Raw genomic sequence first — 144179 nt, 5'->3', positions numbered from 1 at the left:
CGGAGGTGTGTGCTGCTTCTTCACGGTCAAACTCCCTTATGCTCAGGCAAAGATAGCCCATCAATAAACTATGTTGAAGAAATTCCCCCAAGAAAAAATGTTAAATTTAATATAGAATAAAACAGAATAACCCTACCCTAATCCTAGCAACAAAAAATATGGGAGGCGACAGCGTTTTGAAGGCGTGTCACCCCAGTATGATGTCTTGCAGTGTATCCCATTATAGTCTGTCTCTTATCATGGGAGTATCAGCTCCTATAATGGTGACATTGTGAGATTGCACTTATCATGCGAAGGTGCGTGCCACTTCTGCATTGATGCGGAGGTGTGTGCTACTTCTGCCTTGTGCGGAGGTGTGTGCTGCTTCTTCACGGTCAAACTCCCTTATGCTCAGGCAAAGATAGCCCATCAATTTACTATGTTGAAGAAATCCCCCAAAAAGGCCAAGTTAAAATAAAATGCTTGCAGTGGTGTACTTATGTTTAACTATGCATTTTTGTGAATTTGGTGTTAAACTTTATCATGCGTGTTTACATAAGTTTAAGTTTAACTGTATGCATTACTATTTGTGAATTTGGTGTTAAACTTTATCATGGGTGTTTACGGTACCTTTGGCTGGTTGTTTGTAGACCTCAAATAGTATTCACTGGTTAAATTTGTTGGTATAAAAACGAGGTTGTTGCTGATAGGTTTAAACGTGAGTCGTGCGGACATCAAGTTGTCGTGCGTTGAAAAAGTTGCCAAAAATAATATCACATTTGTGTCTTCATATAGGTCTTCTTTACACAAGTATAAAATACATAAATGTACTGGAACGTGTTATCGTATTTTCTACATAACTAACAGACAAATGTAGATATTACAAACTTAAAAGTTTTAAACAAAAATACAGACACACACAAACAAAATTACAAATAATAAGTAAATTCAAATTAATCAATGTTTTTAAATTTGGCATTTAACACATCTAACAATGATTTTGTTGTGAATATTTTATTCTTAAGATTCAAAAATGTTTAATCTAAAATAAGTTCTATATTAACAATTTTTAATTTCTAACCTTTAAAAATTACAAATGATAAGTTAATTAAAACTAACAAATGTTTTAAATTTATTTGGCATTTAACACATCTTACAATGATTTTGTTATGAATATTTTATTAAATTTCAAAAATTTTCAATCTCAAAGAAGTTCTAACCTTTAAAAATTACAAATAGTAGTTTAATTAAAATTAATCAATGTTTTAAACTTATTTGGCATTTAACAAATCTTACTAACGTTACATCTTACAATGATTTTGTTATGAATATTTTATTTTATTTATGTACAATGTCAAAGAAGTTTTTTATTAATAATTTTTAGTTTCTAACCTTTGAGATACCATATACTGTTTTATTGCATGTTTCAAATTATGACATTGGTCAAATTGATAAATTAAATACATTTATATTACAAAATTCAAAATAGAAATTTTAACAACCAACATAATAAATGTTATGTTTTTCAATACTAACAATGAATTAAGAACTAACTTAAACATTAACAATGTTACAAATAATAATCATAAGTTTAAGGCTGCAAGATGTTTATATTTTCCCGTTTTAAATCTGTAATCTTTTGTAAGAAAACATTTTAATTTTGTGCATCACTTACAAGAAGATTTGTAAAAAATGTTGTGTAAGAGTGTGAGTCGGGCGGACATAAAGTCATCGGCGCGTTGAAGATATTGCGACAAATATCGAAGTTTCTATATTGTATCTAAGGACATTATTCACAAACAAATTAACATAATAACAAGGATGTTAACAAGGGTGTTACAACAAATTATATAGAGTTGGGCAACAACATAAAGAATAAATAATTAGCCATGACATTTATTAAAACAAAATATAAAAGATTTGTAGTTTGGGCTTTGTTGACAACAGAGTCTGTCAAAACATACAATTATGATTGAGTTTTGTTGCATTAAAATCAATCTAACCACTAATATACAAAAAAATTAATGAAATAAATTCCACGATTTGAATAAATATACTAACAAGTAATCACATGACAAATTATATGTTTTTATAAATTTTAATTACAAATTATAATTTATAGTTATTAAGAATACTGTTTAAAAGTTCAAAATTTGACACTACATGTAATTGATGAAGGTTATGTAGTGTTTTCTACTAACTTTCCATGAATTAAATTAGGTTTTAAATAAAGTAAAAATTATGAATGTTATTTGAATGAAATAGAAACATAACATATTCTATGATGCGTTATATGCTTAAAAATGTTAACTATTATTATGTTATATTACTTCAGTAATAACAATTCATTAAGTGTAATAAAAATAAAATGAAACTGAAAGGGTTACGCAAACATGTAATAGGCTATCACTAGGCACTACAAGTTCATAAAATTATGAGTCATTTTACGTCGCCAAAGAAAATAATGCTTGTTTTTTATGAATGAGCGCTGCTGAGATCGGACATACGTTTATACGTGTCGATGCATCGATTGATTAAGCCGTGCGAAAAAACAGCCTCGTTTCTGGAAGGTATCGTGTAATACAAGAACTGTGTTAAGAAAATAAAGACATTATTTTCTGTGAATATTTAATCAGTGCTTTAAAACGACAGTGAATAATCCTATGTTTGACTTGAGAAATAAAGTTTAAGTAATCTTTGATATTATAAACTTTTATTGTGTGGTACTTTAAGAAATGTTCTATTAATGCGGCATGTGTAGGAGGGTGCTGTTAACTAGATGTCGCCAATGGAAATATTGTTGTTTATGAATGAGCGCTGCCAAGATCGGAAATTCATTTATACGTATCGATGCATCGAATGATTAAGCCGTGCAAAAAACAGAAATAAAGTTTAAGTCATCTTTGATATTATCAAACAACTTTTATTGTGTGGTACTTTAAGAAATGTTCTATTAATGGGGCATGTGTAGGAGGGTGCTGTTAATAAAATGTCAAAGACATGTTTGTGCACCCTCTACAGTAACCAAATTAGCTTTAAAACTATGCATTATGCTATGAATATTGAAGTATGTATAAAATCACTTGCATTGCAAGCACTCAGTGTAATTTCAATTCATTAAGTGTAATAAAAAGAAAATGAAACTGAAAATGTTGTTGTTTACAAAAGAGCGCTGCCGAGATCGGAAATACGTTTATATGAGCCGATGCATTGATCGATTAAGCCGTGCGAAAAACAGCCTCGTTTCGGTTAACGTTAGGTATCTTGTACTACAAGAACTGTGTTAACAAAATAAAGACATTATTTTCTGTGAATATTTAATCAGTGCGTTTAAATGACGGCAACTGATCTTATGTTTGACTTGAGAAATAAAGTTTAAGTAATCTTTGATATTATAAACTTTTATTGTGTGGTACTTTAAGAAATGTTCTATTAAAATTAACTTAATGCGACATTTGTAGGGGGGTGCTGTTAATAAAATGTCAAATATATGTTTGTGCACCCTCTATGCAGTAACCAAATTAGCTTTAAAACTATGCATTATGCTATGAATATTGAAGTATGTATAAAATCACTTGCATTGCATGCACTCGGTGTCATTTCAACTCAGACGGAGTAAAATGGGGGGGGGGGGGGGGGATTTTGTAAGTGCTTAAAATAAAGCACCAATAGACTTTAGAGATATAGTTAAAAATGTTGACGTAAATGACATAAAGTCTATTTCTTTGTAAATATTTTGTACTATTTAGTTTGTTAATGTTTAAGTACTTAATAAGGTAGTCGTTTTTCTTTGTAGTGTTTACGTTTTGCGAAACAAACAACTTATGTTTGAGCAATTTTGTATTCAGAATACATTGTTAGATAAAACTTTTATTGTGACGCACTAAAACTTGTTGTTTAAACACACACATGTGGTAACAAATAAGTTAAAGTAATTCTGTTAAATCTTTTGTATTATACTCTGTAACTTTCTAATGTTAAACTACTTAATATTTAATGTAGTGTTAATGGTCTATAGTTTTACTCGTTTAACACATCTGGTAAAATTTGTGTTTATTTTTGTTTTGTAAATAAACCTTTATTTAACGTACACCAACTGACATGTCTTTATTCTATTTTTCTTCTTGTGACTCTTGCTAAGGTCAAAGGTCATAGGGTGCATCTCAATTTTTTTTTGATTCGGCCTTTCCATTCTAAGGTTTAAATATTAGTTCCGAGCAAATTTTTTCAAGAGCCGCCGTAGCGCAGCGGGCTAGCTCACAGCCCCAGGAATCCTGGAGCTGTGAGCAGGGTGGGTTCAAATCCCTCCGGGGACCCTTTTACCATTAAAAAAAGACTTTTTTTATAATTCTGATAAAAATGTGCAGGGCTTGAACCGGGGACCTTCCACTCTGTAAGCACTCTCTCTCACTGCTGTGCTACTGAGCTGTTATAAAAATCTAACGGTTTTTGGAGTGATGAAGTTAAAAATGGCTGACTTAGAAAATATTTCAGAATTTATTTTTCCCTGGCTCAACCCTTGGATTTCTAGCTGATCTGAAGGCTGACCAAGGGCCTACCAAGGGCCTTGGAGCTTGGCTGGAGGAGTAAAATTTCTAAGTGCTGAGGGGCCAAGGAGGTTGCTAAGAGGGCTTTGCTGTTTTGGAGTAAGGGTTCGGGCTTGGGGTGATGGGCTGGGAGGATGCTGGGCAGTCAGTCAGCCAGTGGGCTGGAAGAGTTGGGATGATGGCTTGGGGTAATGGGCTTGACTGTTTGGGATGAGGGCTTGGAGTGATGGTAGGAGTAATGGGCTCGACTGTTTGGGATGAGGACTTGGGGTGATGGTAGGAGTAATGGGCTCGACTGTTTGGGATGAGGACTTGGGGTGATGGTAGGGGTGATGGGCTTGACTGTTTGGGATGAGGGCTTAGGGTGATGGGCTGTTTGGGATGAGGGCTTGGGTGATGGTGTGGGAGTAATTGGCTGGACTGTTTGGGATGAGGACTTGGGGTGATGGTGTGGGAGTAATTGGCTGGACTGTTTGGGATGAGGACTTGGGGTGATGGTAGGAGAGTGGGATGGGCTGTTTGGGATGAGGGCTTGGGTGATGGTGTGGGAGTAATTGGCTGGACTGTTTGGGATGAGGGCTTGGGGTGATGGTAGGAGAGTGGGATGGGCTGGTTGGGATGAGGGCTTGGGTGATGGTAGGAGTGATTTGAGTTTATGGGGAGATGGGGTTAGGGTTGGGCAAGTTGGCTGACTCTTGGTCTATAGGCTTGGAGGACGGAGGGGTCTAGCCTGATAGTTATCATGATGGGATGCGGGCGAGGGGTTGCTGGATTGAGATGGTTGGACTGCGGGTGATGGAGATGGAGACTAGTGTATTCATAATGGGGGGTGGGGGTAGAGATTCATGGGACTTCATTGTTGGGCTTGATTTAAAGTGGTAGTATGAGATCCTTTTATTAAGGAACTTAAAGGTGCTCATGTATATATTTAAAGTGGTACTACAAACTACTAATTGTGGACATCATTGTTTGGCTTGATTTAAAGTGGTAGTACTAACTTACTTTTATTAAGGAATTTAAAGGTGCTCATATATTTCTTTAAAGTGGTACTACAAACTCAATTTATTAGGGTATTTAATTAAAGGTGCTCTTGACTATGTTTTGTTGTTAAGGGTAGAATCTTCAAAAGGTATTTAAAGGGTTGTCATTTTGTCGTAAAGGTTTTTAAATAGTTTTTCTCAAATTAAGATTAAAGGGGTGGAACTTTTTCATTGAAATGGTTTATTTTAAGGTATGATTTGAAGGTGTGGGTTTTGGAGTCTTAAAGGTGTGGTGAATTTAAAATTTAGGGATTAATTAAAGGGACTTTATTGCGCTTTTCTGGATGGACTTGATTTAAAGTGACAGTACATATATTTTAATAATGTACTTAAAGGTGTTCATACATTACTTTTTGTTAATGGAAGAACCTGTCCTTCCAAAGGTATTTAAAGGGTTGTAAATTTATAGTAAAGGTTTTTTAATCATTTTTCTCAGATTAAGTTTAAAGGGGTAGAACTTTTAATATTGATATGGTTTATTCTAAGGAATGAATTAAAGGTGGTAAAATTTAAAGGACAAGTAACTTCGTTGTTTTCATTAAACTGAACAAATCTGTTTAGCTCTAGTCCAAATAGTATCTTTAAACTTCTAATCATAACACATTACATGTACAAAAATAGCACATAAAATAAGGAAATGAGAGATATTTCTTGCTACCTTTATAGAATCTTTTTATTTGACAACTCCAAATAATTAATTACAAACAATATAATTTTTGAATAGAGTATTAATTTACTTTAGCCAAACAACATTAAATCTTTTAAGAGTGATAATTCCTACACTATCTTGACAAAGTTTTATTTGCATATCAATAATTAATTGACTATATCTCATTTGTTTACATTTTTACTGGTGAATATACTTTTGAACAAAGTTTTCTAAAAACTTCAACATTTGTTTGGGTAAATCCTAAATCTTTAGTACCATTTTGAGGCATAATTTTTACATTTTAATTTTTGTCCCGTTAAAGTTTTTGTATACAACTTTTGTTTAAGCCTATTGATTTTGAGGTAAATTGTTCAAACAAAACGCACAGTAATGTATTAAATTTGTTTGGAAAAGGTAAATTCATACATCTCAACATTCAAACTTGTCATCAAGTTAGGTTTTCATGTTAAGCTAATGTAGCTAAGATGTTTGTTTTTTACACAATCTGCAATTAATATGTTGTCACACAACTTTGCTTTTTGCTTTTTTGTATTAATTTTTTTTAAACATCGTATGATTTAGGGAAAACTGTCTTTCACAACTTTTTATCGGTGTAGTTGAATAAAAACATTCATTTCTAAAAGTGTTCTAAAGGCAAATAAGTTGGTGCTTTGTGCCAAAGTATATTCACCAGTAAAAATGTCAACTAATGAGATATAGTAAACCATAATCAAGTATTGTCCCAGATATTATGTGTACATTCCTGGTTTTGATTTGTCTGTAAAATTAATCTTTTTTTGCAATTACAAAAAATATGTAAAACCCATGAAAAGATCAACATTGGCCCCCAGGGACTTATATGAGATTTCCAGCACTCTGATCAAATGAGAAATACAGTGTACCTTGTCACTTTCAAAATAAAGTTTAAAAGTATCATCTTTTAATGTTGGGTCAAAGTATGAGGTTTTACCAGTGGCCAGTCACAAACAAGACCTAATGACTTGTGAAGGACACATTTTTCACAAAATGTAAACTTTTGAGTTGATTTTTATTTTGTTTTAACATTTCAATTGATTGGTCTTTGTCTATCAAGAAACCTTAATAGTTGACAATATAATGGGACCCCTTTTAAATTAAACTTGTGGAATAAATTAAGTGCACCATACAGAGTGCTTTTTTAATCAGATAAATTTAATCATCCTGGTAAGGATTGTCTAATGTTTATTGATATCCAACTTCAGGAGTTAAAAATACACAATGTAAATGATGAGCTTACTTTGTACAATAACATTCCTGAGATGTAAGATTGCATCAGGGATTTACGCTACATCATTGTCTTAACTGTCTTACAAATGAAATCAACCAGTATCCACGATTACTTGATATTTTGAATGCCTTAACGATATTTTATGTTTCCATTATCGTTGCTCCCCTCTAAACCCTGAAGCCTTAAACATTGTAATGCTTTAAAAAGTTCCAAAAATTATGTGCGTAAAAATTATTGGTTTTTTTTAGAACGACCTTAGAAGTTCAGCAAACTTTCTGGTTCTTCAGCATAATATCTCAATAATATTCACTGCAAACTATATAATTAGTGTTACACAAAACTTCAAATACTTTATTTAATATTTCCATCTTAAACTGATCTACAAAACATCCATATCTGTACCATACAACCAACTTTTGATAATTCACCATAGGCGGTATGCTTTAAGGAAGGGGTGTTAATCAAAAACATGTTTACTATTTTTTAAATCTGTAATCAATCTGTAGGGACCAGCCACGCAAAATGGGTTGGACTGGCGTCCGCATAATTTCCCCATTAATGTTGTGGCATGTGAGATATTATGTTGTATAAGTGCTGCAAAAACAGACCACTTTTTGATGTTAGTGAAAACCATCCACAAGGATTTAACATATACCTCTGTTCGGTTGAAAGGCACTTGATGAGCACTTGCAGGTCTCAGGAATCGACAGGTAGATATCATCTGCAGATGGCACACCTTCAAAATACAAATAAATTACATCAATTACATATTGAGTTAAACAAAATCTACAAGTAATAAACTACAAGAAAAACTGACTTGGTTTACTTGGTAAATTTGTAATGATTTTGGGTTGAGCAAAGAAAAGTTTACTAAAGCGGGACTTGAAAATGTCGGTGCTACACCAACTGAGCAACAGCCCTATATTGGTGCTCCTACTAATCACTCTTGCCAATGTGTTTGATTCAGTGAAAATCAGATATACAAATCATTTCTTTGCCTCTCAGTTGCCCTTTCCCAACCCCAAATATATGAGTCTGGCACCAAGGCCAGTCTGGAGACTCCTTTTTTAACAAATTGCAATTCCCTTCAAGCATGGCTTGAGAATTTCAGCCAAAACCTGCTCTTCATTGAGATTTCATTGTGGTTTCACAGCAGAGAATTTTCATCCCTAGAACAAGAAATACTTGAATTCATGCTCAAAATCTCTTGATCCATTTCAAATTGATGTTTGTCATAAATTTACCTGTTGATGGAGAAGACATCGTTGAATCCTAAGCTGGGCTGTATTCCCATCTACTTCTGGAGAGGTAGACTCCATCTGACAATGGCGTGTCTGCAGCTAGCCTAAAATGGGAATAAAATATGAACAATATTTTGTGAAATGGAAACTACTGAATAGGTCTATAACGACACTTGAACAAAGAGAACTTGCTGCCAAACCATACCAGACACGGGAACAAGCCCCTCACTTTCACTGCGAGTGTTCTGAGTTCTTTTACATGTGTTACATACAAGACCTACAGATGTATGAACCTTCCAGAGGATGAAGCAAAAGTGCCTTGCTCATCAAAATTACACGCCACAACCAGGATTTGAACCCAGTTGGAAGGGTTAGTACATGTTTACTATTTTCCCAAAGCCTATAGCATCATCAAACTGTCTAAAATGTCAAACTAAAGGTTTATGAATTTACCTTCTGATGGAGAAGACGTTGTTGAATCTTAAGCTGGGCTGCCCTCACATCAAGCATCTACATCTGAAGAGGTAGACTCCATCTGACAATGGCGTTTCTGCGGCTAGCCTAAATGGGAACAAAATAAAAACAACATTCTGTGAAAGGGGTGTGTCTTGGCTGAGGAGATAAGAGCGCCGAACTCAAGCTCTGGTGTTTCTGTTTAGCAGAGTTTGGGTTCAAGTCCTGGTCGTGACACTTGTGTCCCTGACCAAGACACTCAACTATAATTGCTTCTCTCCACCAGGGGTAAACGGGTACCTGTGAGGGCAGAGATGGTTCTTGTGATTGAGTGCTTTTTATGTTTCACATTGTTCTTATTATGTGCTTTGCAATTATTTGATATACATAAGTCACTGGCACAAGCCAATTTACTTTTTAATGTATAAAAAACAAATTGTATGTAAACACAAGATGTTTTTATGTTTTTTTTTTTTTTTGGGGGGGGGGTAAAGTTCAACATATCTATTTTTATAAATCTCTGTATTTTAAACTCAATTCAGCCTTTGGCTGCAATGTTTGATCGTTTTTAATAAACCAATAATGATTATAATATTTGTTGCACAGGCTGCATACTCCGCAGGGAGCTAAATGAACTAAATGACCCGGTGATCCAGGGTTATAATGTTGGAGCGCTTTGAGAAGCAGTTCCCGGGTGAAAAGCGTGATATAAAAACCAATTATTATTATTATTTAAAATATGATTTAAGGGAACACAAAGCTCAATTCATAATGGAACTTGTTTATCCACGTACTTGTTTCTGGATGAAGGTGGGGTCTCAGGAGAAAGTCTGTTAGCCTTCTCAATCTCATCATCTTCTTCATCATCGGATGAACCATCCTCGTCCCCCTACTCGCTGTCTCCCAGACCATCCAGATCTTTAAGCTTAGCCAACCCTTGAGAGCTCTGCATCATCTGCTGGTAGGCATTGGTTTCTGTAAGAGAAACAAGTTTTTTTTTATTGGAGTTGCTAGAGTGAGGGGATTCTAAACAAGTGGGGGATACAGCAAAAAATAATGCTTAGCAAACTCTTTCACAAAGGAAAATAAATAAACAGTGCACTAGTCTTAACAGTGTAAACTTTAAACTATGGAATTTGGACTGGTAACCTGTTTCTGCTAAGCAAGGTTTTCGTGTGCTTAGCAAGCTTTTGGGCCTAGTTTCTGTTTGCCTACTGGATCATTTTAGAGCATAAAATCAGTACTCAAAATTTGACAAAATGCCTGGACTTACCCCTTGACGTTTTTACAATTTGGGGCCCTTTTTTCAAGTTTCAATTTTTCCCTAAAGTTTTGGTTCTGTTACATGTTTACAAGCAAGACCTACAGCTGTGTTAACCTTCCAGAGGATGAAGCAAAAGTGCTTTGTTCATTTAAAGGAAATGCCACAACCGGGATTTTAACCCAGTGGTAAGTGGTTAGTACATGTTGAAATGCCACAACCGGGATTTTAACCCAGTGGTAAGTGGTTAGTACATGTTGAAATGCCACAACCGGGATTTTAACCCAGTGGTAAGTGGTTAGTACATGTTGAAATGCCACAACCGGGATTTTAACCCAGTGGTAAGTGGTTAGTACATGTTGAAATGCCACAACCGGGATTTTAACCCAGTGGTAAGTGGTTAGTACATGTTGAAATGCCACAACCGGGATTTTAACCCAGTGGTAAGTGGTTAGTACATGTTGAAATGCCACAACCGGGATTTTAACCCAGTGGTAAGTGGTTAGTACATGTTGAAATGCCACAACCGGGATTTTAACCCAGTGGTAAGTGGTTAGTACATGTTGAAATGCCACAACCGGGATTTTAACCCAGTGGTAAGTGGTTAGTACATGTTGAAATGCCACAACCGGGATTTTAACCCAGTGGTAAGTGGTTAGTACATGTTGAAATGCCACAACCGGGATTTTAACCCAGTGGTAAGTGGTTAGTACATGTTGAAATGCCACAACCGGGATTTTAACCCAGTGGTAAGTGGTTAGTACATGTTGAAATGCCACAACCGGGATTTTAACCCAGTGGTAAGTGGTTAGTACATGTTGAAATGCCACAACCGGGATTTTAACCCAGTGGTAAGTGGTTAGTACATGTTGAAATGCCACAACCGGGATTTTAACCCAGTGGTAAGTGGTTAGTACATGTTGAAATGCCACAACCGGGATTTTAACCCAGTGGTAAGTGGTTAGTACATGTTGAAATGCCACAACCGGGATTTTAACCCAGTGGTAAGTGGTTAGTACATGTTGAAATGCCACAACCGGGATTTTAACCCAGTGGTAAGTGGTTAGTACATGTTGAAATGCCACAACCGGGATTTTAACCCAGTGGTAAGTGGTTAGTACATGTTGAAATGCCACAACCGGGATTTTAACCCAGTGGTAAGTGGTTAGTACATGTTGAAATGCCACAACCGGGATTTTAACCCAGTGGTAAGTGGTTAGTACATGTTGAAATGCCACAACCGGGATTTTAACCCAGTGGTAAGTGGTTAGTACATGTTGAAATGCCACAACCGGGATTTTAACCCAGTGGTAAGTGGTTAGTACATGTTGAAATGCCACAACCGGGATTTTAACCCAGTGGTAAGTGGTTAGTACATGTTGAAATGCCACAACCGGGATTTTAACCCAGTGGTAAGTGGTTAGTACATGTTGAAATGCCACAACCGGGATTTTAACCCAGTGGTAAGTGGTTAGTACATGTTGAAATGCCACAACCGGGATTTTAACCCAGTGGTAAGTGGTTAGTACATGTTGAAATGCCACAACCGGGATTTTAACCCAGTGGTAAGTGGTTAGTACATGTTGAAATGCCACAACCGGGATTTTAACCCAGTGGTAAGTGGTTAGTACATGTTGAAATGCCACAACCGGGATTTTAACCCAGTGGTAAGTGGTTAGTACATGTTGAAATGCCACAACCGGGATTTTAACCCAGTGGTAAGTGGTTAGTACATGTTGAAATGCCACAACCGGGATTTTAACCCAGTGGTAAGTGGTTAGTACATGTTGAAATGCCACAACCGGGATTTTAACCCAGTGGTAAGTGGTTAGTACATGTTGAAATGCCACAACCGGGATTTTAACCCAGTGGTAAGTGGTTAGTACATGTTGAAATGCCACAACCGGGATTTTAACCCAGTGGTAAGTGGTTAGTACATGTTGAAATGCCACAACCGGGATTTTAACCCAGTGGTAAGTGGTTAGTACATGTTGAAATGCCACAACCGGGATTTTAACCCAGTGGTAAGTGGTTAGTACATGTTGAAATGCCACAACCGGGATTTTAACCCAGTGGTAAGTGGTTAGTACATGTTGAAATATTTTTCTCAAAGCCTAGTATCACCAACCTGCCTTCAAATATCTTATACATTTCAAATGAAAGGTTTCAAATTTACCTGTCGATGGAGAAGACATTGTTGAATCTTGAAGCTGGGCTGCATTCCAATCATGCATCTACTTCTGGAGAGGTGGACTTCATCTGAAAATGGCGTGTCCTGTAGCTATCCTAAATGGGAGTCAAACAATATTCTGTGAAAGGGGTGTGTCTTGGCCGAGGAAATAAGAGCACCAGAGTCAAGCTCTGGTGCTTCTGTTCAGCAGAGTATGGGTTCGAATCCCAGTTTTGAAACTTGTGTCCATAAGCAAGACACTCAACTATAATTGCTTTTATCCACCCAGGGGTAAATGGGTACCTGTGAAGGTATGGTTCTTTGGTAAGTTTTTTGTGCCAGGTTTCTATTTGAGGACAATTTTTGTTGTTGGAATTGCCAGAGCTGAGATTATTCTCAACAAGTAGGGGGTACAGCCACTCCTTTGACACCATGGCCCAATTTCATTAAGCTGCTAAGCAGAAACTCTTTCTGCTAAGCAAGTATTTTTTTTATGTTAAGCAAGTTTTTTTTGTACCTACAGGATTTATAAATAATGGCCCTGTTGTGAGTGTGGGGAACAAAGCCACGGAACACCAAGGCTTGATTTCATGAATTTGCTTAAGCACAAAAAGTTGCTAAGCCTATAACATTAACACAAAGCTTACAAGAATTAGATTACCAGCTAAAATACCATTGACATGTACCACACATGTCACTGGTATCCTACTTAATGTTATATAGGATTTGAGGCATTGCATGGTGAGGTATCAATGTATATTTGATTTGCGGTAACACCATGTGTGTCTCTACTTGCCAGGTAGAGTTTGTTCTTAGAGAACTGTCTTGCTTTATTCTACTGCCGCAGAATAGATAATCGGAGGTTCAGGAGACTTCTCAGTTCTGAAAAGAACTGTCCTGCTTTTTAACTATTACCGGGGCGGATGGTATAGAAAATAGACTGGACTACTACTTTAGCTTATAGGATCGTAATTAACTGTACTGCCGCAGAGTCAGTTCTGAAATGGTCTCAACGTTTCGACTAGCTTACTCTAGTCATCGTCAGAAGACTACTTAATGTTGCTCGCAGAAAATGTTCAACAAAAGTTCTGCTTAAACAGCTCTATGAAATTAGGCCCTGTTTAGACATCTAGTGTCTAAGCAATTTAAAAGAAATTGTCACAGACATTGTTTTATGGAGCTATAGTTAGTTACCTGTTAATGGAACGGAAAGGCTCATCAAAGAAACTGCCGTGACTAACTCGGTCAGTTTCAATCTCTGGAGTTTCATCGTCACCCGTCCCTCCAAGATCTAGGACGGTCGGAACTGAAAATTCAAGGAATAAAATAAAAGGAAGTTTAGACTCGGCTATACACAAATGGAACCATGCAATATGGCTGACGCTGTCATGTCTGAATTGGTGGCTGTGCTACAGTTGTTGATTTGCTTTGGTTAAAGGTAGGGTTAGAGATTAGTAAATTGGTTCAAAACAATTTATGCCACAAACCCTTACTTGGAATTCCCTTCCAAGTAATATGGTTTGGATACCCCAAAAAACATTAGAATTTGAAAACCGATTCATGAATGATTCATTTCTCAGATTGTGAGGATGGGTGTCCCTTGTTTACAAATGCTGGAGCCAGAGATGCAGTTGGTGCCTGCTGTCACCTCACTAAACGTGGATTGATTCAACGTTCTTGATGAAATTAATACAAAATTTTATTTTTGTAAATTTTTGTTTCAACTAGTAGTAGACACTGTAGCTTTCACTGGTGACTTGAATTGCGTCCTTTTAACTTTTCCTATAAAATAATTACATTGACAAAACCCCAAGGGTTCTAACTGCCTCTAGCTACCGGGCAACCTCGGTAGTCTAGTTGGTAAGACACTGCTCTAGAATTGCAAGGGTCGTGGGTTCAAATCCCACCCAAGTAATATGCCTGTGATATTTTTTCACAGGACTCTGAAATTACTGAGTATACAGTGCTAAGGCACAGCGGTGTATGGGTAAAAACCAAAATTATTATTCTTTATCCCCAATGCAAATTTATTATCTATTAAAACCAAATCTATGACCCTATCTTGAAGGAGCCTAGGGCAGAGGGGGTTAACTTACCAGAAATTGTACACAGGTACAAACACCCAACAGTGGCACTTTCTTAAACTGGGCAAAAGGTTGTTTTCGCTTTTTGTGTCCAATCTTCTGTTCTTTTTGCTGTGCCCGATTATTCTCCATTCTTTTAACTGACTTCGGAAGGGCAGTTTCCCCACCCCCTAAGGGCAAATGCCTGTGTCTTAAACCATTTATTTGCATCTCACTTGCCCCTCCTCCTTGTCCCACATGAAATCAGTATTTAGAAGCTGGATCTACCTAAAGAAGGGAATGCTTAATTTGATAAAAGAAAACTAAATAACTGTTTCCATGTTCAAACGTTTTCCTTACCTTTTATCAAGGAGAGAGCAGTTCATTTATCAGACTCTTTGTAAATGGTTAGGAAGCTCATCCACTGCAGGTCTCAGACATCTACTTGGTTGATGAGCAGATCTCGGTGGAGATGACAGCCCCTGCTGCATCATGCAAACAAAGAACACAATAAAGGTTTACTTTGACGTCAATAAGTAATGAAAGGGTGGTTGACATTCCAGCAAAATTGTCAAGGAACGAAGGGCAAAGCTTAATCATTGACAATTTTGGGTAAGGAGGGATTCACAAAATCAGAGGGCTTGCAGTTCAAGGTTCATTTTGTTTCCACAGTTTCAACAACTTAAAGACATTATCTCTCAAGAGCAATCAGTTTAAAGGCACTGGACACTATTGGTATTTACTCATTGGTATTGAAAACATTGTGAGAAATGGCTCCTCTGAAGTAACATTGTTTTTGAGAAAGACGTAATTTTCCACTCAAATAATTATTTGCATTTGCTGTCAAGACCTCAGAATTAGATTTTGAGGTCCCGAAATCAAGCGTCTGAACCCACACAACTTGTGCAACAAGGGTGCATTTTCTTCCATTAATTAATCTCTCGCTACTTCGATGACCAATTGAGTTCAAACTTTCACAGGTTGATCTTATACACAGGTTGAGATAGACCAAGTGAGAAAGCTGGTCTTTGACAACTACCAAAGGTGTACAGTGCGTTTAAATGGTTGCAAAACAACACATAGACATATTTACTCCAAGAAAATCACTTAAACTATTTTCTGTTTAACTTCTTGAGAACCCAATTTGAGAACGGGTGAAAATACGTGATTTCATTATTGAGGACTTTACCTTTTGAGGGTGGTTATATTATCACAGGCCGGTCTCGGACATCTAGGGCCTACTTGTTGAGTGGTAGACATCTTTGGAGATGGAAACCTGATGACTTAAACACAAACAAAAATGTAGTTAATGCAAAATGAGCGATTGAAAACATTATAAATCACTCAAACAGTTCAGTTTTAGGTAGTACATGTTTATCTCAACAGGACTTTGTAATTACTTCCAATCAAAAATACTTGCAGAACACCAACAATAATAACAGAAAAACTAGTATCCAGAGGATTTTTTGCATATTTATCAAGATAAATTAGATTGTTGCAATCAAAATACAGTAATTGGACAATGTTGGAGGGGGGGTGTCAATTGCCTGAAAAAGTTCTCTTGAGGATTGGTGCTAATAATAATAAAAATAATTGTGGCTTCTTATATAGCGCACATGTCCGTCACTCAGTGACTACAGTATTTCCTGCAAGATGGGGACTAGGTTTGAATTATGAGACCTATCTCTGATTACACCATGTAATGTTTTTCGATACGTGCACTGGGTTATTTAACATGTGTTACATAACACATGGGACCACTGACTTAACGTCCCATCCGAAGGACAAAGCAATGGAGAAGTGTCTTGCTTAAGGACACAAGTGTCACGACTTTCGGGATTCGAACGCACACTCTGCTGATCAGAAACACCAGAGTTTGAATTCGGTGCTCTCAACCGCTCGGCCATGACACTTCCACTGGTATGAACTTTATAATCATTGAGTCCTCGGAATGCAAAAAATCTATCAAATGGCATGCAGTATATTTATGACCCAAATCCCAAACCAATGGAATTTACCCGTTACTTGAGAGTGCAGTTCCTTGATCATGGTTGGTCTTGGACATCTACATGTACTTGTTGACGGGTCGATGTCTTTAAAGATGGTAAGCCTGGTGACTGAACAGTGACTGCAACACAAAACAAAATCCAATATTTACAGTTTAGTTTTTTTTTTTTTGCATCATGACCAAAGTGTGTTTTAGATCAATTATTTTTACCTTCAATAAATACAGTAAACCAACATCGAAAATTGCAATTGATATTTTGGAGAAACCTGTGCATACTAGGATTAAATTTGATTGTTGCAATCAAAATCAGTTACTGTAATTTTTGAGCACGACAAACACCTGAAACAGTTTTCTTGATGATTGATGACCCTAATTACCTGTGAGCTCTCAGAATAAAACTAATCTAGCAAATACAGGAAATGCAAAATTTCTGTCTTGATAAGCAGTCAGCATTAGGACTAGTCAGCATAAAGCGTTTTAAAGGAATGTCCCAAACTCTTTTATAGCTGACCGAAAAACGCAATCCAGCATGTAAACTCTGAAATGATTGCCACATAAGATAGTAAGACATCTTTAAATGATCTGAAACACATTGTAATACCATTAGAACATTACTGATACCTCAGTGTTTAAAGACATTGGACACTATTGGTAATTGTCAAAGACCAGTCTTCTCACTTGCTGTATCTCAACATATGCATAAAATAACAAACCTATGAAAATTTGAGCTTGATTGGTCGTCGGAGTTGCAAGATAACTAGGAAAGAAAAAAACACCCTTGTCACACGAAGTTTGTGCTTTCAGATGCTTGAGGTCTCGAAATCAAGTTCGTGGAAAATTACTTCTTTCTTGAAAACTACGTTACTTCAGAGGGAGCCGTTTCTCACAGTGTTTTATCCCATCAACAGCTCCCCATTACTCGTTACCGAGTAAGGTTTTTTGCTAATAAATATTTTGAGTAATTACCAATAGTGTCCACTGCCTTTAAAACAGATCGTAACTTGACATTCTCCACAATTGCTAGAGAGCTAAACTTTTGAATCTACATGAATGATAAGAGTGTACATGTACTTACCTGTGTCCTTCTTTAGGAAACTACCAGAATGCAGCTCATTTACCGTAGATCATTCTCTAAATATCTACTTGGTGGCGGGTAGATTTCTTTGGAGATGCTAATAAGCCTGGCAAAAAAACGTACAATTTTCAACATTTATGATTACAAACCAGCAAAACCCAATTCCAGGGAACTTTGTATCTTAGGCCGTGTCCGAATTGGCGACTTCGTCTACAGCTACGGCTAGATCAGCGCGTCTGTCAGTGTTGAAGGATAGGCAGACGTAGCTGTAGCCGAAGTCGCCAATTCGGACACGGCCTAAGTCTTGATGGAATAACAATTTTGTTTGAGGGGAATAACAAACACCAGAAATAATGTTCTCATGTGAATTTGTGCTGGTCTGAACTTTATTATCACTTTAGTTGTGGCGTGGCGTGGACGAGTGGTTTACAATGTAGGACACCAGAAACAAGCTATGTTGGTTGAAATCCCTGTCACGACACTCATGCCCTTGAGCAAGGTACCATGGTACATAACCATCATTTATTCATAAAAGTCAGGAATGTATGAGCATTCTGTTCTACCAGCCAGGCTCATAAGGATGATATGTGTACGCCCTTACGGACTGTGAAGGCGGTTACCCAGGCTATGTCCGCCCCAGGAGTAGGTGGCAACATGCCCTTGGGGCAGTTAAGTGTAGCTCTCACCTTAAAGACAGTGGACACTATTGGTAATTGTCAAAGACCAGTCTTCTCACTTGGTATATCTCAACATATGCATGAAATAACAAACCTGTGAAAATTTGAGCTTAATTGGTCGTCGAAGTTGCGAGATAATAATGAAAGAAAAAACACCCTTGTCACACGAAGTTGGGTACGTTTAGATGGTTGATTTCGAGACCTCAAGTTCTAAACTTGAGGTCTCGAAATCAAATTCGTGGAAAATTACTTCTCTCTCGAATACAATGTCACTTCAGAGGGAGCCGTTTCTCACAATGTTTCATACCATCAACCTCTCCCCATTTCTCGTTACCAAGTAAGGTTTTATGCTGATAATTATTTTGAGTAATTACCAATTAGTGTCCACTGCCTTTAAAAGGGGCCGTCTTTGGCCTTGTGATGTTAGACAATCTCTCATAAAAACAAATTATTTAAAACAAAATCAGTGAGGTATCTTTCAGAATGAATCTAATCTGCAAATGGCTTGCAAATTCGAATTACCAAAAGGTGAAAACACCAAAATAGCAAGACAAACACATAGTAGAAGAAATCTTACTGTCATTTGAAGACAACCAATTGCTAGGTTGTTCGGTCATGATCCACAGATGAACAGCCACCGTCTTGATGTCATTATTGACGTTGTTATACATGTTGCTCTCCTTTATACTATGTAGCCTTCATCAATGTCAGTAGAGGTGACTCCCTGCACTTGATTTCGAGGAACAGTTAGCTGAATCTCTGAAAGAGGTTTTATGTACAAATCAGTATGCATTGATGGGTGGTTACAAATGCTGGTGATGACCCCCCAGACCCCGCCCCCCCCCCTCACCACCGAGTGTCGGATTGTATATTTTTGTTGAAAATTAAGCTTATTTCTGCTGATGTCAATGAGAACATTAATTGAAAATTTAACATAAGCCCACTAGAGAATGATTAAAAAAAGGGAAGGAAAGTCCGACTGCGATTTAAGATGAGAGAGGAGACAGGATGGAGGACAGAAGGGGGAGAGTTAGGTGGGGGAGAATTTCTTTTTGTAAACTGGTCCTCTTTACCTTATGATTATGAAAACTATTTTACACTTTTCAACTTTTCCCATATATTTTACCCAATCGATTGAATTGAATACATATTCTAACAAACGAGTAAACAAAAAAATCGTTGAGGAAATTATTGCATCGAGCGCAAAATTTTACATGATATAGCAAATAATGAGTCTAGATATTCCTTTACATTTAGTTAGGTAAAAGGATTACAAACTTTCCCCCATTTTGAAATTTTAATCATTTTGACTTATCACGAACATCACTATTTATTCACTTTCAGGGGAAATGCAATTTTTAGGATGATGTTTCTGTGGTGGAGGTTAAAATATTCAGGACAACGTAAAATCAAAGTCAATAAATGTAACGTACACTAACATAACACTGCCAACACTAACACTAACCATGCTAAACAGTGATTTTGGCTTTGCTGGGGGGGGGGGGGGGGAGAGACACCAATGACCAACAAGTTATCTGTTGAAATTGAATGTTCAAATGTTGATTTATCATGTTTAACTTTTTACTTAAATAGATCGAGCCATGAACATCCAAACAAGGTGGACTAGACATTGGCCAAAATGCATCATCATTGCTGTTGCTGCTGTCGTTGAGGAGACAACTTATTTGGCAAAGAAGGTTACGTGTCTAAACTGAATACGGATTACAAATACAAATGGGATGCGGTTTTTAATCTTTGCATTTTGTGCCGAAAACACCCCTAAATTTCTCAAAGTTTCACCGATGAAAAATCTTTCTAACACCTTACTTTAATAAACAAGAACATTATCAACTCACCAACACACGTTTTTCAGTAGTTTACCCTCGGAACTCCTGTGAAAACCTTTGTTTTTTTTTGAGCAAAAGTCATGACGTCTAATCTAAAGAAAAAATAGAAGAGTCTTCCAAATTTTCGCGGCACCTCGTTTGTTTGCATTTAAAAGCCCCGACCACAAGATACGGGTGAGACTATAATTTTGAAGGGGGTTACTAAATCATTTTATTATTAAACTAATGTTTAACCGTCAATATTTGTTTTGACTGGCAAAATAATTGCTCCCTGGGGATTAAGAACAGTATCTATTGAAGAAACAAGAAGACAATTTGAAACAAATAAATCAAAATGTTTGTCTTGTCTTGAAAATGTAATCACTACCACTACCCATTTAATAATTCACAAGTCTAACATGTGACTAAGAACGTTGTTTTTGTGGAGGGGGTACATGAGCAAATAACAGTTAATAGCAGATAATTTCTGAGGTTTTTGTGATTAACCTCCGGCTAAAACTTTCTTAAAGGTCCTTAGGAACAAATTGTGATTAACAAAGATGGAGTTTCTATCAGTGTCTCACAGTTTTGACAAAAATAGGCACACCCCGCCCACCTTAGCCCCGCCTACCATTATGTGCGTGGTTATCAACTCTTGAGGGCGGTACATAATATTATTTTGTTTAACAACACGTAGTCTGTACACTTTTTGTGCAGACTTGTTTGTTTGTTTGTTTGAATTAATATTGGAGAAGTCTGGGGAGAGATGAACAGTTAATGTTATTGTTTTTTGTTGATGTTGTCTAACACACGTGTGTGACTGCTCTACAACAACAACCACCAAGCATCACGATCGGAACAGATCAGATCGCTCTCTGCTCTAGGACATTTGAAAGGGCTTTAGACATGTGTGATAACATTGAAGATTTCAAAGTGAAGGAGGTGATGATTGTTTTAATAAACTGTAAAACTCAACAAAGTTTTGAAATAAGTATGTCACGTGATTGTGAGTGAACTGAAACTGAAAGCTAACTAAATAATGTCATTGTTATTGTAAAACATAATAGCGAACTGCCATGACTGTCATAAGTACTTCGCTTCTCTAGCTTAGCTACTCCTTATTTATAATAATAACTACACAAGTTCAGCAGCAGATCAGAGATCAGGGGTGCGTTTTAGTGGCGTAACCAATAATTTTTTCGGTTGAATTTGCCATTGGTTAACCACTGGCCAATAACCGAAAGCAAAACGCACCCCTGACAGAGGAGGGTAGTAGATTTCCAAATTTTAAACAAATAATCTTTCCTCCTCTCCAACCTATCGACTATCCCTATAGATATATAAACATAAAACAGTTAAAACTTAACTCAGTGACTGATGTTAGCATTAATTTAGTGTTACCTGGTGTGGTTAGTCAGTGTACTGTTAGTGGTAAGAGTTAAATTTGGAGAAAACAAGAGTACAGTCTGACTAAGTCTACAGTACAGGACATGCTAGTTGCGATAACGTAACCCTCCTCCCGACGGCCGCCAGGAGGAGGGTTACGTTATCGCAACTAAGGACATGCAGGAAGAGATCTTCTATCTAATGAAGCTTAACAGTAACTCATTTCGTTTGGAAGATACAATAATATATCATTCTCAATAATGATTGAATGTTTAATTTATGTTGATTTCATTCTGAACCTTATTTTCTACTCATCCATAGGCTCCTAGTGCAGCTTACTACATTCCAAACTTCATCAGCAGAGAGGAGGAGAAATACTTAATAGACCAGGTAGGGATATTAACGGAAGATTTCTGTATATTTGTTAATTTATGTACAATGTCTAGTCCAAAGGATTAGCCATTAATGGCTTGGGCTTGGACTATGGCCATGGCTTAAATATTTAAAGGCTATGATGCCTTCATATAGTGTCGTTGAAGCCTTCATATACATGTAGTGTCGTTGAAGCCATCATAGCTGAAGGAGCTTGGTTCAAACACGGCTTAAGAAGGATAAGTGTGACCATTTATTGCTAAGGGCTGATTGAGAAAACGTGATGCACACACCTACAGTCGTAAACATGTACCATGTGGTCAAACATGAGACAGAGTGAGTGCTCTCAATCACATGAACAAGTACAATTTTGCTTTTTTCTAAGTCACAGTTTGTCATGTGATTGTTGATCTGTTGATCTGTGACTCTTTCCAAAAAACAAAAACAAAAATCATAATTGAAATAACGATTTTCCTTTACAGAACATCACTTTGTGTTGATCTCATATAAAAATCTTCTTTATCAAAGAGGTGACAGTGTTATTACCCCTCTTGGCTTTCTTTGATGCAGGTAAATTCAGCCCCCAAACCTAAATGGAAACAACTGTCAAATCGAAGGCTGCAGAACTGGGGAGGCCAACCTCACCCAAAAGGAATGATAGCAGAGAAACTTCCAAAGGTAAAAACTACTTCATTTCATACTTTATTATCTCACTAGCTTTTTGTCCAGTTTTGGTGGTTTTGTTGTCTAACATTTCACAGAACTTCTGTAGAAATGTCTCCAGTCATGGTCTTACTAACCCTTTAAATCTTGTAAATCGAACTGCTTTATTTACAAAATGAAACAATTTATTTCAACCTTTAGAATGGATTTAAACTCTCTTTAAAATGGAAAACAAGAGAGTAAGACAGAAGAGAAAAAAACAATAGCATGAGTACAGTAGGTTAAACTTTTCAACTGATTATAGGTCAGGTACGACTCTAATTGGCTTACTTACATTTGAGGGAAGGTGCAGTTGTGACTGACTTGTAGTAATGGGGAATGATATCGTACTGAATTTTCAAAATATTTTTGTTTTCAGTGGCTTGATGTATATACTCGGAAGGTTGCTGATCTTGGTGTGTTCGGTGATCTAGTTCCTAACCATGTCTTAGTTAATGAATACCAGCCAGGACAAGGTATAATGGTATGTACAGATATTTTATTATCAACACATTTGCCTCATTTCTGGTTAATAATTGTGTTTTTATAGTTCATAAACTAGGACGGGGCTTACTTCAAACAGCATATGAATGCAGACAGGAACAGACAAAGGAACACCTGTCAGTCTGCCCACTCCTGCCTGAGCCATGCACCTAAGACGACATGGAAGCCATGAACTACCGTCTTAGAGACTGTGTAGAGCACTGGACAGGACTTTTGTAGTGACCCAATAAGAAGACTACCAGAAACATTTTTTAGCATAAAATAATTTTAGCCCATGATCTGATTTCTATAAAAGTTATCTATTTCCTCCCTTTTGATTCCTAAGAACACTGAGTATTTTAAAGTAATATCCGGGAACAAGTTTTTGAAATATTTTTTCAATGACCGAATTTGAAATGACATCTTGATCTTGTATTTGCTTGTAGCCTCATGAGGATGGCCCATTGTTCCATCCGGTAGTCACTACAATCAGTCTCGGTTCTCATACATTACTGGACTTTTATCAACATCGACGAGACTCCACTCAAGAACCTTCAGCTCATCAATCTACTCAGGTAATAATACATGCTAAAACATAGGATTCAAACTGCCTCTAGCTACCAGACAATCTTGTTGGTTTAGTTGGTAAGACACTGCTCTAAAACTGCAAAGGTCATCGGTTTTTATCAAAAACTTGACAACTATAAAGCTTCTACAGGTAAATAGGACACCGCCAATATAGGGCTATAAGAGATCTAATATTAATTTTGTTTTTTTTACCCATACACCGATGTGTGTTAGCACTGTATACTCGGTACTTTCCCGAGTCGTGTGAAAAAATATCACAGGCATGTAGGGCTAGATGGCTCAGTTGGTAGAGCGCCGGCACGTTAATCCGGAGGTCTTTGGTTCAAATCCCACTCTAGTCAATTCTTTGTTCAACCCCAAAAAGCACAGGTAAATTCTATTACAAACATCTTCATTCACAGTGAGTAGGGATTCATGTCATGGCCATAAACTTGATCTGCACAGTCTCATGTGATATATGTGGCAAGAGCCAGTAGAGGAGAGTGCACCAATAGTAACAGGGTTAAGGGAACCTCTTTATAAAAGTTTGATTGAGTGGAATATTCCAATTGGATGAGTTAATAAGTCTGTCGAACCACCGGAATGTTCCATTGAAGCGTTCAAATTGCTTCTGCGCATATTCACTGGCATAGGATTGTTCCATAATGTCGCAGAGCAGCACAGCATGATAGGAACAGAAATGTTCTCTGCGCCTAGAACGTGCAAAGCTTTTTTCTAAGGTGACCCTAATTATTCCTATAAATGTATAAAGCCCTTTTTTCCTAACACCTCATTCCTGAGTGAGGATTTGTCACCTAGATTAACCCAACCTTGACCTGAGGATTTGAGGACTTGAAATCTCAAATAACTTGCCTACTTCTGACAGCTTAGCAGAATTGGTCTAAAGCCCAGTTCATACTTCCTTTCAATGCAAATGGGATGCGAATGTTTACGTCACATGGCTGTTTTCACAGCATGAGTTAAACACATTTCAACTGACACATTTCAACTGACGGATTGGCATTTGCAGGAAGTATGAAGTGAGCCTGTGTACAGATACTGGGCCCAATTTTATGGCTGTGCTTATTGCCGAACTCTGCGCTTACGATTACCATTCTCCGCTTACTTGCAAGCGCCAAATTTCTGTGTTAGTAAGCGAAGAATGCCTGGTATAAACTTATACGTACACGCACAAGCCAAAAGTCATTGCTGACCTGTGAAATACGCTTGATGTAAGGATGGCATTCCCTGCTTTCAATGATTTATTTGACATGAAACATCTCAACAAATTTTACTTTGTTCTCTCGTAAGGATGGCGATTCCTCATCTGAGACACCAGTCCAACATCATGTCTCATCTTTGCTCCTTCAACCTCGTAGTCTTCTGGTTCTTAAGGATGACATGTATACATCTTATCTCCATGGTATCACGGAGACAACCAGTGATCTTATCACAGACAAAGTAGTCAATGTTGACAGGATGGACCATAGCATCGGTGACACACTAGACAGGTCATGTCGCATTTCACTGACCATTAGACATGTTCCCAAAACTCTAAAAATGAACTTGTTTGGCAAGAGATGATAAAGAGCAGGATAACTGGATCACAGTATATTTGTAATTACAATAGAACAATCATTGTAATGGCCACTATAAAAGTTATAGACAAGTCTCTTCTACATTTTGTTTCAATTATTTCATTTCAATTATTCTGATTGTGAAGCCAAGGACTCTAATCACAGTACTGCCAAGAACACAATGGAGAAAAGACAAGGAAGGAAGTTTCAGTTTAAGATGTGGAAGGAAAAGCACAAACAAATTACTCAAGGGGAAATCAACGAAGTCGGGTACGGACTGAAAACCCAATCCACGTAGTGCCCCTGGCGTGATTCGAACCGGGTCCTAGAGGTGGAAGGCAAAAGATACCACTACGCCAACTCCACTACATAAAGTTAATAATTTTGTTTAAAGGTGGGGGTCGGGACCGGGACCTGGCCGTAGCAACCCGTTTCTAACCAAAACAAAATAATCAGACAGTTATCAAACTCAACTTTGCAATCACTCTATTTTTTCCATTTTTATTTTCAATTTTTCCAAACTTTTAAACATCAAATGTCAACTTTCTTGTCCGTTCGGACAATTTTTAAGAAGACTGTTGCAAAAACTAGTGTTTCTCATTAATATTAGTTTTAATTTTATAATCTAAACCAAATCCCAGCATGGAGTCATTGTACATTATCTACAGATAGTTCCATACTTTAATAATATCTTTTAGAGCTGACAGCAGCACATCGCTTTCTTTAGAAAACCACAAATTTGTTTCTAAAAAGCTTTTGCTAAATGTTTTTATAAGGACAGAATGTTATAATTTGTTTACAGCAGAATAAAGTATGATTTGGTATTCACACAAGATAAAATGATTCATTTGTATATGTCAATATTTTTGCCAGAGCTTAATGTACACAAACAATAATGACCTTCACCCTTCACATAACGCCACTTAAAAGGAAAAATTGAATTAATGAAAGAACAAATTTCAGAGATTAGGGACATCGTTATACTATACTTATTTTATACCAGAAGTCTGAACCTTCAAAGCATATAACCTCAAACATATGGCGTTAGAAGTTTTACTGTACGATTCAGTGTTTTCATTGATTCATACTCGGGCCTGATACTGTACGGAGGCAACAAAGGCGATTGCCTCCATGCCCCCCCTAGTCATTGCCTTGGTGCCCTTGAAATGCTCATGTAAAAATTTACAATTTCCTCATACATGTACACGCCATTGGGTGCCTTTTACCAGGGAGAAAATGCTTTGGTGCAATTGGCCTTTAAAAAAGAGGCCTGCATAAGTTTGCAGGTAGTTTTATTTTTAACTTTCTGATTTCATAATAATAATTTGTGTTTTCCCTCGCTGGATAAAATTCTATTAAAAAGTGAACTGTGAACTTTTTCATTAATGGGTGCAAGACTGAAACTCGGCCCTGAGTAAACGCAGGAAAGAACAAGGGGGGTCTTCCGAGTAACAAGGCCACACAAATATTACTTGAACTTTGATATCATTTAGTCTTTGGAACTCAATGGACAACAACACCAGCTGCATATGACTTTGCATTGATCAATAATTACAATGAAAACATTTCATTTCTAGCTACTTTTTTCCCCGTTTACAAGAAATTTCTCCAACCCCCCACAAGAACCTTTTGCTACAATCAGATTGCTATACAACCTACAATATAGACAACTATAATAATCGTAAAATAAGTAGCAAAAAAAACAATCGTGAAAAATACACACGTCAAATTATAGCTCAGCTGAAAGTGCGATGAACTTACCAATTGATAGTCAATGTAATTCAAGGTTCCTCTTCAAAAACCTGATTACTGGGGCCCAATTTCATAGCGCTGCTTAAGCAGCTTAAAAAAATGCTTAACAATTTTCTGCTTAGCATAACTGAGCAGGATACCAGTCACAAATTGTACTAGTGACATGGTAGTTTAGCTGGTAACCTTATTCTGGCAAGCGTAATTTTGTTGTGCATGGCTCTATACAATTATAGATGAAGGGTTATGCTACTTGGACTTTGTCAGTTTGTCTTCTTCATATTTTCAGTAAATCTGCAGAAACAAAAAAGTGCAGCCAGGTGTACTAGACTCAGGCTCTGTTGTTTCTGATCAGCAGAGTATGGGTTCGAGTCCTGGTCTTGACACCTGTGTCATTAAAAGCAAGACACTTGATTCTGGTCCAGGGCACCAGACTCAAGCTCTGGTTTTTCTGACCAGCAGAGTGTGGGTTCGAGTCCTGGTCTTGACACTTGTGTCATTAAAAGCAAGTCACTTAAGTCTGGTCAAGGGCACCAGACTCGAGCTCTCGTTTTTCTGATCAGCTGAGTGAGGGCTTGAGTCCTGGTCTTGACACCTGTATCATTAAAAGCAAGACACTTAACTCTGGTCAAGGGCACCAGACTCGAGCTCTCGTTTTTCTGATCAGCTGAGTGAGGGCTTGAGTCCTGGTCTTGACACCTGTATCATTAAAAGCAAGACACTTAACTCTGGTCAAGTGCACCAGACTCAAGCTCTGTCAAGTGCACTAAACTCAAACTCTGGTGTTTCTGATCAGCAGAGCGTGGGTTCGAGTCCCAGTCTTGACACTTGTGTCATTAAAAGCAAGACACTCAACCATGGTCAAGTGCACTAAACTCAAACTCTGGTGTTTATGATCAGCAGAGAGTGGGTTTGAGTCCCAGTCTTGACACCTGTGTCATTTAAAGCAAGACACTTAACTCTGGTCAAGGGCACCAGACTCAAGTTCTGGTGTTTCTGATAAGCAGAGCATGGGTACCAGCTCCAGAAAAGCTGTAGGTCCCGTGTGTTATAATGCACATAAAAGAACCTGTGTGCACTTATCGCTAAGAGAAGGGGTTCGCCCAAGAAATTCTACCAATGGCTGCTGAATGCGCTGCAGCACCCTTTAACTCATTACCTTTGCTACATAAATGGGTCTCCTAATTCATAACAAAGCTCTGCTTATCCTGTTGAAAAACAAATACAATGTACTAAGCACTTTGATACGCCCCTAAGGGTGTGATAAAAGACCCCAGTAATACTGTCATTATTATTCATGACCAATGTTTGGTTTTGGGGATCTTGACCTTGCAGCCAGACACATTAATTCATAGTGGACTGATAATGCTGCTATTTACACAATGACGTCTACCGTTATTATTCCATTTCAATCAAATATACAGGTATCAAAAAACTCAAAATTTCTTGTCAACAGTTTCAGTATAATTATATTCACTCACTTTTAAAAGGCATTTTTTTTTCTTAAAAGATACGGCATTTTGAACAAATTCACACAAATCGTTTTAACTTTATATACAATAGATTTGACCTTGTTTACAGAATAGATGACCTTTAACCCTCCTACCTGTACGTCCCCTAAGATTACTCGGCAATTAAAGTAACATCCCCACTCATTTTTAAGGAACATTACAGAATTGGTAAGAAAAATAAATTGTCTAAGATCACAGTTTTACATAAAACTTACAATGTTAAAGTTATGTTAGACCGTGGCCTGTACTAATAAACCGTTTATGCTTTTCATGGGATCAGGCATACCCTCCATATTCAGAGTCAAACAGTTTGGGTGTTGAGTTACTGAATGGTGTTGGATTGAGGACTGCGCTAGTAAACTAAGTATGCTTAACATGGGCTCAGGCAAACCACTCTAATTTTTGTGCTTTAGAACTATAGCAGTAAGTGTATTTCTTCTTCTTCTTGAATTTACATTGTTACGTCATTTATTTTCATACAGTCGTGAAAGCACCGTACATGTCGTAAAGTTAGCATGCCTTTAAGCTAACTGTTAACAGGGCTATGAAATGCAAATTGCACAGTAAGCACAAAATCAATCGTTAGGCAGCTCTATGAAAATAAAGCCCTGATGTTCTCGGTCAGATTGTTTATCCATTTTCTTGTTACCGTGGAGGAATCCATAGCAACCTAATTGTTGTTGCAATTAACTTAGAGGACACTGGAAGGAAGGTTTTTCAAGGGTAGGTTTTATAACTATACATTCAGGAAATTAGATTTCCTTCACCAATGTAATAAATTGTCACATCAGTAAATAAAAGTCACAAAGATTGTCACTGACGAAAATATGAAATAATTTCCCTGAATCATTTTTTTTTTGGTAATAAGTATTCTTATTACTATGTTTTTTTTTTAAAGGCAAAATGATAAACAAATAAATGCATCTGTAAACAAGACAAATTCCTCTCTACATCTGGGGGGAAAAAATGAGAAAAAAAAACAGACAAATCTTGAAGATTCTATACACTGTGATTTAACTACAGTAGCTGTACATTGGCTATGACATGCCTTCAATTCTACACACGCAATGTGTGGCTCACTCTTAAAAACATTTCAAATTCTGTTCAGATTTCAAACAAAGGTATTTGCCAACTCTATTCATGCGTGTTCTTTACTCCAATCATTTCTTAGCAGGTGATTTACACACGGCATACCGGGGGTTAAAGGGAGGGTATACCTTTGGTAATTACTCCAAAAATTACAGACCATCAAAACTCGCTGAAGAGCATCGGAAAGCTGTGTATGCTTTGCTTTTTTGAAAAGGGCAAGGGCACCGAGGCGTTTACTCCTTGGTCAAGGGCACCCTTCTGTAGCATTTCAAGGGCACCAAGGCATGGAGGCAAACACCTTCATTCCCTCTGTTAAGTATCACACCTGTTGTTGGTGCTAGTAGTACATATTATAAAACACTGTCAGAAACAACCCACTTTGAAGTAATGTACATGTAGCTTCAGAAAAATACATGACGTAGGTATTTTTTTACCAACAAATGTGCACCTCAGAAAGGCTTCAGGCTTGAAGCCTTTCTGACTCTGAACGCACCCGATTCTATGCAACAAGGGTGTTTTGTCTGTCATTATTTTCTTGAAACTTCGATGACCAGTCAAGCCAAAATTTTCACAGGTTTATTATTTTATCATTTGTTGGGATGCAACAAATGGGGGATACTGGTCTTTGACAATTACCAAAAGAATACACTGTCTTTATAGGCAGCATTTCCACATCGCTGTACTAATGGGAGACTTTGAAGCGCTAGGTGGCAGCAGACTTGCCAAGTAAATTTTCATCGTTTCTTTACCTCTGGACACGCGCACATTACCAAAAACAATGGGAGTTTACCAGGAAAAGTCTGCCTCCCCCTAGCATCCTAAAAGTCCCCTAATTGATCCCTTGTAGAGAACTAAAAAGCAGTTTTGGCTCACCACATAAAACTGAATATATATACAAGTTCTCGTCCACCTAGAGCATCCATCATTGGCGACAGTGGCAGCAGTGGATATTTTGTCCACGATTAATTCTGGCGGAGACGAAGTCGCTGAATTACAAGCATCCAGTGTACTTCTTGACAATGTTCATAAGCCTTTTTGAGGTATGGTGGACGTTATAAAGGCCGGTTTATACTCTCTGCGACACTTCGACTTATGATTACGCCCTGCGCTTCCGTTTTACTGAGCTTAAGACGCTGATGAGAAGGTGTCAGCTGAAGACAACCTCTCACTCAACTGAGCTTCCAGTCAAGCACTGCAGACTTTGAGAAAGGGTTCCGCGCGCTGCATCAAAGTGAAAACGCAGCGAGAGTACACCGGTTTGGGTGTTTTCAGACAAATTTACCCAAACCAAATAGTGCCCTATATGGACTGTATCGAATAACCCATTTCCCTTTGTTGCTATGACAGTGGCCATACTGTGGGACAGGCCGTATGCGCGTTGAAACCCGTATGTCAATGAAGCATGCAGCGTTCCTGGTTTGATTTATATGGTGCATGCACACACACCCACACGCACAAACTCACAGACCAATTTCGTTTTGTCGGATTGGTCTATTGAGTAGGCCCTATGTGTCCACCATACCTTAAAATGGCTAATTGCATGAGATCTCCGCAGTGGTTTCCCATCAGGGCGACAAAGTCAAGAAGATCGTCAGACAACCCCGCAGATACACAACATCCTCAGGCCACACCACGGATCAAGGAAACTTACCAGGCATCGTCCGACGCTTCCTAGGGGACAAAGAAGAGCGTGAATCAAGACATGCTACCAGAGGGAATGGGATGATGGGTTGGAAGGTGGGTTGTAGTGGATGAAGTGGAAGGTGGATGGTTGACATCATTGTCTGCAGTCACTGATGACCATTCAACTAAAATCGGTCTTAGATTTGTCTTCACTTGTGAATTCTTGCCAGACTTGAGCAATGACTAGCCGCATCTCTGTTGAGAAGTAGGAAACTCATTGAAAACCAACCATCATAAAAACAACATTATTGATCGATTGATTGATTGATTGATTGATTGATTGATTTATTGATTGATTGATTGTTTGTTTGATAGATTGATTGATGGCATTTTTTGATTTTTCAAAGCAAACACTTTATTTAAACACAAAATATACATAGCATAATCTTGTTCTAATAGATATATATCTGGTGAGGTACTTGTTGCCAAAAAATTGTACAATTTAGTTTTTTAACCTGTTATCAAAGTACTCTATTATTGTTTTCCGGATCAATGCAATGTACATGTAAGCAAGTTATTTGAGATGCATAACTTCATACTAAGCCAAGTACAAAATGCTTACTGAAAGAAAAATTGTTAACGTCCGTGCTTAATAAATATTTAGGTTAATACTATCGACTTACCTCATCTTGTTTCTGATCTGAATTTAATCTGTTGACGATGGATTCAATGGTAGATTTCCTGTTGAGACAAACCACCAGTGGATTAGGCTATAATGGATTACTCTTGGTATTGCTGTAACTTTTACACACTAACACTTATTGGCCGTGTTTGGGCAGTGTGCTCTGGCCGAGTGCGCTGTTCCCACGCCCAAAGGATGAGGACAATACACTCAGAACAAGATCACAAACTACCTTTCAGCAGGGATCAGTCGAGAACAACCAAAATGCGTTATCATCATCATCATTCGAGTGAGAAGATTGCACAACAATTCTGCGTGTTCTTCAGCAGCCAAGAACACACTGACCGAACTCGATCATTGATTTATAGCAATTCATCCATTAGGACTACTGAATATAAGCAATATTTCTGCTTCTAAGGCAGTTCTATGAAATTGGGGCCAGGTCAGTGCATGTCTTTTGATTTTCTTAAATGTACAACCCTTGTAAAGGGAAAGAGAGAAAATGACCAAAAGATCAAACTAAATATTTTCAAATTAAAGTTAATACACTTTGACCCTCCTAGTATAGGCCTAATGCCTTGTTTTTGAAAGGGCACGGGCACTAAGGTTCTTTTTGGTAAAGAGCACCTCTACATAATACATGTATGAGGACATTTTAAATTTCTATTTGAGCAATTGAAGGGGCACAAAGGCAATGGAGGCAACTGCCTCTGTTGCCTCCAAAGAGTATCAGGCCCACTGGTAATATTTCAAGAAAGGTGACCAATAAGTTTGAAATATTTCAGGCCTGTGCACATGTGGTGCTCATGTGGTGTATGGAGACACAACTAAGCCTGTGACCATATCAGAATTAACTGACCGATCGTCCAAACACGCAACACATTGTTCAGCTCAGATGAACTGTAAAAATCTTCGCTCGAAACTGTCGAGAAACACCGATCACGATTGCATGCGACACACAACAGCACTCATATCATTCCGATAAATTACAGGCTGGTAGTTTTTGTTACCGCGCTACTTTGCCTGCTAAAGGCAAGACACATTTAACACGAAGGGATCAGAGTTGCGATATTTTTTAGTTAATCAATTTAGCACGGCGGTCAGTTTACATAAAATGTACATGTAGTTTAAATTAAAATAAGCGACCGATTTCTTTAGTAGGGTGGACTGAAATTTTAGGAGGGGGATCAAAACCCACAGGTCGAGAACAGCAAGGCTGACAATTGGCATCTTTACTTCAAAACCACAGTGGATGATATTGAATGGTCAAACAGTAGGAGGGTTAAGAGTTGCTTTCATTACTTGGTTGATTTACAATGTAAGATAACCAAAAGAACATGCACTTACTTTGCTTGTATTCCTCCACCGGGTGGTAAACCTTCAATCTCAGTGGTTGTCATTACATGCATGACCAGATCAATGCCCACTCGCTCACCAAAACTATCCATTATCTCTATAAATATAGTTCACAAACAAAATAAAAAATTATCAGTCAAATTATTCCATTTTACCAATTTTACGTTATCCACTCCAAGGACTCAAAATAACCCACAGCAATAAACCTTTTTCACGATGCAGCCATCTTGAATTTCTGCCATTGATATCAATGTTACCAAACCGAGGCTGGAAGAACAAACTAGTCTGGTTCCTAATTGCAAGATGAATATAAGCATTCATTATTGTTACTTAATACGAGGAACATGACCAAGATGGAGGTAGCATGATAAAGGTCTTTTGCAGTGGTTCCCTGGGATTTTGGTGTGGTGCCCTTTGCAAAGTTTTATTTTTTACTACCAACTTACATTTTCCTCAAACAGGCCTGCTCCTTCAAGAGCCAAGTTCACGGCCTACACTCGCCCTTAAACATTAAACAAATTCATTTGGTTTTACAGAAACCTTGCCTCATGGGCAGCGTACCGTATACATGTAACACAGAATTAGTCAACAACATGACTTAATCAAATATCAAATGTGTATTTGGATATATAAAGCCACACTTCCATGGGGTAATGATCGAGCAAGGTAATCCGGAAAAAAAGTGCGGCGAGATCGTACACCACTGGGAACAAGTTTGCAAGTACAATGTATAAAGATGTTTCTCTGCAAGTTATTAGTAACTTCCATGTAGTTGGGGCTAGTTGTACTATCAAACATCGCAAATATTTTGCAAAACCTCAAAGAATTTCTCATGAAAACATGAACACATGACCATTAAGCAGAATTTTCAAACCCAATACGGGCCCCATAGACTACAGCTACATGTATCAGCTGATCAACATCAATGAAAACCCTCATGCATTCATTCACCAAAGGCAATCCACACTCCATCATTCCCACAACACCCCATCATCTTCTCGCAACCTTACACAACATTCACTGTAAGATTAGTCACGTTTGGATGGACACCAGCCAAACTGTCCCTATCTGAAACTTTAGAGGGCGCTCAACAGAGATCGCTTGCAGGCCTGTATGCTTTGTTTTTGAAAGGGCAGGTGGCACCAAGGCATTTTCTCTTATGGCACCCTATGAGGAAATTGTCATTTCTACAGAGCATTTCAAGGGCACTTTAGGCAATGACCAGGGGGCATAAAGGCAATCGCCTTTTTTGAATCCGTGAAGTATCAGACATGGCTTGCAAATAGACCGATCCATTAAGCTCTGCCCCATTGCGTATTGACCAATCACAACGCAACGAAGGTCCGACACTAAGGTCCGACATGCGTGCGCGTATGCTTGGCGCACGCGGCAGAGTTGTGCAGAAAGGCATTGGAGAGCCCCACATGTTCTTGCTCACACGTGCGTCATGGGCGGAGCCTACTGGATCGGTCTATACTCAATCCAAGTGGAAGATACAACTTGCTACAGGAAGTTGGTAATGGACAAAAGTACACTTGACCCCTTTCACACCCGACATGTGCTATGCAGGCAAGAGATATTGATACAGTGTCAACTTTATTGTGACATGGCATCATGGGAGTGCACAGTGTGATTAAAATCCCATTCAGATCAGGTGCTGCAACATGAATTGTCAACGCCTCAATGTTTTTTCTGCGATTCTGTCCAAGGAATTGATGCGCATGCAATGGAATGTGCTGAACTAGCACTTTACTTGCAGAAAGCTATTAAATTGAGGCAGATACTGTAGATTCTTTGCCCAATGGTAAGCATACATGTATAGCCATGAAATTGGGCCATCATAAAGCCTGTAGGCACAAAAATGTGCTAAGCACAGATGAAAATTGCTTAGCAGAACTTGGTCCCAGCCAAAATTCAATCAAGTTTATATTGTTTAGCTGGTGCCCCACTCATGTTTTGCTTAGCAAAGAAATTTGTCAAGCAAACTTTTTCTGCTTACCAGCTTCATGAAATCGGGCCCTGATGAAAGAACCAAGTACATCACACACTACAAGTATCTAATAGAGGTTCCGCGATCAAGATATGGTGCTTGATAATGACCGATCAAACATACTCCCTCAAGGCATCTGAACAGCATAGACCTATAACTGTCACAATGACTTCACCTCACCTCTTATACACATAGATCGCAATAAGATTACAAACACATGTTTGTACCAGCCTACTATTACATTAGTTTTTTTCTCCTGCCATGCATGGCTCGCAATCTGATCAAATTAAAGTACACCAGACCTAGAATTACACGTGGCCACGGCAGCCATGGCCTCTTGCCCTGATCTTGGCCTTGGTGCCCCTCCAAAAGGTTCCCATAGAAGGCCTGAAATTTCATTGTTGAACATGTTGAAAGGGCAAGGCCCTTCTCATTGGAAAATCAATGGGAAACTTTTAACAGTTTAAAGGGCACCAAGGCCAAGACCAGGGGCAACCAAGCCCATAGCCTCTATGGCCTGCGTGTTATTCCAGGCCTGCCATAGCCTTTAAGATTTTCCGATAGAAGTGCCCTTTTTCAAAATGAAAATGGCCTTGCCCTTTCAAAGATGAAATTCTAGGCCTGGTACACGTTACAGAGAAATTTGATTCCTCTAAAATCCTACCTTTGGTTTTAGCTTCCAGGGTTTTGTCTAACTCCGCTTCCTTGGCCATGGCGTCCTCGCTAATCTTAGGCGCATTCTCAAATGTGATGATAATGATGCTCATGTTATCGCGGCTTCCCTGAGGACAAAATGAACAGAGTCATGTTTATCAGAGTCACATTCATTGCTGGATAATATGCAAAATAACCGGGGCTCTCCCCATGCACAAGCTAGCCTATCAGGCTGATACCCGATCGGAGTGCTGATATGCTCAAATTTCAGCCAAACACAAAACAAATTCACAGAAAACATCAAGATAAAATGCTCCAGAATGTACAGTCGAGCTTTTAGAACCAAGATAAACACAGAGTAAGTATAATCAATTATGTACCCTTCCCTAAACAGCTTTTTTATTTAATATTTGTTTTATATTTTTAAAATAAATATTAACACATTCCAGAAACAAAAGTGAAAACATCGTCATTAGTAGCAAGATACAGGCCAATGTATTTGAGTATCATGACAAAATCTACACTGTACAATCAAACTAAGATAAAACACTTGCCGCTGTTTAATGACTAGCTTTCTGCTGGTATATTTTGTATGGTGTTAAATTGATAGATTCTAAGAATCTATTCCATAAATCAGCATTTCGTTGACAAAAAACAATTCATGATCCTACTATTCTCAAAAGTAGGATCATGAGTTGTTTTTTTGTCAACAAAATGCTGATTTATGAAGGCCAAACTTTCAGTAGAATGACGGACCAGTGAAATCGAGAAAATAACTGTTCCTGCTGGCTACAATGTAGTCCACTAAAAAAGTTCAGGACAAACTCTGCTTAAACTATCAGTAGCTGCAGTGCTTCTCATTCATTGCTGGTCAGTTCTTTATCATGGCTGAGCAGTTAAGAGCACCGAATTAAAACTCTGGTGTTTCTGATCAGCAGAGTGTGGGTTCAAATCCCCAGCCGCGACACTTCTGTCCTTAAGCAAGGCACTACCACTGCTTTGTCCTTTGGATGAGACGTAAAGCCGTTGGTCCCATGTGTTGTGTAACACATGTAAAAGAACCCAGTGCACTTATCGTAAAGAGAAGCTGGGTTCACCCTGGTGTTCCTGGCTGTGGCTGCTGTATGCGCCCTAGAACCTTGTAAACCCTATAAGGTGCTAAATAATTGGTTCTCAGAATTCATCACTTAAATAAAAAAACTATCTTTCTGAAAGTTTGTGTATATATATACTTGGCGCCTTGTGTACCTTGTTTAGTATACGTACATGTACGTGCCCTACATGTATGTACGCCTAAGACTTTGATATTATATTATATTATTATTATTATTATTTACCAATCTGTATGACTACAAATTTAACATTAAGTGCAGCATAAAACTCTACCCTTCTGGAATACCAACCTTGCATAGACACGTGTCCACCACCATGTTGCAGACTTCCTTCAGGTTATCCGTCAGTTCAAGACGTGACCGCACAAAGTTACAGACTTCCTCGTTGCTCATCACATCCCAGATCCCGTCGCAAGCTAGCACAATAAATTCATCATCCCTACTCCGCTGTATCGCCTTCACATCCGGCTCGGGGGACACAAGTTGCTCCGTCGAGCCCATTCCTACGTTATTTTTATATTCAAAGTCTCCTAGGGCCCTCGATACGGCCAACGATCCATTGACTCGCTGGATCATGACAGTTCCACCAGCCTTCTCGATACGATTCTTCTCATTCTGCTTGCTCGGTTTATGATCCTCTGTTGAGAAGCACACTCCACCGGCGCGACTTAAGACGGCGCGAGAATCCCCACAATTTGCAAAGAAAATACTTTTCGGCGACAACATCGCGCCAACAGCCGTCGACCCGCTCTTGTCGTTATCCCGCGCCAAGATATCGCGCATCTTCTTATCAATACTGAGAAAGCCAGTCCGCAATCCTGTTTTCACACTCTCGTCGGTCGGTTGAAAGTTCGGGCCGGGTTTTTCGTTCCCTTTGAAGTCCTTATTCGAAGTAACCTCCTCCAGTAAGTTTTTGGCGCAATACTTAGCAACTTTAGAACCCGCATGACCGTCGTAGACGGCGAAGAAAGACCAGTCTTTGAGGCCGAAAGGCAAACCTATGACGGCTGTGTGTGCGTCTTCCATCTCGACCCGCCAGCCTTGCATGCTACACAGAGCAAATCTTAATCCGTTTCCGCATCCTACTTCGTTCTCCTTCTCCATCTTGGGCTTGTCTAGGAATGCCCCCATGCTTACACCTTCTCCTTTAATCTTACTCTAACTGTTTCTACAGCATCAATCTCGTCTCCACAACCACTGAAGCAATCCGTGGTGAGTTTTTAGAGCCACGACGTATTCATTGTGACCAAACTGATGCAGAATCCATTACTCACACTTTACGTGATTTCTAATACACTTTAACACTCCACGCCAGATGAGGTCATTGGTCTTAAACGTTCACACATTGATCTGCAACAGGAAGAACAATATCAAACAATTAAAAACAGAATAATGCCACTGCTTATATACAAATGAAGATCTCACACACTGATCTTACGTCATTTCCTATTGTAAGAGGCTGCACAAGGTCGCACAAGGTCGCACTTTACAATCAAAATCAGGCATGGAATTTTATCTTTGAGAGGGCAAGGACATTTTGCAAAGGGCACATCCATTGGAAAATCTTCAAGACTCTGGGAAAGTTTTTAAAGGGCACCAAGGCCAAGACCAGGGGCAACAAAGGCCATGACCTCCTTGACATTCCAGGCCTCCAAAATAACAAAATTTAATATGACAATCAATGATCAATGTCCAAAAACAATTTGATTCACCCAACCCACCCACTTAAAAACTTTGAATTTTAAATATTATCTAAATATTTAAAATATGATTGTTAACTTCTCCCAACGCAGGACTTTTCAATAATGAATTTGAGGTGGGTCACATTAGTGGGTCAAAACAATTTTGAAAAAAAAAATTCCTTAGTCTGTTAGTACATTACTCAAAATAATTGAATAGCATAAAACCTTACTTGGTAACGAGTAATGGGGAGCTGTCGAGTGTAAAACATTGTGAGAAACGGCTTCTTCTGAAGTACAATTTACAATAACATAGTTTTCGAGAAAGAAGTAATTTTCCACAAATTTGATTTCAAGAGAAATCAAGCATCTAAAGGCACATAACTTTGTGAAAGGGTGTTTTGTTCTTTCATAATCTCGCAACTTCGACGACCAATTGAGCTCAAATTTTCAAAAGTTAAGTTTGTTATTTTATGTATATATGTTGAGATTCACCAAGTGAAGAGACTAGTCTTTGACAATATTACCAAAAGTGCCCATTGTCTTGAACATCAACTGTACCATAAGTATGTACAGGTGTATCTATTCTGAAATCTGAATGGCCCCCTTATATCAAAATAATTGTTTATCACAACTATTATCCAAAATTCAAGCTTCACCACGCGAACAATGAGTAATCAAATATTACAGATAAAAAACGAAACCCAAGTCCCTTTTAAACCTCAAGGTGCAAATAATCCAGGGTGTTGTCTGTTTAGTTTGATAGTCTCTTGGCTTGGGTTTAAACGTACCTTACAAAAACAAACAAAGATATTGCGTTTGAGTGGGATACAAAGTTGAATTTGTCTATGACACTGCCCACATGATTAGTCTTCTGTCACTCTTTGCACTAGAACCCAGGGGCTATAAATGGATACTTATCCAGCAGGGCTGTTAACAAAACTTGTTTTTCCTTTGATGTCAATTGATTTTAAGTGTAAAGGAACTGAGTCTGATTTCATTTACAATGTACAATATACAGGATTGCTTTTTTCAGTCTAGACATTTTAGACACTGACCACAAGAAAGAACATTTAATAATAATAGTTGTCACTAGCACATTATTTCAACAACAAAGTTTGTGTGAAAAACAATTAATTGTTGTTGTCAAGAAACCTGGTAATGGCCTAAAATGCTTTGGCCACAGCAGGGTTCTTTCTCAAGCCCAGTTCTTTCTCAAATGCTACTTATGTATATGTTTTTTCGGTTGCAGCATTTTCTTTATGGTTCAGTTTCTTGTGAACTTGATTTACACAATTTTAAAGCATTCAACTTAAAATCTCACTATCTATCAAGGCCTTTTTTAGTATCCAACAAACATTTTGGGGGAAAATTCCATAAAATGTGTTCACAGCATCATAATTTGTTGCTTTATTTTAGCAAAAACTGTTGCGCTAGTAGAGATGCATCCAATGACCTGATGGGAAGGATGATTCGCATGCTAGAAAAACAGGACGAGGTCATTTTGAGTTGAATGTCAGTTTAAAACACACTTTTTCAAACAAAACTTAAGTAAAACTCTTATTTTGTGACATTTATTTTGTTGCACATCCAACATGTCCAACCCTACAGCGCAAGCATCAATAACAGGATGTTATATTATTAATATTACATTAGGAAGGTAAAACCCCCAATGGGGGAAATCCATGCAATCGGGTAGGAACTGAAAACCCAGTCCACATGCAAGACTCCTGTCTGACTCTGAGGTGGGATTCGATTCAAACCAGGGTCTAGTTGCAAGAAGAACGTAACCCTCCTCCTGAGCTGAGGGCCATACACCTCCGGCCTACAGCCCTTGGGAGGAGGGTTAGTGATCACGGAAAAGTTTCCGTATGGCGCCACCACTTTTTCATTCGACATGAAATAATACAGTAGGCCCTATCTAATTTACCTCAATGAGATATCCCTTTTTGTAAATATACGAGTGAAAAAGTGGTGGCGCCATACAGAAAGTTATCCTTTATCGCAACTAACCAGAGACCACACAGACCGAGAGGTGAAGGGGGAGGGGGGCAACAATAGTTATAGTAATACAACATTTTTAAAACCACTCTTCATTTATGCCCTTTCAATCATTTCAGTTTTTCCTTTGAAAAATACTATTTTATAAATTTTATTTTTGAAATAAGAAAAGGATAAACAATAAAGCAATGGGGTTTTTTTAATGAAAGAGAAGTTTCACCTTACTTCTTGATTGAGCTGAGGAGTTTGACTCAATGACTGGTAACATAAAACGGTGTTAGTTGAGTTTTTGAATCGATGGGAATTCGAGTGCATTTTTGCATAGAGAGGCTAGATTTTATTTTTAGAGGGGCGTTTTGAATCGAGTAGTTTGGACAAGGAGGGAGTTAATAATCTAACAAATGACCAGACATTGTTAAAATGTTATGTAGCCCCAGGAAGACAGTACGATTTTAACACCTCGGCTGGTCCCTAAATAGCTCGGCTTGACCAGAAAATGCATTTTTGCTGGATAAAATGCCATGCACTGCATGCACAAAAACGCATTGATTGGCACCCATGGTCTAACGCTATGATTTTCCCCAGTTCTTACGCTACATCTGTAAAAATGGCTTATTCGTGCAACCGAAAATATAACTAATACAGGTAATAAAGCTAAACAAATCCAACTCCTTGTATGACTAGGTAGTCATCATCATGCACGTGTTTTCCCCCCAACAATTGAATGACACTTATGACAAAAATGTGTAATAATTACCAAGCTTGTAGGTCGGGACCGTCGAACACAAATCTACACATAAAAAACGACATGAAACGATCGTTTCGATGTACAACTGCCTAAAACCGTTTTCTATTGGCTGTTGTTATTCTCTCAGACGTCGCGATTGGCTCAAATTAATCACGTGATATGGATAGTGGGCATTACGTCATGTTCTATTTTAAGGACCTGAAATTATTATTGGATCGGAAAGGGCAGGTTTAAGCTGGTGCGCTTTTTAGTGTACGTGTTGTAAATGAAGGGATGGACAACTCCCTTTTGTAGTATTTGGACATTTTTTAATTTCCTTCTTCCTCGTCAGAGTGTGGTACTGTGCGAACTTTTATGATGACATCATGACACTTCGTATAAACAATTAACTACGCGGAGAAAACAACCACCCCCCCCCCCCCCGAAAAAAAAGAGAAGAGAAAAAACGGGGCCCAATATTGGGCATAAAGTTCATTGCCATCCATACTTATTTTTGCGGGTGAGGTTTTTAATTCTAATTTTTAAACTATGACATAGCCAAAGCCGTAGACGACGAAGATAGACACATACTCACCCATAGCTAAGAGATAACATTCCACATGACCTGAACGACCGATTTGTCGGAGCAGACTATAATTGGGCACCCCCCCCCCCAATATTAGAGTAAACAAAAAAATAATGTCAATACTAAACAATAAGAACAACAACAACAACATACAAACAGACAAACAATGTTCCCTTCCTGTATCACACCCTTTTCCACTTTTTCCTCTTGTACAAGTAATTCCCAACCCACTGAAATATTGTTTCTGAGATTAACAGAAATAGGGGGAGGGGGTAATGCTGAGCAAAGAGTGGTGTCACAATTTTAAAAAAATCACTCATGGTACACTGACAGTCTAAAATTTAAAAAATCGAGTCACTCAATTAAGGCTACCCACATTAATTTATATAGGGGGATGGGGCTTCTAATTTTGAAATTCAACACAGGCTTTGGAGCCAAGTGTCAGTAAGGTCTCATGGCTATCTAGCTATAACTGCAAGCAGTAACTCCCAAATGAAGGGCCCGGTGTTGTGGTGTAGAAATGGGGTGGGGGGTTAAGAAAAAAGTAATACTGGGTAATACACGAACCACAAGAGGGCGCTGTTGCAGATAAACCAGCCTAGTTAGTGCCACAAAAAGTAGTACAAAACTTATGTAGCGGACTTTAGCACCAACTGATATTGGAATTCAATTCGAATCGACGAGTTAAGCTATAATTAAACTGCATGATGCATTGAGTTCGAGAAGATAAACAAAGTACCCTGCCCACAAGTCAACTTCCGAAATGTCTCTACCTACCAAGCCGAATAGCATAGTGGATGGCAGATTTATAATTCCTTTCCTGGCAACATTTCTCAAAACAGGACTTTCCATACACTCTTAGCCAAGGGCTAACTAATGTCATTCTTGCCAGGATAAAATCAAACTCTTAATCTTGATGGCTTAAAATGTGTTTTACTGTAGTCTGGGTGTTTAAAAAAATTTTTTTTTAAAAGGTCATTTGTAGAGCGCCAAAATCAAGAGTTTGTTCTAAGGCGCTGAGGCACAGTTGAACGGTTAGTAAGCCTGCTGGAACAGGTGAGCTTTAAGGAGTGTCTTGAATGAGGTGATTGAGCTGCCATTTCTGATCTGTGTAGGAAGCGTGTTCCACATTTTGGGGCCATATACAGAGAATGATCTCTCTGCAAAAGTAGAATAGCGAGTTCTTGGCACAGCAAAAAGGGAGCATAAGGTAGTTGAAAGAAGATGTCTTTGTTGAGATCTTAATTCGAGCACGTCCATGATATGTCCAGGAGCTTGCTTATGGTACGCTTTATACATCAGGATCATAACTTTGAAGGAGATTCTTTGAGTGATGGGAAGCCAATGTAGGTTGAATAGATGAAGACTGATGGAGTCGTATTTGCGTACACTTAGAATCAGTCTTGCAGCAGTCCTTTGAACATTATGAAGCCTTCTTTCCAGGTTCTTGTTGATACCAGTCAAGAGACTGTTGCAGTAGTCCAGTCTAGATGTTTTAGTGTGTGCACAGCTAACTTTGTGGTCTCGACAGTCAGCAGCTTTCGCACTCCACCTATGTTGACCAGATGGAAGTTGGCAGACTGGATACCTGAGCAGACATGGTCATTCCAGAGTCGAACATGACCCCAAGATTTCTGATAGGACTAGTCTGGATAGAGACATCAACTCCAGCAATCTTTAGGGATGGCAAGTTGAACTTGGAAAGTTGAGCTCTGAAACGAAACAGCAATACTTCTTCTTCTGTTGTTATACCCGATGGGCAATAATACCATCTTAAATAATAAACTTACCCCAAAAGTACTCATTGATGGCAAAGAGAAATTTGGCCATCTGCTGTCAGAAGAAGTTTGGACTTCACAGTTCACCGTATGAGGGACAGAATCTAAGTGTGGTGGGGGGGGGGGGGATCTCCTACTACAAAATTGCTGCCAAAGTGAAGGCCAGTATAGCGATGTGACGTGACATCACATGTTTACAAAAGAGCCACCTGGACCTCCTGCAGGCACGATTGGTACACAGCTCAATGGAAGAAAACATAAAATCTTATATTTTATGGAGATTGCAATGTCTTGTTCATATCAACTTTTGATATGATGAAAGGGGCACATCTCAAAACTTGTCCAGCTTTTACTTTCATAACTCTTGGTTTTATGCGGAAATTATGACACAAAGAAATGTTAACTTTCCCCTAGGACCAGTGTAGTATCTTGCCTGCCAGAATACCCAAAGAATGTACCAGGTCACACTTATTGTAAACAGAGTTCCCATGGTCTATAGGGATCAGGTTGACGACGAAGGGGCAATCGAAAAGCTGAGTGCCGAATACCCGAGACCGATGCCCCCATGTCCTTAGTCTTTAAATCAAGTCGGCAATTTTATTGTTAAGCGCAGTAGACGGTCACGAGAACGGTACACTCGATTCCAGTCTGTGTGTGTAATCGCACCGTGACTGTTGCATGAACGGCAGAATGTGAGTTAGTAACAAACAGGCAGCGCCTAACGACTTGTCACAAAGTCTACCTTATCCTAAGGCTGTCGATGTGAAGCAGGAGATTGAACTAAGAACATACTGGGGGTTTTGCTTGGCATCAGACAGCGCAGGATAGAGCGAGATGGAGTGAAGAGGCTTTGCTCCTGCAGTGGAGTGAAATAGGCTAGACAGACAGACAGACAGACAGACAGGTTGTCTTCAAGACTACATTTCAATGTAGATCTTCCATCCATCTTACCTCCCACCAATATAATTACATCTTCATTCGACTGTGAACAAAATTATAATTTCATAATCCAAGTGTAAGAACCCAACGTGGTCAGCTTATAACTCCCTGTATGTTAATTAGATATGCACGGTGGTGGTGCGCGCAGGTCTGTTGCCCCCTTTTGTCTGTGAAGATCACTGCGTGACGGTAGCACGCATCGTCGAGGCAGCCATATGCCAACCTCCTCCACTCACTTCAAGATCAAGGCATCATTATCAAATACACAGCATCAAGTTTTTGACTGCATATTCCAATTTTTCTCGGGATATCCTTTTCACCACAAGACAGTAAGTAGCAGTGTTTATTAATCATCATAACATAGATGATACTATTGTGGTTTTGCCATAGCGGTTGTCAGTGGTTACCGTTATAAGATGCGGAAGGGTCAACAATACTGCATCCAGCTGTACTCAACTCTATTTTTCCTGTTAATACATTTATGATTTAGCTGTATACGTTTTATATTTTCTCGATAATATCCTTTTTATCACGTCATCACAGGGTAAGTATAGCAGTACTGTTCTTAACATGTTAATCATCTATAGATGGTATTAATTGAGTTTTTGCCATGCGGTTGTCAGTGGTTACCATGTATTATAAGATGATGTGGAAAGGTCAATATAACAGGATCCAACTGAAGTCCATTATGTTTTACCCCTGTTGTACATTCCGTATTTTCTCGAAATATCTCTGTCTGTACCAGGAAAGTAGCAGTGTTTGACAATGTTGAATCATCTAATATGATATTAATTGTGTTTTGCCACAGTGGTTATCTTTAGAAGATGATGCGAAAAAGGTCAACCTTTTTGCGTCAAATTGATGAGCTCCATTTATGTTTTTTACCCGTTTATACATTTTATGATTTAATGTTATTGAGAAATTGTTAATTAAAAACAAAGACCATCGTAGCCAACGGTTGAGTTTCAGTCACATTACAAAAAGAAAACAAATCTACAAATTTCAAAATGCTTGAATCTTTATTTTAGTAACCAGGGCTATTGGTTCACTGAAAATTGAGGTAAGCAGCTGCTAATTATTCCCTATGCTGTCGGCTTGCCATCACGATGCAATCACGTCGCCTTCTGGTCATTAACGGTGTATGCAAATTATGTTTTTTTTTTTAAATCTCCATTCGGGATGCAGAAGTCTAGAATGGTTGAGGTATAAAAAACCTTTTAGGGTCTGACAAATATAATAATGATGTGAACGCGTGTGCGTTTTATTTGTACATTTGTTAAGCATATTATTTGGTTCATGAATTAAGAGATGCATTTTACAAATCCTAATATATGTTTTTGTTTTCTATCCGATAATAGTATAAGGATAATACTGTTATTATGATGAAGCCTAGTGTCAATTCTGCTGACGGGATGCCCATCACCTTCAATAAAAATAAATTAAAAAAACACACCAACAAAAACATGAAAACATCCCCCATCCCCCTCGAAAAAATAATAACAAATAAATAAATAAATAAACAAAACAAAATAAGCAAGATCAAAATACCACTCAACCAAACGCAGACTACAAAACAAACAGACACTCTTATCACCCACAATAAAACGAACAAACAAACAAACGAACTACCCTGAGAGTTTTTTCTTTCTTAAAGCAGACGTCTGTGTATTTCATTTAAAATAAAATAAATAAACAAAACACAGACAGAAATAATAATGTCAGCCCGGAAGCCCTTATCTTATCAAAAACATCAATATAGTCCTTGTTGTTTGATACGTTTTAAGGGTCAGACAAACTGATCAATATTAGTACAGTAACATACACTCACGTGTCTATCTAGCCTGTCTAAACAACACCTTAACTAGACGTACGAGGACAACTCTAGACAGTAAACAAAAATGTTTTTCTTTTAAAGTTCCCAGACTATAAAACACATATCTTGTTATTAATCATACTTTATTTATCAAGCGTTTTAGACCACCGACCTTTTTATTATCAGCAAATAAACTCGAGGAAATTAGTATATAAAGTACTTTGGTTGTGATATTAGTCTATCGAGTGTTCGCATTTTTTTTCCAGGGTGCTATCTTCACTGTCAACGATGTCTACGAAAGACCACCCTCTATGCTGGTGTAATATGTACCAAGTTTTACTACTAACTTTTGCAGCCATCTTGTTCTCGTGTACATTCGTTGCCTCTTCACCCGACGGTGCCAAATCAAAATCGAAATTCCACGATCCGGATGTTGTCAGAAATAAAGAGTAGGTATTGTCATTTAAAATCCATCGTCACCAACAAAAAAAATCCGTATTCTTCAAGCACTTTTTCATTCGATTTAATATAAATTAGAATCAAATTACCTCAAAATGAGATATTCCTTTTGGTAAAGAATGAGTGAAAAGGTGGTGGCAGGATACGGTAATCTTAAAAAAAAAATGATGATAATTAACCATGTTTGCTTAATCTCTACTTAACAAAGTAAATATTTAATTCTTTAATTCTTTAATTATTTAATTGACCTGTTGATAACTTTCAGTCACGTTAAGGAACATCTTGATGAGTTGACAGGATCCAGTAAACAAGAAAAGGATATGAACGACGAAGAACTAGAATTTCATTATTTCAAGTAAGTCTGGAGTTTTTATAAAAGTACCCCGTATTTCTTCCCTGCCTTTTTAACCTCTCTAGAACTCGGTTCAAATCCCGCCAGAGACCGGAGCGTTGCGTGTGGCTTGAGTTTTCAGTCCCTACTCGATTGCTTGTTATTCCCCCCTTTGGGATTTTCCTCACACATCTATAAAACTGACGTTTCTTCCATTGGTAAATGTCAAAAACCAGTCTCCTCACTTGGTGTATCCTAACATACGCATAAAATAACAAACCTGTGAACATTTGAGCTCGATTGGTTGTCAGAGTTCCGAGATAACTACGAAAAAACACACCCTAGTCACACGAAGTTGGGTGCTTTCAGATGCTTGATTTCGAGACCTCAAATTCTAAACTTGAGGCCTCGAATTCAAATTCGTGGAAAATTACTTCTTTCTCGAAAACTATACGTCACTTCAGAGGGAGCCGTTTCTCACAGTGTTTTATACTATCAACCTCTCCCCATTACTCATTACGAAGTGAGGTTTTTTGCTGATAATTATTTTGAGTAATTACCAATAGTGTCCACTGCGGGCATTTAGGTATACCTATAGGTTTCGTTCCCAGAAAGATGAATAATACATTTCACAATTCTTTTTGGGGTCGCTACAGAGTACAGGCACAACCAATAAAATTACTCAAGTTGAAACGAAGGCCTCTTCCCCTAAGAGGCAATGCATTTGAAAGCGTGCTAGCTTCATTAACACACACAACAAAGGAAATAAATATTAATTTTTTGACGAAATATTTTCTTGATTTGTGTGCAGGTTGCACGATTTTGATAACAACACTAAGTTAGATGGTTTGGAGATACTGGCTGCTATTTCTCACGCCATGGGATACGAAGCAGATAAGAGTAAAAACGCAGAAGCCGCTGCCGAAGATAGGAATATATATTACGCAGGTAAACATTTTTCTTTATGTCATAATAGCAAATTGACAAATTGTTGTCCTGTAGAAAACCATTGATAAGATTATTGTATAATACGTGGAAACTAACATGCGAACATTTCAAAAGGTGGTTTAGGCCTATAGCGTTTTTGAGTTAATGTCAAAGAACTGGAGCGGTTTTTTCAAGCAGAAAGAATAATCTACATTTTGGAGTAAACCACCTTAAAAAACGTTGTCAGTAACGATAATCAGATTCAATTTATTTTAGAATACAACGTGATATTTTTGGTTTATAAAAATTATGCAAAACGAAAACTATAGTTTTAAGTCACTAGAAGTGCATTTAAAAGTGGTCCATTTCCCCTGACCTTTTACACTTTCTTCTCCGACATTTATTTTAATAAAATGAAATTGTTTTCTTAAAATGAATCTATCACCCTTGCGTATATACACAAGATCGGAAATTCATTAACAGTTTTATTATTTTGGGGGACTTGTTTTGTTTTGCAGCAATGATTGACCAAGTTTTATCTGAAGATGATTTCAACAATGACGGTTATTTGACGTATCTTGAGTACGTACTGGCAAGGAGACGAGAACAACGAAACACCGCAGAAGAAAAACCAAGTAAAAAATAATAATAATTGCACTCTCGCAGTATTTTTGACCGCTTACTGGGGGCGTACGTAAATCAAATGCATGTTGTGCAAAGAAAGTAAAACTAACCATAGAACTAACTAACTCAAGTGCTGTTCACACTACACAATTTTAACAGTGGTCCCTCGCTTAATTTTAGCATGGTTGTAAAGTGTAGCAATATTGTTTGACAAGATTTCAGAGACTTTGGACAGTACACATACAATTTTCCTTTCACGAGAGGTACATTTTGTAAAATTTAAAACCATGCTAAAATTTAGCAAGGGACCCTTGCTGAATGGCTCTCGTGTGAAAGGGACTTTAGAGAGTTTTGTGGTAACACCGGTAGTTAACCAAGAAAACAATATGCAGGCAGTCAAGATAAAAAATACACCTCAAACAAAAGTGCCATTCACATGGCAGCAATTAAACAGGGGTCCCTAGCTTAATCTTAGCATGGTTGTAATGTAGCCCTATTTGTCTAAATTTTCAAGAGAAATTGAACAGTAGAAACAAATGTTCATCCTTTCACACGAGCTACATTTTGTAAAACTTTACAACCATGCTACGATTTAGCAAAGGACCCTTGCTAAATTGGTCTCGTGTGAAAGGGGCTAAAGGTGCAATAGGAGATTGTTGGGGAATCTTTAAATAGATGGAAATTTGCATTAGGGTTAACAGAATATTGATTTTGATTCATACCCATAAACACCGATGTGTGTTAGCACTACTCAGTACTTTCCCGAGCTCTGTGAATAAAATTTACAGGCATGTTACTCGGGTGGGATTCGAACCCACAACCTGCGGGTCTACCTGTTTAGTCTACTGCCACCTAGTGTTCAAAAGTCTCCTATTGTAATGCAAGGAAAGCTCTCCCATGCGGTCAAAAATATGGTCAATATTGTTTTTGTTGTTGTGTTAATCCCTCTGTCATTTTGTTTGTGGTGTCTTTCCCCCGTTTGTTTGTTCGTTAGTAGTTGTTTTTTTTGTTTTTCTGTTTGCAGTCACTTGTTCAAGATTCTCCCTACACTGCATGTTTCTTGATACCGCCAAAGCTGACCAGGACCTACACAAGACAACTGTGTTACAAAACATTAAAACTCTGAAATAGTATTCTGAAAAGTTTAACAATTATATTTTGTAACTTGACTTTGAAGCAAAGCAGTTTATTTGATAGCAAATAATATGGAAAGTGAACACTATTTTCTTGCAAGAAATAATGTTGTAGTTTACAAGACCAAGTGTTTAGATACCTATCGATTTTTGCCACTTAACTTTATATATTTTCTCACAGCATACAATACCAGAGTGTAAAGACAAAGTGAAGGTTTTCCCGGCCAATTACAGCAACAAAATAATTAAATTTCATCAGAACACATTTAAATACGTAGATATAGATATATGACATTTTGTATGAATGTAAACAATTTCCAGAAACACAATAAATGGGACAAATTTTGCAATTAACATCCACAACAATACCAGTTACACCAATGTTGAATGATATGTTTTGAAAGTACCCCCAAAACAACAGGGAAATGGTCAAGCAGGCTTCTTCTTAAAACTTGAGTCAATTATTATAATTTCAATTCCTTAGAATTTCAAAGGAATTTTCTCCAGGCTCACTTGCCCATTGCATGTATTGGTGATCTAAAATAAGGCAACTTTTCCTGTGTATGTTCAATAAAAACACAAGGAGATTAAAAACAGAAGGGGCTTTATATGCAACAACCTTTCCCTTGATTCTTGAAAAAAAACCACTGCTAATTCTGTTTTTGTGTGTCTAGTAATGGTTCACAAATGACTGTAACAAAGAATACCTTGATTGGTACTTAATGTTGAGCACTGTACATATTATGCATTGACTGGAAAGAAATGACATAATGACACTTTTAATATAGCAACAACAAAACTATGGTCTGATGGACCCCTTTGAAATGTTCTTAATTCCTCTTTTTGTTTGTTTGTTTGTTTGTTTGTTGTTGTGTCTGTTTTATAAAGAATGAGAAAGTTGAAAATGATTAGAGAAGTAAAAACCTTACTCAGCTCATGTCCACCCTGTGTTTAAATGTCAAAGGAACATCATAAAAAACCTGTACTTAGTTGTTAAAAACCCGGCCAGAGCTCTGCAGGGTCCCGCTGTTATTTACGCACCTGTAAAAGGTCCCAGCCTTTCTCCTAAACTTCTTTGACGACAATTACAGCTGGAATGGCTTCTGACTGGCAACCCCGAGCAAAGATATTGACAGAATAGGGAGACTGCCAACATAGGGCTAGATTGCTAAGTTGGTAGAGTGCCGACATGTTAACCTAGTTTTAAAACCCACTCTTGTCAGTTGTTCTTTGTTCAACTCCAAATTAAAGTACTTAATTATTAATTATGATAACTAAATAATCATTTCTGTAAATACTTATGATAAGTAAACAGCACTTTTTGTTTTGTTTTGCAAGAACAAAAAGTACAAGTTTGACTGTTTTATGCTTGCTTGATGTGTAGCTAAAAATAGATTGTAAATGTCCAAGAATAGTTCAAGTTAGACACTATAAATAGAAATTTGCTTCAACTAGCCTGCTACGTAAAGGATGTGCATTGGTAAGTATCAAAGTATGATCATTTATTGGGTAGGATAATAAGCCATTTGCAAGCTAGATTTGAATAATGTTTGGTACAATGACTTGCTTCGTCACAAGTTACCGCTTAAATTTGAATTCCTCAGACTGTAGAGATAGTTGCTATGTCAAATGGTTCGGGGCAAGCCTTAGCATAGCATTTTCCAGATGAGCAGACCCTGGTACCATTGTGCCATACACATTCATTCAGAATTGTGTATGGGTGTTTGCTGTCTCTTACGTTACTACGCAAAATCTCGCCCTGAATCATTTGACATAGCAACTGTCTCTATAGTCTGAGAAATTCATATTGAAGTGGTAACTTATGATTAAGCAAGTCATTGTACAAGACAATATTCAAATCTAACACGCAAATGGCTTAATGGGTAGGATAGGATGTCAATTAGGTGAAGTTTGCAGCGGCACAATGTGTAAATCTCTTTTGAGTAGTATTGGCTGTGAAAATAACCGGTGGTTGACAATTCAACGTTACGCTTAGTACGCTCTGATTGTCTTCAGGAGATTTGCACATCGTGCTTCTGCAAACCTAGCCTACAATTAAATTGCAGGCCAGGAATTTCGTTTTTGAACATGTTTCAAAGGGCAAGGCCATTTTCACTTTGAAAAGGGCACTTCCATTGGAAAATCTTAAAGTCAGTGGGTAACTTTCGAAGGGCACCAAGGCCAAAACCAGGGGCAACGGAGGCCATGGCCTCAATGTAAATCCAGGCCTGTAATTGTTTAAATGGCGAAAAAAGAAAAAGGAAATAAAAAGAGCAACTCATGTCTTCCCTTCCACTCTATTAATATTATAATTAATATAATTATGAATAAGACTTCATAACGGTTTCAGAGGCTCATCTGTGACTAGGATACCTTTCTCATAAAGAACTTGTGCCAATTCAACTTGCTGAAAACAAAACAATTAAATAAATACACAAATAAATATATAAGAAATAGAATTATTTAGATTTATGTTTTAACCTTTAAATGTGTATTTTGTGAAATGATGTTTGGTGCTAAAATAAATAAGTATGTGTTATTTTGTGATAGCATGATTTACATGTGTCACTGATGTCTGAATTGTAAATTAGCAAAAAGCGAATGTCTAAAAAAAAGTGGTTGAAGAAGAAAATTTTAGTTTTTGAATTAACAGCAAGAGTTTTTTACGTAATAATGACCACTTGCACAACTCGCAGTGCACTTTCACATGCTTATCCCGATCACAATTTTGAAATAAAATGTACACAAAGGGTGCATACCACTAAATAAATTCTAATAGCATACAGTGCAAAATGCTCAATATTCAAAAGTACAAACAAAAGTTCGTAGAAGTCTCACAGCTTTTTATACTAAAGGAAATCCTCTGCTCAAGTTGATATGTAAGTATTGTTTGAAGCTTTGTATGGTGTAGAGAAATAGGAAGAAACTACAAATTAGTAGTAAACTTGCTGGTACAACCATGTGTACATCTCTTAGGGAGAGTGTTGGCTCTGAGAAAAGCCGGTTTGGTCTCGACGTTTCAAACAGTATACATGTCTTCAGACCAGAAACGTAGAGACTAAACCGGCTCTTCTCAAAGCCAACACTCACACAAAAGTGATTTACACATGGTTGTATCCGCAAGTTTACTATTTATGTATAGCTTCTTCCCAAGTTGGTCTGTGTTCGTCAATTTTTCTTTGTGCACGTCAAAATTTACCCCGTAAGCTTCTCTTCTGGTTTGCTACCTTATAATCATTTCTGTAACCAATTTTCTATGGACCAATCATAAACCAACTTTGAATTAAACTGAAATGGAACACAAGTTCTTAAGAATCCAAACGCAGCTTTGCTGCAACAGCAGACTGGTGCCAATGATGCAGCAAGCCACATTGTGATCCTCCATATTGCTTACAGGAACTAGACTTACCTTATCTTCCCAGTCGTCCTCCAATGGTAGACTACCAACCGATGTAAACTTGGGGTATCTATGTAGGAGGTACTCAACAGCTGGAGCAGCCTGTAACAACCAAACAAATCAGCAAATAAAACTCAAAAAATAGTTAATGGCCTGACGTTTCGACCCTAGCAGAGTCTTTCTCGAAGGCTAAACGACAACACAACAAACATGAACATGAACTTAGTTACCTGTTCATGTTTGTTGTGTTGTCGTTTAGCCTTCGAGAAAGACTCTGCTAGGGTCGAAACGTCAGGCCATTAACTATTTTTTGCATTTATACTCTCGGTCCATTTGGTTGGTAAGTTGTTTGCAACAGCTAATTCTATTTTCTCAAATAAAACTCAATCATTCTAAGAATTCAATAACTATTCAGCGAACTCAATAATCAATCTGTTGAATAAACACTCTGTGAAATCAACAATCATTCTGTGAAATCAATTAACAAGATTAACAAAAAAATTTTTATGCACGTCGCCAGACACACAAGGCCTGAAGGTCACTTCAAGGTGTGGGCTACAATTATTTTGTTTTCCAGAGGCCGTTGCCACCTACTCCTAGGGCTGAAACAGGGTCACCCCTTTCACAGTCCATACGGATGTACGTAGGCTTGGGTATCATCAGTCCGAAGCCTGGCTGGTAGAGCAGAAAGCACCACCTCCCCAATTTTACCTAGCAAGAGTCACGACCGGGATTCAAACCCACTCTGCTGGTCAAACACCAGAGGCCGGTGCTCTAAACCGCTCGGCCGTGACACGCCGATAGTGAGTTTTTAAAAAAATTCCAAACGGGAGGAAGGTTGTTCTGGATCAGCCATATATTCCAACGGCGTACAAGGATAATATAAACAAAAATTGCATCTGTGATCAATAATATTATTGGGTTTTACCCATACACCAATGTATGTAAAGCACTGTTTACTGGAAAAACAAAATAGTTATGCCTGTCGATTTGTTTTCACAGGACTCAGGGGGAAAGTACTGATGATACAGTCTTTAACACACATCGGTGTTTGGGTAAAATCAAATAGTATGGACTAGTCTGTTGCACTGCCGTAGCAGTTCACTTGATCATTTAAAATGCTCTTGCTCCCGTAGTTTGACACAGTTGTGTGAACAGGTAAACAAATCTTGCAGCCCACTGGATTGCAAGTGTATGCCTGACAGGAACTTTCCTTTGCGACGAGAACTTAACTGACATTTGAGACGCTCCCTTATCAAGTGCCATACCAAGGTTTTGATGAGATGCGCTAGAAATGTTCAACTCACCTCGGCAGGTATCTCAAAATATTGAGCTTCTTTCTGATGATAAACCCGCGAATTCTCCAAAGTGTGGTAGATTCGAACCTGCTCATCCTCTGAGACAACTCTGTAAAGGGAGAAAATAATTTCCATTTGACGTATTAAAGGGAAGATAAATGTTTGGAACTCACTCAGAAAAACTAATGGCAATAAAAACTTTGGGTCAGAAAGCTACAGCAGCTTTCGATGGTAAAAAGCTGTTTGAGAAACTTTTTACTTCTAAGTAATGTGGTTATGTTAAAGATATCACTTTTGATGCCCCAAAATTTGAATCTGACAAGCATTACTGTCAGTCACGCTTCTCAGATATGGATTAATCTTCCTACGTGGACATAACCCCAAAAAGCAATCACCCTTTAAAATGAAATTTTCACACGTTAGTTTAATCCAATAGTTCCAGACAACCAAAGGTAAACTTTAAAGAATTCTGAACAAAAATCTCACCTTGCAACGCTTCGTCTGATAAGCCTGATCAGAGTGGTCTCAGAAATCTCTACTTCATTCGAAAGGCTTCCATAGTTACACACAGAGCCATTTCCAAATATACTGCATGACTTCTCCCCTGTTTCATACAAACAAAATTTTTAACATCATAAAATAACTTGGAGATTACGTTAGAGTAAGAGGAAAGTTTTGGAAGATCAGGGTTCAATATAAGACCAGTGACTCAGGCCTGTATGCATCGTTTTTGAAAGGGCAAAGGCACCAAGGCATTTTCTCCTTGGTAAAGGGCACCTTATGAGAAAATTGTAAAATTCTAATATAGCATTTCAAGGGCACCAAGGCAATGACCAAAGGCATGGGGTTAAATGCCTTTGTTGCCTCTGTGAAGTATCAGGCCTGGATTGACTGAGTTTGAACCCTCTAAATCACGTCTCACACTCTTCTGTCTCCTGAAGATGAATTTAGAGCAGGCTACTCAAAGTGTTGAGACCAATTAAGAACTCACTCCACAGCAGTGAAGTTGTCTCTGGGCTCTTTGGTTTTCCTTTCTGCGGGAAAGTTAAACACTCTCGTTCTCAGGTCAATGTGGCTGGCTGCCAAAGGTCCCCTTGCATGCCTGCAGCTCGGACACAGTGAAGTTGCGTCATTCACAATTCAGCTTCCCAGCTGTGAGTATTGGATGATTAGACTCCCAATTTTATAATTAATTACAAAAAGAGATGTGCGATGGCACAATGTGAAAACCTCTTTCACATGGAATGAACTGGTGGTTGACAACTCAACGTTTCGATCAGTATGCTCTGATTGTCTTCAGGAGAAAACAACATTACTCAAAAGAGATTTACACATGGTGCTATCGCAATGTTCACTTAATCATACTCCCACCATTCAAATCCTTTTTATTATTATTATTATAATAAGCTTGTCAATACCTGGAGTAAGTTTAGGTGGAAGGCTGTCATGAATGTACCCCTTTGCCATCTGGTCAGTCCCATCGTCCACTGGTGCGTAGGTTGCTAGTTTGCAGATTAACTCACCGACCTTCTGAAGAAAAGATGACCTCCTTGCATCGGACTGCATTAGGAAACAACAAGTTAACATTTAGACTGGGTCCCTGTGTTTATCCGTAAGGATAATGGCATACAGACAGGCACTGCCCTTGCACAACACATGGTTTTATTGGTTACAAAGATTTCATTTTATAAATGTGCATTGACGTAAGCTTTCCATATCAGGGGTTATGTGCATAATGTTGTGTACATCATGTACATTATACATGGCGTTTTGTACACCCGAGGGGGCAAATGGCACCCGAGGGGGCAAATGGCAGCCGAGGCGAAGCAGAGGGTGCCATTTACCACAGAGAGTGTACAAAACCCAAAGATGTACAGTGCCTTTAAGCAGCTCTACGAAATTGGGCACTCATCCTTAGTTTCTGAATAGAATTTCCAAGTCTGATATTCGACAATACTTACAGAGTCTGAGTTGACAATGCCTGTATACTGCATATAATCTCTCGGGAGTGCTTTGCGTAGTTCGGGGTCGGTGTTGAGAGCATTCTTTAGAGTTTGGGGAATGATCTTCTCCAGCAGATCTCCCCACGTATTCCTCTGACATGTCGACAGAGTTATGTGTAACGAGTGACTGTCGTCTGGTGTTGTTGCCTGTAAAAACAATAGATAGGGTCAATATGAAAATGCAATAAAAAAACAAGTCTGTAACCTTATGTAAAATGATGTTATGTCATTTATACTCTTTATGTGTAAACTCGAGTGAAAAATTTACGTGAAAATTTATGCGTGAAAAATTGTGTCATTGAATACAAATGATAAATTGATCTGTATATTCAACACACATTGACAAAGTTATGTGTAGCAAATGACTGTCTTCTAGTGTTGTGTCCTATAAAACAATAGTTAGAGTCCTTATGAAAATGTTACAGAAAAAAACAAGTCTGTAACCTCACGTTAAAATGGTGCAAAATGTCATTAAATGTTATACTCTTTCAAAGCTAACTTTGAATTACTATATCATAGGATGGTGACAATAAATGGGTCTGTATGTTTCACACAAGAATTGGTTGGTCAAAAGGTTATTTTCAAAATTGGTTGGTTAGAACCATAGAGTTATATATAAGAACTAAAGAGCGCACTGGCCTATATACGTGACCCGACATGCGCGCAGTCTGCCATCTTTTAAGTTGACAAAACAGCATCGCGTAGCGTTCAATAAACACAAACTCCAACATGTACTTCATATTCAATGCGCGTACAGAATTGCGCGCGCGCAGAATTGCGCGCGCGCATCTCCCTGCGGTTCAGTTGCGTTTGTGCAAGAAGCATCACCAGTGCTCCCTCTAGTTCTTATATATAACTCTATAGTTAGAACACAATGGACAATAATTTTTGAGAGGGCAAGGCTACTTTCATTTTGCAAAGGGCACTTCCATTGGAAAATCTTAAAGTCTATGAGAAACTTTTGAAGGGGCACCAAGGCCAAGACCAGGGGCAATGGGTGCCATGGCCTCAGTAGCCTCTATGCAATTAATGCATTTACAATCCCTTATGTTTGGTTTGCGGTAACACCATGTGTGAACTACTTGCCAGGTAGAGTTTGTTCTTTAGAGAACTGTCTTGCTTTATATTTGGTTTGTGGTAACACCATGTGTGAACTACTTGCCAGGTAGAGTTTGTTCTTAGAGAACTGTCTTGCTTCTTCAGAAATGTCAACTTGTTGATAAGTTTACAACGTCTGGTAGAAGATCGTTGATATAACGATTGGGAGTGCACCAATGGACTTGTGAAGTTATATCAGCGCTCTTCTACCAGGCGTTGTAAACTTATCAACAAGTTGACATTTTTGAAGAAGCAAGACAGTTCTCTAAGAACAAACTCTACCTGGCAAGTAGATACACACATGGTGTTACCACAAACCAAATATATATTGATACCTCACCATGCAATGCCTCAAATCCTATATTTACAATCCTGTTCTTTTACAGAATGACCAAGGTTTGTCCGTAGGTTGACTGATCTCACCTGATGAATGATCCCCCTTGGGAAGTATAAGAGATCTCCAGGCTCAAGAACAGTGTCAAATATTGGCTCACCAATCTCATCTTGGGAAAAGTTGGCTGCAAGAAACAATTTAGAGATAAAAACGAGTAAGAGTGGTTTCCAAAAAACTTATACCCCAAACTCCTAAGAATGACAAACTTGTATCCATTATGATTGATTGGACTCTGAGTATAGGGGTATGCCTAATCTCATGTAAAGCAAGACCAGTGTGGTCCTCAGTCCAAAAGGCAGCTTCAAACAAATGAATTGTTAAAGGCAGTGGACACTATTGGTAATTACTCAAAATAATTGTTAGCATAAAAACTTACTTGGTAACAAGCAATGGGGAGCTGTTGATAGTATAAAACATATTGAGAGAAATGGCTCCCTCTGAAGTGACATAGTTTTCGAGAAAGAAGTAATTTGATATCGATGTTTTTTCTTCCATTATTCTTTCGCAACTTCGACGACCAATTGTGTTCCAATTTTCAAAGGTTTGTTATTTTGTGCATATGTTGAGATACACCAAGTGAGAAGACTGGTCTTCTGTACAATTACCAAAGGTGTCCAGTGTCTTTAACAGAAACTTAAAACATTGTAAAGACGACCAATTGTGTTCCAATTTGGCGAATATGCACATAATTTCTATTCCAAAGTAATGTTGCGGCATATGAAAACAAGACAAGTGTTTCATGAATGTTCTTACGACTTGAGAATCGAGGCAAGACTTCTTCTTTGTTCCTAGGGCTGTACAATCTCCAGTGTTTCTTCCCTTCAAGCTGTATGACGAAGGCTTCAATGTCGTCATAATGTGGAGCAAAACCCTGCGACCCGGCCGGAGTCAAGTAACTATATCAAACAAACAAATCAAAATAGATTAATCAGTCAGTACATTTTGCAGAATCCCGACTGCACCTGTTTGGTCAATATCTAGAGGCCGAGCCAGGACATCTTGGATTGTGCAACTGTGTCCACCAAACCAGGCTGACAGTCTCTTGAACCTAGCTACTAACCATAGAAGTCTTCAGGCTGGCCACCAAGCCAGGCCGACAGTCTCTTGAACCTAGCTACTAACCATAGAAGTCTTCAGGCTGGCCACCAAACCAGGCTGACAGTCTCTTGAACCTAGCTACTAACCATAGAAGTCTTCAGGCTGGCCACCAAACCAGGCTGACAGTCTCTTGAACCTAGCTACTAACCATGGAAGTCTTCAGGCTGGGGCTTCCAATCCTGGTCATAATACTTGTGTCCTCCAGCAAGACACTAATTGTTTCTCTTCACCATGAATTGAGTTTGGCTGAGGCCACATCTTAGCACAGTTGTGCACTGGTTCTCTCCTATTCCACAAGGGTGTTTATATGGGACTTCCGGTTTTTATCGCTCTGAAAAAAGTCAAACACTTTTCATATCTGACTGTGTGCTCTCTGATTGTATATGGGTCGATGTGGCTGGCTGCCAAAGAGGGCCCTTGCGTGCCTCCAGCTCAAACACGATGAAGCCACGATCTTGGCAATTCAGCCTCGCAGCTATGAGTATTAGTAAGGATGATTAGCATCACAAATTATTACTTATTTTTTAAATTCAAAAATTAGCTTACATGTTTGCTCCAACAAAACTTCCGAAGTACTCCTGCAGCATCGAGTTGAACTTCCACACGGCGTCGGAGTAGGACTGTGGATTGAGCAGTCGAACTGAACAGCCATTCTAAACAATAAAAAATATATAAAAAAGTAACAAGAGTAGCTCTTGGACAGAAAAGGCATAAAAGTTTACTTAACCATTTTAAACGCAGTGGACACTATTGGTAACTACTCAAAATAATTATTAGCATAAAACCTTACTTGGTAACGAGTAATGGGGAGAGGTTGATGGTATAAAACATTGTGAGAAACGGCTCCCTCTGAAGTGACATAGTTTTTGAGAAAGAAGCAATTTTCCACGAATTTGATTTTGAGACCTCAGATTTAGAATTCTAAATGCACACAACTTGGTGTGACAGGGGTGTTTTTTCTTTCATTATCATCTCGCAACTTCGAAGACCAATTGAGCTCAAATTTTCACAGGGTTGTTATCTTATGCTTGTGTTGAGATACACCAAGTGAGAAGACTGGTCTTTGACAATTACCAATAGTGTCCAGTGTCTTTAAAAAAATCTCTTTATCCTGAGTTTTTCAGTCGGCAAAGCATCCTAATGAAGACATCACACCAACTTTTTGTAAGGAAGACAATAAGGAATTTTAGACGTGGGAGGAAAACCCCTATAAGGAAAACCCATGCAGCCAGATGGGGACTGAAAAATCTAATCTACAATCATGGCTCCGGCCAGGGCTCGAACCGGGGTCCACAGAGGTGAAAGGCATGAAGAAAAACCACTGAGCCATGATATTGATTGGTCAGACAGTAGGAGGGTTGACTACTGTGTAGATGCACCCTCTGTTAGTATTTTCTTACCTTATAAAAGTCCCAAACGACAGGTGCATGAGCTCTACCCACAGGATTATGTGTTTCTCTAACTCCATCAGTGTACGATGTCACATCAAGATGGGTGGTAAATTGGATATCATTCTGTTATAGAGAAAAAATAACAAGATTTGGAGGTTGAACAAAAACTAAAGCAGGACTCATTCAACCTGTAACCGCCAATCATGTGATGCGTGTTCCACCAATCAAATGACAAAGATCTGAAGACTACTATCAAAACATAGGATTCGAATTGCCTCTAGCTACCGGGCAACCTCGGTGGTCTAGTTGGTAAGACACTGCTCTAGAATTGCAAGGGTCGTGGGTTCGAATCCCACCCGAGTAACATGCCTGTGTTTTTCACAGAGCTCAGGGAAGTACATCTACAGAGTATACAGTGCTAACACACATCGATGTTTATGGGTAAAACCAAATTAATATGACTACTATCAAGTTAACAAACCTCTTTAAGAATTTGATGAAGTTCCTTGGAGCTGAAGAGTCCAGCGTTGTAGTCAGGCATGTGTCTCTTGAGTAGTAACGGCTTCTTCTCCCATAGACCACTGAGTAAAAAATAAGAAAATAAAGAAAAAATAAAATATTATTAATAATACTGAGTTCATCAAACTAGGTGAATGCTCAAAGCGCTCAGTAATTTTGTATAAGCAAGGTATGCGGAGCTATGTTTTGAAGTATGATACCTATTCCATTACATAGTGCCATGTAATTGTTTACAAGGTGCTGTGGTGCAATATGCACAATCGGAAAACGCACTGGGTTCTTTTACATCCACTACACAACACAATACACACAGGACCAAAGGCTTTACCTCCCATCGAAAGGGCGAAGCATCATGGTTGGGTGTATTGCTTAAGGACACAGCAGCCGATTTAACAAAATGCTAGGATTAATCCTATCACGAGTTGGGATGAGTAACTAGTCCAAACTTAGGATGGGTTCAAAGCCTCCTAACATCTATGGTTACATAACTTAACTTGTCCTTAATCCTAAGTTAGGAAGAGTTTGGTGAAATCAACAGCAGGTGACAGGGCTGGGACTCGAACCCACACTCTGCTGATCAGAAACACTACAGTTTGAGTTTGATGATCTTAACCGCTAGGCCATGACAAACCACGCATATGAGGAGCTATGTTTTGAAGTATTAAACCTATGCCTTTACATAGCACCATGGTTTACAAGGTGCTGTGGCGCAATATGCTGCCAATCAAACCAGGAACACCTTGCCAACCCCGTCTGTTTAGGACAAGTGCACTGGGTTCTTATACATGCATAATACAACACAAAGGACCCTGGGCAGCAGATCTCAATAAACCACTCACCTGAAGAAATCCGACGCTGTGACCGGACTGATGAGCCAGAGGAATAACTTCTCTGCTTCTAAGGTACTGTCAGTGTCTGGTGCTGGTGTTTCTTGTAGAAGCATCGTTAGCGATGTCCCTGGTTCTTCCTGATACCTGATGTCAGTCTGTTTGAATTAGACAAGAATTGAAGAAGAGATAAGAGACCATTTTCATGGGTTTATTATAAAGCACAAATTTCAGAGCTTCACAAGCCTGGTTCATACTTCACGCAAATTGCTGAGGCAAAATGAGTTGTTGTGGGTCATATTTGACAAAAACCAGGTAATGACTGCATCACTCCACTTTGCATTTACTTTCTTGTGAAGTATGAAGCAGGCTACATTGTGACCTCAATCCTCCTCTCACTTCACACCAATGAGTCTGCACTTTGATAAAACTAGAACGCCTGACCCAGTGATAAGCATTTCTGAATCATTCATTTTGACAAAGATATTGACCCAAGTGCAAATGATGGATGAGTGAGCAGTGGACGTCTCTCCGAATCGCTCCTCAAAATTTATCCAACTTCGCCGTAGACATACATGAGTTTGTACATTTTTCATCATCCGGTCATAGTTTTAACATGTCAGACTCGACTGAATCACCCAATTCGTCGAAGGCAGCCAGCAAGAAAAGAGCCAGTAAACGACGTCAAAATCTGCAGCCCTCAGAGCACGAGTCAACGCAACCAGAGCAAGCTGGCGCCAAGTGTAACTGTGCATGCACGGGTCATATCACCACGGAAACCACAATCAACAACAAGCTGGACAAGATAATAGCATCGCTTGACTCGATGGACTCAAGACTTACCGGCCTTGAAGTACAACTCCATGAAGTCACAGCCAAAGTGAAGATTCAAACTGCTGAACTTGAAGACCTAAAACCTGCAATGTCCGACATCGAAACTTGGCGGAAAACCATTGTTCCGTACATCAACCAACGTCACGATTACAACCGTCTTGAAGAACCACATCGATGATCTTCAGAATCGTAGTCGGCGAAACAACATTATCGTGTATGGAATTCCCGAGGGTTCGGAGAGCGGTCAGAAATGCGAGAATTTCATGTCTGCCTTCTTCACACAACATATGCAGCTGGATGGTGGTCAAGACATAGAGATAAAAAGGGCCCACCGAACACCTGGACACCGATCACCGGCTAGCTCTTCTTCACGACCCCGACCGATTCACTGCAGACTACTTCGCTCTGGTGATCGTGAGTATATCCTCAAAATACATCAAAAACTCTACGAAATAACCCATATAACAAATCCAAGATCTTCATCACTGATGATGTAACTGAACGAATCCGATACGCCAGTAAAAGTTTTGCCTGTACACACATTTTCCGGCGAAAACCAGTTAACCTAATCTGATTTATTAAACCGGTAAACCTAATCTGATCTATCAAACCGGTAAACCTAATCTGATCTATCAAACCAGTTAACCTAATCTGATTTATCAAACCAGTAAACCTAATCTGATTTATCAAACCGGTTAACCTAATCAGATCTATCAAACTGGTTTATAAATGTACAGCAATGTGTTGCAAGTTACCTTAATATTAACAGGTTGTTGCTGGATAACTTGTTTCTTCTTCGTTGGTGATGGCGGCGATTCAACCATTTGTTGCTGGATGACTTGTTTCTTCTTCGTTGGTGTTGGCGGCGATTCAACCATTTGTTGCTGGATGACTTGTTTCTTCTTCGTTGGTGATGGCGGAGATTCAACCATTTGTTGCTGGATGACTTGTTTCTTCTTCATTGGTGATGGCGGCGATTCAACCATTTGTTGCTGGATAACTTTTTTCTTCTTTGTCATCTTTGTTGGTGCTGGCGATGATTCAACTGTTGGCTTGGGTTGTGATTCAACGCCATTTCCAATCTTCCTCTTTTTAGTACCTTCAAAAAACAAAAACAAAATGGCACAAAACTTCAGGTAGTATTACAAGAAAATGTGAAGAACTGTGAAAATAACAAAAATTATATTCTTTTGCTAGCTCGGTGTTCTAGTGGTAAGACATCTGCTCTAGCAATGCAAAGGTCAAGGGTTTGAATCTCACCCGAGTAGTATGCCTGTGGAATTTTTCACAGGACTCTGAAATGTACAGACCTTAGAGTGCTTTTTAATACACATCAGTGTACGGGTAAAAACAAATTATAATGGGATACAAGTCATGTACAAACAAAATTATGGAAACATAAAGTTTGAAAAATTTCAAATGGGAATGGGCAGGACATGATAAAGCAGAAGAAACAGAGAAGTGAAATAATGACACTGCCCGTTTTTTGAGACCAACGATTAGGTCTGGGCTCCGGCTTGGCTTTGCCGCCCTTTTGAAGCTCCTTATCAAAAGAAACATTTTCAAAATATTTGAAGGAGCCGCCCAGTTTGTGGTTTTGAAAAAGATTCATCCAAATTTAAAACTCAATAAACCTTGATAAAAGATACAAAAACTAAATTCCTTGTAACAGGTCTGAATAAATGCCTAGTTTAAATTTTGTTGAATCCTTTTTAATGAAAGATCGTCTAACTAACATCACAAGGCTGGATGGCAACTACAAGGGGAAGGCTAAACTTGCCCTATCGACCCAAGGAGCCCGACTAGTGGTAGAGCAGAATGCACTACCTTCCCAACATTTTACAAAGCAGTGGGGGACTTTAGGACGCTTGGTGACAGCAGACTTACCAGGTAAATTCCATTGTTCCCGGTAATGTGCGCATCCTAAGCACTGCATTTAAACAATGGAAATTTACCATTTACAATGGAAAAGTGCCTTGCTCTGCTAACAAAACTTGAGCTTGGGTCTGCCGTCGATTTCACAAAGAGTTAGAACTTGTCTTATCTTGAGTTAGGACGAGTTACTCTTCCTAACTTAGGATTAATCTTAAGGTCTGCATGCTACAGTGCAGGGTTGGGACTCGTCCTAAGTCCTAAGATTAGTCTTAAGTTAGGAAGAGTTTTGTGAAATCGACAGCTGGTGAACTAGACCTCTCGGCCACAACAAAATATTTATATTTACCATTGGATGCAACTGGTAAAGAATGATGTCCATTGGTATTTCCTGACGAGGGTGGCTCTACAACCTCAGCATCTGGTTGCCTGACTGGATCGGCAGAAGAGCGACTTCTTTTAGATCTCAATGATTGCCGAAACTTTTTGCCAATCTTCTTATGTTTTTCTGTTCCGGAGTGTTTCTTGGGTCCTCTACGAGTCTCCCCTCCTGCTGTCTAAAATAAAACCATAAAATAATAAAAATAAAATATCAGCTGCACAATATAATAAAAAGATTATATAAATTTAGATTCAGTCATCCAGCTCCCACGAATGGACCTTTCCTGCAGTCAATGGTGCCTCCTGAACACCACACTTACATGTGTATGTGGGGTATTTCCCCAGCAGTGTAGCGCCATCCTTCCTTCCCCTGAGCACAAACGAAATGGACAGGCTGCCACCATTGTTGTGTACATTCTTGTTACATTGATGGTGGGTAAAGCCCGGTTCATACTTCCTGGGAATTCAAAGTGAATTTAGACGTCACATGGCTGTTTACGGAGGGAACGTTGTGCAGAAGTTGAATATAGCTCAACTGTTACGAATTAAGCCCCACTCATACTTCAGGCGATACAAATTTTGCCGTCACATGGTTGTTTTTGCAGCGAATGTTTCCCTGAACACAGACTTTCTGCGAATGCGAATCAAATATTGACGGCACATGGCTATTTTGCAGTGAACGTTTCTCAGGAGTTGACCACAGTTCAACTGTTGTGAATTAAACCAGCTGTTCATACATGTACATTCTGCAAATGCGAATCGAATTTTGACGGCACATGGCAGTTTTCGCAGGGGAATGTTTCGCAGGAGTCGAACTCAGTTCACTTATTACAAACTATTCGTTGCCAATTTGTGGCGTCAAAATTTGTATCGCATTTGCGTTCGCATGTAGTATGAACCGGGCTTAAGTCAGAACATTCCAAGATGCCAGCATACAGTGGCACATTTCAGCTTTGACTCATGATTAAGGCTCTGCAAATAAATTTTCTCTGCTCAATTTTCTCACTCGACAACCAGGGCCCAATATCATGGCTCTGCTTACCGTAAGCACAGAATCGACGCTTACCGAAGCAAGGAATTTTGGCTTCTGCGCGTGCGTACTTCACGTTACTAAGCATTCTACGTTTACGAGGCTAGCGCAGATTCGGCACTTGCACCTAAAGTGGGGAATCGTGATCGTAAGTGCAAGAAAACAGGGGTAAACAGAGTCATGAAATTGGGCCCAGATAACTTCAAATACCAGTGCTAATTATGAGATTTTTGCTTGTTGTCTTTCCTTGTTCATTTAGCCTTCGAGAAAGACTTTGCTAGGATAAAAATGTCAGGCCATTAACTATTTTTTGCATTTATACCATCGCTCCATTTGGTTGGTAAGTTGTTTGCAATCAGCTAATTCTATTTTATTTCCTTTATCAAGTCAGGGTTTTGTTGTGGCAACGATATTTTCAAAGAAAAATAATAACCAAAGCTTTAAAAAGTTCCCCAAAATAATAATGTGGGTAGTGGGTACGCACAGATATTTAAAATGTCAAAATAAACTACAAATCCATCGCTAGTTTTAAAATTTAATTTTAACTCAAAATTTAAATTAACAATCTGTAAAGTAATATATACATGTATGTAAATGGTTGAAAAAATGCAAAAATGTATATAAAACTACTAATTGTTTATTTTACTTCAAAAACTATCATGTATTTACAAGCCGCAAAGGTCAAAACAAATGACAATGCTGCTGACTTTTCTATTTTACAAGTGAAATTTATTAACATAAAAATTGTTTAAAGGCACTGGACACTATGGGTAATTACTCAAAATCATTTTTGCATAAAAACTTACTCGGTAACGAGCTGTTGATAGTAGGCCTATAGAATATTGTGAGAAGCGGCTCCCCTCTGCAGTAACATAGATTTTGAGAAAGAGGTAAGCTCTCATCTAAAAAACTTCAGACCTGAAGCCTTTTTAAGGCATCTGAAGGCACACAAATTTGTGCAAAAAGGGTGTTTCTTCTTTCCTTATTTTCGTGCAACATCCTTGACCAATTTAGTAAAAACTCCACAGATTTGCTATTGTATGCATACATGTTGGAATACACCAAGTTGGACTACACCAAGTGAGAATATTATTATTATTCAGTACATTTATTTCAATGCTGTCATACAAAACAATAATACAATAGCGTACATTTATGTCAAAATTAAAACAAGCAATATAGTATGAGGTATGATTAGGTACACAATACTTCAAAATAAATAAATAAACAAGTAGTAATTTAAAGACAACATTTAGGTGTAAGGTTAAGCAAAATGCTTTTGTGCCCTAACCTATTGACAGACAAACATGATACTAAGGAACACAAACAAAGACAAAGACAAGGGACAACATGGTCAGACGATAGGTGTAGGCCTACAAATCGGAATACATGGACCTGAACGAACCCAACAACCCAGCATCTTGTTGCTCAGTCACCTGACTTCCCTTAGGTGGTAACAGAAAGAGAATCACCTGATTCTTCTTGGCCCAGTCTGCCATAAACAGAGAGAGGTGGTACTTGTTGCCGTCATACAGGACCAATGTCTTAAGACCCTTGCGTTTTGAGTCTGCTAGGTGAGCGTACTTGGCGAAATGCTTCTGAAGATAGTTCTTGAGGATTACCGAGTTCAACCAGCTGTTGTCGGACATCACGCCGGCCGATTCGGGGGGAGAGCCCTCGATGAGCATAGGATTTCATTTCTTGCCCGGAAACACAAAGGTGGGATGTAATAACCGGTGGCATTGCCTCCAGCAATGATTGATATCGCCTGAGCTTCATCTGCTTCTGGTTTAGTGCTAAAATCATCAATGATATAGATACAGCCGGGATATTCAAGCAAATCGTTCGTGATGAGGATATCAGCCAACTCCTTGAAGTAGTTGTCAGAAGCGTCTTGGGCAGCACGTCTGGCTTCGGACGCTTTGCTGGGCTTTAAGATCAACTGTAAGTCTGGCCAACGCTTTATAAAACCAAGATCATACCAATTGCTGCTGAGTGGTTTTTGCGCTTTCAATTTTTTCCCGCAGGCATTTGCATAGTCTCCAGCGAGAAGTCTGATGTTACATCTTGCAAACCGATATCCAATACGTGCCATGTGCTTGATGTGGTCAATCAACGTCTGTTCTTGATCGGGTGTGAATAATTTTAGCGGACTGCTCCGAGTGCCCTCAAGCGGATGAGGTCTTTTAAGCCTACTGCTAAGGGACGATTCTGGGACACCAAACTGCCTCGCTGCGGAGCAAACTGACATGCCTTTTTTTGCAGCAAGGAATGCATTATACATAGTTTCCTTACTATACGACCAACGCTTTGCAGGTTCTGAAGATTGATCAGTTTGTAAACTATCAGTCTTAACGATACCTTTCGTCTTGAGGCGAACTGTTGATTCTGGGACACCAAACTTGGAAGCAGCATGGTATGGTGATAACCCTTCTCGTACTGCTTCAACAGCCTTCACCATGTTCATCGGATCATACTGATGTTTCTTTTTCTGTATGGTAGGTGCGCAAAGAATGAATCGCTTAAGTTTTGGCTTCGATGGCGTGGCGGGCTGATCAGCTGGTTGACGGTTTCCACTCTTGAGGCTTCCACTTGCCTTGTCGGTTATAGTCAATACTGGGTTACCTTTCTGCTTCTGAGCCTTGGTACCAGACTTCCTTTTCGGTGTAGTCTGGACTGCATCATGCTCACTTTTTTCCTTCGGTGATGCGGTGCGCTTGGAGTGTTGACTAAGTCTACAATTAGTAACCTTTCTCTTGGGCCTCTCTTGGAGTGTGGATTCCGGAGCATCATCCTGCCTTGGTGCCACGCCTTCTGTCATCTCTTGCATGGCATTCAACAAAATGATTGCAGCACTTTGAAGTTCTTCATCAGGGGAGGGAGTGGGCTTAGAAGAGGTTTCTGATTTGCCGTTCTACAAAAGATAAAAACAATCACAATTTAGCTATGGCCAAGGTAAGGCAAAGGAAAGATTGACAATACAACCAAATGATGACACAACTCTTTTTCATGTTTCAAGCAATGTATTTATTTAATTATCTATATATAATCTTATGTATTATGAATTACTATTGTTATTATAAATCTATTTTTTAATTTTTATTTGGAGGGGGTTAATGCTTTAAAATGTATTTTCAAGTATATGTAATTACAAACTGTAAGCCTAAACACGACTGTCCAAAGAATTAATATTCAAAGCTGATTCTATCTACATCTAAGCATCAAATGCCAAACCTAATTCCACAGTTAGTTAAAGGAACACGTTGCCTCCAATCGTTCGAGTTGGTCTTTGAAAAGCATTTGTAAACCGTATGATTAGAAAGATATTTTAAAAGTAGAATATAATGATCCACACAAGTATCACTCGAAATTGCATGGTGTCTATGTAACTCATCGACTAACACTGTCGGCCATTTATTGGAGTCAAATTTTTTACTCCCATAAATGGCCGACTATGTTAGTTTGCGAAGTAAAAGAAAACCACGCAACTTCGAGGCATATTTGTGTGGATCATTGTATTCTACTTTTAAAATATCTTTCTAACCATATGCATTTTATAACAAATGGTTACAAACACTTTTCAAAGACCAACTGGACCGATCCAAGGCAACGTGTTCCTTTAATCCATCCCGGTTGACATACATGTAATTGAACAATGCAATCAGTCACCAAAACGTTTCAAGTGCCAACACAAATACACCGTTTTTAACCAAACACTTATATTATTGTAAACAACAATCTTTTGCCATTTCATTCAGAATTAAAACAAAAAGTTAAGCCTGCAGTACTTTGTTATATGTTATACCTAAGTCACAGTTGGAGCGGAGGCTGGGCGACAGAAATGGGTCCACTTCTTGGCTGTTTATTCGCCAGTGTCCTGCAGGCACTCCTCCGATGTAAACTTGTAACCAGCTTTTAGTCTGGTGCTCGCCCGATTTATATTAGCGATCACTTTTATTTATATTAGCGATCACAATTGGTCGCACAGCAAGCTGTCGATCGCACAACAATGAACATCTTTGCGCGATTGACCGATCGCGCTACGAGTATTTTTTCTTTGATCAGCCGATTGTGCAGGAATGGGTTTGCGCGATCGACAGACCGTGAAGGAAAAACTTTGCGCGATCTACCAATCGTGCAGGAATGAGTTTGCACTATCGACCGATCGTGCAGGAATGATTTTGCGCGTTGGACCGATCGTGCAGGTAAACCATTCCTGGGGGTTGTTTCTCAAGGCAATAAAATTCATTGCAAGACAAATTTTCAGAATTACCGTAGTGATTTATTGTGACGTCACACTTTAGTTAGCAACTATGATTGATTTGCAGTTTCGATCAATCTTTGTGAAGTCGCACAAAACCATTCCTGCACAATCGGCCGATCGTGCACTAAAACCATTCATGAACAATCGGCCGATGCGCACCAAAACCATTCCTGAACAATCAGCCGATCGTGCACCAAAACCATTCCTGAACAATCAACCGATCGCGCACCAAAACCATTCCTGAACAATCAGCCGATCGCGCACCATTCCTGAACAATCAGCCGATCGCGCACCAAAACCATTCCTGAACAATCAGCCGATCGCGCACCAAAAACATTCCTGAACAATCGGCCGATCGCGCACCAAAACCATTCCTGAACAATCAACCGATCGCGCACCAAAACCATTCCTGAACAATCAGCCGATCGCGCACCAAAACCATTCCTGAACAATCGACCGATCGCGCACCAAAACCATTCCTGAACAATCGGCCGATCGCGCACCCAAACCATTCCTGAACAATCGGCCGATCGCGCACCAAAACCATTCCTGAACAATCAGCCGATCGCGCACCAAAACCATTCCTGAACAATCAACCGATCGCGCACCATTCCTGAACAATCAGCCGATCGCGCACCAAAACCATTCCTGAACAATCAGCCGATCGCGCACCAAAAACATTCCTGAACAATCGGCCGATCGCGCACCAAAACCATTCCTGAACAATCAACCGATCGCGCACCAAAACCATTCCTGAACAATCAGCCGATCGCGCACCAAAACCATTCCTGAACAATCGACCGATCGCGCACCAAAACCATTCCTGAACAATCGGCCGATCGCGCACCCAAACCATTCCTGAACAATCGGCCGATCGCGCACCAAAACCATTCCTGAACAATCAGCCGATCGCGCACCAAAAACATTCCTGAACAATCGGTCGATCGCGCACCAAAACCATTCCTGAACAATCAGCCGATCGCGCACCAAAACCATTCCTGAACAATCAGCCGATCGCGCACCAAAACATTCCTGAACAATCGGCCGATCACGCACCAAAACCATTCCTGAACAATCAACCGATCGCGCACCAAAACCATTCCTGAACAATCAGCCGATCGCGCACCAAAACCATTCCTGAACAATCGATCGATCGCGCACCAAAACCATTCCTGAACAATCGGCCGATTGCGCACCATAACCATTCCTGAACAATCAGCCGATCGCGCACCAAAACCATTCCTGAACAATCGGCCGATCGCGATGCACATGTTTGTTTTGGAATGTTGCGCAATCGACCGATGGTTGCGCGATCGACCGATTGTTGCGCGACCAATAGATATTTCAATAGCGCAGCGTGATCGGTCGATAGCGCCCAACAATACCACAATAAAGGAACTTATACCAAGTACAAACATTGTTTGAGCAAAAATCTTTTAATATGAAAACAAATATTACATTATAAACTTGCATTTATGATTTTTTGTCATTTCGTTCAATTGTAATATTTGTCATTTTTTTAACACAAATTTATGATTTTAATGCGAATCAATGCAATACATTTATCAACAATATTCATCAATTATCTGTACATGTAGCTGCCGCGTCATCTGTATCCAATGTTGCATATCGGTGAAGCATAGTCTCATAGTCTGTATCTGTTCGACACTGCACACAAAATCCACTATCGGGATATCAATGGTGCAGGCGCGTAGTCATAGAATAAAATATAGAGAAATCAAAGCTGGCATAATTTTTGTACAAAATGCAAGGAACGAGTTTGTTGTGATTCCAGCAATCATGAATCAGCACATGAGTTACTGATGAAATATTCTGAACTTGACTTACACTTAACGTTATGCTTTACAGTTACACAGGCTCAGTTCTTTATCTCTTTAAAACTTTACTTTAAAAATTAAATCTGTAATTTTCATGATAAGAAAACTTTTACAAGAAAACTTTTAAAAAGTAAATAAAACTGGGGAGATGGTCGAACTACAAAGATTGCGCGGTGCTCAATGCTTGCGCCCGAGATATTCTGCGCAAATTCAAAACTCATGCAAGGGATCGAACAAAGTAGCACACCGAGCGAACTACAAAAAAAGTAAATTTTCGAAGTTTGCGCAAAACAAATCCACTACTGCCTGGCGCACTACCTATTTTTCATTATTTACGAAAAGAGCGCACATTGTGAAATGTTCTTCTCCGTACAATTAAACCGACACAATTGGCTACAATTCTAACAATAAAAACAAACCTTTATTTTGGAGCTAAATGCAGCAAATGCTGAAACTTTCTTCGCACTTTTATTAGTCGTCGACATTTTGGTTGTCGTACACACGCCGTGTGATTGAGTTTAGACTGACCCCTTACTCTTTAAGCATGGAGGTAGGAGCCATATACATTAACGGGAGTCTGGGTGCCAAGCAAGAGCATGTGCCAAGTTTTTTTCAATTTGACAAACGCCCTCTCTCGCTCGGTAAACGTAAGTTTTTATTTCTCTCGGTCCAAGCCCCGCCCCCCCGGGGGGGGGGGGGCTTGGATGGACCATGGAGGTAGAAATAAAATAAAAGACCCATCCCCTGACCTAGTACAGTTACCTCTTCTGTTTTAGAAAAGATTCATCCATCAATAATAATACTCCATTGTAAAAACCTTTTCAAAATCATTGTAACTCTTTTTGCCTTAGAATTGGAAAAAAGATAGGGCTTGAATACATAATATTAATTGTTCTAACAGATCATGAACAAAATGCACAGAGTAAGGACAGCCTCATTGCTTTATCATTAGTTTTATGATTGCAGGCACTGCGCCGACTGCGATATAATCATTCCCGTAAAAGCTCTTGTATACCCCATCCAAGCGGTCTTTGATGAGACTGGTGGCGCCAAACATTATTTTGAGCACCCCAAACCCTTGGTCTTAGACTGCCAATCTTGCCAATGCCAAATTTCAACCATACAAATTGTTCAAATCCTAACCATTACCATTAATAACTTTTCTCAAGAAAAAAAAGGTTACATATAGACGGGGAGGGTGGGGGGTGGTCATCAGAGAAACTAGTGACATTGTCATTTAAATAAACTGACACAATAATAACAACTGAGTTTTCAAAGGAAACTGTCGTAGATCAGTTTCCAAACTTTACGATCACAAGCAACAAAACTGTGCAAACTTGGCTCAACTGTTCACCAGAGTCACAAGTAAATACTGAAACCCCCCTGATCTGATTTCAGTTTCCAAGCATCAAATTTTGGAGTAATTGTTTCGCTCATTTCTCAAAAAGCATTTCAGGCAAAAATATTTCAAAGGAAGATTTCCACCAACACGTACTGTAATTTCTGGACAAAATTGGAATCTTGTCAGTGCCTATCTGCTACATGCCCAAAGTTTTTCCAAGTTTTGACTCCAAAGGTGGCATAAACTTTTGTACAGTTTTACAAAATAACACAAACTTATTCGTTTCATCTTAACCGCTCAGTAATTTTTTGATAGCTCTGTTCACCGCACTTCCCAATTGGCATAGAGATCATTACTATTCTCAGCCCATGATTACAATTAATTGAGCTAAACAAATGTTTATCATTGAACCACTTATACCAGGAATATGAAGACATTGTTTTCTAGCCCCCTCAGTTTGCTTTAGTGAGTTGAAACTAAGTGCATGACTCACCTGGACTTTCTAATTGTTTCCCCTGTAGAAAGATGGACACAGGGTACTGTAATCTATGCTTGTAATCTCTCTTTTTTTCAGGGTCATTGAGTAACTCCTTGATGCCAGGGCCCAATTTCATGGAGCTGCTTAAGCACAAAATTTTGCTTAAGCAAAAAAATCCTTGCTTAGTAAAATCAGATTACCGGCCAAGACTCCACTCAATTGTTATGCTAAGTAAACAACAGCTAAGTACCAGTCACAAGCAATGTATATGGCATGACATTTTGGCCAGTGACATGTGAAAAACAAGCGAGCTATTTTCGTGCTTAAGCAAATTGTTTGCTTAAGCAGCTCTATGAAATTGGCCCCAGGCCTTTTCCCTTCTGTAAATTATAGCCAAATCTCAGAAAACATTCTGCAAAATAACGCTGCAGTAGAGGTACAGACATTTGTTTTTTGAGTAACGCCCAGAAGTGATAAACAAACCAAGTTTTTGTTTAGTTCTTAAAAAGTATAGCTACAAAGTATTTACATGCCTTTTGCCAATCCTCTGAGCGGGTCAGCTGTGCTTTTGACTTATCCAAAAAGATAAAAATATAAAATAAAATTCATGCATTAAAGGCACTAGACACTATTGGTAATTACTAAAAATACGTATTAGCATAAAAACTTACTTGGTAACAAGCAATGGAGAGCTGTTGATAGTATACAACATTGTGAGAAAGGGCTCCCTCTGAGTGAAGTAATGTAGTTTTTCAGAAAGAGGTAATTTCTCATTCAAATATTTATTTTAAAAGACTTCAGGCCAGAAGCCTTTTAAAATATCGGAAAGCACACACATTTGTGCAACAAGGACGCTTTTCTTTCATTACTCTCTTGCAACTTTGAAGACAGCAAGTGAGAATACTAGTCTTTGACAATTACCAAATGTGTCCAGTGCCTTTAAATTATAACTTCACAGATACAAGTTGTTTATGTTTGACCGCGGGAGGAAATTTTTACCTCTAAGTTTTGCCCAGCAAGACAGAGATCACCTAAGAGCCAAGACCCCATAGACCCAGCTTTCTTGACTAGTATTTTTATCCTTGGCTGGTAACTTTAAAACGTACAACGTGCTGTTTTGTCGGAATAATATCTAGAGATCTTTTGTACGCCATCTTGTTCAAGGGGCAGATTTAGTTCACACTCACCAACTACTCAATGTTTGAACTTCAAAGCACCTTTCAGACATTATTGCTCAAGGTTTTGAGTGCCGAGTCACAAATAGTGTTCAGAATAAACAAATCTGTCCTTGGAGTTTATAAATGTAAAAGAAGTCATCCAAATAATTTTCCGTTTTTTAGAACAACCATTGTGAATAATTAACCAATCTAATAACTTTTGTTCCAAAGCATTATGACATTGGTTATCATCAAGTACCAATATCCACTCTTTATGGGTGCGTTCGTTTAGCTCCCCCGGGTCGACCACACGCCACACATCGGGGTCGACCCAGGGAAGCTAAACGAACGCACCCATAGTTACCAATACAAAAAATTAAAACCACCCAAAACCAAACCACAAAAATGCCTAACAAACTATATTGCACTCCGGGCCTGGAATTTCATCTTTGAAAGGGCCGGGCCTTTTTCACTTTGCAAAGGTACTCCCATTGGAAAACCTTATCTGGGTGACTTTTAAATGGGCACCAAGGCCAAGTCCAGGGCAACATTGACCATGATCTCAGTGAAATTCCAGGCCTGTGACTCGTGTAAACAGAAATTCATGAATCTCTACTTGCCCCAGCCATGAGGGCAGACTGTCAGGTTGCATTACTGATATTAAAGTACAAAAGGATAAGGCCTGATTTTATGGCTCTGCTTACTGCTAAACTCTCTGCTTACGATCACTATTCTCCGCTTACTATGCAAGTGCTGAATTTCTGCTCTAGCTGTGTCAGCGGGAAATACGATTGACGTAAGCCCCGAATTTCCTGCTTCTGTAGCAGAGCCATGAAATTAGACCTAGATGAGTCCAGTGTTCACACTTATCACATTGGGTCTATTTGACTAAGATCAGGCTGCTGCAGTGCTTGATGGCTGGTGCTGTTGGCCTTATCCACTTCCGATTATGGTTTACCGTCTGGCGAGATGCTACTTGAGGTGCTTACTGAAAAATAATAAATAATAACAAGTAATTTTAAGTGCACCAATTCCAAACAAAGCTGTTCAAAGACGCAAGACAATGTTCAATTAAAATATGAAACCATTAAAAAACACATTACACAAGATGACAACGACAGAGGATGAAATCAATGAAGTAGACATTATTGTCATAGACCAGTCTTCTCACTTGGTGTATCTCAACAAATGCACATAATAATAAACCCGTGTAAATTTGAACTCAACTGGTCTTCAAAGTTGCGAGATAATAATGGAAGAAAAAGAAAAAAACATTAAGTTGTGTGCATTTTAGATGCTTTAACTCAAGACCTCAAACTCAAACTCCGAGGTCTCGAAATCAAATTCAAATATTAAACTTTTTATGCTAACAACTATTTTGAGCATTTACCAATAGTATCGAGTGCCTTTAGAATGCAGAGAACAACCACGAATATTAGAAAAAGTGACAACCAAACTTAAAAGTATAAACCTGTAGATGTTAAATTTGCATTGGGGATAACAAATATTATTATTATTTTTGTTTACCCAAACACTGTTGTGTGTTACCACTGTATACTCAGTATATCACAGGCATATTACTCGGGTGGGATTCGAACCCACGAACCCTTGCAATTCTAGACTCTTGTAATTGTCTAGTCTTACCAACTAGACAACCGAGATTGCCTGGTAGCTAGAGGCCAAATTTAAATCTCAAAAGTGAGACAATGCAACGCAAATTAACAATTACAATGTACGATCAAAATGTACAATTAAAAAAGTAAACCATTAAAAATCATATTACACAATAATATACTAAAAGAAAAATACCAAAGCAACGAAGCAGCAATAAACAAAATGGAAAGGTTTGCAGTAACACCATGTTATGACTATCTCTAATGAGTTGGGGTGGTTCTGAAAAGAACCGTTGGTTTAACTTGACGTTTCAATCACTCTAATCGTCTTTTTTTTGTTTTTTTGCTTTTTTCTTTTCTCCAGAAGACTATCGGAGCATACTGATCGAAACGTCGAGTTAAACCAACAGTTCTTTTCAGAACCACCCCAACTCATTAGAGATAGTCATTACATGGTGTTACCGCAAACCTTTCCATATCATATTTCCACCATGCAAAGTTTCAAATCCTACTTAATAAAATATACAATACCTGAAGGGTCAAGCAGGGGAGATGAGATCGTGGTAGACTTCAGGATCTAGGTTTCCATGCCACCTGAATTGTGGCGTTCCACTTCCCCCTTGACGTCATCTGACAAGACAGAGATGGTGGCAGCAGCGTGTGCAACCTGAAAATCTCCACTGGTGCATTCTTGAACATGTGAAAATGGATATATACCAGCATTGTGGAATACAGCTTTCAGGTTGGATGGAGACATTGCTACCAAGTAAGGTTTGGCCGCCAGTTTGGCAAAGTTATGCTTCGTAATTTGGGTGTCGGGGTTATTTGCACGATGAAGTTGACACTCGGTGGAATAAATGGACTTGAACAGGCCCAACAGCCCATCGTCTTGTTGCTCAGTCACCTGACTTCCCTTCGGTGGTAACGGAAAGAGAATCACCTGATTCTTCTTGGCCCAGTCTGCCATAAACAGAGAGAGGTGGTACTTGTTGCCGTCATACAGGACCAATGTCTTTGTACCCTTGCCTTTTTTATAAGCATACTTTGCAAAATGCTTCTGGAGATAGTTCTTAAGGACATCCGAGTTACTCCAGCCTTGGTCAGCACCGGCTGATCCTGAAGGAGAGCCCTCCAGATACGTATCTTTCCAACCGTAAGGGATCACAAAATACGGAGGAATGTGATAACCGCTGGCATTGCCTCCCCCAATGATGGTCACTGACTGCTCAATAACTGCTTCCGGTTTAGTGGTGACTTTTGATGCACTTTCTGTTGGATTTTTTTCTTTGCTGACATTTGATGCACTTTCTGTTGAAATTTTCTCTTCGCCGACATTTGACGCACCTTCTGGTGGAGTTTTCTCTTTGCTGACATTTGATGCACTTTCTGGCCTATTTTTCTCTTCGCCGACATTTAACGCACTTTCTGGCGGAGAATGCTCTTTGCTGAGGAAATATCCATCAATGATATAGATGCATTTGGGAGATTCAAGCAAATCGTTTGAGACAAGGATATAGGCTAATTCCTTGAAGTAGTTGTCTGTTTTGTCTTGTGAGGCATATCTTGCTTCGGATTCTTGATTGGGCTTTAATACCAATTGTAAGTCTGGCCAACGCTTTGAAAAACCAGAATACCAGACGTCACCCTGCTCTATGATGTCACAGAGTGGTTTATTGTCTTGGAGATTTATTTTTAAAGCATTTGCAAAATCTCCAGCGAGAAACTTGACGTCAGATTTTGAATACTCATATCCAATATTAGCCATGTGCTTGATGTGGCTGACCATCTGTTGCTCTTAATCTCTTGTGAATATATTCGTTTGGCCTCTGCTTGCATCCTCAATGGGATTTCGTTTGATCATGTCACGAAGTGTCGAGTCTGGAACACCATACTTCCTGGCTGCATGGTAAACAGATGTGCCTTCTTGTGTACTTTGGAAGGCCTGAATCAAATCGACCCGATTGTACGTACTGTGTTTTCGCTTATACGTCAACATCATGGGTTTTGTGCTGTCATTCTTAACGTTAATTATCGTCTGGTCACAAAGTGTTGGTTTTTGGACACCACGCTGCTTGTTGAACATGTCACGAAGTGTAGAGACTGGGACACCATACTGCCTGGCTGCTTGGTGAACACATGTGCCTTCTTGTGTAAGCTTGAAGGCCTGAACCAAATTGTCCTGATCGTAGGTACAACGTTTTCGCTTAGACGTCGACACCATGGAATTGGAGGATTGTTTACGTTTTGTGCTGTCATTATTAACGTTACATATTGTCTGGTCACAAAGTTTTGATTTTTGGACACCACGCTGCTTGTTGATCATGTCACGAAGTGTCGAGTCTGGGACTCCATACTGCCTGGCTGCTTGGCAAACACGTGTGCCTTCTTGTGTAAGCTTGAAGGCCCGAACCAACTTGTCCTGATCGTACATACTACGTTTTCGCTTAGCCTTCAACACCATGGGTTTTGTGCTGTCATTCTTAACGCTACCTACATGTTTCGTCTGGTCACAAAGTGATGATGTTTGAACACCACGCTGCTTTTTGATGGTGAGACGAAGTGCTGATTTGGGGGCGTCACACTGCCTGGCTGTTTTGTAAACTGTCAAGCCATCTGGTATAGCACGGAATGCATTGATCAACTTGATCTCATTGTAGTACTGAGTTTTTGGTGTCTTTACATTTTTACGCACGGAGGATTGTTGATGTTTTGTACTGTCAATCCTAACAATACCTTGTATCTTGTCATGAAGTGTTGATTTTGGGACATTAAACTGCCAAGATGCCTTGAAAATGGTGGAGCCTTCGTGTATTGCCTTAAGTGCATCCACTGTATTCACCTCAGCATACTGGTTTCTAGCACTCTGTGAGGCAGTGGGTGGAGGGATTTGTTTAGGCTGTGAACGTTGAGTGGAAACATTTCTTGTGATCCAATCTCGAAGTGTCGAGACTGGGATACCATACTGCCTGGCTGCTTGGCAAACAGACGTGCCTTCTTGTGAAAGCTTGAAGGCCTGAACCAAGTTGTCCTGATTGTACATAGGAGGTTGTCGTTTAGCCTTCAACACCATGGGTTTTGTGCTGTCATTCTTAACGTTAGCTATCGTCTGGTCACAAAGTGTTGATTTTTGGACACCACGCTGCTTTTTGACAATGTCACGAAGTGTCGAGTCTGGGATACCATACTGCCTGGCTGCTTGGTGAACACGTGTGCCTTCTTGTGTAAGCTTGAATGCCTGAATCAAATTGTCCTGATTGTACGTACTACGTTTTCGCTTATATGTCAACACCATGGGTTTTGTGCTGTCATTATTTACGTTGCCTATCGTCTGGTCACAAAGTGTTGGTTTTTGGACACCAGGCTGCTTTTTGATCTTGAGACGAAGTGCTGATTTTGGGATGTCATTCTGCCTGGCTGTTTTGTAAACTGTCAAGCCATCTGGTATAGCACGGAATGCATTGATCAACTTGATCTCATTGTAGTACTGAGTTTTTGGTGTCTTTACATTTTTATGCACGGAGGATTGTTGATGCTTTGTACTGTCAATCCTAATAATACCTTGTATCTTGTCATGAAGTGTTGATTTTGGGACATCAAACTGTCGAGATGCCTTGAAAATGGTGGAGCCTTCGTGTATTGCTTTGAGTGCATCCACTGTATTCACCTCAGCATACTGGTTTCTAGCACTCTGTGAGGCAGTGGGTGGAGTGATTTTTTTAGTCCTTGAACGCTGAGTGATCCAATCCCGAAGTGTTGAAGCTGGGACACCATACAGCTTGGAAGCTTTGCAGATGGTCATGCCGTCTTTTGTTGCCTGGACCGCTTTCAATAACTTGGCTTTACCATAGTGCATGCGCTTATATGTGGCATTCGATGAGGGTGTAGACTTGGAGGATTTTGGAGTTTTTCTGCGATTCATGGCATCAATTCTTCTACCCTTGTCACGCCGTGTTGATCCTGTGCCATTTCTTCTGATCCAATCATAAAGTGTAGAAACTGGTACACCATGCAGCTTGGAAGCTCTCAAAGCGCTCATGCCGTCTTTTGTTGCCTGCATAGCATTCACTAAACTGGCTTTATCGTACGGCATGTGCTTACGCTTTGCTGTCGGTGGGACACTGTGCTGGTTGCAGGACCGTTGAGGTCTTCCTTGGTTGATGGGAATCTTCGTTACGGTCCAAACCTGAAGTGACTCTTCGGGAAAACCAAACTGCTTGGATGCTTCGGAAACTGACATGCCCTCTTCCATTGCATGGAATGCTTTCAACAGGTTGATTTCATGTTTGATTCTTGCAGGTGTTAAGATGGTAGGCTGAGAGGTTCCTGCTTTAGAGGTTTCAGATTTGCCACTCTACAAAGATAAATAAAAATAACCATCAATTAGCTTTATTGATAATGTAAGATTACTACAAAGGGCACGCAACTCTTGGGGAAAGCGTTCATTTCAATTCGCAGCAGCAAAGATATGGAATGGTCAATTCCAAATTATGTCCGGGGAGCTGTCACGACTGATACATTTAAATCAGCACTCAAAACACATCTGTTCAACATGCATGATTAATCATTGCCTTGACACTATTTAGATATGGACATGTGAATTTGACCACAGAGCATAATGACTAAAACTTTTTTATTAGGTATCTTAAGCAGTGCACTTGGAGCTCAGCTGACTAGAGTGCGGATTTTTTTACCAAGCGCCATGAGCGCCAGCATTGGCGGATACTGGCACTACAATGTATACAAGATTTAATTATTACTATTATTATTATTATTTTTATTATAACACAATGGGAGATTTTTGGACGGTGCTTTTTCACAGCCCTCGCTAGCAGCGCACAATACTGTACATGTGCGCGCACACTATGTTCCAGCGCCTCATATGTCTCCCATTCCTTTGCATACTAGTGTTTGTTTTGTTTATTGTTAGGGTGCTGGTTTGTTGTCTTTGTGGGGTTATGCTTTTAACATCTCTAAAGCTGTCACATTGCCGTTGGCGTTGGTTTTACTTTGTTCGTGTCAGTCAGACAGTGGGACGACAGTGGGACAATGTCAATCAGACAGTGGGACGACAGTGGGACAGTGGGACAGTGGGACAGTGATGGACAGTGAACACAAAAAATTATGTAAAAACAAAATAATTTCTGAAAATTAAATTAATTAAACAGGGAAGCTTCAATTCAAATATCTAACCGTCCTATCAGCAGACCCCCCCCCCACCCTTCAGTTGTGAAATAATTTAAATAAATACAAGTGAAGGAGGGCAACTTTGTCTCGGGGGGGGGGGGGAGGGGCGATTTTATCATTTTATGAGGGGCGATGACTGGGTGGTGTGTGTGTGGTTTCAAACACAAACACAACCTGCGCTGGACTGGCTGGAACCTAATTCTTCTTCTTCCGTGAATAATTAAGTAATATTTGTAAGGGCTTACTACTCCACAGTGTCTGTTTGTCTCGCTGCAAAAACACATTCATACTATCACTTTCCTCCTTTAATAAGAAAAACAAACCTTCATTTTGGAGCAAAAGTTCTTTCACTACCTTCTTCGTCTCGCAAGTCCAGTAAGTTTTTAGTCGGGTACTTTATTTCTGAAAGCGGGTATGTTACAATAAAAGAAGACTGGGTGCCGAGTGTGTGCCAAGTTTTTTTAACGAGCGCCCTCTCTCGCTCGGTAAACGTTAGTTTTTAGCATGGTACCCAAAATGTTTTGCATTAACAACCATATAATTTACTATTGGAAGTCTGGGAGTTTAAAACGATTACACAACGTACACTTCATGCTCGAAAGAAACCAACAGTTCCTAAACAACTCCGCAGTTGTGGGATTTAATCCATGGTTTTCGTCAAATCTTTCAGTGTTTCATTGATTTGAAGCTCAAGGTAGGTGCTTTTAAAACATTCTGATGAATGATGGCATGATTTTGTATTCCGTGCATACTTTCTTCTGTTTTTAAAACTGTTTTTTTATTTCATGTTTTTATTGTTCGTTTGCCTGCATGAATGAATGCTGCTTGTGTGGGAATGCTGAGTGAAGGCTGAATTATTGACATTGGTGTTACGTAATACTTGGGATTCGTTACGTCATGGTGATACGCAACAGTAATCACCTCAATGTTTAATTTTAGTCTACCTCCATGGTCTACTCTTTTCTTACCATGTATACAATAATGTGTGTTTTTCTTCCTTGACCTTGTAATACTAATGACAATGTATTTTGTAACCTTCTTGTTATTTATTATTTTTTATTAACAAGGACAGGTTTCAAATACAATAATACAATGTTAAGTTGTTGTGTTTCGTTCGGCCCTAATCATGCAATAACCAGCTAACTAATAATTAATAATATTGAACAAACACACAGTGACACACACAGACACAGTCTACAGAAAATAAAATTAATGAGATTTCTTCAGATGGGATAGGCTTGTTTGTTCCCATCGCATACCTGTTTTACTACCCAATTATGATTTGGGTGCTGCTGTAAACTGTTGTTTTCCCGACCCTAGTACTCTGTTTTCCCCCCGAAATGTTGGCATCTGGCTAGGCTCAGCATGTTCGTACTACGACTGCAGATGTCAAAATGACTAACGCAGATGTTTCTTGATACTTCATGGAGTAATCGCTTTACGGACGGTTTCGATTTTATTTTAAAACAGAGTACAGCGCCAAAGTTACTGGGTCTAGCATTTTACTATGTATCGCTTTGTTCTTCATTCAAGAACCCAGTTTGCAATGATTTATTAGCATCAACTCATTTCTTTACTTCTCCATTTTTTTTAACTTCTTATAATTTCTTTATTTTTGATGCTCTTTGGGAAATGATGCTGAATTTGACTACCAGTTGTATTAAATCATTGAGGTAAAATATGATTTGGGTTGTTAAAATGAGTGAAAAGGTGGAGGAGGTAGGTACAGGTGAAGATGGTTATATGATGATTTCCATTCATTTCAAAAGAGATTGGTTTTTACTTAAATTTTTATTGGTAGTCATCAACTTTTCAAAGACTTGGAGGCCTGTATGCTTCGATTTTGAAAGGACAAGGGCACCACTGGCAATTTCTCTTGATAATGGCATCATATAAAGAAATTGTAAATTTCTACTGTACTTCAAGGGCACCAAGGCAATGACCAGGGGGCATGGAGACAATCGCCTTCATTGCCTCTGTAAAGTATTAGGCCCAAACTTGACAAATGTGACCTTTTTTAATCTACAGTAATTGGTTGTTAAATGTAATTGTTTGAAATTACTGACAGATTGAGGCCTTGAAGAGAGTTATAACCAACTAATAATAGGGTATTTTGTTTTGTTTTACAGCAATAAAAGGTTAAGGTACCAGACTCATCATGGCACAGACTAGGTTAACAGACTGCATAAAAGCGTTGCGGGGGTTCAGTCTGGTTGCCAGAGCCTTCGTGGATACGCAGAGTAAAGACTGCAGTCAAGTATGGAGTAATTGTAGCCTAAGATCCACCACTGAAAAGATCCAAACAAAGGCAGAGGAGACGATTAGCAACGCCATGGTGTATGCATCAAAGATAAGCTCCTCACAGGTAAGCACTTAAGGGCCAAATTGCATAAAGCTGCTAAGCAGGAATTTCTTTGCCAATACCCCCAAACTCGTTCTCATTACGTTCTGAAAAATTTAGTCTTGGTGCAAGACAAATGTGTACAGCGAGGAGGGAGCGAGCGGGGATCGCGATAGTCGAGTGATAGGGTAGTGTGAATAACATTGTCTTGGACCAAGACTAAATTTTTAAGAGGTCAGATTGATGAGGCCATAAGCAAGACAATGAATGGGACACCAGTTGCAGCTCATTTTCACCATATTATTATTATTATTACTATTATTATTATTATTATTATTTATTCAGCCATTTCAACAATACATGACAGTACAAATATGCTTCCAGATGGGCTAGGAGAAACAAAAGCAAAATAATTACTGTGGTCCATAGACCTGCCTCCCCGCATATGTTGTTGTCAAAGAACAGGCCACATCACTTTTGCTGATTGAGCCTTCTCGGTATATGGACCCAAACTTCCAAATCACATCAGGGACACAACATCCTTCAACACATTTAAGATACTTCCAAAAGCCCATTTGTTTGAGGAGGCCTACCATCAATGACTTATTTATTTCTTCTGTGCCTCAGCGCCTTTGAGCAAACCTTTTGAAGGGGCACCAAGGCCAAGACCAGATAACAGAAGCCATTATTCCCGCCTTGTTTTTAGTAAGTCGTTCTATCATTGCAGAAGAACATTGAGGAATTCCCAGCCTCTGCTGCCGATGAAGATACAACAAGTTGGGCTTACTCCGCCGGATCATCCTCAATTGATGATGTGCCACAACCAGAAAGTGTTTCCTCGCAAGAAGTGCCAGAGACGTCATCCAGTTCTAATCCCTCCTCTAGGTATGAGTGTGTTACATGGTATTTTAAACTGAAACACAAACTCTTAAAATAACTCACGGAGCATTCTTTTGTTCTTTCCTTTATCCCTGCCTGTAACAGTTTGACTTTGTAAACAATTTCTTCGTGGAGCACCTCATTCTTTAGAATTTCCCTATGGAGCCTTTGAATTTTTGAAACCTATATCATAATAATAATAATAATAATATGACTTGTAATGCGCACATATCCACCCTGCTGGGTGTTCAACGCGCAGTAAAACCCAAAAACAAAACAAAAACAAAACATATCACAAAGAAAAATAGACACAACAAAATTAATCCTCGAAAACCTGTGACATAAGATAAGTTTTGAGAAGAGACTTGAATTTTGCAGTACAAAGACAAGATCGAAGATTAAGTGTTAGAGAGTCCCAGATGTGTGGCGCGGCTGAAGAAAAAGACGTGTCACCCCATGAGTGTCGAGACTTGGGTTCAATGAGGAGAAGCATGGAACATGTGGTCAGCCCTTCCACCTCACAAAGTTTCAAATCCTACTTAGTAATAAGAATATTTCATATTTGTATACAGAGCAAATGGAGCAGTTCCTAGAACAAACGGCACACCTCCGAACCAAACCAGACAGTTGCACACATTCACAAGAACTCAGTTCAGTAACGACCATAGGAGATATCTCCATTATGATTCATCCACCGGGATGACCCAAGAAGAACTCGAGAAGCTTAGAATGAAAGCAAAATCATCCAAAACACCAGCGAGACCTAGAGGTCCAAGAATCAGACCCAAGGTTAGTACTCAATAGCCCTTTTTACACTAATCTATTCCCTGGGGTGACCCCCTTTCACACCATGATTGCTTTACACCCCACGAGCATGCAACTACTGTGCTATGCTAGTTTCACCTAGCATAAGTGGGTACTGGAAATCAAGCTCGTAATATCCCTTTTGTACAATGTAGATCAAGGTTTTTAGTTTTTTGTTCTTTAAAAATTACAAACTATGACCTTCTCCTGACTTCCCAATTTGTTTTTATTTATTCCATTTGTTGATGTATTTCTTTGACTTTTAATTTTTGTTTACCTTAGTTGAGTGAAAGAGCTAAAGAGCGGACAGTTCCTTCGTCTCGGCTTGGTAGAGTCTGGAACTTTGGCGGTGAGATACTTATCTGTCTCTGTCTTAGTAATGATCTCCCTGTCAAGGGAACTCGGCAAACTCCCACAAGGGGATATAAACACCAAGCTGGCAACAGCCAATCTCTTACATGCAAACATCTTACCGCCTATGATTATGAGTTGCACAAATCAAGGAGTTGTGATTCATTAACGACCAGGCAAAGAGTTCCATAGAGATACATACATAAGAAAAGGATTTTGGAATGGTTCTATGTGCTATATCTCCCAAAGCAAGAGTGTATGGGTGAAAAGAAGCAGAAAGCCTGGTTTCATGCTCAAACATTCTGATAGCAGAAATGCGGTCGGAGTCACTGCTGGCACATTCACAATGAATTACTACTCTCTCTGAAAATGTTGTCTCAATTATTTGTTTTGTCTTGATATAACTTCACAGGTTTAGCAGCAGGTTTGGGTGTGGGGGCCTTAGCCGAGAAAGCCAAAAGAAGTTTTGGGCTCAAAGAAAGTAAGTAACATTTTGGATTATCCAATCTTGTAATTCTAAACATAGGTCTGCATACCAAAAATAACAAACGTTTAATATGCCCTTTTGGTGTAAAAAGCGCTAAATAAAACCTGTGAATATTGCTATTATTTATTACTATTCTGTAAAAACAAACAATAATTTAATTGTGACATTACTGTTAAAGGAACACGTTGCCTTGGATCGGTCGAGTTGGTCTTTGAAAAGCGTTCTGTAACCGTTTGTTATAAAATCGATATTGTTAGAAAGATGTTGTAAAAGTAGAATACAATGATCTACACAAATATGCCTTGAAATTGCGTGGTTTTCTTTTTACCACGTCGACTAATACGGTCGGCCATTTATGGGAGTCAAATTTTTGACTCCCATAAATGGCCGACCGTGTTAGTTCGCTACGTAAAATGAAAACCGTGCAATTTTAAGTGATACTTGTGTGGATCATTATATTCTACTTTTAAAACATCTTTCTAACCATATGCATTTCATAACAAACGGTTTCAAATGCTTTTTATAGACCAACTCGTCCGATCCAAGGCAACGTGTTCCTTTAAGCCAGACTAAATGTTAACCATTTGTTAATTTTGTTTGTTTGTTTTACCTTAATTTGATACAGATGGCAAGTTTGACGGGAGTGTACTGTTGTCCGAAGCTAATGCTGAGCGTATCGTTGATACGTTATGTAGAGTGAGAGGAGCTGCTCTTAAGCTTGGTCAGATGCTTAGCATACAAGGTAAGCAGAGATGAGGTTTCAAGACACTCCTTAAAGCTAACTTGCTTAAGAAGGATTAAGGCGAGTTGGAATTGGCGGAATTTAGCATTTTGGTACCAGCCAATTGCTTCTGCTATGGTCTGTGTTTTTTACTGATACACTGATGCAAGTTTTAGGTACTGTATACTGAGTACTTTCCCAAGCTCTGTGAACCAAATTCACAGGCATATTACTCTGAAGGGATAAGTGGGGTACAATTTGATGAAGAAACCATGGGCAAATGCCTATGTCTACTAAAGAAAAGTGTATGTAAAGCACTGTATACTGAGTAGGAGTATGTCTTGATGTTCCCAGATCTTGCATCCAGGCTGGTGATGGCAGAGCTGTTTCTGTCTCTGCCCCTCGGCTATGGAATCAACTTCACACTCAAGTAAAGGACTCAACTACTTTTAAAATCTGGCCCTCAGGACCAGTCTTTTGTTCTGGTTGCATGTAATCTGGGTTTATCCAGTCTGCCCTGGCGCTTCCCTCAATCTTTCTGGCTTTCTTTTCTTTTAGTTTTCAAGCGCTTTGCATCTTCTGGTTAAGGGCGCTTTTTAAATTTCCAGTTTATTAATATTATTACTTTCCCTTCACGAACCATGTTTCCTTTTTGCAGATAACGCATTAATCAGTCCTGAGTTGCAGAGAGTATTTGACAGAGTCAGACAAAGTGCTGACTTTATGCCAGCCTGGCAGATGGAGGTAAAGACCGATATATTAAGACCTAAATCAAAATAATTGGTTTCCGGTAACCTGATCGTCCATCCGAAAACTTTGTAATTAACATTTCTACCCACTGTTCGTAAGGTTCCAGTCTAAACATATGGAAATAAATTAAGAAGATACACATTTTGTTAACGCACATTGTGTGGGATTCTGCAGCACATTTTGTTTTATATGCTTAGGACACAAGGATTCACATAAAATAAATACCTACCAACTTGATGTAATTTTGGAAACATTTTCTCATGCTTTCTTGTAATGAGACGAAAAGTTTGATTTGCTGTGTTTGATTGATTGTTTTAGAGAGTCTTAAAGGATGAGTTAGGAGACGACTGGAGGAGTAAAGTAGCATCATTTGAAGACAAGCCATTCGCTGCTGCATCAATTGGTCAAGTTCATCTGGCTACAACACATGATGGAATGGAAGTGGCTATGAAGATACAGGTAGGTGTCTAGGATGGGTGGCTAGTGGGCGGGGTCGTTGTCACACTTATATATGTAAAAGTATACATTTTTATGTTTTGCTGAAGGACCCTGAATTGAAACAACCTTTGGAATGTTTTCTTCTTGGTGTTTATCTTTGTTTTAAAAACCCTACTTTACACTCTGGAGCATTCTATATGGTTTTATCTTTGATTTTTGTGAAATTTTAATTTTAATTGTTGTTGTTGAAACATATAGGCTGAGATTTGCACGTATTGGCACACAATTCGCACGTATCGACCCAATATGTTTTAAGTTGTGCATAAAGAGAACCCTGGTGGATAATGTGCTTGCCTCTCACCACTATGGTACTGGTTCGATTCCCGGCTAGGGCCTTGTGATTGTAGTTATGCGTTAGTTCTCTCCATAGTGGGATAATAAAGTTCTTATCTATCCGATACCAAAAAGGCCTTCCAGTTTCTCCCCCTGGGAAACACAAAACAGCTTTGATCTATGACGTTCCTAAAGCTGATTCTTGAATGATCTTTTGTTTTTTCCCCCAGTATCCTGGTGTAGGTGAGGGTATTGACAGTGACATCAACAACCTGATGGCCATCATGAAAGTCTGGAACGTTCTTCCTGAAGGTACAATCTTTCTCCATCCTCCTCCTCTTACATCTCTTTGAGTAGTGTTGCTTCTGAAAAGACCTTGTGGTTGACACAGAGGCAGTACTTAACCAGAATCTAGCAACAGAGTCCAGCATTCTCTTTAAGACGATCAGAGCATACTGATCGAAATACATACATACATACATACATACATACATACATACATACAACAACAGTGCATTTGTAAAGCGCCTTTTTTTTTTAAATCAAAGGGCTCAAAAGAGCAAAACCAATGGAACTAAACTACAACATATTACATCTGATACAAATATTAGTTATAAGAGTTTTTTTGTACAATGGCAAAGAGTTACAATTTCTGATGCGTACTGGGAGATTGTTCCACAATTTGGGAGCAACAAAGGAGAAATGTTGAATTGTCATACACCAGTTCTTCTCGGAACCAGCACTACTCAAAAGAGATTTACACACGGTGCTACCACAAACCTCACCTAATCATATTCTGGTTGGTATAATTATTTTGAGCTCACTTATTTTTGTGTGCTAAAAGCAGCTCTATGAAATTGGGTGCTAATCCCTTGATATAGAAATACTGTGTTTAATATTGATAATGTTTAATTTCCTTGTTTATTTGATAAGGTCTTTATGTTGAGAATGCTGTTGATGTGGCTCGTAGAGAGCTAGCTTGGGAAGTTGATTACACCAGAGAAGCGGAGTGGAGTCGTAAATTCAGGTATATTCATCAGAAAAGTAATCCTGACTCACAAGCCTACTTGCTGGTGCCAAATTACCAAAATGCTGGAGAGCAGAGAGAAAGTCCAACTGTTCCTTATTTGATTTCTGAAGATATATTTTGTCACTTTTTATGATTCAAAGTTGCTTCCATGATATTATTAAACACTGTTTTCCAGTAAGTAGTTTATAAACAAGAACCTGTGAAGAGTTTACCATATTTGTGTGTACACCTTGTTAACCTTTGATCAGATAAGAAATATCGCTTTATAAACTGCTCATACCCGAACCAGTGAATTTCGACCTGAGTTTGTCATGGGCCCTGGTCTGCTTTTAATGAGCGATTCAAGTAATAGTGATCATAACTTTTTAAATTTGTCTGATGATTTAGGAATGTTCTGAGAGATGACCCTGATTTAATAGTTCCAGAGGTCATACCAGAGTTATCTACGAAGCAGATACTTACTACAGAGTTAGTGGATGGAGTATCGTTAGATAAGGCTGTGGACTTGGATCAGGAAACTAGAAATGATGTAAGTGCAAGACAAATTCTTCTCCTTTTAAAAAAATGTGTCATGGCCCAGGGGTTTAATGGATTGGTGGCTAAGTCTGGTGGCTAAGTCCTCAGTGTGGGGGTTTGAATCCCGTTCATGACACTTGTGTCCTTGAGCTGTAATTTATTGCTTCTCTTCACCCAGGGGTAAATGGGTACCTTTGAGATGGTTCTCGTCAAACAAAAGCTTGATTCTCCTTATTTATTTAATGAAATACTTTGTGGTTTTTTCTTGTAGATCTGTAGGAATATCTTGAGACTGTGCTTAAAGGAAGTGTTTGAATGGCAGTTTATGCAGACAGACCCAAACTGGTCCAACTTTTTGTACAATCAACACACTGGCAAGGTAAGTCAATATCAATTCCTTAAATGATGTTTGAAGTTTTGCATGGTGTTGATCATGAGAAAGTAAGACCAGTAAACTTGTGGTTGAAACTCTTTTGGGAGATGTATTGGCTCTAGGTTTTTCAATTCTCATTGTAGAAATATTTAATTAAGTGCAATAATTTTTGTGTTCTTCATTCACAGTTGGCCTTGATAGACTTTGGAGCCTCCAGAGATTTCCCCAAATCATTTGTTGATGATTATATCAAGGTGAGACTAGTGAGAAATAAATGTACAGTGGGGATCAACCAATATGCATTGAATGATCACTGTCATTGATGTGGGTTGGAGGGTGTCATGGCCGAGCGGTTAAGAGTATCGAATTCAAGTTCTGGTAGTCATTGGGTTGGCGGTTCGAATCGCGGTCATGACACTTGTGTCGTTAAAGCCATTGGACACTTTCGGAACAGTATTTGTTTTTAAAGTTCACAGATTTACAAATAACTTACAGGGTTTACAGAAGGTAATGGTGAAAGACTTCTCTTGAAATATTATTCCATGAAATGCTTTACTTTTTGAGAAAACATTAAAACAATATAAATTCTCGATATCGAGAATTACGGATTTATTTAAAACACATGTCATGACACGGCGAAACGTGCGGAAACAAGGGTGGGTTTACTCATTATTTTCTTAAGTGTGGGCCTTGGACAGTACTGTTTATCCAAAGTGTCCAATGGCTTTAAGCTAAACACTTAAAACCATTATTGCTGCGTCCTTCAAATGTAGTGTAATGCCATTTGTTCTGTTTCTTGTGTAATGCACATAAAAGAACCCAGTGCACTTATGATAAAGAGAAGGGGCTCGCCCCAGTGTTCCTGGTCTGATTGGCCGCATATTGCCCCCGGAGCTAAAAAGGAATAGATCTCACATTTTAAAATGTAGCTCAACATACCTTCCAGGAAGAAATACTGACACTTTGACTTGCCCTTTAGTTTTGTGATAAGGCACTTTAAGAACCTGGTATTATTATATTATCGTTTTCTTGTAGGTGATCAAAGGAGCTTCATCAGGAAACAGGGAGGATGTCTTGGAATATTCAAAGAAACTTGGATTTCTTACCGGATACGAGTCAAAGGTAACTTGACATTTCATCATCCTAAACCAAGAATCAGAATAAAACTTAAACCAATCAGTCGTCCAAAACACTTGGTGGGGTGATCGGCAGAAGAGGATGCTCAGCACCCTTCTTCCAGTCCTAGTAACAGGACTTCTTTTGACCTAGTAACAGGTCGCAAGCAATAAGGCAATAAAATGGCATTACAGTTTTGTTGCATTTTTTTTGCATTCAAGGATGGAAACTAACTCTCAGAACTTGTGCATGAATTGTTTCTCAGATTCAAATGTTATTGGGTGAAAACTGATCAAAACCATATTAATACTTCAAAGAGAATCCTTATTCAAAATAGTTTTTACTATCAACAGCTGCAGAGCATCTTACCAATTAAGTTTTGGTGGGCAGTAGTTTTTGGTGTACTTGCATAAGTACATGTATGACCCTACCTTTAATGACCAAAGGAAGAAAACTTGAAGTATCTCAACAATGCAAAATTTCACAAAAAGCTTGCAGTTTTATGCGTCACCTTTATAAACTTGTTTTCATCTTGTGATGGAGACTTTCTTCTGGATGTGTTAGGCGGTATAGAAATGCAGTTGTTATTGTTTATTATTCCTAGGTGATGCAGAAAGCGCATGTAGATGCAGTTATGATCCTGGGAGAGCCATTTTCACAGAGTGAGCCGTTTGATTTCACAAAACAAGACACGACTCGACGTATTCAGTCCATCCTCCCAGTTATGCTCAATCATAGACTAGCTCCGCCCCCAGAGGAGAGTTACTCCCTACACAGAAAGATGTCCGGTGCTTTCCTACTGTGCACTAAACTAGGAGCCAAGATTCAGTGCAAGGAACTCTTTGATGTTATCTACTCTAAGTATCAGTTTGATTGAAGAAGTTTGTCGCAGACCCCAATTAATTTCATAGAGCTGCTTAAGAAGGAAGTATTGCTTAACATTTTTCTGCTTTATAGCAGAAATGATCTGGGTCCAATTTCATAAAGCCTGTAAGCACAGAAACTTGCTAAGCACTGAAAAGTGTTGCTTAACAGAAACAGGTTACCAGTCAAAGTAAAGTTACATCAAGTTCACATTGTTGCAAATTGTTTGCTTAGCAAAGAAATTTGCTGTGCATTATTTTTTTGCTAAAACAGCTTTATGAAATTGAACCCAGGATACCAGTTTTAAGTTGTACGTGTAATATTATTTGCTTAGCTACTTCTTGTGTTTTTAAAAGCAACTCTATGAAATTTGGTCCAGAGTCTAGTTTCTAAAAGTCGAGTAGGCCAATGAATTAATGGCTGTTGGGTTGGCGTAGTGGTATCTTCTCTCGCCTTCCACCTCTTGGACCCTGGTTCAAATCACGCCGAGGGCACTACGTTGATTGGGTTTTCAGTCCCTACCTTACTGTGAAATGCAATGTTCAAATTAGCTGCATTATATGCTGAAAAATTACAGAGAAAAATAAGCGTGGGTCATCAATTTCAAAATTTAAGATTTCCTGAAAGTATTCTTGGTTTATTTAAACTCAAAACAAATATCACAAACTGCTTTGTGTGAGTGAGGAACTATGTTAATTACAATGCATTTGTTTTCGAGAATCATGAAGGTGAACTTTGACCTTTATTACAAAATTTGCTTTCAAAAGTATCAGACTTGTGAACATTCTTTCAAATTTGTGATTTTTTGTATTAACCAAAGCAATGTTACTTTGTACAAATGTTTTCATAACTTTACTACAAAAAAAGAAGAAACAAAAACTTTCTACAAGATTCGTCATATTGATTCAGGCATTTTATTTGTACACTTTAATTATGAAAAATAATTGAACAAAACAACTACCGAAAAATCTATATAAATTGATTGAATACCATAATAGTGATGTAATAAAGATGGACTGATTTTTCCCATCAATTGAAATACATCAAGGTTTAGAAAAATTGGGCTGGTTCTGGTTGGTTGTGTTAATGTTTTATGGACAATCCAGTTCAGTGAAAGTCATATCAAAGAGTCGCAGCGATGACCAAATGGTGATGATGGTGTAGAGTGCCTTGATGTAGAATTACCAAGTCAGACTAACTTGGTTATTATCTAGATTGTACCACACTGTAAATAAACAAGTATTTGCTGTATTGTTTACTACTAGTGAGTTGTTCACAAGTCACCAATAGTGAATATTAGATTATTTTTATGTAAAAAATGTAAATCTGAATCTAACAAGTTTGAAATAAAAATGTATAAATCCTGATTTTGAGAATATGTGAACTGATTTGCTGGTGTTTCATCATAAGTCTTGATCAGCCATTTTATTGTCCAAAGTTTTAAGAATTTTCTTAAAACTTTTCTTAAAATTTTCTTAAAACGTAAAATGTTTTCTTAAAACAAGACCTTTCTTCAAATTCAGGCTTGAAGACTTTCAAATGGAAGCAAAATGAAAATGGCTTTCCCCTTTCACAGATGAAACTCCAGGTCAAGTGTCTTTTAAACTATTCATCTGGATTTTTATCCAAACTTTAACCTTCATTGCAATTATTACTGGGGACCTTTCAATCAATACAAAACAATTCATTTACGAAAGAAATTTCAAAAGGGATTTTAACACAACAGTCAATGACAGTCAAGGCATGAATTCTTTGAGCAGAGATTAGCCGCAATAATCACACTCTGAGAAGTACACAGATGTGAAATTAATTTCTCGGAGTGGAAAGTTTATCAACAACACAGTTCAGTTGGAATAGCTGCTACAAAGGTCCGATGGTATCTTGATTTTGTTTGTTCTGTTTCTGAAGTTTTGTCACAATGCCTTGCTTGATGAATAACTTTGTTTGGAGGTAGCCCAATAAAAAGGCGTAGACCTGGTAGTGGCAGTGGTAGACGATAAATAAATTATGTGATTGTCAGCTCGGAGATTCTTCATAAAATAAGCTTGCAGTTGCACAAAATTGTTTTAATACACTCTCATTCACCTCATTGGCAATGGTAGTTGACAACTGGAGGACAAAAGTTTCTTTGCAAAAAAGATCATGACAACTCATTCAAGTTGAATTCACGAAGCAATATGTGGGGCTTGGGCCAAAAGCTAAAGAGAAGGAGGGAATCCAGCGTATTGATGGTGTTCTTCCATCCTTCCTACAATTGAATTCAGATCAATCAAATGACAAATAAATTCATTTGGAGGGAGCTTCTTCTGTCCTTGATATCTTGATATGGATGGCTGAATTGTGTCTGTCTCTTGTTGTTGGCTCTGCGTCGTCTCCTGTAGGCTCAAGATCATCCGTTAGTTCAACTGTGGACGTATGAACAGACATCTGGAATGTACCAAGATTAGACTTCTGCAGCTGGAGAGCAAGGTTAACTGCTCGGTTGACTGCAGCACCAAGTCCGTGGATGTGAACCTCATTCACTCCCGTATCCAACAATTTATGACATCGCGCCTCCTGGGCCTTGAAATCCGTCTTATTGGACACGTAAATGTCGTTTTTACGCTTGGGTAGACGGCGAGGAAGTCTCTTTCTCAGCGTGAATTCTGCTTGATCAATCTTTGGGATGCTTCTGCTGTTGTTGTTTGGATTTGTTGAAGCAGTTGAGATCGTCACATTTTGTTCATCCATGGGCGTCGCCATCTTGAAAATACCTCAACCTCGAACATGATCCTTCTCTCATTAATAAATCCGTTATATGAAAATAGAGAGGTTGTCAATCTAAAACCCAGACTTCACTATCACACAAAGATCTTAATTTAAAATTGGCACCCGATTATTGCATGTGTTGTTATTTTCAACTTTTCATTCACTTATACACTTTAGCACAAAACGTCCGTGAAACTGGAGGTGTATGTTTTATGCGTAATTTTGAGTGGCAACAACAACAGGAGTTTGCTTTTTTTCTGCGCCATGTTGTAAATTTCTCACAATGACTGAATGTGCAGAGAGTTTTGAAGAACGTCAAGACAATGAAGCGGTTTTATTGCAAGCTATTTTTATGTCAGACTTCGTTTTCAAGAAAGGAGACCAAAAAGTGAGAACTCTTTTTTCTTTTAAAAATGTTTTCTGTTTTTCCGTTTTCGTCCGTCTTTAATTTTTCACAGGTCTGTCAACTTTAGCATTGAGTGGAAAGAAAAGCCTAGAAAGAACTTCTTTTATACGTAATGAGTATGACATATTTACATAATACATTGACAACTGTAATTCAATTGTATGATTAAAAATTTTTACTTTTTTGTTGAACTTTATTAAATAATATCAGGCCTAGACACTGGACACTAATTTAATTGTCAAACCAGTCTTCTCACTTTGTGTATTTGAACATGTGCACAAAATAATAAGCTTGTGTGTGGAAATTTGAGCTCAATTGGTCGTCGAGGTAGCGAGATAATATTGAAAGAAAAAACACCCTGGCCTTGTCAATGTCACACGAAGTTGTGTACTTTCAGTTGCTCAAAACCCAACATCTCATTCTGAGGAGTGAGGTCTCAAAAACAAATTCATGGAAAATTACTTCTTTCTCAAAAACTATGTTTCTTCAGATGGAGCTGTTTCGCACAATATTATCTATACTATCAACAGCTCCCCATTACTCGTTACCAATTAAGGTTTTATGATAATTATATTGAGTAATTACCAATACTTTAAGTGTCCACTGCAGTGCCTTTAAAATTAACAAACAAAATGTATCGACTTTTAATTAGCCTAATAATTTAATAATTTAATTAGGCCAAGTTTCTTTTTAGGCTGGGTGATGTGCCCGAGAGCAGCTGTTTTGAATCCTTTGTTGTCTCGGACAATGTCGGATGGTAGTTATGTTGAAGGGAAGATTGTTCCAGTCTTTAACGATGTTAGGTAGGAAACTGAATGTCTAGCAGTCCTTGGCTTGCAGTCCTTGTTGGTATGGATGGTTTGGTACCTTTATTAAAAAATATTAGGCGTAATTACAATTAATTTATTAATTGCATTTGGTTTGTCTGTAGATCTTTATTTTTTATTGAAATTCATCAATAAATGTTTCATTTGTATCATTGACTTTCAGAAATATAAACTAAGTGAAAAAACCTTAAAAGAAACTGACTGGGTAAAATTAAAATAATCTTGTGTTAAATTTTGTATTCATATTTTTAAGTTTAAAAAAGTTTACTACTACTAATAATAATAATAATAATAATAATAATAATAAGACTTATAATGCGCACATATCCACCCTGCTGGGTGTCCAAGGCACAGTAAAACCAAAACAAAACAAAAACAAAACTAAGACACCACAAAATAAGTCATTGAAAAGCTGTGACATAACATAAGTTTTGAGAAGAGGTTTAAATTTTGTGGTACAAAGACAAGATCAAAGATTAAATAGTAGAGTGGGTAGGGCCTTTTGAACCTGCAACCTACATACTACTCTGCTGACTCTACCAACTGAGCTACATGTATTTATGACACTATGTAGTTTAAATTGTGCCTTTATTATGTTGCTTACCTGTAGATAAAATGAATCAGTCCTTATCTAACTTACCTTTTTACAACTTAATGGAACAGTCTTATTAGCATACAACTTGTAACTCAAACTAGTTTAGATCATTAGGTACTCAGGCAGTGGTGTGTTGCGTGCACTGTTAACTATGTGGTATGTTCCTTTTGTTGGAACCAGCCTTTGTTACACACACACAGTACTTTTTGTTGTACCATTAGTTACTTTGTTCAGATGGTGGAATGTTTCTTTAAACCTTAAACTACGGTTTCACTAGGCTTAATGTAGCAGTAGAAGTGACAATAAAAGCGAAGCCCAAACAATCGGCTACAAAACTTTGATTGTAACTGTCCCTTCGTTTTTAGTTTAGAATAGTAGAAGAATGACAGGAATAATTAGTTAGGGTGTGGCTGAATACAAAGAAAGTGAGTGAAAAAGAACCTATGTGCAAATGCTGTGTGAAGTCAGTTGACATCAAAACCTTAGAGCGAGAGGGTGTGTGCGGTTCTGCTCTGGCCATCAAGCAGTGCATGTTCCTATGCAGATTTTTGCATCAGTTGGCATACAATTTTTATGCCAAAGGCGAAGCTCAGTAGACTCAGCCACTGAGGCAAATCATTCAAAGTTTAACGCGGTATTGCTCAAAGTCAGCTAACACATGTATAAGGGCAAGCAGACTCAACCAGTACAACCCAAGAGTACGACGCATTTGAAAGCCATGGCCTTGAGTGAGGATTGAAGTTTAAATGGAAGAATTGACATACATGTATTAGTGAGTGACAGTGAAGGAATGTTGACGGGGCTACTTAAGCCAGGGTACAGAGTCCAGACAGAAGCTGATAGAAGACGGGGGAAACGTCAAAGTCAGAGCCAGAGTACTAAGAGACTAGAGGGACAGAGTGTCCTCGACCTAGCCGACAGTGACGGCCAAGAACCCCACATGTCAGAAAGTCTCCGCATCAGGACAGTTTTTGTTATAGCGCCCTCTCTTGAATCAAAATCTCCAATGTTTCCATGATCATACCAATCGCCATTTTACAAGTCCAAATCCAAACTAATCACGTAAATTCCTCAAATAATTCCTAAATATCCAGGTTAATCCAATCATCGAATCACTTCTATTAATCACCAAAGTCCCAACCACGGGTATATGATCACCAATAAATCAAAGTTCAAGTACACCTTCTTTTCATGGTCCTTCGAGCCCGTATTTGAACCAGCGACCTACAGCTATGGCTACGAATGAAATGGAGACCGAGAACATTAACCAGACAACCCCTCTTGATGATACCCATGCAGTTACCATTGGCGGTGTTACTATTCCAGTTGCAAGTCCAGCTACCAGTACACATCCAGTCCCAGTTACTGTCACCATCGTCGAGACCTCACCTTCCTCTACCGGGGTTTGCAGCACAGCTACAGCTGCAGCAGTTGGACTACAGACAAGTGCTGTTACCGTCCAATCCCGTTCTCGGTCCTCTCGGGACAGACGTATGCCGGCCCACTTTCAGGACTTTGTTATTGACCACCATCCTTCAACTTCCGGCAGAACAGATGAACGTAGCGTTGTAACCACACAAACATCTCGTTCACGGAGGAGTTCTCACTCATCGAACTCACTCTACAGCGGACAGTCCCGTCACAGTAAATCTTCCTTCAAGTCAATACTGAGTGACTCCCAATCAGCGAAACTCAAACAGCAACGCAAACAGGCTGAACTGGAAGAGATGAAACGCCAGATTGAGGAAGATCAATCAGCAGATGAAGAGTTACAAAGGCTAGACGATGAGGCATATGCCGCACGGATACACGCAGACGAAGAAGCCCTTGCGGCTCGTAGACGTGCCGAAGAAATTGAGCGAAATGCTTTTCGTCAGCGCGAGTCTCTGAACACACGACTATCAAGACAAAGAAGATTGCGAGAAGTGGAACAACAGCTAAATGAAGCACGACTGATCACAGCCATGGTCAACAGTGATCCAGAACCAGAGATAGAGAAACAGCATCAAACTGTGACCCCATCTTCTATCAACCAAACAACATTGTCTGACTCACCAACCCAGGGTCAAACAATCACAGTCAGTGCTGAGAATACTCACATAGACAACTTGAGTGATTTCCCTACATACAGCAATACTGCAGCTCATAAGCACAAAGCTGAAGTACACGTAGTTGATGTCACCACTCCGGCTGTTTATTCTCCATCTAAAGTAACACCACCGTCCATGCAGCCGGCAGTTACCAATCCGTACCCTATGACTGCACCAACACAGTCGGTTGGTTGGGCACCACCTTTTCCAAACCCCTTCGCACAACCGTACCCGGCTCCATCACATCCAATGGGGCCAGCTCCAGCACAAATGATGATGCCGAACTCCACGGAGATGCTGATTGCCTCTTCATATGGCATACCAAGGCCAGTACTACCTACCTTCAGCAGTGGAAAGGAGAAAGACTTTGCCCTCCTAAAAATGGCACTCGATAACCTGATCGACGTTCATCCCCACTTAACCGAGCCGTACAAGTACCAGGTTTTGCTGGGTAAACTCAGCGGGAACATCAAGAGGTTAGCCGAAGCTTTCATCCATGAAGCCAAGCCATACACTGCAGCTCTGCAAGCCTTGAAAGAAAGGTACGGTCAACCACGGCAGTTGATACAGAGTGAAATCAACTCCATCCTGAGTATGCCCCCTGTGAAGTACAACGACAATGACGCCTTTGAGAACTTTTCCCTCTCCGTGCATTCATTGGTAGGGATGCTTAAATCTCTGGAGGGAGAGAATGGCTATGAATTAAAGTGCGGTTCTCATGTCGACCGACTCCTAAGCAAACTTCCATCAAGCTACAGAGATAGATTTGTGGAGCACTGCATTAGTAGAGACATAATTAAGGTAGACTCAAACAACACCTATACCCTACTCCACTTTGCAAACTGGTTGCAAACGAAGTCCCGAGCGAGGCGAATTGTCAGTCAGGCTACTGCTATCCAGAAGAGTGACAACCCTTCTACTGATAAGAAGGATAAACACTTTCAGAAGAGGAATGCTCCTGCAACAGCAGTATTCGTCACAAACGAAACACCAACGATGCCCCCATCGACGAACACCACTTACTCTGGACAGAAGGGCCCAAACAGACCCAAAGCCTACTGTCCCAAGTGTAACGAGACAACACACTACCTCAACAGCTGTACAGAGTTTAAACAGTTGACAACCGAACAGATCATTAACTGGATCAAGGAAAAGAATAGGTGCTGGAGGTGTGGGCGTTCCCACAAGCCAGAAAACTGCACCCTGAAGAAACCTTGTAACACCTGCAAAGAACAGCACCTGACTGCCCTCCATGCTGCCATCCAGAGCGGAGCTAGTAAGGTTTACGTCACAGAAGCAGTAACGCAAGCCCTCTTCATCGACCAACCCTCCCGACCACATCATATTATGCTAAAGGTGGTAAAAGTTCTGCTTCACGGACCAGGAGGGATGATGGAGACCTATGCCATCCTTGACGACGGTTCAATGAGAACCATGATCCTGATGCCAGCTGTTCAAGCGTTGAAGCTTTCTGGGGTAGAAGACAACATACTCCTGGCTACAGTGCACAGTGAGCCATTCCTATGTGCAGGAAAATCAGTTAACCTGCAAGTGTCACCCAGGGACAACTCTGACGTCAGATATCCTATCAATGGTGCCTTTGCTGCCAACAACTTGTGCCTCTCTGAGTACTCGTATCCTGTTGAAGCCCTCAAGAAACGATGGTCACACCTTCGTCAGATACCCTTGCCTCCGATCAATAAGGCTTGCCCACTAATCCTGATTGGTTCAGACTATGCTGATCTCATTCACCCGATACAACCAGTTCGATTTGGCCCCAGAGGAGCACCATTAGCTGTATGCACAAAACTTGGTTGGTCTCTACAGGGTCCAGCCAATCTCCTTCAAAGCCAATCAGAAGAGCAACAGTGCTTATTCACGACAACCCTTCAGCCAACCACAGATCTGCTCAAAAATGTTGAACGACTCTGGCAAGCAGACATCCTACCCTACTCTGAAAAGCAAGTCACTCGCTCGAAACAAGATAAGCAAGCCATAGCGGCACTTGAAGAGAAAACCATCAGAATAGAGATTGACGGAGTTCAGCGCTACGCCACTCCTCTACTTCGCACCAAAGACGACAACAAATTCAGAGCTACTAAGGAAGCCGTCATGCAAAACCTGAAGCGGAACGAAAGACGCCTCCAAAAACACCCAGATAAAGCTGAAATTCACAACAAGCTTATCCAAACCCTTGTCGACACAGGCTTTGTGAAAATCATCAGCAACGAAGAAGCTCTGAAAACTGAAGAGTCCTGGTATATTCCGCACCACGTAGTTGAGCACAATGGAAAACACCGCTTGGTATTCAACTGCTCTTACGAGTATGAAGGCAAGATCCTCAACAATCACCTACTACCAGGGCCAACACAAGGTGCTTCACTGCTCGGCGTATTCCTGCGATTCCGCCAACACCCTGTTGCCATATCTGGGGATATTCAGGCAATGTTCCATCAAGTGAGACTACTCCCTGAAGACAAACCTCTCCTTCGATTTGTATGGCGTAAGATGAACCGAGACGTTGAGCCAGATATCTACGAATGGCAAGTTTTACCATTTGGCACCACGTGCAGCCCATGCTGTGCCACATTTGCACTACGCAAACACGTCAGCGATGACAAGGATGTCTGCAGTGCAGTTGACCAGGCATTCTACGTCGACAATTGCCTTGACAGTAAACCTACCATATCCGAAGCAAAGGAGCTCGTTATGAAGATGCGAAAGCTACTCTCAACTGGTGGTTTCAACATCAGACAATGGGCCAGCAACATCCCTTCAGTAGTTGATGAACTTCCATCTAATGCCAGATCTGAAGGCTACGAGCTCTGGTTAGCCTTTGGTCAGAACGACTTGTCCGAAGGCACCCTTGGACTTCGATGGCAATGTTCAACAGACGAACTCAGTTATAAACACAGATCAACTGAGTACTCGACGCTCAACCTACGAACTATCTACAAGATTCTTGCTAGCCAGTATGATCCAATTGGCTACATTTCTCCCTTCACAGCACGTGCTAAGGTGCTAGTGCAAGACCTTTGGAAGACAAAACGAGACTGGGACGACCCTCTGGAACCAGGAAAGATCCGTGATCAGTGGCTCACTTGGGAGGAGGAGCTCTCCGACCTTCCTCTGGTTAAACTGCCGAGATGTTACACCCCGCCTGATGTCAACACAGTGACTTCCAATAGAGAACTACATGTTTTCTGTGACGCATCTGAACGAGTATACGGATCAGTTGCCTACCTCCGCACTGAAGATGACAAGGGGAACGTCAGCGTCAGTTTTCTCATGTCTCGATCCAGAGTGGCACCGAAAAGACAACTATCGATGCCACGACTCGAGTTATCAGCAGCTCTCACCGGTGCACAACTAGCCGATCTCCTTCGTAAGGAACTTACCCTAGAGATCAACAAGGTCACCCTATGGAGCGATTCGACCACGGTCCTGCAGTGGTTGAAGTCAGAATCATGCCGATATAAGGTCTTCGTTGGTACTCGTGTCACCGAAATACAGACCCTTACAGATGTGCAGGACTGGCGCTATGTGGACACCCAGAACAACCCTGCCGATGACATTACCAGGGGTAAGTCACTCAAAGAACTGAGTGAAGAATCCCGATGGAAGACAGGCCCACTCTATCTTCGTCAACCTCCGTCTCAGTGGCCGAAAAGTCCAATCACTGACCCTACAGAGGATGCAACAGAGCTGAAGAAAGCAACCTTCTGTGGTAAGACTGCCATTGTAGAAAACCCATTGCAGCCCGATCTCCATCAGTACAACAGCTGGGACGCTCTGGTAGAGGCTTTCAAACTATCCCTTCACGGGGTGGCCAAACCTGGAGATGACACAGCACAGTTGCGGGAGGACATCGAAAATCTTCTGTACCAAAAATGTCAACTCGAAAGCTTCCCTGAAGAGCTGTCTGCCTTAAATGCCAAACGAGGAATACCGTCCGGGAGCAAGCTCTCACAGTTGGACCCAGCCTATGACGAAACCGCAAAGCTCATCAGAGTTGGAGGACGACTACGTAGGGCAGAAATCCTCTCCGATGCTGTTAAATACCCAATTGTCCTTGATCCTCATCACCACATCACCAAGCTGATAATACGTGACTATGACGAGAAGCTTCTTCGCTATGGTCCAGAACGTATTCTAGCTGAATTAAGACGCAAGTTTTGGATACTCCGGGGAAGGGAGGCAATTCGTCGTCATCAGCATCAATGCTTTGAATGCCGCAAATGGCGCGCAAAACCCGAAGTACCAAAGATGGGTGATCTTCCTCCGTCCCGTCTCCGTCTATTTAAGCCAGCCTTCTACTCTACCGGTGTTGACTGTTTCGGTCCGATGCATGTCAAGATTGGTCGCCGCTCCGAGAAAAGGTGGGGGGTGATCTTCAAGTGTATGACGACCAGAGCTATTCATATAGATCTCTTAGAAGGCCTGGACACCGATGCCTTCTTGATGTCCTTTCGGCGCTTCATTTCCAGACGAGGGAAGCCCTATGAGTTGATATCTGATTGCGGAACCAATTTCAAGGGAGCTGAAACTGAATTACAGGAAGCATTCCATGCCATGAAACCTGACCTTGCTGCACAACTAGGCGACCAGAAAGTGAGATTCAAGTTTAATCCACCCAGTGCACCTCACTTCGGCGGAGTGTGGGAGCGAGAGATCAAGAGTATTAAAGACGGTCTCAAGGTTGTAATCAAGGACCAATCAGTCACCGAAGCCGTACTACGCACCGTCCTGATAGAAATTGAAGGCATCCTCAATTCCAAGCCATTGGGCTACATCTCATCTGATGTTGCAGACATCAATCCCATAACTCCGAATATCCTACTGATGGGACGCCACGACCAGTCACTTCCACAAGTAGTATACCCTGTCGACGAGCTGATAGGACGACGCCGATGGCGCCACAGCCAAGTACTAGCGGACCAGTTCTGGTCACATTTCCTGAAATACTACCTGCCAAGCCTCCAACTTCGCCCAAAATGGCAAAAGGACTGCCGTAACCTCACCTGTGGCGATGTTGTCATGATTGCCGACCCTCAGCAGCCTAGAGCTCATTGGCTAGTTGGTAGAGTCATCGAGACACTTCCTGGAGTTGATGATCGCATCCGAGCGGCCAGAGTTAAAGTCGCTGATCGCGAATACACCAGACCCGTTGCGCGTCTGATACGCCTACCTGAGATCACCGATAGTGAAGACCCCTAGAGATGGACACCTATCGTGGACTTTTGAAGACTTTCTCTGTTTGATAAAATTTAGAGCCTAAATTTGGGGTGGCTGTCAGAAAGTCTCCGCATCAGGACAGTTTTTGTTATAGCGCCCTCTCTTGAATCAAAATCTCCAATGTTTCCATGATCATACCAATCGCCATTTTACAAGTCCAAATCCAAACTAATCACGTAAATTCCTCAAATAATTCCTAAATATCCAGGTTAATCCAATCATCGAATCACTTCTATTAATCACCAAAGTCCCAACCACGGGTATATGATCACCAATAAATCAAAGTTCAAGTACACCTTCTTTTCACCACACTATCAGTTTGTTTTAATTTCTTTTGTCAATTGATTTGTTAATTTAACTAAGGTGGAAGATACACCGAAACAAACTGTAGTAATTTATAGCTAAAGGACAGCCACTGCATTTAAGTGAAATTGCGAGAAGATAAAAGTGTTTGGTAACGCATGTCCACCTTGACCGAAATGTAAAATAATTTGTGTTATAGAATTGGATGTGAAAGTTACACCTCAGTTAAAAAAGAAAGGGAGTACTCAGAAAACTGTGACTTCAAGGAAGCTCCTTGAATTCAAACAATGAACATTGTATAACTTATCATTTACTTAATTTTATTTTGATATAATTGCCTGTGAATAATTTTGAATAAAGTGAATAAGACAACTAAAGGATTCTGGTTATTTATGTTTGTTTCAAACTCGATTCTGACAATCTATCCCTTATGTTAGGGATTCCCCCGGACAAAGATATTGACAAAATGAGGAGACCGCCCAGGGCTAGATAAGATAAGATTTATCTTCACCCTTGTTTGGTTCTTGTGTTGATTGCATCAATTTTGATTTACAAAAAGAGTATTTGTTATTTGTATACTTATAAAGATGTTTTTTGTCTCTTACTACAGGATGGAATGGAGTTCAAACTTCATCTGACGCCACAGCAAGGGATGAGTGGCAGTGACCACGCCCACGTTACTGTAGATATGAAAGTTACTTGCCCACCGAAATACCCAGACATGTAAGAACACAAAAATCTTCTGTATCCTGCCAACACTTTTTCATTTGTTTTGAAATAAACTTTGAAATCTAATTTACTCAAGTGAGACTTTCCTTTTGATAAAAATGTGTGAAAAAGTGGTGGCAGGATACATACAGTGTAAATGTTTGGCTCTTTCATTGTTAATGTAAATTGTTCTCAGCAATGTTCATCTAGTCCTTGTCAAACTAGTACAGCAATTTTGCATAGCAAAGTAATAAGACTGAACATTTGTAGTAGCAATAATTTTGGAGGCTAATACATGAATAGCTGAATTGCAAAGGACACTACAATGTACTTGAGCCACAAACAAGCAACTTGGTGTGACTTGCCAGCTGCATCGGCCCGTTTGACCACGGAGCACAGCCAGAGGTTGAAAGTTTTTGATGGGAGGAAAACCAAAGGACCCGGGGAAATGGCCTCATGGCATGGGAGAGAACCAAAACACAGCTCTACTCACATGTATGGCCTTAGCTGGGAAACTCAGACCAGGGCCACAGTGGTGAGAGGCAAGTACTTCACACACTAGCCAACCATGCCACCCAAGTGATCAGCAATTGTGGATTTTTGAGCAGCAACTGATGCAAGTTGTGTAGTATTTTGTATAATTCATGTGTTAATTCAGAACAAAAAAAGACATACAAGTGAAAAACATTGCCTGCTACAAAACACAAGTACATATTATCTTGTTGTTGTTTTTTTCATCAGACTTCCAGTAATTGTTTTTGAGAATGAGAAAGGATTCTCCACAGAGAAGTTGAAACAACTCGGCGATGAAGTCAATAAAATGGCCAGGAAACTCAAGGGAGAGGTGAAGTTTTTATTGTGTACTCCTGATATTATTATTATTATTATTATTGGTTTATTAAAAATCAAACGTAGCAGCCAAAAGGCTGAATTGTGTTTAGGTTTACAATATAAAAATACATTAAAACATCAAAAACCAGCAAATATACAATACGAGATTATAAAAATAGAGTAGATGTGAATATAAAATTTAAAAACTGTATATACATTACAAATATTTACACAATGAAAACAAGTTATCTACAGGCCAGAACTATTATTGGTGATTGAGCAGCTCAACTAGGGAGGGGATGCAACTGTTTTTGAAACGGTTAGTCCTACATCTAATTGTACAAAGTTTATTGGAATTTCTCAGGTTGTTGTTTCTAGGTGGGGGAAGCCATTGTTTATATCTGACAGAAGTGAGGAGGGATTTACCAAAATTAACGAAGAGCTGCTCAAGTCTAACATCCATGGCAGGGAGGCCAAGCTGAGAATAAATTTCAGCATAAGACTTAGTTTCACAGTAATCGTAGGACAAGATAATACGAAGAGCCTCTAATGTTGTGTATGAATCAAGTTGCAATGACAATGTTGAACTCATTGTGTGTGGGTTCGAATCCAAATCATGACACACACTCATGTCATTGAGCAAGATGCTTTACTATAATTGCTTCTTTTTACCCTAGAGGTTGATACTGTGTTTGAATACTGTGTTTGTATAAGCTTTAAGAGGTTCAAGCCAGCTCGTGCTTAAAGTATTTTTTTGTACATTTAATTTTATATGATCAGGAGACTCCTCCCTGATAAATAACATCAAAAGGGGTTAAAAATTAGCATTGAAATAAAATGTACAAGATTTCCATAAACAACTTGACTTTACACCCCTTTTTCTTAGTTTGTTTCTCTCGCATTTCTTGGTGTTTCGACTTTCACAACTTTTGAACAAAAGGTGGTATCAACATGGGGTTTTAATAGCATTAAAGGAACACGTTGCCTTGGATCGGACGAGTTGGTCTTAAAAAAACGCTTGTAACCGTTCGATATAAAATGCACATGGTTAGAAAGATGTTGTAAAAATAGAATACAATGATCTACACAAATATGCCTCAAAATTGCGTGGTTTTCCTTTTACCTCGTCTACTAACACGGTCGGCCATTTATGGGAGTCTTATTTTTTACTCTCATAAATGGTGGACCGTGTTAGTTCGCAAAGTAAAAGGAAAACCATGCAATTTCGAGGCAAACTTGTGTGGATCATTATATTCAACTTTTAAATTATCTATCTATACCATATGCATTTCATAACAAACGGTTTCAAACGCTTTTCAATGACCAACTCGTCCGATCCTAGGCAACGTGTTCCTTTAAAGCATAGATTTGCTGTTTTCTTTATCACTGTTATTCCTCCGCAGGTGATGATTCTTGAACTTGCCCAGCATGTCCAAGCTTTCCTCCATGAGCACAACATTCCAGCGTACAAATCCTTCTATGAGGAGATGATGAGTAACAAGAAGAAGGAAGAAGAGAAAGAAGCCAAAGAAAATGAGAAACGTCAAGAACTCCAGAGAAAGAGAGAAGAAAAAAGGGTAAGAATCACTGCAAATACCAGAAATAGAGTCAGACAGGAGAAAATGTACACAAATCTATCATGGGTTAATGATAATAATAATAATAATAATAATAATAATAATAATAATAATAATAATAATAATAATAATAATAATAATAATACTGATTTCTTATATTACGCTTTATCACACCCCTATGGGGGAGGGGAGGGTACCAAAGCGCTCATTATTTTTTCCTGCAAGGTATGTGGGGCTGCGGTTCGAAGTATTAGACCTATTCCTTTATAGCCACATGTAATGTTTACAAGGTGCTGTGGCGGTGAGACCAGGACACCATGAAACCCTTTTTTGCTGATGTAGATGGTTTGGGTTCTTTTACAGGCGTTACAAAACACACAGGACCTACGGCTTTACATCCCATCCGAAGGACAAAGCATTCATGGTTAAGTGCGTGCCTAAGGACACAAGGGTCATGACCGGCGGGACTAAAACCCACTCTGCCGATCTGAAACACCAGAGCTTGTGTCCGGTGTTCTTATCCGCTCGGCCAAATCGTTGCATTTGGAAACAAATTTTGTACTTTACACTTACTGCTTTCTGAGTCATGTTTAAAATATTTCACAGCTATACTATTTGGATGGGATTCAGAACCCATGACCCTCTTTGTTCTAAAGCAGATATCTGAACTGGGACAAGTGCACTCGACTCAAACTCTAGTGTCTCTGACCAGCAGATCAAGTGTAGGTTGGAGTCCTGATCTTGACACTTCATCGGTTTGAGTTTTCCACTGGGACCTGTTTTTCCCTTCCTATTTCAGAGGAAAGAATTTGATGAAGAAATAACAAGGAGACAGTTGGCCATGAAGGAAGAAACAAAACTGAGGAAAGAATTTACAAATAAGGTACAAGAAGTTTTCTTTTCTCTGCCTGTGTTGAAAATTGTTCATGGTTTTTCATTAGTCTTCTCGCTAAGGGATACAGGGGATTTTTATTTACAAGATTTCTAATCAAAATGAGAAGTGACCAAAATTAAATATAGAACACAGTTTTGTATTCTAAACTGTTTTATTTGAGAAAACACTAAGAGAAGATTGATCTCTTCTGTTTTATTGGTGATACTCCGCAGGATACTCCGCAGGATTCAAAGATATTTGTGAGACTCAAACTTAACATTTGAACATCATTTGTTTGATACAAAGATTTTGAATTAAAGCAACCAAGGACCATTAGACTTGTCCTGTCTTAATTTTTTTGGCCCGACTCTGAAATCACTGGCCTTAGGACGTTGGTTCATTGTAAAATTGAGAAGCCCTTGTGTAAGTATGCCAGTATGTGACTTTGTGTTTTCTGATTTTCTCAAGATGTTCTTAAACAGCTACCTGAGCGGAATGTTTTCAACGGAAATGGTATTTTAACTTGTTTATAATGCACTTGTTCACCATTTTAATGTAATTTTGATATGTGTACACTTCTGAATTTTTCGTAATTATTGACTAAAAAATCAGGCCCCAACCGAAAGGTTTTGACAAACTAAAAACACTTCTGCCGTTGAGAGCGCGCGTCAAAGGACAATGCCGCTGACGTCATCTCTGGGAGCTTGCTTTGTTATGCCTCCACGCTGCAACAAAGCGGCTTTACAAATTGGAGCTCCCAGAGATGACGTTTTGAGAGTGATTATGTAACAGGGATTTTCGCAAATCTCTCAGAAATGCCCTGGATAAGGGCATTCAAAATGATTGTTTTTTACACAATTGAAATCTTTTTATAGTCATATGACTCGATTTCCCTATTCTTTGAAAACATTTTAAGTGAATTTCAGCAAAGTTTACGACTTGACATATTCGTTCAAGCAGGTCTTTAACTTCTACTCCTCTCAGGACAACGAGAAGGTTGAGCCAGCCGTTGCTCAGTCACCCGAGACATCAAGTGATGTAGGACAGAGAAGCGTGGCTGAGACCCCGCTAGGGCGAGGCAAGAGACAACCTGATCCAGTAGATGCTGGGAGTGAAAAAGGAGTAAGAAGGAGGTAATGATGGTTGTCTGTAGAGTCGGCCCAGAGGGCTAGACCTTCTTGGCGTGATTCAATGGCATGGGTGACTAGTGGGTAAAGGTCTAACTACTCTGCTGTACTTGGCAGTAAGTAAAGAAATCAATCGAATCAATCGTAACATATATGTGGTGCAAATTCCAACAGTCATTGTTCATGGCGCCTTACAGTAAGATCTTGTAAACAGGTGAGATTTGAGTCATGTCTCGAAAGTCTGTACTGTAGGTGATTGTTTGATGTTGTGAGGAAGACTGTTCCATATCCTTGGGGCTGCGTCAACAAAGGTGTGATCACCCAAACTGTGTTTGCTTTTGGGAATGATTAATTCAGATCTGTCCGAACTGGAGTCAAGTTATGAGATGTTTTATGGAAGGTCAGTCGGTTGGTCAGATATTCTGGATCATTCACAAGCAGCAGGATCTTGAATTGAATTCGTGTCTCAATTGGTTGCCAGTGCAAGTCCCTTAGGATAGAGTCAAATTTCCTTGCAAAGACGATCAACCGAGCTGAGGGTGGCAGGGGTGGCTTGTGCGTAAACCGCTCGCCTCTCACCAAGGTGACCCCGGTTCGATTCCCGGTCGGGGCCATATGTTAGTTGAGTTGTGCGTTGGTTCTCTGCTGTGCCACGAGGGTTTTCCAGACTATCCGGTTTTCCTCCCTCAGGAAAAAATCAAACACTTTCGATCTTGGCTGTGCTCCTTGGTCATAATGGGTTGATGTGGCTGGCAGCTGAATGCGCCCTTGCATGCCTGCTTCTCGAACACGTTGTAGACGCGTCCTTCGCAATTCAGCTCTTAGCTGCGAGTAAGGATGATTAGCCCCCAAATTATTATTATTATTATTATTACCCAATTCTGAACTTTATGAAGGCACCAAAAACATTGTCATTGGCATTCTGCATAGATATGGGAGCATTCATATCGTATATTTTGTTCACTTTGATAAATTGGTAACAAACAAACTTATTATCAAATCGGTTCCTTCTCCAGGACAATCAGTGAAAGCAGGAATGCGAAGTACCAGGCAGAGGCTGATGCAAACCAAAGACATAGCAAGGCAAGCAGGCAGAAGAGCGGGAGTTTTATTAAAGGTGTTGTAACAAGCGTCTTCAAAACCAAAGGCGAGAGGACCATAACCAGAGGTCAAGTCATGGGTACGTTTTGCTTTCCTTCGGTCAATCTTCATGTTTTTGAGATATATGACGTTTAATAATAATAATATCAATAATAGTAACGTGGCTTCTTATGTATCGCTCAAATATGTCACTCGGAGACACTCGTGGTGCTCCACCATTATTATAAAAGTTATCATGCAATGTATGTGGAGCTCTGTGTTGAAGTATGATACCCCTTTCCTTAAAGGAACATTACAGAATTGGTAAGAAACAAAAATCATGAAGATCACAGATTTACACAAAACTTACACGGTCTAATGATGATGGTAGTAGAAAACATCCCTTGAAATATTTCTGACTGAAATGCCATATTTGATGAGAAATAAACAATCTAATTTCGCGTTTGGAGTTTATCGCTCAGTGAGCGTTTTATTCATTTATGTTTTGGCATCGATGCAATGCAAAATTTGTAATTGGTTTTTCACTATTCTCTCGTGACCCAGATGGCCCATCGATATCAAACTTCTACAGGTTTGTCAGTTGATGTATGTGGTGGATTACATAAAGTGATTACACTGCCAACACAACTGTTTTGTTAGCAAAACCAATTCTGTAATGCTCCTTTGAGAGAAACAGTGTAAAAAGGGCTAAAGGAAATTTTATTTTATTGCATTATACAATGTTTTTTATTAAGGTTAGAAACTTGTAATTCTCATTCCACTTTCATGAATTCTCTTTTTACTTTCATGAATCCTCTATATATAAGAAAAAGAGCCCCTCAATCATTTTGCATTATACACCGTTTTAAACTGAGGTTAGAGACTTGTATTTTTGTTTCCACTTTCATAAGGCCTCTATTGGAAAACTTTGCCTCAGAGACTCTCTTTAATATTGGATTTCTTGGTTGTAGGTTGTAGCGACAAGGGGAGTAATATTTATGTTGGTATGGACAGTCAGACCGGTGAGCTAGTCTCAATCAGAGAATGGTTGATTAAATGGAAGCAAGGCAAAGGAAGGAAACCATTACCAGATGAAGAGAAAGCCGGTGAGAACTGCATCAAACAGGTAAGCCGTTCAAATCTTCTATTATACTCACTGTGTCCGAATTAGCGGCTACAGCTGTGGCTGTTAAGAGGGGTTGCTATGGGCCTCTTATGCTTCAACTGGCGATCAAGCCATAGCCACTAATTCAGACATATGGTTTGTGACTCGTGCTTTGAAAATCAGTATTTGATATTATTCTGGATGTCTTTCAAATTGTCATTATTTATAACAACCTCCGTGCTCAAGCTCTCCTCAAATCTGGCCGATTTATTACACTTAAATCTTCCCATAGTCCTTTGGTCCTGTTTTTTGGTGCTATAAATTGATATATTTTTTGGGTGCATGTTGTTTATTCCCTTGGCGAAGGCCAGGTTTGGATTGAAAGCTAAGTCCATCTCCCCTATAAGTTTGATATTATTTCTGATGTACACATGCATTGACTCTGCTATTCTTTGGGCTTAACCTGGCTTTCCATCTAAAAGAAAACAGGCCAGGAACTGCCTTTGCAATTGCTGTGCCTTGCTAGTGGAACATACATGAACTCCTAAGTCGAGACGTGGTATTGTGCCTGTCAGTAGAACTTTCCTAATTTGTTTGCTATTTTGTATTTTTGTCATTCTCCATTATTGTTAGACTCTCTGTTTTCTGTATCTACTGCCATATAAATGCATTGTATTGTTGTTATATTTAATGTCATACATATTCAATATTCTTAACTGTTGGACATTCACATTTGCTCATGTTGAGTATAAGTTGAAATCTGTTTTATAATTGTAATTGTGGCAATTTTTAAATGAATGCTGATTTGAATTGAATTTGCCTTTATCCTTTATCTAAACCTTGGCTCCAGCTCTTGCTGTAGCCAAGGCCAGATCTCATTTGTGTATTTTTATATTGTCCATTCTTCTATCTGTGTGCCACCAACATTCTGACATTATTGTTTTGTCTGATCATATAAAGTACTTGGTACAATTTGTGTAAATTTCATAATACTGGTTGATATATTTTGAAGTGCCTGGTTTATTGATTGTGTTTGTGATATGTCTTTCCATTAAGTTTGTTTGGCTAAGTTGAACATGATTGTTGTAAGGAAACATTTACAAGTGTGTATTTTCTGATTTTCAACTGTTTTTAATAGTTTTATGTTACTTTTGATTTTTACAAATATGCAACTGCAATTAACAGCTTTTGACTATAATTGGTTTTAGTACAATGACTTCTGTTCAAGATATTTAGCTTGGTGCCATATAGAGCAGGAATTGCTCTCTGTTATAAGTTTTTGTACATTGACTTATAATCATAATATTTGTTAACATGGTTAATGATTTAAGATTTGTGCCATAGAGCAAGAACTTCTGTCTCTAATTTGTTTTAAGTACAATGACTTCCGTTAATAATATTTGTTGTTGATTTTAGCTTGGTGCTGTAGAGCAGGAACTTCTGTCTCTAATCAAACTAGAACATCCTAACTTAGTCCACTATTTAGCCATGAGACACACACAAGGCAAAGAAGCAGTCCATGTGGAGGTAAGCTGTGGAGCAGAATGTGTTTAGCGGTAACTTCATTTGCTTAACGGACAACAGGGCCCAATTTCATAGCGCTGCTTGAGTACAAAAAGTAGCTAAGCATAACAAAATCATGCTTACCAGAATAAGGTGCATTGACAGCCATCGAACAAAGATATTAACTAATAGGGAGACTGCCAACATACGGCTGGGTAGCTCAGTTGGTAGCCCCGGTACATTGATCCGGAGGTTGTTGGTTCAAGTCCTGCTCGAGTAAATTTTTCTTTGTTCAAACCTAAACTACTTCAAACTTAGCCAGTTAATTTCCCTTGTGGTTTTTACTTTATATCTAATATTTAAAAGTATCGTGCCCTTAAGTTAATCCCCTGGCGGCTGATTTCCAGGTTGTATCGTAAACTTGCGTGTGATCCCTGGCCACACAGCAGCTAAAGGTTGAATGGCTTCCGACTGGAACACCCAAGCAAAGATATTTTCTATTAGGGAGACCCCCAACATAGGGCTAGTTAGCTCAGTTGATCCCGCTCCAGTCAATTTTTCTTTGTCTAAACCCAATTCAGTTTTAAGTTATACATTATTGTATTGATCTACAGCTTCTTATGGAGTTTATCAACGGTGGTAGTCTTGATCTCCAGGCGTTTAGCGGTACACCTCTCCCACTTGATATCCTAAGACAGTACATCAATGATCTGATTGAAGCATTAGTCTATCTGCATAGTAGAGGAGTGGTGCATAAAGATCTCAAGGCATCGTCTGTGTATGTAAATAGCAATGGGAGACTAAGGATTGCAAACTACAGCTTATGTAAAAGGTAAGGAATCACATTTTGTCTCAAGATAGAGTTTACAAATTTCTAAATGGAGCTTTCCTAAGAGTATTTTTAAAGAAAACAAACCTTGTGAAAATTTATGGAATTTCTTACCAGGGCCCACTTCCATAGAGCTGCTTCAGCACAAAAATTTGCTAAGTACACCCAAAGTATGCTTACCACCATAATAAGGTTACCAGCCAAAATACCATGTCACATGTACAGTCTGTGACTGGTGTCCTTCTTATTTTTTTGTTAAGCAGAAATGTTTAAGCAACATTTTCTGCTTAAACGGCTGGGAAACCAAAGCTTAGAATCTTTCTGGTGGCAAGCATCATCAGTCGATTAATCAGAGAACTTCAATGTGCCGCTGGCAAATGTAAACAGGGACATTGTGTCACCACTATGTGGTTCCTGACCACTGTGTACTCCTTCCAAATTTGTTGTTGATGCATTTGAAGGGGCTTGATTTGTTTGTTTGTTTGTTTACAGATTGGATGATTTAAATGAATCCATTCAAGCTGGAACTCATAGCGTTCGTTTTAGTGATGAGAAAAGCTACGGAGGTCGAGGTGGAAAGAAAGGGGATGTACTCAATTTGGTAAAACATTCATCAAACATTACTGACCATAATCGTTTCAAAATGAAAATGCGTTTGTAATCGTATACTTACAAGACACTTCAAAACCACGATGGATGATGTTGAACGGTCAAACTGTGTGAGGGTTGACTGTGTACTCTGCGGATACATTTTCAACATGATATACTACAGGTTGGCATGTAGTTTATCAGTCAAAAACGTCAGTTGGTGATCATATGAAATGGTCACCCAGTAGGAGGGTTGTCTGTGTACCGATTCACCACATGATATCATATTGCATGTTTGCTTAGTTTAATGTATCTTTCAAAACCACAATGGATGATATTGCATGGTCAGACAGTAGGAGGGTTGACTGCACTGAGTAGATGCATTCACTACATGATAAATTGCAGGATGGCATAGTCTACCTACATGTATTAGTCAATCACAGTGGAAGACGTTTAATGGTCAGACAGTAGGAGGGTTGACTCTTTACTGTGTAGATGCATCCACCATATAATACAATATTGCAGACTGACACTGTTTGTCTTTCATTCAAACCATTGATAGCTGGTATTAAATGGAGAGAGTAGGAAGGTTGACTGTATATTTTCTCAATGCAGGGTATCTTAATAATGCAGCTGATACAATCCAATGATGGTGTGCAATATCCATGTGACATTCCACAAGATCTACCTGCAGAGCTGCTAGATTTACTAAGCAGGTAAGCAAAATATTTCAAATTCAGCCAGCACATTTTTTGTTTTCGGGGAGGTTGAACACTGAAAAATTTACTATAGCTGGACTTGAACCTGTGACATCCTGGTTAAGGTGCTGGCACCAACTGGGAGGTATCTAGCCCAAATCATTTAAAGAAGTGCTTAAGCAGAAAATATTGCTTGACGCACTTCTGCTAGGCAGAAATCAGCAGGATACTAGTCATACATGTTCATTGTACATGTGGCATCAGCTTGGCTGGTAGCCTTAATGTGGTAAGCAAAGTTGTGTTGTGCTTAGCTGCTTTTGTGCTTAAGCAGCCGTATGAAATTGGACCCATCTGTCAAAGGTGAATCTTAGGACATTGGAGGGCAGTCATATTGGCTCAGTGGTTTGTGTTCCTACCTTTCAGCTCTGTAGACCTGGACTGGAGCCTTGATTGTGGATTTGGGTTTTTAGTCCCCTACCTGACTGCGTGGGTTTTCCCTTTAGGGGTTTTCCTCCCACGTCTAAACCTGAAACTTCTTCATTGTCTTAAGTGAAGTTGGTGTGATTCCTTAATTTTTTAATTTGTATGTTTGTTGTAGGTGTCTTGACACTGATGAGAGGAATCGATCTTCAGCCTCATCGTTATTGGACCATCCCTTCATTAAGCCTTCCATCTCATCCTCATTAGATACAGCTAGTAATGTACCTATTGATAACAACTCATCAGGTAGGATTTCAAACTAGGATTAACCCTCCTACTATTGCTGTAATTTCCAGTTGGTAGACCGTTACACGATCCTGGATAAAGGGAGAGTTTGATTACGAGTTCCAGTATCTTTTGGCCCTCTTTTTACGTGTTGTATGGGCAAAAGCATGAAATGGGTGCATGTACTATGCATTCTACACAATGCAGGCGTGGTATTCCATCTACTTTAGTTTGATTTTCAACTTTGTTGCCCTTGGAGAATTCTGAAAAACTGTTTTTTTCCTGAAATGTTTATTAAACCCTACAACGTCTGAACGAATGGGTCAGCCCTGGTGCTAAATAAAAAAAAGTCCTGCTTTTTTTCAATGACCAAATATCATGCCTGACAATCCGCAGCGTTTTAATATGTCACCTGCTGTTGAGCATGAACTAGCATCCCATTTACAATTACAAAAAAGAAGGTCCAAGTTTAATGGCTCTACTTTCCCTGGTAAGTAGAGCCATTAAATTGGACCCAGGCATCTATTTTCTGATTTGTGGGTGTTTTGCTCATCTTCCGCCATGTCATTTTAAAGTACCTAAACAATTGTATTTACAATTCGTTCTTGAAGGTGGCAATGAGAAGGAGGTTGATCGTAATCTACCAGGACCACAGAGCTACGATATTCAACTTGGACACTCCAGACTTCGTAGTGAATTTGAAGTCTTAGACTTTCTTGGTAAAGGAGGCTTTGGAAGTGTTACAAAGGTACAATGAATTTATTACTGTTATTCTTTCAAGTTAAATAACAATTTAGCTGAAAAATATCTACTAACAACCTTTGTTGCTGCCGTTCAAAAATTCTTAATTCTAGGATATGTGCTCTATATAAAAACCAAGTGTTATATTTGTTGTGTATCTTTATTAATCAGGTGTTGAATAAGTTAGACAGTAATATATATGCCATCAAGAGAATCCTACTCAATCCCAAAAGCAGAGAACTAAACCGGAAGATTACAAGAGAAGTCAAGTTATTATCAAGACTCCATCATGAAAACGTTGTCAGGTTAGTCTCCAAGTGAACTGAACCTAGTATTACTCTTACGTCATTGTCACATGGGGTTCACTTACTTAGACTAGTGCCTGGGCTATCTTAGGCAACCAGGGCCCAATTTCATAAAAACCTTTAAGCATTAAAATTTGCTAAGCAGAGAAAAATCTTTCCTAACAGAAACTTGTTACCAGCTGGTGCCCCACTTTTTGTTGTTCTTAGCGAAGAAGTTTACTAAGCAGTATTTTCTGCGTATAAGCTTTATGAAATTGGGCCATGGGCTAGGGTCAATAACTTTTGACTTGTTCCAAGAGAATTGAGCCTGGCTGTGTAGTGCCCACTTGCAGTTGTCAATTTGGTTTAAATAATATTATTTACGATGTTTGCAATAAAAAGTATCTGGACTTGTGGACAGGATTATCTAGATTAGCAGACAATGAAACCCATATTTTGAATATTACAGATATTATAATTCCTGGATAGAAGTGGCTGAATCTCCTCCCCCTACTGACACCGATTCCGATTCACGCACCACGGCAACAACTACCACCAGTCCCTCGGACGATAAACAGACCAAAGAAACCAAGAACCAGAAAAATAGCCTCAGTTTGTCAGACGACATTGAGAAATTCGCACCCAGAATCAGCCTGAGTAAGTATTTTAAAATCGTTGGGAATATTGTTTTATACTCGCTGGCCCTTTGCACTGGCATCAAGTTCACACAACAATGTTATATGGTTTTATTTGTTAGGTTTTGTCTCATCTATTTGATGGGCTAATTTTGCCCAGTTTTGGCAGGAAGTGTCTGGAGTTGGCATGGGTTTGTAGGGTGTCATTATACAATTGTTGCACGCTGTGACTGGGTCCATGGCGTTTTGTACACTCGAGGGGGAAAATGGAACCCGAGGCGAAGCCGAGGGTGCCATTTCCCCTCGAGGGTGTACAAAACCCATGGACCCCAATCACAGAGTGCAACAATTGTTTTGTGATACCTTTGTATAACATTATTACGACGGACTACTCATTGAGCAGACGAACAAGAAACAATTCCCTCGAACCCACGGTTGTTTCGTACACAGCGCTGGAAATCGACCAACGCTGGGAATGATCAAGGTGATGTACACCGGTGTACATCACTTTTCATGTTACCCGGCCCGTCGAGCCATGACACATGCATTTTTGTTGTGCGTCACATGATTGGTTCTCGACCAATCAAACGTCACAGTTTGTTACCGAGATATAACAAGACTGAGTGGTTTAGAGCATTGAATTCAAGCTCTGGTGGTTGAGTCCCCCTGGTGTAGGTTCAAATCGCTGTCATGACACTTGTGTCCTTGAGCAAGATGCTTTACTATAATTGCTTTTCTCCACCCATGGGGTATAATAGGTACCTGCGAGGGTAAAGGGTTGATATTGTGTTTGAAAAGCGAAAGCCACTGGAGCACCATGGCAGCCCGGGCTGTATACTCCCAGGGAGCTGAGAAAGATTAAAGGAATGTTAACCCAATGACCAGGGCACTAATGTAAAACGCATGTAGACTTATTGTGAAATGCGCTATAAAAGAACTAGTTATTATATTTAATTAAGAAGCATCAAATTTGATTAACTTTAAGTGAATAGCGGACATGTTCCTGTTTGCTTTAACTGTGTAGGTACACGTGGTTCGTTAGAGTGGAGTACGTCACATGATACAGGGAGGTTAGATACGAGTACAGACTCCTCATCAGATGATGAAGATGTCTTCAGAGCTTCATTCATGTAAGTAACTTTCAATGTACAATAAGTAACCCTTCAATCACAGGCCCAATCACCAATTAGTAACTCTTCAATCACAAACCCAACCACCAATTTGATTAATAGGTAACCCTTTAGGCACACACCAATAACAAATAAGTAATCCATCAATCTAACACCTGGTCACCAATAAGTAAGTCTTCAATCACTCGCGCAATCACCAATGAGGAACTCATCAATCACACTCGCCAATAAGTAACACACGCCATCACCAATAGATAACACCCCTTCAATCACACACCCAATCACCAATAAGTAACTCTCAAGGCTCACACCAGTCGCCAATAAGTAACCCTTCAGTCACTCAGCTAATGGCCAATAAGTATCTCTCAAGGCTTACACCAGTCACCAATGAGTAACCCTCAATCACACACCAGTAAGTAACTCTAATAACACCTAACCACCAATAAGTAACTCATCAATCACACACAGTTTTCTCTTCTTTGTTCCTTTCTTCATACAGGCCTTATTCTGATTCATCTGATGGTATTGAGTTTGAGCACAGCATGAGTGGCCAGCCAAGCAGTGAAGAATCCAAGGCTATGCAAGTGAGTCGATTCACGGTTTAGCTTTGTTTTAGTTTATAGCAAAAAGCATGTTCATGCTTACCAACTTTGCCAGCTAAGCAGTTTATGTAACCCTAGACTCTGACTACAAAGAGTTACATAAGCTGTATGGGTATGTCGATGAGTGAAACTTTTATGGCCTTTTTAGACAATAGCAATTTACCAAGGGTTCCATGCTTAACTTTAGCACAGTTACAAAATTGTACAAAATGCACCTCATGTGAAAGGGCAACAATGTGTTTTCCATACAGGAAAGCAAATTTGAGAAGATTTCACTAGGGACTTTGGACGGTCAAAACATTGGTATTTTCCGAATTTTATAACATTTTACAACCATGCTCAATTGCTGTCGTGTGAAAAGGGCTTAACAAGCTTGCCGACTACTGGTGTAGTGTACAATTTGGTAACATTGAGTCCATCTTTTTTGCACATTTTTCCAGGAAGACAAAAGGACCTCAACTGGTGCGGACATTCCTCCTAAAGACGAAGAGAAATCTCTGCTTCCTCAGTATCTCTATATTCAGATGGAATTCTGTGAGAAGAGTACGTTAAGATCTGCCATAGATCAAGGGCTGTATCAAGATCAACGGAGAGTATGGAGATATTTACGGGAGATTGCAGAAGGATTAGCTCATATCCACTCTCAGGTAGTTTATAACTCGTATCCATTCTTATTTAGGGAGCGTCTCGAAGGCGGGGCTTATTCTTGCCGCAGGATAATTCCTGTGGGCACATGCCCACGATCAAGTGGACTGCCGGAACGTTCCGCTGGACCACAGCATTGTGCCAATTCAGCCAAACTTTCCTTTAGAATGGTCCAGCGGAATGGAGAAATGTACTGTGCAATTTAGAACAGTCCATAGGACTGGTCCAGTTACGACCGCAGGTATACTCTACTGTTCCCCAAAAAAATATCCTACCATTCTGACTTTTGAGACACTCCCTTAGTTTAAAAGGATTGTTGGGTAGTTTAGAGGAATTAGCCTGCATCCACTCTGTGATGGGTTTGTGAGAAAAATAAACTCTTTCACAAAAACTTAAATTACTTCAGAGGGAGTCGTTTATCACAATGTTTCATACTACCATCAACTCTCCTTTTGCATGCTAATATATAATTTGAGTAATTACCAAACATGTCCAGTGCCTTTAAACTCGAAGTTTAGTGATTTGCTTATATGGTATTTTTCCGTTATAAGGGTATGATTCACCGAGACCTGAAACCTGTGAATATCTTCTTGGATTCCAATGACTTGGTTAAGATCGGTGATTTCGGTCTGGCCACAGCGGGGAATGTTGGGACGACAGCCTTACCTGACATCCCTCAAGGGGATCTTCATGAAGCTCAGCTCTTAGAGGAAGGAGCAGGTAAGACCAATCGGAAGACGATATAATCATTTTTGGATAAGATTATTAGAATGATTTATAGATCTGTGAGGATCAAGGCCCAGTTCCATAAAGCTGTTAAAGACACTGGACACTATTGGTAATTGTCAAAGACTAGTCTTCACAGTTGGTGTATCTCAACATATGCATAAAATAACAAACCTGTAAATTTGGTCTCAATCGGTCGTCGAATTTGCGAGATAATAATGAAAGAAAAAACACCAAAGTGTCACATGAAGTTGTGTGCTTTCAGATGCTTGATTTCCAGACCCAAAATTCTAAATCTGAGATCTGGAAATCAAATTCGTTGAAAATTGCTTCTTTCTCAAAACTACATTACTTCAGAGGGAGCCGTTTCTCACAATGTTTTATACATTCAGGCTCTCCCCATTACTCGTTACCAAGAAAGGTTTTATGCTAATAATTATTTTGAGTAATTACCAGTTTTTGTGCTTACAGTCTTTATGACATTGGGCCCAGGTGACATCAAGGGATGAACTTTTTTGTATTACTTTTGTCTGACCTTTTGTGCTTCCAAATCATTTGCATTTAACCATCAATCACCCAAAGTGGCTCCATTCTTGATAATTTAATATTTTCATGAAGCATTTATTTAAATATTTCCACCTGTGCATTTATCGAATCACTCAAAAAGGCTCCATTTATGTTGAAAATGTCTGTATCATATTGTTACTTCTTAAATTTCATGTTGGTTTAGGGAGCCTCTAGTCGTTCCCTGAGTCTCAAAGTGTATGTTTTATTGTGATTTCCATTTTTACATTTTGTTCACAATCCTCCATTGATCACCAGAAGTGGTCCAATAGGTTGACAATTTCTCTTTCACATTGTTACTCCTGATATTTCATAATCCTCCATTGATCACCAGAAGTGGTCCAATAGGTTGACAATTTCTCTTTCACATTGTTACTCCTGATATTTCATATTGATGTACATGTAGGGATGTGTATATTGAAGTACATTTGAATATTTTTCTTGACCTTTGTGCTTCCCAATGATCTGCAGTTTTTACATGGATCAATCATCCCGAAAGTGATTGACAACTTCTCTTTCATATTACTCTTGATATTTCATGTTGGTTTAGGGAGCCCAAGTGCTCCCTTTATTTCCAAGTGTGTTTTTTGAAATTTGTGATTTGCATATTGACATAAACCAATTATTTGAATATTTTTCTTGACTTTGTGCTTCCAAATCATGTACAGTTTATAAAATCACTCAAAACGATTGTTTCTTGATAATTTCTCTATCATATTGTTTATCTTGATACTTCATATTGTTGAATTGGAGCATAGGTGTTCATTGCATCTCTAAGTGCTGTTTTAAATCTGTGATTTGCATACTTTGGAAATTGTTCTTGACCTTTGAGCTTCCAAATTATCTGCATTTTTACATGATTTAATCACCCACAGTGGTTCCATTTCTTGACAATTTATATATCATATTAATACTCTTGATATTTCATATTATAGTCATGATAGTGAGCCCTATTTCTCCCTAAATTTTTACATGCCTGTTTAAAATTTGTGATTTGCATATTTTCATGATGCTTCCCAATTATCTGCAGTTTTTACATGATTCAATCACCCCGAAAGTGGTTCCATATCTTGACAATTTCTTTTTATATTATTACTCCTGATATGATTATTACTCCTGACTCCTGATATTTCATATTGGTTTAGGGAGCCCAATCGCTTCCCAGATCTCAAAGTGTCTGTTTTTAATTTGTGATTTGCATATTATGAATATATCGTTCTATCTTTGTGCTTTCCAAATATCTGCAGTTTTGACATAATCCTTTAAAACTTATGCTTTATTACTGATGTGTAAGGTTCTAACATGAATGGTGTGTTGTTAAAGCATCATTTACTGGTTATGTTTCATGAACTACAGTTTTATACTGAATTATTTTCCTGAGGTTATTTTATGAGATTGTTTGTTATATCTAACTTGTCATCATCTGTTTCTTTAAATGTTTTATGGTTCTCATGAATACTAATTCGCTTTGAATGGAGAATGGTACATCCCTCCTTAGTTGCTTCACTCCACAACCAAAGAAACTAACTTTCTTCAATAATCATATTAATTGCAGGAACTGGGAGTCGGTTAACTGGCAAAGTGGGCACCGCCCTCTATGTTAGCCCAGAGTTATGCCAGGCTAGAAGCAGTTATTATAACCAGGTTTGTAAGTTATTATATCAAGGTTTGTCAGTTATTATAACCTGGTATATCAGTAAATGTCTGTTATTGTAACCTGGGCCCAATTTCATAAAGCCTGTAAGCACACAAATTTGCTTAGCATGAAATTTCTTCCTTGGTAAAAAATGGATTACCAACCAAGTTTCCATTTGTTGCATATGGCTTGTTACTGGTATTCAGCTGTTTTTTGCTTATATCCTGAAAATCACATGGCAATTTGGTTGGTAATCCAGTTTTTATCAAGGAAGAAATTTCATGCTAAGCAAATTGTTGTGCTTACAGGCTTTATGAAATTGGGCCCTGGTATGTCAGTTATTGTAACCAGGTTTGTCAGTTTTTATAACAATGCATTTTGTTTAAAGACAGTGGACACTATTGGTAATTGTCAAAGACCAGTCTTCTCACTTGGTGTATCTCAACACATGCATAAAATAACAAACCTGTGAACATTTTAGCTTGATTGGTCGTCGGAGTTGCGAGATAACTATGAAATAAGAAAACACCCTTGTCCTTGAAGTTGTGTGCTTTTAGATGCTTGATTTCGAGACCTCATATTCTAAACTTGAGGTCTTGAAATCAAATTCGCGGAAAATTAGTTCTTTCTCAAAAACTATGTCACTTCAGAGGGAGCTGTTTCTCACAATGTTTTATACTATCAACCTCTCCCCATAACTCGTAATCAAGAAAGGTTTTATGATGATAATTATTTTGAGTAATTACCAATAGTGTCCACTGCCTTTAATATATAACACGTTAACCAATGACTGATTTTCCTTGTCAAATGTTTACATTGTTGAATTGTTTGCAACCACAGCAATGCCCCCTTGTAATAATTCCATTTATCATGTTTGTGCTCTTTAGAAAGTTGATTTATACAGCCTGGGTATAATCTTCTTTGAGATGTGTTTCCCGCCTCTTGCTACTGGAATGGAAAGAGTTCAGATGCTGGGTAGAATAAGACAGGTGTGTTAGTTTTCCAGGGTCATTTTCATAAAGCTATTTAGCAGGAAAACATTGCTCAGCAAAAAAAAATCTGTGGGTCACCAGTAGCAAACGTCTAAACTTATAGAATGTTAATGTCTGGTAATCTGTTTTTGCTAAGGAAGTTTTTTTCTGTACTTGGCATGTTTATGTGCTAAAAGACTTTATAAAACTCTTTCCCACCATACATGTAGCCAGCTTCTGTCTTTACCACAGATATTTTTCATAGTTAATGTGCCACCAGTGTTACCAACCTGGTTTCTCTAGGTCAGGGTGTTTGAGTGTGAAACCAGGCTTTTTGCTTCTCAACCATACACAAACATGTACAGCACAAAAATCATTCCAACAGCTTTAGTCCACGTGCAGCATCTCTTTGTAATTGTTGTAGTTATTTATTCTCCAAATTATTAATCTTTCAGAAAGACATCCAGCTTCCAGACACATTTGACGAGTCAAAGCGTGAGAATCAATCCTTAGTGATACGTTGGCTTCTAAATCACGACCCAGAGGAGCGTCCAACGGCGCAAGAGCTCCTTCAATCTAAGTACCTACCGCCTCCTCAGATGGAGGATACCAGACTGCAAGAAATGCTGAGACATACCATCTCTAATAGTCAATCTAAAGCATACAGGCATATGATGCATGAATTGTTCTCACAGACTGTTCCGCCGGCGGACGACTTCACTTATGATATGGACATGCATAAGGTAGGGTTTGTTTTGTTTGTTTGTCCTGTTTCATCCCTGTCTGTACATTCTGTTGTCTTTTCAAAAGTCCAGTATGTTGTTGTACAGTAGGCATTTTTATAGAAGACTTTGTCTTTTGAATCTGCCTCCATATCTCCCTCTATTTCATTGTGTCTCTTATAATTATTATTCTAGCACATGCACTTCTTTACATCTCTTCGTACAATATCCCTTTAGTCCCTGCACCGCCCGAGTTTGCTGAAAACCAATTTCTCAAGATTCTTGCAGTAAATTACTGGAATCGTAGTTCGCATTTTAAAGGATAGCCATGTCTTAATATGTATGCAAAATTTTGTATCCTTTCGGTAATATTTGTATAAAAGTACAAGTTCTCAAGGGAACAATAAATGCCTCTCGTTAAACGGCTACGGTAATTTTTATGGCGAATATTTTTGTGCACGGATGAAGTGGACACAATAGCTTTTCAAGACTTTTATCTGGCTCAATGCTCATACTGATTAATGCGAAGGCATTAATTTTCGACAATATCATCATAAATGATGAACAATTTCCTGTTTACTAATGAGCGTTTTTTTTTCGTAAGAGCTCAATTATTTCATCATCATTAGCTTCGACAAGTCAACTGTGACGGGAGAATTAATAACGATCTATAACAACTAGATATATTAACAAATGCGTAGACCTACTAATGACTATCGAGTTTTCTTTTAATGTTCCTTTTTTTCCTACAAACACAAGCTAGCGAGGTTTCCTCGTACCGCATAGAGGCGGCTGGGCGGTACAGTGGCTAAATGGTTAAACCTTCTTTATAGTTACTTAATCACTTATATTACTTATTAATTACATTTACATTGTATACATGTACATTTTGCATTGCGGAAGTAAATGTCGAGTTAAATTGAATTGAATTGAATGTAACACATCTGTGTCATTGAAAACCCACACCGGTTTTTCTTTTTTTGGTTATGAAGTAGACAGCTGGTGAGAGAGCTTTTTCCTCTGCTACCTTATCTTCTCTTACATGTAGTGAGAGAAGCACTGCAGTCTCAGGGATTTTCCCCCAAAATTTTAACCCTTCATTTAACACTTCAGCTCAGCTAAAAGGAACATTACAAAAGAGTTGCTGGCAGTGTAAGCACTTTATGTAATCCACCATACATGAACTGACAAACATGTAGAAGTTCAAGATCAGTCAGCCATCTGGGCTACGAGAGAATAGTGAAAAACTGATTTTCAAATTTTGCACTGCAGCGATGCCAAAACAAAAATAAATAAAACACTCACTGAGCGATAAACTCCTAACGCGAAATTAGATTGTTTATTTCTCATTAAATATGACATTTCAGACAGAAATATTTCAAGGGATGTTTTCTACTATCATCATTAGCCTGTGTAAGTTTTATGTAAATATGTGATCTTCACGATTTTTGTTTCTTACCAATTCTGTAACAGTCCTTTAACTTATGACATTATATCCTGGCAGGGATTTTCACTCAAACTATCGGTGGTCCAGCAGACAGTGTATGAATCGCTATGTCGCATCCTGCAGAGACACTGCGCAGTCAAAGTCAACAGCCCCCTCTTGCTTCCCAGGAACCAACAAGTAGAGACGTCAGAAATGGGCGTCAATTTAATGACATACGGTGGAGGATTGGTCTCGCTAGCTTATGATCTTAGAGTAAGTATCAGAGTAAATGCCCATGAATAAACAGGATTTAATTATATTTAATTTTTTTGTTACTTATATTTTGGCTTACTTTTTATTTACTTTCTGTTCTTGCCCAGGCATAAGGCGCTCTATGAAGATTTTAATATTCTTCTTATTCCTCTTCTTATTAATATTATTGTGCTTATTATGCTTATTAGACATTTTTCATTAAATTTGATGCCCAAAATGGCTAGCGTGGCTGGCAGACATAAGCCATGTTATGCTGTAGGTCCACGTGGTCAATTGTGATTCTTGTCCGTGTCTGTATTTTAGGCACTAGAATTTCGTGATTACTTCACATTTTAGTTTGAACACTAAACAAAGATATTCAATGCATTGTATAAACTTAACTTTTTGGGGCTTTGTTTTAATGGAATAAAGGTAGAAATTTTGTAATGTACATTTTATATTCATTTAAACGTGGAACTTACTGTCGAGCATTTCGGGTAAGCCTAAAAGCTACTTGCAACAATGCTTAATGTATGTGACTTACGTACGTAGTAGCCTAAACATCTCATGTCACCTTTCCAGGCTTGTGAATAATGCCAGATTTGAGCGCTACCATAATGTCCTCTCATACCATTTCCACATGTACATGTACACGCTCTACAGAGTGAATAAAACTTGATTACATACAATTATTATGCACTTATGCATGCAGCAGATGTTCGAAGTGTGTCTCTTCAGAGTAGACCACTCATAACACAGATATGAAAAGCTTACACTTCATGCCTGTCTTTATCCCAGTCTATATACACAGCTACACCAAATACCTATTTAGACATGAAGAGTTCGTAGTCCAGTTTGGTCAAAATAAAACTTGATATTTGTTATTGATTTGCAGGTGCCATTTGCCAGACTTGTTGCCAGAAATAATATAACCAATTTAAAAAGGTGAGATATTTTATCAATAAAGGGTATTTCCATGATATTGGAGAGGTTATTTGGGTTTGAGGGTTGAACAAGGAAATAATTTACAAGAGTGGGACATGAACCTCAGCTTCCAAATTAAGCGGCGCTCTAAAGACTGAGCCATCTAGTCCTGATGTTGCCTGTCTCCCCATTTTGTCAATATCCTTGTTCAGGGGTGCCAGTCAAAAGCCAGCTGACATAAAGCCAGGAATCGCACCCAAATTTACGATACAAATAGATAGCTCTGTGGTAAAGCGTCGGTTCAAGTCCCACTCTAGATTATGAAAGAGAGAGTGAACATGGCAAAATTAAATTCAATCAATTAAAGGTCATTTGTAGAGCGCCAAAATCAAAAGTTTGTCTTCGTTTGTTATCTGTACCCCATCGTATCTAACAATTATTGTATGGAGAGAGTGTACAGAGTGGAATGTTTCTTTGGTTGTCATGTGATTATTATGTGTTCTGTACCTCATTCTGTACCCCATTGATCCAACAGATATTGTATAGAGAGAGTGTACAGAGTGGAATGTTTCTTTGGTTGTCATGTGATTATTATGTGTTCTGTACCTCATTCTGTACCCCATTGATCCAACAGATATTGTATAGAAAGAGTGTACAGAGTGGAATGTTTCTTTGGTTGTCATGTGATTATTATGTGTTCTGTACCTCATTCTGTACCCCATTGATCCAACAGATATTGTATAGAGAGAGTGTACAGAGTGGAATGTTTCTTTGGTTGTCATGTGATTATTATGTGTTCTGTACCTCATTCTGTACCCCATTGATCCAACAGATATTGTATAGAGAGAGTGTACAGAGTGGAATGTTTCTTTGGTTGTCATGTGATTATTATGTGTTCTGTACCTCATTCTGTACCCCATTGATCCAACAGATATTGTATAGAGAGAGTGTACAGAGTGGAATGTTTCTTTGGTTGTCATGTGATTATTATGTGTTCTGTACCTCATTCTGTACCCCATTGATCCAACAGATATTGTATAGAGAGAGTGTACAGAGTGGAATGTTTCTTTGGTTGTCATGTGATTATTATGTGTTCTGTACCTCATTCTGTACCCCATTGATCCAACAGATATTGTATGGAGAGAGTGTACAGAGTGGAATGTTTCTTTGGTTGTCATGTGATTATTATGTGTTCTGTACCTCATTCTGTACCCCATTGATCCAACAGATATTGTATAGAGAGAGTGTATAGAGAGAGACGTATCTTTGGCTGCCATCCCCGTGAGCTTACAGAGTGTGCATTTGACATTGTCACATCAACGTCTGCTGGTCTTATTCCTGATGCAGAGGTTCTTCATGTTGTATCCGAAATCATTAATGAGTTTCCAGCATTGCAGGTTAGTTGGATTGCTGGTTTGGTGGATTGCTGCCTAGTTGGATTGTGGGTTAACTGGATTGGGGGTTAGTTGGATTGTGGGTATAATGTGTTAAAGGTTAGTTGGATTGCTAGTTAGTTGAATTGGTGGTTAGTTGGATTGTGGGTTAACTGGATTAGGGGTTAGTTGGATTGTGGGTATGATGTATTACAGGTTTGTTAGATTGCTGGTTTGGTGGATTGCTGCTTAGTTGGATTGTATGTTAGGTGGATTTATAGGGTGTCATGGCCGAGTGGTTTAGAGCATCAATTCAAGTTCTGGTGATTAAGTCATCTGAGTGTGGGTTTGAATGCCGGTCATGACACTTGGTGTCCTTGATGCTTCACTATAATTACTGCTGCTATTCACCAAAGGGTATAAATGGGTACTGCAAGGGTAGAGGTTGATATTGTATATGAAAAAGCCACTGGGGTGCCACCAGCTCAGGGCTGTATACACCCAAGGGAGATAAGAAGAAAGATTAAAGGAATGCTATTGGCCCAATGACCAGGGCACTAAAATAAAGCGCATTGAGACGGTTATTGTAAAATGCGCTATATAAGAACTAGTTATTATTAGGTTTGTCTGATTGTTGATTAGTTCTCTTATTGAACTTCTTTACGCTACCATCCCTTTCTTTATGAAGTATTTGAGGAATTCACAAAGATAAACATTTCCAAAACCATAATGATAAATTTTCTCATATGTGTGATAACCTTTTAAAAACAATTCTTTATTCCCATTCTAGGCTCGTAACTATTGCATACGGTTAAACCACACCGCTATATTGAGGGCAGTATTAAACCACTGTGGCATCTCAGAGGATAAACATCATGAGGTTTATAAAATCTTAAGTGATGCTCGGACAGAAAAGTTGAGTAAACTTCAGATCCAGACAAGACTCTGTAGTTTATCCCTCACTGAGCAAGAGGTAAGACAATTCAAACAAAAACACTCTAGTAATTCTAAATACTGCCACCAGTCTATGTACAAATTTCCTTAATATAAAGGGTCTATGTAACTTTTGTAGGACAAAAAACACAATGTCCACAGATTTACACTAAACTTACACAGTTTGAAGATAATGATAGTAGAAAGCTTCCCTGAAAATATTACGTGCTGAGGTGCTGTAGTTTTTGAGAAAATAAGTAAAACAATGTCATGAAAATAATTTTCGTCTCATGAGACGAAAATTATTTTAATCTTTTCCAATGTATTTTTATGACATTTTTTTTACTCATTTCTCAAAAACTACAGTACCTCAGTAAGTAATATTTGAAGGGAAGCTTTCCACTATCATTATCTTCAAACCCTGTAAGTTTAATGTAAATCTATGGACATTTTGAAAAAGGTACCGAAATCCTTTAAGCAACTTTAATTCTTCTCTTGTTGTTTTAAACTCTTTGTTGTATTTCATTGTGCGTCTTCGGTGTGTATACTTTTATGTTTATTTTACTTGCGATTCAGTTATTGCAGTGATTTGTAAATGTTTTAAAATAAACCATTAAGTAAATATGAAATTAAATGTTATAAATCTTTGCAGGTGAGCAACTTGTACAGTTATATAGAGCTGGAAGGTCACCATAGCAAAGTAGCTGGTACCTTGAAACCATTGAGTAAAGGCAAAGGACCCAATGCATCTATGATCAAACAAGGTCTCCATGAACTGGAAGCAATCATCACGCAAGCACAGGTCTTTGGTATCAGACTAGAGGTAAGCCAAGGGTACGATTTCATACAGCTGCTTAAGCACAACAAAATTGCTAAGCACAGCAGTATTATGCTTACTAAAATAAGGTTACCAGCCAAACTACTTGTACAATGTGACTGGTATCCTGCTCATTGCAGCTAAGCAGAAAACTGTTAAGCAATATTTTCTGCTTAAGCAGCTGTATGAAATTGTGCCCAGGTCTTTGGTATCAGACTAGAGGTAAGGCCAGTTATTTTCATCTTCAAAGTTTGCTTCTTGTAGCCTCTTACATTGAGTGGCCTTTTAGCCTTGTTTGGGGTAGACTTGACTCAAGTCCCAATCCCGTGCCACCGCCAGAAAACTACTGTTTTGTGATGCTCTGCATTCCCAAACCTGTTCCGCACGCGGGACAGGGACTTGACGATGTCGCAGTTGCCTGATAGCTAAATGTATTCCCTTATGAATATGTACATGTAACATTGCTGCGTGATACGTGTTGACCAATCAATCGCACTCAAAAAGAAGACCAGTTCATAAGTTTTCACAAATTGTTTATTTTTATTTTTATTTTAGATGATTGTGACGTTGAGTTTAGTCTACAACATCCATTGTTTCTCGGGGGTGATTTTCCAGTTTGTTGCTGAACCTGTGCATCGAAAGAAGAAGACTACAATGGATGTGTTGGCTGCTGGTGGAAGATACGACCATCTTGTAAGTGTAATCAGTGTCATCAGGTGATCGGGTTGACGTAGTGGTATCTTTCCTCACCTTCCACCTCTAGGACCCTGGTTTAAATCATACTTGGGGTACTATGTTGATTGGGTTGTCAGTCCCTACCCGACTGCAGGGGTTTTCCCAGGAATAATTCTCTGGGGTTGTCCTCCTACATCTAAAACAAAATTTCTTTTTTCTTCATTTAGTTCTTTGCTAGTACAGTATAATGATTAAATTTGCTTTTCTGAGTCCTTGGCTCCACAACCAGCATAAACGAAATGCAATAAAATTAAATAAGTTTTTCTTAATCAATTGTATCTTGTCTTGGTCTTTGCATTAAGCCAAAAAGATCTGGCTTGCTTAGATGTATCTTATTAAATCTCAAACTATGACTTGTTGACATCTTGCTCTCGCACTTCAGTTTGATCATTTTTCAATAGTTTGGGTAGTTTTAATAGCCAATTAACCATTGAGCTTCATGACTACTCGTTCCAGTGCGGTGAGGTTTAACTTCGTAATGGTCTATTGATTCTGAGTGGCAAGAAATCTAGCCAGAAGAGGATCAGAGCATACTGATCAAAACGTTGAGTTGTCAACCACCGGTTCTTTTTTGAACCAACACTACTCAAATAAGATTTACACATGGTGTGGGTGCTACAAACCACACCTAATTATACTCCCAACATGCAAACTTTCTCACTTATTTTAATAAGTTAGAAAATTCTTCAAACTTTCTTGTTGTTTCAGATTCCATTGTTTAAGAAGCCTTCGTTATCTCAGCATCATCTGACTTGTCCTGCTGCAGTTGGTGTGAGTGTCTCCTTCGAGAAGATTGTGTCTGCCGTCCTTCAAGACAGTTATCTCATGTCAGAAACTGTAAGTAGTAGTCGGGATTCTGGGCCTAATTTCATAACGCTGCTTGAGCACAAAAAGCAGCTAAGCATAGCAACATTTTGCTTACCAGAATAAGGTAACCAGCCAAATGACGATGTCGCATGTACAATTTGTGACTGGTTTCCTGCTCGTTTCTGCTTAGCTGAAATGTGTCAAGCAATATTTTCTGCTTGAGCCGCTTTATCCTCTGTTTGCTTCTGGATCATGCAGAGATGATTTGTTGTGAACTACTACTAACATAAGAGATGGTTTGAACTTGTTTCAGAGTGCGAGTGTTTGTGACATTCTGGTCTGTGCCATTGGGAGTAGTTCTTCATTGAAAGATCGTATTAAAGTGGTCCGAGATCTGTGGGCTAACGGTTTGAGAGCTGATATCCTGTATGACTCCACCATGGTGAGTAGCTAACATTATTAACATCTTGCAGTCAATAAAAGTATACCAATGGGTATTTGCACCTACAGTTATTATCATGGTGCCTGGGGCCCAATTTCATAGAGCTGCTAAGCACAAAAATTTGCTTAGCTTGAAATTTCTTCCTTGACAAAAACAGGATTACCAACCAAATTTCCATTTGTTGCATGTTGCTTCTTATTGGTGTTCAGCTGTTTGCTTGTCCTGAAAATCACATGGAAATTTGGTTGGCATTCCTGTTTTTATCAAGGGAGAAATGTCATGCTAAGCAAATTTTTGTGCTTAGCAGCGCTATGAAATTGGCCCCTGTACTTCTGCTGTGGTTCCAATGCAAAATAAAAATTTTCCCTCGTAGACGTACCCTTTACTGGAGGGAAATTGCTGTGCCCCATCAAGAGCGAAGGTCCAAGCCTATCCCATGTTGTCACAAGCTCAAAGGAAGACAGTCATTTGCCTCAACATCTGACATCACATTTTGAAGCTATGCCACGCCCAATATGTGGCAGAGGATGACCCCCCCCGCCCCCCCCCCCCAAAAAAAAAAAGAATCCAATCTTTTAACACACTCTTTTCCTCATATACAGAAGAACTTCCCCCCCCCACCCCAAAAAAAACAAAACCCACAAAAATCAAACAAGCAACAACTCTGAAAAACTCTTCTGAAGAATTTCTGAATTTGATTTTTTTATTTTTGTTTCCATTCCTCAGTCACTTGAAGATATTCAAGACTACTGCCGAGCAGTTAATATTATGTACTTGGTGTTGCTGAAAGATCGCAATGAACCTGTCAAGGTGAGATTAGGATAGATCAGTTTTGATCGTGTAGTTGGTGTTGGTTTGTCATGCTCGAGCAGTCAAGTGCAATTAGACTCAAGCTCTGGTGTTTTTAATCAGCAGAGTGTGGGTTTGAATCCTGGTCTTGACACTTGTATCCTTAAGCAAATTTTTCAAATGTTATTACTGCGTCCTCCCGATGTGACATAAAGTTCTGGGTCCAGTGTGTGGTGTAGTACACATAAATGAACCAAGTACATGTATACTTATTGTTAAGTTTTTTTTTTAGCATGGTTGACTGCAGATGGTGCCATAAACCCTTGTAACCCTTGACATGGCACTATAGATCTTATATTCTGAACATAGCTCTGTTAACGCCCCCTGGTTAATCAAGTGATATATAAGAACTATTCTCATTATGTTAAGGCAAGATGTTGGGTTTTGTAAAACATACAAATATGTTACGCACAAAAGTACGATGTTAAGCAACATCACAATGAAAAGACCCCAATTCTCCTGGAGTTCATGGAATAACTTGACTTTTGTTTTTCCAATTTGAATAAGTCGGATTTATCCTTTATCCTTTGTATTCGCATGACTGTTTCGGTTTGTGATAATAAAAACAATCTAAATTGTTGTTCGACATCAGCATATAGTTTGGCCTGAAGAGGAATAAAACAATGCCTAGAAGTTTGTAGTTAACCAAATTTGCATTTAGTTCCATTATTTCGGTATCAGTCGCTACTTCCTAAAGATTAACTGGGATTGTCTAAGCTTACTTGCTGTTTTTATTTGCCAAATGTCAGCTGGAGAGTGTTTACGTTTAAAATTCAATTAGAAACATTCAGTGTGGTGTCAGGTAATTGGGTTAGAAGATCACGGAAAAAGATCATGGGGGAAACATTTTAATTGTTTGAATGTTGGATGAATGGTGAATGGGTTAAAAAAGCCAATTTGTAAAATTTCAAAGCAATTAGGGAGTTATTTAAAATCATGTTTTTTTGTTTTTACGAAGAGCCAGGCATGTCAGTGTTAGTGACATGCGTGACATGCCCACCCTTCATGTGAACACACACAGGGTCTAGGCTATTTCAAATTGACCACTGATATTTGTACCCAAAATGTTGATGTTTAAAAGTAATATTTTGTTGATCATTTATTTGTACAGATTCGATCATTTGACAAGGAGAAGCAAGTAACGGAGAGTCGAGTGGATTATTACAACGTTGTGGAGACATTACACCAGAAAATGTCCACCAATAAAATGTAAGTGGGCTTGTCAAAATTATTGATCAGTGATGTTTGAAGCTAATCATGGTGTGATTAATTAGGAAGTGATTGATATTAGAAAACTAACGGGTGCTACTTGGAGTATAAGTTTCTTATCAGACAAGTCAGAGTTGGAATTGAAGATGGCATTCATAAAGTGTATAGACTGGTTTCACTACAACATGTACAACCAGTGTGGCGTAGCTAGGGTTCGTGGCACCAATGGGCAAGGCTATATGATGATGTCTCTTTACTCACTTTGGTTTTGAAAATCATCATCATCATCATCTTTCGTCCTTAGACGGAATAGTAGAAGCAGCTTTGATGAAGTGGTGCCAGGTTTCTTTATCCCTCATGAGTTGATGGGTCTCAATTTGATTGAGATTTGTGTCTCGGGTGATGGTGTCAGTGTAGCTCATTTTCCTCCTGCCGCGATTTGGATGTCCGCCAGGAGGATTCCAGAAGACCAGATGCGATATAGGTTGATCCGCTGTACGCAAACAGTGGCCAGCAAACTGGACACTGTTTGCGTACAGCTGATCAACCTGTATCGCATCTGGTCTTCTGAAATCCTCCTTTTGAAAATCTCAGCATTTTTTTAACATACAAGTATCAAACATACCATGGTGTGGATAAGAAGTGAATGTAACTACACATAGTAAACACCACTTATCTACTTTACAAGTTGGGTTTTTGTGTTTTTTGGAAAAAAATTCAATTGGACAGGATCTGGGCCCCAAAATTTGCTTAGCATGAAATTTCTTCCTTGATAAAAACAGGATTACCAACCAAATTTCAATTTGTTGCATATTGCTTGATACTGGTATTCAGCTGTTGCTTGCTTATCCTGAAAATCACGTGGAAATTTGTTTGGTAATTCTGTTTTTATCAAGGAAGAAATTTCATGCTTAGCAAATTTGTGTGCTTAGCAGCTCTATGAAATTGGACCCTGATTTTGAGTTACATGTATATTAAATAAATCTTGTATGTAATTTGTTTGTACATTGTCACTGAATATAATCTCATATTTATTTGTGTCATACTGTTACAGTGAATCCAATGAAACTACACAGCAGATCATTGCCAAGCTTCCCTTACTGGAGACAACACCCAACAGCAATGCAACAAACTACAACGTGACCTTTGTACCCAGACCTGAAATAGGAGCCAGGAAGAGACATGAGAGAGTGGTAAGGGTAAGCTCAACCTCGCTACCATGGGCAGCGCGCCGTATCACCCGCTAGCTCTGCGTACACCTCCAACCCCTGGGAGGGAAACTCCGATCCGTGTATGATTTTGCTGTGCCATTTTCTTTTCTTTCCCAGAATGCCTTGCTCGATCGTAACCCCCTGGAAGTGTAGCTTGAAAGTCTCTAAATATTTGGGATGTTTAAATTAGATCTGTTGTTGATCAATTCTGTGTTAGAGACTACGCAAAACACATTGTTAAAAGACGCATTGATACGTCTATCTGTATGCTGCAGTTAGGGTGGCCACATAAAAACATTTCAAATGTACAGTGTCAAAATAGGTGCATTTTTACTCGGGCGCTCTTTTGTAAAAGTTGTGTCATTGAGTAACATTTGTGTAAATGTTGACATATGAGATAAGTGACCTGTTTTGATAACAACTTTCCACTTACTTTGTGTATGAACTTTAAAAATGCAGTGAAATTTATGTCCAAGTTTTTCTGTGCTCTTTTCAGCTATTAATACCTTAAGACTTAATCCTACTGTTTGTATAGTATCATTGCTACTGTAAATGGGTTTATCTCCCGGTTACATCTTGTGGTTTGACATTTGCTGGAAACTGATTAGTCTTTTAGATGGATTGGACTTCCGGAGTGTATTATTTTAGGACATAAGAAAAGATGTTGATAACTTTTGTAAAGTAAGTGATGAATGATTTACTTCTGAGTAAGCATTTTCGTGCAAAAAACCACACTTGATTTGAGTGTTTTGGTCCCAGAAAATATTTTATGTTGTGGCTGGCGTGTCGTGGTCTAGCATGCTGGACTCTGGTGTTTCTGATGAGTTGAGCGTGGGTTTGCGATTGGTGCTCCATTCGGGACGTGGAGTACCCCTCTACTGTGCATTCATTGTGTGCTAGAAATCTCAGGAATCTTTTTAGATGATTTTAGGGGGCACTTCTGTACAAGAGGAAAATAGTGTGTTCAAGTATTGGCACATTGGGGAATACCCTCTGCTCAATATGGGGCATGGTATATGGTTTGAGTACTAGTTGTGACATTGTGGCCTTGAGCAAGACACTTAACCAATACCAATTTGTCCTTTGAATGGGACATAGAGCCGCTGGATTAGAGCTGTGTGTTGTGTAATGCACATTTTGGTCATTTTTCATTTTTTTATGTTTTGTATGCAAGTCGCCAGACACACAAGGCCTGAAGGTCTCTAGCGACCAGTTTAAATCTTCTAAAACCCAAAATAAAGTCTGATAAACTTTGACATGTGTTTTGGCTGGTAATCAGTTTCTGCTTACAGAACTTTCACTGTGCCAAGCAGAGTGGGAGGTTGCATAGCCATGACTAGTGTCCTAGATAGTGAAGTACCTCCAACCTGGCGTCGGGTTTTTACATAACAGCGTTAAACAACATATTGTTGAGTCAGATTCACGCTCTATTTATGTATTCTCGTCCTATGTTGTGAAACTAATCCCAGAAGTTAATAACTTTTCAAGAAAATGTGTCTCCAAAAAGGCTGTGTTTATCTTAATCTATGAATTGTAAATGAGTACACAGAATAGCTCTTTTAGTTTTGGGTGTTTTTTATTGTGTTAAACACTTGAGTGACAGTTTGTTTTTAATGAATATATACAATGACCTTTCTCTGTAACTGTTTGGTAAGATTATCGGCTCACCAGCAAGATCCGTCACGATGCCTGTTGTAATTCAGATTCCTCAATTGTAATTCTAATGGTTGATTTAATTTGCAGATTCAATCTAAAATTGAGCCGGTCCTGGACTGTATCTCATCCAAGACCACGGTGGAGGTAGTTGCTGTAAGTGCTTATGTCTAAATGCTTATTGTGTGGTGGAGTGTCGTGCGTACTCGCATTGATTAACATCACTAAGTGCCTTTGAACTATTCTGGTAACTTGTGTCTGATGCTTTTGTTTACTGAACTTTTAAGTTGTTCTAATTTATTTCAACCTGACCTTTACATTAACAGGTTGACCTTCCACTATCAGTGGTCAAGAGTTCTGTGGCTATATTGGACGTGAGTATTGTATTGTTTGTACCGATTTCATGAAGCTGTTAAGCATACAATTTCTGCTTAGCAAATTTCTTGGCTAAGCAAGAAATGACCGAGATACCAGTCACAATAATAATAGCTGTTTGGTGTTCTGGCTGGTTACCTATTTCTGCTTTACAAAAGTTTTTGGTGCTAAGCAAGTTCTTGTGCTTACAGGCTTTATGAAATTTGGCCCTTTGAATTTCATAAATCCTGTAAGCAGACGCCCAAAGTCAGGGTACTTGAAACGACTTGGATATTGCAACCCCAAAGTTCTTCTGAACTAAACTACAAGAATGGCAAGTTTTCTCCCACACATACAAACAAATTAGACACCGTTTAATACTTGCTATATTTGTTCCCCTCCCTGAACAATGCATTATTTATAACGATGTCATACATGTACCTAACCTTTTTAACAGTGGTTATTGTTTAATCAGCAATTTATATGCTCATGACCATTTGTTTGTTAGGATTTTTTTCCAGGCTGATGCTCATTTAGAAAGGCAGGGACTGGGGGAGCATGCATTGAAAACTTGTCTTTCTATTTATACATTGCATTGAGAACTTGTCTTTCTATTTCCACATTGAGAACTTTTCTTGCTATTTCCACATTGAGAACTTGTCTTGCTATTTCCACATTGAGAACTTTTCTTGCTATTTCCACATTGAGAACTTGTCTTGCTATTTCCACATTAAGAATTTGTCTTGCTATGTATCCATTGAGAACTTTTCTTGCTATTTCCACATTGAGAACTTTTCTTGCTATTTCCACATTGAGAACTGGTCTTGCTATTTCCACATTAAGAATTTGTCTTGCTATTGTTTTATCCATTGAGAACCTTTCTTGCTATTTCCACATTGAGAACTTTTCTTCCTATATATACATTGAGAACTTGTCTTGCTATTTCCACATTAAGAATTTGTCTTGCTATTTCCACATTGAGAACTTTTCTTGCTATTTCCACATTGAGAACTTTTCTTGCTATTTCCACATTGAGAACTTGTCTTGCTATTTCCACATTAAGAATTTGTCTTGCTATTTCCACATTGAGAACTTTTCTTGCTATTTCCACATTGAGAACTTTTCTTGCTATTTCCACATTGAGAACTTTTCTTTGCTATTTCCACATTGAGAACTTTTCTTCCTATATATACATTGATAACTTGTCTTGCTATGTATAAATTGAGAACTTTTCTTGCTATTTGTATATTGAGAACTTGTCTTTCTATTTATTTATTGCATTGAGAACTTGTCTTTCTATTTCCACATTGAGAACTTTTCTTGCTTTTTCCACATTGAGAACTTGTCTTGCTATTTCCACATTAAGAATTTGTCTTGCTATTTCCACATTGAGAACTTTTCTTGCTATTTCCACATTGAGAACTTTTCTTGCTATTTCCACATTGAGAACTTTTCTTTGCTATTTCCACATTGAGAACTTTTCTTCCTATATATACATTGATAACTTGTCTTGCTATGTATAAATTGAGAACTTTTCTTGCTATTTGTATATTGAGAACTTGTCTTTCTATTTATTTATTGCATTGAGAACTTGTCTTGCTTTTTCCACATTAAGAATTTGTCTTGCTATTGTTTTATCCATTGAGAACCTTTCTTGCTTTTTCCACATTGAGAACTTGTCTTGCTATTTATACATTAATAACTTATCGTGCTATTTATACAATGAGGTTTTATAAATAGTTTGATAAATAATGACAATTTTTATACACTTTATTTTATTTTATTTGGGACTTTAGGATATCTTAAATAGTTGTTTTTGGCATAGATTATCTATAATATTGATTCTTTGATAGCATTCTATTGTTCTCTATTGACAGTTTGACAATTCTTTTGTTCTCTGTTGACAGTTTGACAACGGTGAAAGTTGTTACGCTTCCAGCGTGTCTACACTACGGGACACGCACATTAAACACAAAAAAGCACTCCAAGAAATATGTGATGTCCTACAAGAGCTTAAACTGGACAAAGGGTAAGATGTGAGGGCGCTGTGTAGGTTATGTGTGGGGCGGTAGACTTAGGCCGTGTCTGAATTGGCGACTTCGGCTACAGCTACAGCTAGGGTGCGCGTGTCTGTTATTCTTCAACACTGACAGACGTGCTGATCTGGCCGTAGCTGTAGCCAAAGTTGCCAATTCGGACACGGCTTAAGTAAGAATGTAAGCTCTGAAAATATTTGATAGTTTGTTTGCAGTGTTTGATTTCGGATTTTGAAACTGGTTGAAGTAATTTCCGGATCACTGATTGACTAAATATCTTTTAGGAAGACTTTAATATGGCCCTTTTGAAAACCTTGACTTAAACTCGGGGTCCGATTTGGGATCTGTCTGGACCCCTGTTTCTTGAAGCCTCGTTAGACGGAAAAGGTTTTTTAAACAGCTGTCGAGCTGGGTTTTCAGACAATATCATATACATAAATACCAATCTTTTAGTATAGCAAATTTCATGGAACAAACCCTGTAATAGATTCGTTACAATTGTTTACTCTCCACTTTTAGAGAATAACTAGAATAATTGTTGTTTTGTGTCTTAGGGTTTCTTTTGTGATTCTCTACACCTACAAGGAGGATGCATTCAAAGTGATCTACTGATGGGATGAGCAGGCCTCAAAGAAACCCATGGCACCCACAGCAATTGCCGTGGTGCCCTTCACTTTTGCTTGGGTGCCCTTCGGTCGTGGTGTGGTGCTCTGTGCTTTCGCTGTGGTGCCCTGTGCAAGGTTCCTGTACAAATTTACAAGTATAAATTTGCCTTTCAACAAAGAGAAATTGCTGTGTCTTCAAGAGCAAAGGTCAAGACTTGGGGCCCAATTTCATAGAGCTGCTGAAGCAGAAACAAAGTAACTACATGTAATCACAACAAAATGACTTCAATTAAACCTCCAAAAGAGCAAAGCTATCGCTCCTCCTCATCATGAATAAATGCAAAGACGGAAGATGTTGGGTTATGTATGAGGATTTCATTCAAGGAAATCAAGGAGTTAATCCAAACGTAAACATCAATCAGGATTGAGGGAATCTGGCTAAAAAAGTCGGTAAAGTTAAGCCTTAAAAGAGCATTTCAAGTGCTGCTGCTGTCAAAATACCCTATGGTAGTCGGTGGTACTTTGGGTGTGCCAAAACAGTTCTTATTTGTGTTTTGCATATGTTTCTACATTACATGGTGCTATGTTAAAGGAGTAGGTCTCGTAATTCAAACGTAGTCCCACATACCTTGCAGGAGCGCCTTGAGCATCACTGAGTGACGGATATGCGTACTATATAAGAAGCCACTATTATTAATATTATTATATCATATAAGTGTCTACTGCTTGCATAATTTACCATGAACTCGCATGGTAAATTCATTTGATGATTTAAATGATGATGATGGTGCACAGCATTTATATGGCGCCATATATCTGGTTCAAAAACATTTAAAGGGGCGAGTCTTGAGCGAAGCTTTAAAGTGGTCAAGGTGGTAATTTTCTCAAAGAAATGATGGGAGGGAGTTCCACAAGTGAGGAGCAATAGAGGAAACAAAGACAACACACCCCCATAATGGGTGTGTGTCGGGCCTAGAAACAGCAATTGCTGTGTTGCCCTGTGATTTTGCTGTGGTGCCCTTTGCAAAGTTCCAGTACAAGTTTCCATTTGGAATAGAAGTTAGGGTGTCGTGGCTGAGTGGGTTAGGGCGTCAAATTCAAGTTCTGGTGGTTTAAGTCATGGAAGTGTGGGTTTGAATTCCTGTCATGACACTTGTGTCCTTGAGCAAGATGCTTTACTTTAATTGCTTCTCTTCACCCAGGGGTATTAGATGGGTACCTGTGAGGGCAGAGATGGTTATTGTGATTGATTTAGCGTAGCCCATTACTTAATTGGCAGCACAAATGTATCTCCCCAGGGAGCTGAGATGGTTAAAGGATAAATTAAATGGCCCATTGACCAGGGGTGGATTTCACAAAGGTAGTCCTAACTTAGGACTAGTTCTAGGCAATGCTAAGAGATAGGACCAGTCCTAAGTTAGGACCAGTAACTCATCCTAACTTAGGACTGGTCCTATCTCTTAGCATTGCCTAGGACTAGTCCTAAGTTAGGACTACCTTTGTGAAATCCACCCCTGGAGTATTAATGTTGGAAGTGCTTTGAGGCATCTGTAAAGTGCTATATAACAAATAATGATTATTGTTATAATTAGTAATATTATTGACAGTTTATCCCCGTAAAACGAGTTGTGGCTTAATGTCCTGACTGATAAAGAACAATGCCTAGTGAGTGTTAAACTCGTAAGGCTGAAATATGTTATGAGACCGTCTGTATGAGACGGGAAAATGTAAAAGTAATAAGTCGGAAGAAGCAAGAATTACTGAGATCTGTTTGGGAAATAGATGAATTATAAAGTTTTAAAGTGGGCCTTGATGGCATTGATGTAATTTAGGGCATTGTTTACGTGGAATGAGCAGCAACTCATTTTGTCTGACCTCATATAAATTAGACTTTGCGCTCAAATTCTATAAATAGACTACAAGTGACGTGACAAGCACGTACATGTACGCATGTTTACATTGTTTAGGCTCATCAGCCGTGGTGGCCAACACAAGGGGCTATTGTAATTGTTACATGTCTTTGTACTATTAATACATTTATCAGCAAAGAAGAACCATATGCTATGGGTGTAAATTTGTCAGTGCATCATTCACAGACAAACCAGTTTCTCATTTCCGCTTTCTACACAGTGGGATTAACTTTTTATGGCGTTTTGACATTTGATGAAACGGTCTTTTCTGTGTATAAAGCTGTAATTGGTGGCTGTCTACGCCCACATTACAAAACAATTAAAATATTAATCAGAAAACACCCTGCTCTACTGATTAATCTCCTCCGACAAATTGACAATTGAAAGTCTGATTGCCTGCACCGTCGTTCGTTTTGGCATGGGAGTAAAATCAGTTGAAATGGATTGGACTGATGATCTAGATAACACCTCCTTCATCGCATTCAGAAATATATTATTATGTAGGCTTTAAAACGAATCCAACATGCAATTAAACAAGACATGTGTACTTAGAAGAGTAAATCCTATTTCGATTTTCAAGAAGCATAAGGGATTATTATTATTATTATTTTATTTGCCATAACAGTACAAAACAAAATAAATTGACACCCCGAGATGGGCAAGGGACAACAAAAGCAAATACATGCTATGATCCGTAGATCTGTTGCCCAACATCTGGGATACACATTAAAATTCATGTAGATTGAACATAATATAGTACACAAAGCAATAACAAAAGCAGATAATTATACAACCAATAGTAAATAATAAATATCTAATAAGAAAAAATAAATAAAAAATCTAATAAGAATAAGATTGTACCTCATTGGATTTACAGGACAGGGATTATAGGAATTTAACAAGTGAGGGTACCTCATGCGATGGTACCCCCATTGAATTCAAAAGGGATTGCACCTCATTAGATTTTAACAAGGATTGGTACCTCAAGGGTTGGTACTTCATTGACTTTAACAAGAAAGGGTACCTCTTGT

The 144179-nt window shown here is 39.0% G+C and overlaps 9 protein-coding genes across 12 annotated transcripts; 4 read left to right on the top strand and 5 right to left on the bottom strand.

Moving 5' to 3' along the window:
- The first annotated feature begins 21010 nt into the window (after positions 1-21010).
- On the top strand, positions 21011-26516 carry LOC117293503 (alpha-ketoglutarate-dependent dioxygenase alkB homolog 6-like). Its single transcript, XM_033775852.1, has 6 exons — positions 21011-21198; positions 21964-22032; positions 22585-22692; positions 23096-23200; positions 23646-23774; positions 25078-26516. Exons 1-6 carry the CDS (start codon positions 21163-21165, stop codon positions 25348-25350), a joined length of 720 nt encoding a protein of 239 aa, XP_033631743.1. The 5' UTR covers positions 21011-21162; the 3' UTR covers positions 25351-26516.
- A 3610-nt stretch (positions 26517-30126) lies between these two features.
- Positions 30127-41609, bottom strand: LOC117290526 (protein phosphatase 1B-like). 2 transcript variants are annotated; one of them, XM_033771968.1, is made up of 6 exons: positions 41547-41609; positions 37401-38459; positions 36008-36125; positions 33345-33450; positions 31999-32056; positions 30127-31570 (listed from the first exon to the last, which is right to left on the bottom strand). In XM_033771968.1, the coding sequence occupies exons 2-6, from the start codon at positions 38238-38240 to the stop codon at positions 31559-31561; spliced, it is 1134 nt and encodes a 377-aa protein (XP_033627859.1). In that variant the 5' UTR covers positions 38241-38459; positions 41547-41609; the 3' UTR covers positions 30127-31558. The 2 variants fall into 2 exon arrangements, with proteins under 2 accessions (XP_033627859.1, XP_033627852.1); XM_033771961.1 differs by having other exon boundaries at positions 30127-31363.
- Positions 41610-44707: 3098 nt separating this feature from the next.
- Positions 44708-49773, top strand: LOC117297160 (multiple coagulation factor deficiency protein 2 homolog). The gene is made up of 5 exons (XM_033780254.1): positions 44708-45148; positions 46899-47081; positions 47357-47446; positions 48234-48370; positions 48868-49773. Exons 2-5 carry the CDS (start codon positions 46921-46923, stop codon positions 48993-48995), a joined length of 516 nt encoding a protein of 171 aa, XP_033636145.1. The 5' UTR covers positions 44708-45148; positions 46899-46920; the 3' UTR covers positions 48996-49773.
- A 2344-nt stretch (positions 49774-52117) lies between these two features.
- Positions 52118-74360, bottom strand: LOC117297906 (ribosomal oxygenase 1-like). Its single transcript, XM_033781091.1, has 15 exons — positions 72770-74360; positions 65187-65394; positions 63721-64064; positions 62144-62289; positions 61267-61366; positions 60795-60908; positions 59941-60047; positions 59050-59192; positions 58326-58420; positions 56763-56951; positions 56220-56361; positions 55288-55405; positions 54811-54910; positions 53516-53605; positions 52118-52513 (listed from the first exon to the last, which is right to left on the bottom strand). Exons 1-15 carry the CDS (start codon positions 72833-72835, stop codon positions 52442-52444), a joined length of 2034 nt encoding a protein of 677 aa, XP_033636982.1. The 5' UTR covers positions 72836-74360; the 3' UTR covers positions 52118-52441.
- Positions 74361-75666: 1306 nt separating this feature from the next.
- Positions 75667-78744, bottom strand: LOC117297890. Of its 2 annotated transcripts, XM_033781077.1 has the most exons (3): positions 78237-78744; positions 77472-78197; positions 75667-76315 (listed from the first exon to the last, which is right to left on the bottom strand). In XM_033781077.1, the coding sequence occupies exons 1-2, from the start codon at positions 78724-78726 to the stop codon at positions 77518-77520; spliced, it is 1170 nt and encodes a 389-aa protein (XP_033636968.1). In that variant the 5' UTR covers positions 78727-78744; the 3' UTR covers positions 75667-76315; positions 77472-77517. The 2 variants fall into 2 exon arrangements, with proteins under 2 accessions (XP_033636968.1, XP_033636961.1); XM_033781070.1 differs by having other exon boundaries at positions 77472-78744.
- On the bottom strand, positions 78711-82519 carry LOC117297881. The gene is made up of 2 exons (XM_033781058.1): positions 82448-82519; positions 78711-81291 (listed from the first exon to the last, which is right to left on the bottom strand). Exons 1-2 carry the CDS (start codon positions 82451-82453, stop codon positions 78736-78738), a joined length of 2562 nt encoding a protein of 853 aa, XP_033636949.1. The 5' UTR covers positions 82454-82519; the 3' UTR covers positions 78711-78735.
- Positions 82520-82717: 198 nt separating this feature from the next.
- LOC117297863 (atypical kinase COQ8B, mitochondrial-like) lies at positions 82718-93238 on the top strand. The gene is made up of 16 exons (XM_033781034.1): positions 82718-82818; positions 84254-84489; positions 85193-85350; positions 85917-86133; positions 86431-86497; positions 86912-86980; positions 87612-87728; positions 88366-88451; positions 88776-88916; positions 89459-89540; positions 90162-90255; positions 90646-90787; positions 91046-91153; positions 91336-91401; positions 92183-92269; positions 92868-93238. The coding sequence occupies exons 2-16, from the start codon at positions 84283-84285 to the stop codon at positions 93138-93140; spliced, it is 1914 nt and encodes a 637-aa protein (XP_033636925.1). The 5' UTR covers positions 82718-82818; positions 84254-84282; the 3' UTR covers positions 93141-93238.
- A 5-nt stretch (positions 93239-93243) lies between these two features.
- Positions 93244-95886, bottom strand: LOC117297872 (ribonuclease P protein subunit p20-like). Its single transcript, XM_033781046.1, has one exon. The coding sequence runs from the start codon at positions 95867-95869 to the stop codon at positions 95414-95416; it is 456 nt and encodes a 151-aa protein (XP_033636937.1). The 5' UTR covers positions 95870-95886; the 3' UTR covers positions 93244-95413.
- A 164-nt stretch (positions 95887-96050) lies between these two features.
- LOC117289632 (eIF-2-alpha kinase GCN2-like) lies at positions 96051-141873 on the top strand. Of its 2 annotated transcripts, none has more exons than XM_033770851.1 (38): positions 96051-96263; positions 105942-106054; positions 106781-106883; positions 108274-108447; positions 109247-109330; positions 110306-110454; positions 111465-111628; positions 112500-112654; positions 114050-114160; positions 114751-114968; positions 115458-115566; positions 116169-116269; positions 116850-116977; positions 117568-117704; positions 117869-118002; positions 118451-118638; positions 119641-119746; positions 120246-120330; positions 120789-120995; positions 121545-121713; positions 123839-123927; positions 124807-124908; positions 125346-125633; positions 127117-127311; positions 128186-128235; positions 129443-129611; positions 130378-130560; positions 131173-131343; positions 131893-132030; positions 132781-132909; positions 133193-133321; positions 134048-134131; positions 135282-135379; positions 136434-136572; positions 138334-138399; positions 138570-138617; positions 140505-140626; positions 141188-141873. In XM_033770851.1, the coding sequence occupies exons 1-38, from the start codon at positions 96159-96161 to the stop codon at positions 141243-141245; spliced, it is 4998 nt and encodes a 1665-aa protein (XP_033626742.1). In that variant the 5' UTR covers positions 96051-96158; the 3' UTR covers positions 141246-141873. The 2 variants fall into 2 exon arrangements, with proteins under 2 accessions (XP_033626742.1, XP_033626734.1); XM_033770843.1 differs by having other exon boundaries at positions 136434-136578.
- Positions 141874-144179: the final 2306 nt, after the last annotated feature.

The sequence above is a fragment of the Asterias rubens genome, chromosome 1, assembly GCF_902459465.1.
Source record: "Asterias rubens chromosome 1, eAstRub1.3, whole genome shotgun sequence".
Taxonomy (NCBI): domain Eukaryota; kingdom Metazoa; phylum Echinodermata; class Asteroidea; order Forcipulatida; family Asteriidae; genus Asterias; species Asterias rubens.
The sequence above is the reverse complement of the archived record's forward strand: the minus strand, read 5'-3'. Positions and strand labels throughout refer to the sequence as shown.

Bases quoted from the DNA above. Each gene is read 5' to 3' on its own strand.
- LOC117293503 (XM_033775852.1), top strand. From the start codon at position 21,163: ATGTGTGATAACATTGAAGATTTCAAAGTGAAGGAG. The intron at 22,033-22,584 runs GTAGGGATATTA...TCTTTGATGCAG, and splicing joins AGAAATACTTAATAGACCAG to GTAAATTCAGCCCCCAAACC. The intron at 23,201-23,645 runs GTATGTACAGAT...ATTTGCTTGTAG, and splicing joins AGCCAGGACAAGGTATAATG to CCTCATGAGGATGGCCCATT.
- LOC117290526 (XM_033771961.1), bottom strand. From the start codon at position 38,240: ATGGGGGCATTCCTAGACAAGCCCAAGATGGAGAAGGAGAACGAAGTA. The intron at 36,126-37,400 runs GTTGGTATTCCA...TTTTGTCCTCAG, and splicing joins TGGACACGTGTCTATGCAAG to GGAAGCCGCGATAACATGAG. The intron at 32,057-33,344 runs GTAAGTGCATGT...TTGTCTCAACAG, and splicing joins GGTGGAGGAATACAAGCAAA to GAAATCTACCATTGAATCCA.
- LOC117297160 (XM_033780254.1), top strand. From the start codon at position 46,921: ATGTCTACGAAAGACCACCCTCTATGCTGGTGTAATATGTACCAAGTT. The intron at 47,082-47,356 runs GTAGGTATTGTC...GATAACTTTCAG, and splicing joins GATGTTGTCAGAAATAAAGA to TCACGTTAAGGAACATCTTG. The intron at 48,371-48,867 runs GTAAACATTTTT...TTTGTTTTGCAG, and splicing joins TAGGAATATATATTACGCAG to CAATGATTGACCAAGTTTTA.
- LOC117297906 (XM_033781091.1), bottom strand. From the start codon at position 72,835: ATGTCGACGACTAATAAAAGTGCGAAGAAAGTTTCAGCATTTGCTGCA. The intron at 56,952-58,325 runs GTGAGATCAGTC...TTGTTTTTACAG, and splicing joins CAAGGGGGATCATTCATCAG to GCAACAACACCAGACGACAG. The intron at 55,406-56,219 runs GTATTGACAAGC...TGTATGAAACAG, and splicing joins TCCACCTAAACTTACTCCAG to GGGAGAAGTCATGCAGTATA.
- LOC117297890 (XM_033781070.1), bottom strand. From the start codon at position 78,726: ATGGTCAGCCACATCAAGCACATGGCTAATATTGGATATGAGTATTCA.
- LOC117297863 (XM_033781034.1), top strand. From the start codon at position 84,283: ATGGCACAGACTAGGTTAACAGACTGCATAAAAGCGTTGCGGGGGTTC. The intron at 86,498-86,911 runs GTGAGATACTTA...ATAACTTCACAG, and splicing joins TAGAGTCTGGAACTTTGGCG to GTTTAGCAGCAGGTTTGGGT. The intron at 88,452-88,775 runs GTAAAGACCGAT...TGATTGTTTTAG, and splicing joins TGCCAGCCTGGCAGATGGAG to AGAGTCTTAAAGGATGAGTT.
- LOC117297872 (XM_033781046.1), bottom strand. From the start codon at position 95,869: ATGGCGACGCCCATGGATGAACAAAATGTGACGATCTCAACTGCTTCA.
- LOC117289632 (XM_033770843.1), top strand. From the start codon at position 96,159: ATGACTGAATGTGCAGAGAGTTTTGAAGAACGTCAAGACAATGAAGCG. The intron at 125,634-127,116 runs GTAGGGTTTGTT...ATATCCTGGCAG, and splicing joins ATGATATGGACATGCATAAG to GGATTTTCACTCAAACTATC. The intron at 133,322-134,047 runs GTGAGTAGCTAA...TCCATTCCTCAG, and splicing joins TCCTGTATGACTCCACCATG to TCACTTGAAGATATTCAAGA.